We start from the raw sequence: 144179 nt of genomic DNA on the forward strand, positions 1-144179 counted from the left end.
TAAGTAACCGAGAAGCCAGCTACCTCGAAGGACTCAATTGAGATCAGTGTTTGCATGTGTCATACTCTCCTTTTTGTCGTTTCAAAATTTTGTTTCAAACACGTGTGAATTCCCGCAAAATTTTTTGTTTCTTTTTATTTGATGTTACCCAGGGCTGTTTTAGTTATGTCATCTAAAAGTGTCCAAGCTTAACTGCCGTGTACTATCGCTTGAGTCTGCGCAAAAGCTTCTGTTGGCAATGATTCAGTGTTCGTAGTTCTTTTCTGTGTCGCTAGGGTTATGGGTTATATATGAAGTGCTGCTTCTGAAATAAAAATTAGTTGCGAGTGTAGCAAGTGTCGTGTTTTCTTGTCCTCTTCGTCCCCGTGAATTTGCGCTACTACACCATATGGTTAAATGATGCTTCTTGTGTTTGTTCTGGCCGTAATATAGAGGTGATGCCGCTTGCAGTGATTACACTGAACCCATCTATGGACCTACTTGGAATTTATATTATTTAAGATTGCTCTAAGAATCAAGGAAAGGGGACGCAGTACACGAGGTATTAGGTGCTTTGTGTGATATGAATGTGTGGGCTGTGCTGGAGGAAGACGAAGTGCTTCTCTTGTGGAACACATCTTGCGGTCTATGCTGTATTTCCTGCACTCCACAGTGCAACAGCGGGGTCTCCAGCCCCCTACATCGCGGTGATGGCTGTACAATCCACGGAAATCCCGCGCGGTACCAGTTCATCTACGGGCATTGCTTCAATGATTTTGATATGTGGGGTTTAACGTCCCCAAACCACCGTATGATTATGAGAGACGCCGTAGTGGAGGGCTCCGGAAATTTTGACCACCTGGGGTTTTTTAACGTGCACCCAAATCGGGCATTGCTTCAAGAAACCGTGGTAATGCATCTAGTGAGAGCGAGGACACCGAGCTGTACTCTGCATCAGAGGACGAGTCCTCGGAAGATGGCTTCAAACCTGTGCTCTACCGCAAGGCCACACGGAGAATCATGAACGTATCATCGGCATCAAGTACAGTCACTGTGAGGACAGCGCCACAGTGATGGCCTCACTCCAATTTGTTTCTGCCGGAGACCACTACTGCCAATCTACGCATCTTCAATAGACAAGCACTGTCGTTGTACCTTGAAAACATTGTGCCTAACGAGATTAAGGATATCAGGATGAACACGAGGAAGAATATTTTGTCAATCGAGGTGATGAACCCGAGTGCACTGAACACGCTACAGCATGTGTTGGAGCTTGGAAACATCAAAGTCCGATCCCTCATACCAGCGAATGGTGACACCGTAACAGGAGAGTTCTATGATATAGACACTGAAATCGCCAATGAATTTTTTTCCTGTACTGATAAAACCACTGAGTGAAAACAACGTCATTGTGCATGCTGGTTGCCTAGGCAACTCTCGTTGTGTGCCAATAACATTCAAGGGTGACTGTCTTCCCTCTTACGTGAAGGATGGCCATTTTCGTCACCAGGTTCGCCCATTTATTGCGAAACCTATGCAGTGTTTCAAGTGCCTGAAGATTGGCCACGTGAAGGCCGTTTGCAGAAATTCCACAGTGTGCCCCCGATGTGCTGAAGACTACTCAAAAGACGACTGTAGCGCAACTACGTTGAAATGCCCCAACTTCCACGGCGCTCACAGTGCTTCCTCCAAGGACTGCCCTCAGATTAAGAAAGAGATTTATAATCTGAGGCAAATGGTGCGCGACAGCTCCACTCACAGAGAAGCTGCGAAAAACGTAAGGCGAAGGCGCCGTAATCGTCGAAGGTCATCACGAAGGACAGTGCAAAACCTAACGAAAATGTCAGAAATTCAAGTGAAATTGGCAGGCGCGGCTCCTAGCATGCATGGCAAACAACTGCGCTGGAAGCGAAGATGCTGGGAGATCTCTCTCACCAAAGAAATGGCCACCCCTTCAGCCTAGACGATCTGTTGAGCCTCAACAGAAGCCGCCTACACGACCTGTTGAGCCTCAACAGAAGCCGCCCGAAAACAAGCACAAGATGATGCAATGGCCAGCAAGTCAGATCATCGCATGATGGTGATGCTAAGATCATTAGTGCACACCATTCGCGTGATGTTAAGCGACATGAATACGCCGTCAGCAAAAAGTGCCCTTCAAAAACTGGACGCGCTTACTCCCGTCCTAGCAGCTCTAGAGTAAACCATGGCTAACCAACCACTGCCTTTCAGGGATGAGGTTCGTAGAGCAGCAATACTGCAGTGGAATGCCAGGGAACTGAGATCGCACATTGGTGACTTTCGTCGATTTGTGTACGTCGATATGTTTTCCATAATCGTCATCTGTGAGCCGAACTTATCGAGTGCAATACGACTCTCGGGGTACGACTTTTTTATGCCCTCTACTGTTACTGAACGCACCAAGGTTCTGGTGTTCATTCGCCGAGACCTCACTTACATCCTTCAGCCTGTACCACCTGATGACGGAAACCAATACGTATGCTTAAGAGTAAAAAAGAGGAGGCTCTACATAACTGTGGTTGGCGCATACCTATCACCATCAAGCCGGTTCGATCAAAAAAAGACTACGAGACCTCACAGCGTTAACTCCTGACCCATGTGTTATCATCGGGAATATTAACGCTCATCATACATAATGTGGAAGTCAAAATACCAGTTTTTTGCTTCCGACAACAAACTTTGGTTACTGAACGATGGCAGTCCTACATTTTTACGTGGCTCCACATAGAGTAGCTGTCTCGACTTAGCTTTTGTTTCGCGAAGCCTAGTGAAACATACTGAATGATTTACGGATATAGAAACGCATGGGAGAAATCACATTCCAACATAAGTCTAGATCAGAGGATTGTCGCCTCCTAAAGTGCGCGACATGGTTAAAAGAGTGGGCTGGAAAAAATTCAGTCTCGTATGGAAGACCTATGCCAAGAACACATATCCGACTTACAAGAGACCATCAAAAGCACTGTAAAAGAGACTGTGTGTACGATCCTATGCCCTGTAAGAATCATGGACATTGACATGGAACTGGAGCTGCTTCCAGCCTTGCGACGACGTGCTGAAAGAAGATACCGGCGCACGAAGGACATAGAAGATTTACGGACTGCTAGTCGTATACAGAAAAAGATCAAACGTTGGTTGGACAAGCTAGAATTCCAACGCTGGATTACTTTCTGCGAGTCGCTCGACCCTCGTAAGCCTTTATCGCAGATATGAAGGACAGTAAGAGGGTTTCGGTTATCCCCCATTCAGAAGTCACCATTCAAGGCCTTAGCCCTTTACCAAAATTGATCAGATGTGGACGTTGCTGAAGAGTTCTGCGCCGAATTATCAGAGCAAAATATAGCACTTAGCAGCTCACCACTTTCGAGCAGTTGTCTGCCACCACGTGTTTCCTGTATGGACATCCCGTTCACCATTCAGGAGCTCAAGGCAGCACTCGCTTCATGCGAACGTACCTCCGCACCAAGATCTGACGGAATCTCGTACAGAGCTCTGTGTCATCTGGGTTAGCGCGCGAGACTAGCTCTACTTCAGCTATATAATGATTGCTCGCTCGAGGGCACTGTCTCCTTAAGTTGGAAAACTAGTCGTCTAGTACCACTGCTAAAACCTGGCGAATCACCATTGGAACTCTCCTCCTATCGCCCGATCGCATTGGCTAGTTGCGTAGGTAAAGTGATGGAGAGAATGATTCTCGGCCGACTCGAGTGGTACTTGGAGTATCATGAGATCTACCCAAATGCCATGGCTGGCTTTCGACGTGGTCGATCATCGATCGATAGCGTCATCGACCTAATCACGTGCGTTGAACACGAGAAACGCCATAAGCGCCTTTGCGCCTCTCCGTTCCTTGACGTCAAAGCAGCCTATGATAACATTACATATGAAGCCGTTTTTACCGCACTAAAAGAGAATGGAGTGGGGGGATGAATGTTTGAGTGGATACGCAGTTATCTCCAAATGCGATCCTCTTTTGTGAGTACGGAGGCCGGGAACACGTTTGCACATTTCAGTTGTCGTGCCGTCCCTCAGGGTGGTGCACTGAGCCACGTGCTATTTAATATAACACTATACGCTCTCCATACGCACCTACCAAACAATATTTATCTATCGACATGCGCTGATGACATCTACATCTGGACATCTGCGGTAACTCGCCTGCAGTTACGAGCGAGAATACAGGGAGCTGCTACTGCAACTGCATTGCATCTCCGCAATCGAGGCCTCGAGCTTTCCTCCGGAAAGTGCGCTCTTCCGGCATTTACGGGCAAACCGATGTCGAATTACAGATTGTCAATTAACGGTCAAAATATACCGTATCGTCAATCTCACAATTTTCTGTGTGTCATAGTCGACAGAGACATATCATGGAGCCCTTATGTGTCGTATTTAAAAAAGCTATTGACAGGCATATGCCATCTTTTCAAGTTTCTCGCTGGAAAGACTTGGGGAATGCAGCCTAATGCTATGCTACGACTGTACAGGGTGCTTTTCTTTGGCTTTTTACAATACAGTCTGCCTACAATATCAAACGCCACCAAAACAAGTCGACGCATCATACAAAGCGTTCAGGCACAGGCACTTCGAATATGTCTAGGTCTGCTTCAGGGTGCCTCAACAGTGGCGACTATAGCTTTAGCCAAAAACCACCTTGTGCAGACGCATATTGAAATTGAAGCTTTGAGGACACACATAAGGCATGTGGGACGAACTCCCCATCGCCACCTAGCCTCTCTACCAGCGGATGGACCTCATACTTCCTTTTATCCAACAATAACTACACATGGTTACTCCCTACCAACTGGTTTTACGCCCGCGGCGAGACCTTCAATTCCTCCATGGTGCCTCAAACAGCAAGGGATCAACCTAACAATACCAGGCCTCCAAGAAAACGAGATTTCTGAATACGAGCCCTCAAGCAGCTCGCCTTACTTCTGCTGTACGAGAAGTACCAAGACTGCTCCCACGTCTCCACCAATGGCTCCGTCCTGCCAAACAGCTCAATTGTGGCGGTCGTTATTCCAACGCACGCAACAACCATCAAATTCATGACAGCTCATGCAAGCACAACAATGGCAGCAGAGCTTGCAGCGCTTCGCGCTGCGTTGCGTTTCATTAACGACCAAAGCACGCAACGGTGGACGATTTTCTGCGACTGCAAGGCGGCACTGCAGTCACTTCTGTCAAATCTACGCCGTGGTTCACACGAGCAGTTGGTATTTGAAACAGCAGAAATGCTACACTATTTAACAGAGAAAGGGCACCAAGGTATATTTCAGTAATAGCCAAGCCACTGTGGAATTAACGTTAACGAACGAGCTGATCGAGCTGCCCGTTCAGCCCATACAGAAGACAACAACCAGTCAATACCTCTCTCAAGGACGGACGCTGCTATGAGGCTCCGCATGCTTACTCGCCAACGCTCCATGGCTCTTTGGTATGAGGCCTCTCTTTAAGCATGCAAGATTACGATCCCTTGATCCAACGTTAAGCTTACAGCTTCCAACGAAAAATCAACGAGGTGACGCTACTGCTCTGCGCAGACTATGGTTGGGAGTCACGTTTCCCGTGCGTACGCGTTCCGCATAGGGATGGCCGACATCACCGACTGTGCACTCTGCGGAGATGAAGAAACAATTCGACATATCCTGTGTGACTGCCCGGAATACAACCTTGAAAGACAACACATTTATAATACACTAAACAGGTTAGATGACCCACCATTGTTTTTCAATTTTTCAAAAAACACTGTTTTTCAATATGCCTGTTCGCATTTGATGTTTTTTCGTTGGCCTTCACTAGGTTTTCGATCGAAAAATCTTTATTGTGGGTATTTCGCAAAATTTTTATGATTCCGCTTTTCATGATGATGTGACATTCTTCAATTCATGTTTGTTTTAATGGCTGCCGACACTGAACCGGATTGGCAACACAGAAAGTCACAAGTCTGATTCTTCCTTCCTTCTTGAATTTCGGATTAATAATCATACCGGAAAATACAGAAACATGATGCCGATATCTTCCGTATATTTCGCCTGGCATGACACTATGTACATTACACACAGTTTGTTTGGTTATACTCGCACTGCCTATATGAGGGATGCTTCAGCTGCTCCATCCAAAATCACGCAACAAGCTTTTGCGCTTTCTCTATTATTGTGTCTGAAGTGGAGTGTTGGTTTGGCGAGAATTATCAAAATATTGCTCAATAGAACTATTATCATTTTTGCAGTCACTGGGTGCAACGAAAAGTATTACTGGAGTGGTGAGTCTCATCAGAAGTCGTTTGACAAGCATCGATACGCCAACTGCTAGGAGCGGCCTACCAGTGCTGGACGCGTTGAGCCCGGTCCTTACAAGCCTCCAGTAAAGCCATGGCCGACAATCACAAGTCGTTCCGACAGGAGGTGAAATAATCGTCGATTTTTGAGTGGAACGCAAGAGGTCTGAGGTCTCGCATATCTGATTTTCGCCAGTTCATTCATCTGTACCGATTTTTTACCATGGTTTTATGTGAACCGAAACTATCGCACCCAATCAGACTGTCCGGCTACGAGTCAGTTTTCTCCTGAAGTGACATCGAAACTAGCAATGTTGTAATTATTCACCGGGAGCTTACTTAGGTCGTCCAGCCAGTGCAGCCTCACGACGGCAATCTATATGTTTGCTTGTCTGCCGAAAAAGCAAAGGTGACATTCGCACTTCTGGGTGTGTGTGTAACCCCATCAACTCCATTCGACGCCAACAAACTAGACGGCATATTAAGAGCACATCCTGGTCCGTGGGTTATCACCGGGGATTTCAATGCGCATCATCCCATCTGGGGAAGCTCAAGGCTCAATTCAACGGGACGACGTCTAGCATAATTGGTATCCAGTCATGGTCTCGTCCTTCTGAATGACGCCAGTCCTACGTTTTTGCGAGGCACTAGATATAGCAGCTGCCTTGATTTGTCCTTGGTTTCACGACAATTTGCTACACGGGTAAAGTGCTTTTTAGACATTGAAACACACGGATGCGACCACATCCCCACACACCTGAAGATTAAAGGTACTTCGAACACGTACTCCTATACCACAGCACGAAGGATATATTTGACTGTGTTCAAAACTCAACTTGGGGATGCTTGTGAAGAAGGCCTGTTCAATGGTCTTCAGCAAGCTATTAAGAAACTGCACATGCGGCTATGCGCACAATAATATGCTCTTCAAAGTTCATTGAATTTGAGCTCGATCTGGAGCGACTTCGTGCGATCTGCCACCGTGCTGAAAGAAGATACCGACGCACCAATTCCAAAGACAATCTACAAACAGCCCAGCACATCCCAAAGAAGATACAACGGCGCCTCGACAAATCAGACACCCGACGATGGAGAAAATTTTGTACGTCGCTAGATCCTCATAAACCACTGTCTCAGATATTAAGAATTGTGCGTGGCCTACGTTCTGTTCCAGAGCAGTGCTTTCCCATCAAAGCCCTTGCACTTTTTCATCACTGTCACGAAATTGGGGGATCAGAAGATTTCTGCGCCACGACCGTGGGCCAGACAACGTACACAAGCCTACATACAGTGAATCATGTTCCTCACTGACGGGACCCACGCATGGATCTACCGTTTACATCACAGGAGCTCGATTCGGTGCTCGTCTTATGTATTAAGTCGTCGTCGACTGGCCCGGATGACATTTCATACAGGATGCTGTGCAACCTTAGTAAACGGGCACGAGAAGCACTCCTTAACATCTTCAACAATTCTTGGCAAGCTGGCGTCGTTCCGCGAGATTGAAATATTAGCCGCTTGGTACTGATTCTTCAGCCTGGCGAATCTCCCCTGGACATTGCCTCCTATCGACCGATCACACTTTCAAGTTGCGTAAGAAAGGTAATGAAGAGAATGATCTTGGCCAGGCTTGATTGGTACCTGGAATACTATGAGATATATCCGAACGCCATGGCTGGTTTTAGCCGTCACCGATGTTCGAACGACAATGTTATAGATCTCGTCACATATGTCCAGCATCAAAAGGCAAGTAAACGACTATCTGCTGCCATGTTCTTTGACGTAAAAGGAGCATATGACAACGTTCTTCATGACGCCATCCTCGAAGCCATTGAGTCAGTAGGCCTAGGTGGACAGCTGTATGGTTGGACACGCAGTTATTTACAAGGGCGGACCTTATTTGTTAACACTGCAGATGGCCCAACCTCCCAACACCCAACGCATCGTTGAGTTCCGCAAGGTGGCATCTTGAGTCCAACCCTCTCGTACTTCGTTCTATTGGTCTTGTAGAACGGCTACCAAGTGTTGTCAAGTTATCCATGTATGCTGACGACATCTGCGCCTGGGCATCTGGCGTGACAAGAGCTCAGGTACGCGCAAGACTTCAGAAAGCTCAGACGTTGGTATCAGTGTACCTCAAGGAACAGGGTCTGGAAATCTCGCCAGCGAAATGTGCTTTGATTGCTTTTAGTCGAAAGCCATTGAGGCCATACGCTATATCTTTCGACGGCGAAGTCATACAATATGTTAGTACGCACAGATTTCTAGGCATATTCATTGATACAGACCTCTGCTGAGGCGCACATATGGCCTACTTGAAAAAGAGGCTGACAGAAATTGCTAACCTATTCATGTATCTTGAAGGAAAAATCTTGAAGGCGAAAAAGTTTGCGCTCTGTCCTCTTGTGTCGGTCTGCTCGGCCGTTTCTTCTTCCCCGTAATGTGCTATACCAGTACAAGTACGACGAACCAACTCGCCCAATCTTCAACACTTGAAGGAAAAACCAGGGGGACTTCAGTACATGCAATGATGGAACTGTACAAGACGCTTTTTTGGCTATTTGCGCTACAGTTTGCCTGTGTTGACCAATACCTGTAAAACCAGCATTCAGACTCTCGAAAGCATCAAGGCTATGGCTATGCGAGTTTGTGTGGGGCTACCGCGATGTTCATCAGAAGCTGAGACAATCCAGATCGCTAATGACTACCCGCTCAAGACGCATAATATGATGGAAGTGCTCAGAGAACACTTGAGGCATCTTACTCGCGCCCCTGCCCATCATCTAGCTTCACTGCCAGAAGACCGACCTCGTGCCTCATTTCGCTAGACAGTCCTGTCATATCGCACACGCATTCCTACGGGATATACAACTTCATCCAGAATTTCAACTCCGCCATGAGTATGACTTATGCACATGTTGAACTCACGTTTCCAGGCATAGGGTCAAAAGCCCAGCTCTAGGGCTAAAGCAGATTTCTATTCTCTTGTTATATGAGAAGTACAGTGAGCATACTGATCTATATACTGGGGCTTCAACTAAATTGGATGGGTCTGCAGGGTCGGTGATCTTTTCTGCAATAGCGACAACGGTGAAGTTTCGGTTATCCCACCAGACATCATCGAGAGCTGCGGATCTTGCTGCTCTACGTAGCGCAGTTAAAGTTATTAAACACCAAGAAGCAAGAAATGGAGCACGTTCACAGACTCTAAGGCAGCACTACAGTGTTTGATATTCGCCTTACGCCGGGGACCTCATGAACAACGAGTGCTGAAAATTAGAGAGCTGCTTCACCACCTCTTCGACGAAGGACACAGAATCACGTTTCAGTGGCTTCCAAGTCACTGCGGCATATTGGGCAACGAACATGCCGATGCAGCTGCTCGATCAGGACACGAAGACGGCGAAGAAGAATCTATACCATTTTCGTGGACTGATACTGCAATGACAATCTGAAAAATCACTAATGCAGAATTAAAATCCCGGTGGAACGCCGAGTGCTTACGGCACACACGACTGCATAGACTGGACACGTCTCGTCGACTCCGGCCTCCGTCTGGACTCTCTCGACTCGAGACAACGGTGCTTTGCCGACTATGGCTTGGTGTCGCCTTCACCAATACTTCGCCTTCCAAATCGGCATGGAAGACAGAACTGCTTGTGGTCATTGCGGCAGCGATGAAACTATAGAGCATGTTCTCTGTCACTGTCCTCGTTACATCGTGCAAAGACGGCCACTGACAGCTGCTGCGCAGACAGCTGCTGCGTTAGCTCGCCTTGACGACAGACCTTTGTCTGAACAATCAGTGCTTGAAAGGCGACGTGATTGTGTGCTCACAGAAAATCAGTGAAGGCCTTACTGAACTTTTTGCGTGGCAGTGGCCTATTGTATCGACTATAGCACGCCAGCCCCGCCCCTTTTTTTTGCGCGCGTCTATTTCCCTCTTCACTTTCTTTCTCATTTTTCTTCCCCATTCCTCCTTCCCCTAGTGCAGGGTAGCAAACCGGATGCTCCTTTTTGTGGTTAACCTCCCTGCCTTTCCCTCATTTTATTCTCTTTTATTACTGGAGTTGTTGAAGATGAATACTTCATCATTTTTATTAGTAGTCACCCAAAAGTAGAGCATCGGTCTATTGAATAGTTTGAAATAGCGGTAGAGTAACTTCATGCTTCTGTGGGTACCATTTTACCCACGTAGGACGGTCACCAGCAAGAGTCGTCCGACTGCCTAAGAAGTCGTAGCGTGACCTTAAGCAAAAGCGTCCTTTCACTCTTCCTGGGAGGGTAAGGGAACACTCCTAATCATATGCCTCCCAAGTCAAAACTCCCAAGAAGAGTTACGCATGATCGTTGGTTTTTTAAATACAAATGTAATTCTTAGTCGGAGAATGTCAGACGTCGAGCGTTCGCGGTGGTGTCCAGGGGCCGGCAGCTGCTTCTCTCTGCTTTCACTCTCTGTTTCATAGCAACAGCTGTGGGCATGCGCGCCATTCCTCGCCAATAAAAATGTAATTCTTAGTCGGAGAATGTCAGACGTCCAGCGTTCGCGGTGGTGTCCAGGTGCCGGCAGCTGCATCTCTCACTTTGCGGCAGCTGCATCTCACGTTGCCGTGAGTGGTGGTTGCGCCATCTGCTACAAATCGCAGTTAATTGTGGAGGACGTCGCGATCTCCTATCCAGGATTCATTGACGCTTGTGCAGGGGCTGCATTTTTTTTGTTCACAATACATGCCTACTTGTTTTGCTTGTCGTTATGCGCCGACTGGTATAGGTGCTGAGAATGCGCGCGGAAAGACGTTATAATTACGAAACATCGGCGATCTCGCTTGGCTGTTTTGAATAAACTAAGCTGGAGTGCAGCAACTTCAACTAAGATTGGTTCTCTCCGTTGGGTTTTGTTGCATGTTCGTATATTTCGGAGCAAAATCCTATCTGTGGTTCATTTACGTTGACCAGTCAGCTAGGGGAGGGGGGGGGGACCCGCAATGCTAGGGCATTCAGCTATACAAAGCGTGCATGGCTACGAGTCACTGGGTGCGTGCATCGTTTAGGAGCCTCACTCATACGTGTGATGTCACGTGATTGTTTATTTGCTATTTCGTGTGAAGGTTTATACCCACGTGTGGAGCTCTCGCGGAGTAATAGCGTATGATTGCACACTAGTTCATTCCCACGCTAGGTCAATCTTTAGGCTATTTAGTTCGTATGTGAGATACATCCACAATACTCACTTTTAAATAATGGCTGGTGCGTCTAGCCACTTCATGAAACAACCACAACTGTTCACCTTTTTACACGATATCAAGGCCTTAAATGCCTCACCAAACGCTGAAATTTGCCATCGGCGTCATCGCCATTCCTCGTCGACTGCGTAAAAGCGAGTTGTTGCTTTCATTAGATGACAGTTACTGTGAATGATTTCTGCACATATTGTGTACCCTATACACGGCGAAGCTTGCACCACCAATGCGCTGAGTAAGAAGAGATAGTCGCACTATCTCTTCAGGCGCAATCCGACCGGCAACAGAAGGGTTTGCCATAACAAATGCACATGAACGTTTCAGCACTGTCATTCATAGTGTAAAGCTTATTCAGAGACGCGCTATATGATGAGCGAAGAAAAAGCGGGTGTTCTCACTAACAAGCCCATTTTTACGTTTAAGAACATATACTAAAGGGTTATGCGCACAAAGTTACCATTAGTCACTTCAAAGTGGAGTGAGCCGACCAAGGCCTGATCACAAGCACGCCATGCGCGTGGCACTAAACAGAGCTGATATGGGTAAACGCTACACTCGTTAAGATAATTTCAGGATGAGTTAGACGACTGGTGGGAATGCTCTCAGTGAGCTGCCTGCTGAGCGAGCGCTCTTTTCGCAAAACGGCGTCTGCTACGCAGGAGCAGTGCAGGTGGCGCCACGTTCAAAATGCGAATGCGAAGGAGTGGAAACCAAGGAGAAATGCAAGCGGAGGAGGAGAGTGTCGCTACTTTACGAAGTTCCAGGTGCTTTAAATGCAGTGCCTCGCCGTTTCTTCTTGCTCCATTGGCTCTCTCTCCTCTTTGTACCCCACTGTCTCCTCCGCTCGCGCCTCACTCTTGACCTGGCTGGTTGGGCGCCTCTCAAGAACGTTCGGAAATGCGCGCTCGAGACACCGCTTTGAAACGCCAACGCCAAACCGAGAACGATGGCGCCCAACTCTGCCGTCCACTCACTCCTCACTCTCGACTGTTCACTGGCTGGGTGCCTCTCAAGGCGTTGGCAGAAGTCAGTCAATGCGAATGTCTGACGGCAATGGCACCTTCTCTCGGCGCAAAAAAATGCATTCGCATTTCCTCACGGTTTCCTTCGGGGAGGTGGAGGCATCTAAGAAAACAGTTGTGCGTCATCGACCAAATTTTGGTATAGATGCTTGTTATGTGCTAGACCAATGCTTGGACTTAAGTGGCCTCCTTGCGACGTGTTAAGGCGTTGTCAAAATTGCACTTCTCTTTTGCAAACGTGTTTAGACGAACGCATAGCAGTAGCGCATTGCAGGGGCTAATCGCGCAGCCACGATCACGATTCATTACCTCAACGCTGACCAAGGTTACTGCGAGAGGGAAGTATGAGGTATAAAATTTGTGTTTGTATAGCCTCCGCAGTATTTGAAAGTGGAGCACTATATAGCATGCCCCGCTGCGGCGGTCACAAATCAAAATGTCATGGGTTCGACTGCCGATGCTGGAACGTTTTTTGTTATCACGCTGTCTGCGCCTTTTCAACGTCATTTTCGTGACGGACATGCCTAACTGAATGAAGTATTGGTGTAACCCAGCATGAAAAACTGGACTTTTGTGAAAAAGCGCGTCAAAGTTTTTATCGCCTCCACGCAGAAATGTCCATGCAGTAGGATAGCACGCGCGATTTATATGCCTGTGATATTCGCAAGAAATTTGTTGCAGCGCTATAGCACCCTGAGCAGACGAATCAATAGCAAAATATTGTTGCGCTTCGCGAGCGAAACGAGAAAAATGATGAAGCACAATAGGAACAGCCGGCCTGCTACAACTTTCACAGATGGTGGCGTCGCCGTGCGGCACCCGCCGGAACTATAGTTTGGGGGCTGCCTATGGAGCAAGCCGATGTCGTCGTTCAGCCGGCCTCACTTTGGTGGCTCGCTGGTTCTTTTTATTTTGTCGCTGGTGATTTCTACTACGGTTATTCTGAATTTGTGGGGAACTATCGCAGTCGAGCAGGTTTTGCGTGTCATAGTAGCAATGATTTACTTTTTTGTTTTTTGCTGAGCTAGAAGAACCACTAAATATGTTGGATGCCACTCTGCTGACTCTGTGCAGTCAAATACTGAGCAGCAGAAATTTTGGGTGACCATCGATCACCTTGGCAATGGTGCTAAAGCCTGGCACGCCTACAAAGGGATCAGACTACGATCTTGGCCGTAATGATGTGCCATGTTAACGTATGTATTTCGCCAGCTTTTCCGTGCCTCTGATTTTATATATGTTGACCTAGGCTCTGCCGCTGATAACGGCTTTGAGGCACGTCACCTCGACGCTGCAGATCGGGCGTCCACCAACCTGCCCTCTCCCGGAGATCAAGCACATGAGGCGCTGCGCCCCCCTGGTACAGCTGGGCCCTGTGCTCACTCTACGGACCGCATCCCACAGTGCCCTGCGGCAATCATCTCGGTGTACTGCATGCAGGTGTTTAGCTTTGCATTGATACTTGCCACACCACTCTCCTTGACAGAGCTTAAGACCATCTGCAAGCCACCGCAGCCAGCAGGCCGGCCTCCAAGCTGGTCAGCGCCAGAGAGCTTGAATTCATCGTACTGCTGCTTGACGACGTTTGCTTCCCCACAACCAGCTAGGAACAAACCACAAAAAACGACTGCTTTGGCTCACAGTAACGAGCCACATCATCCCCGTCATCTGCGCAATTATTGGCTAAGATCATGGACGCTCGTCACTTGCCGCGCACCTTCCTCTTAAACTAGTCCCATGGGCCTACTCCACCTGAGGAGGTGTCGATGCAGCTCACGGTTTACATGCCGATGCAGCTCACGGTTGGAGTTGATGACGAAGCAAACGGTCAGGTTAGCTTAATTTCACCTGACAGATTGACAGGAAGAAAGATAAAAAAGTTTGATTGACCTTAACCTTCACTACATCAGTGAGGCCGAAAGAGCACAGCTTGCCTCGCAAGCCCGTGCGGCAAATCTGCACAGCGATGTCACCTATTTTTAGTGAGATATCTCGTCGCATTTTCACTCGCCCTTAACAGCGCCGACATCCGCGTTCAGTGCGGGCAGTTGCAGTACTTCATTCTCACTTCCCTGCCATGTCGTCCAAGCTGTGAAGGGGTAGTCGTCACGATGGTCTGAAACGTTTGCGATTACTCCGCATCAGCCAGTATAACCTGCTGGGTTGATACTGCTACTAGTACAAGTTCTGGAAGTATTATTTCCACTGATGCTGGCAGGCTTGTATTTGCCGCTGTTCAGAAGATGACGAAGATGTGCGTGCAGAGAAAAACAATAGTCATGTTACCGTCCTTTGTGAAAGTTGGCCAATTTCTCTTACATTATTTTGGTTAAACTAACTGAAAGAGTTTTTAGTGCACGTGTAATAAAATACATTGAGGACAAATCAATACTGAACCCCAGTCGAATTGGCTTTAAATCGGGATGCTCCATATGGTGTGCGCACGCAGATTTGGAGAGTCGTATACAGTTGGCAAGGCGTAGAAGAGAGTATTGTGCATTAGTTACTCTGGATTTGGCCAAGGCGCATGACAAAGTGGAGCATAAAATACTGATAGAGCAGATGGAAATGTCACACCAAACTACATGACGGCATGGGTAGCAGAGTTTATAAGGGAGAGAGAGTTTTATTGCTTTCGAAGGGGTTGTTTTTCAAACAGATATCGACAATACCGTGGCGTACCACAGGGGGTGTGCTCTTTTCGGTGTTGTTTAACATCTTCCTCAGTTCAATTCCAACCCATAGCAATATTCATTTATATGTGAATGCAGACGACATTGCTTTGTTTGCGACAAACAGTGATCTGCAATTACTTTATCAGACATTACAGAATTACCTAAACATGCTAGAGGAATGGTTTGAAAAAATTGGAATGTCTCTAAACGTAAACAAAAGCGCGCTTCTAGCGTTCTCGTTCAGGGATCCTGTCAACATCTCCTTGATGTATGGCACAGAGCGGAATCCCCAAGTGGATTCACTCAAATACTTAGGCATTATATCTAACAGCTCGTTAAATTGGAAAAGCCACATCGATCACATTGCGTCCAAAGCAACATGAGCCATGGGGTGGTTACGCAAGCTCAGCAACATAAAAAGGGGGTTGCGAAGAAATACATTGGTAATGGCCTATAAAATATACATTCGTCCTATCATGGAATGCGGCTGTGTCTTATTTTCGGGCAGTGCGACATATCAAATGAGACTGCTAATACTGTTAAAAAGGGAGGCTTTACGACTGTGCCTTGGACTGCCCAAGTTTGTTGCTAACAATGTGCTATACATGGAAGCGTGTCTACCGTCATTGTTGAATAGATTCAAAATGCTTACTATCAAACTATTTTTAAAATTATACACTGTGCCCCAGAGAGCATCGTTTTATGCTTTTATTAAAGAACCAAGCTTATTTTTTGAAACTTGGTGGTCGCAATTCCACTGCCCACAGATCTTGTTCGTTCAAGCGCTGCTAGAACCACTGAACGTCAAAATCAAACATATTTTCTCAACAAGAAACGTTAATTTAGATCTTAAGATAGAATTTGAGAATATTTATCCCTCTAACGCAAAGCAAATGCCAATTCAATATTTAAATGATTGGCTGCACGATTAATTGGCACACGTGTACCTGAACAACATAATTGCGACTGATGCATCCGTATCAAATGAAAAGGCTGGGGCAGGTATCTTCTCACGTTCCCTTGACTGGTCCTTTTCGGTTAGACGTCCAGATTATACACCAATATTCATATCAGAATTATTTTCTATTGTACTGGCACTACGGAAACTTCCTTTGGGCGAATCGGAAGCAGTCGTAATTACAGATTCTTTTTCAGTACGTGCTGCTCTGTCTTCAGGAGCCAACTTAACACTTATGCACATGTTTCGACAACTCATACCGACAAACTTGAAAAAACTGCAGCTCTTATGGGTACCAGGCCATCATGGCATATATCTCAATGAGATGGCGGATGCACTAGCCACATTATCTCTTAGCGGTCCCCTTATTCCGATTTGGCCTGATACGGCTTACACGACAGCAATAAGGTTAAGAAACCTCTGTTTGCATGAATACGACTGCTACTCATTGGATACATATCGAGATTTCGCACATCTAAGATGCCGCTAGAGTAGACAGTGGTGTGGAACACGGCACTTGAAAGTTACTTTTACAAGTTTGCGTTGCAGAATTCCGCAACTGAATTATTATTTGCATAAAGTTGGTCTAAAGGCGTCAGCTATATGTCAGACTTGCAAAGAAATGGAAACGATAGATCACTTCTTTTTGTTCTGTCGCCGATATTATCATCAGCCGAAAAGATACCTGGTAGCTCCATTTGAAAAATTGGGATATGAATTAAATGTGGCAGTAATTTTGTCGTTTGGCAGCATTAAATTCGGTTATAGCCACAGGGACGTCTGCTCTACGGGATTTGAATACATAATTGAAACAAAGCGAATGCCATGTTAATCTGCATATATCATTTTAGACCCACCATTACCTCTGTCTCAAATCGCATCTGATAGCCTGCATCGCTCCTTGCTCAGTTATACTCCTTTTCCTATGTTCGGCTTTTCTTTCTATATATTTTTTCAGCCCAAAATTACGTTGTCTTTGAAAAACCATGACCCTTTTAGTTAAGATCCTGCCGCCCGGTTCTTGGCCGGTTCCTCTTTGTGGGTTTGCGCCAGAGTATCGAGGATCATCATCATCATCATCATCATCATCATCATATTGCCGTTGATCGAATCAGTTTGACGTCCTGTGTGCCATTATCTGCAGGTTATAGTTACGGTGTAACGTGACACTGGTGGAGGTGCTGGGTAATAGTCTATGCACTGCTACCACGAGAAAGAGCTCGGCCCCAACATCGACGCCTTGGTAGAAATAGCCAACCTTCAACGCAGTCCACGGCAACTAGGCCTACCACCCCGATTCAGCCCTCTTTAAGAACGCTCCGGAACCATGGCAAGTGCGACAACTGCAAGCCAGACTTAACAGACTGCGACACCGCCAGCTCCATGGCCACTAGCCCCTCAAACCCCAAAGCAATTCCATGGAGAGCCCTACGAAGACGTTGAAGACTGGCTGGACCAATACGACCGAGTCGCCGTCGCCAACGAGTGGGACGAGCACCGGAAACTGCGGTATGTCTATTTCTACCTGGAGCATTCGGCGCGTATTTAGTTCGGGAAACACGAGGCCGCCCTGACAACCTGGCCGGTGTTTTGCACTCAGTTGCGGAACACGTATGGTAGCGCCGACCGGAAAGAACAAGCCGAATGTCTCCTCAATTCTCGCAATCGAAGACCAAATGAAAGCGTGGCCATGTTCGTTAAGGAGATGTCTCGTCTGTTCCGTCGAGCGGATTCTGCAATGACGGAAGACGAAAAGGTACGCATTCTTATGCGGGGTGTCAAGGAGCAGCTGTTTGCAGGACTTGTACGAAACCCACCACCTACCGTGGCGGAATTCCTCCGTGAAGCCACGACAATGAAGCGATGCTAAGACAGCGGTCTTCGCAGTATGAGCGGTCTGACAACCTTGCATGCATGTCAGCCCCCTTGGTAACACCCGATGTCACGAGTGTGAGAGACCTTGCTGAGCTAGTGTGTAGCATTGTACATGACGAGCTGCGAAAGCTTCACGCAGTGCCTTCCGAGCCTCAAGTGCCTGCTTTGACAGACGTCATTCGTGAAGAGGTGCGTCAGCTGGTACGATCATTAGTGCCACCTCCAACCGAAGCTCCTCCGCTAACGTGCGCGGAAGCTGTACGCACTCCTGCACCAGCAGCCAGCTATTTCCCCCGACCGACTAGCCTGCAGACGCCACAGCACTACTCGGGCCTGCCACGCTATGAAAACCAACGACCGACCAGCCTGCCGACGCCGCAGCACTTCTCGGGCCCGCCACGCTATGAGAATACGCGACATATTTTGCGGAAATCAAGCGTGTGGTGCGCTTCCGACAATCTGCCACTATGCTACCACTGTGGTAAGCCAGGTCGCTTGTACCGGGAGTGCTCGCAAAGACAGATGGGCCTACCTAAATTTCGGCCCGACGCTCGTCGGCCCAGGGACGGCGAATGACCCCACGTCATCGCAGAATACTTGGCAAGTCTACCGTCTCCAAATCTTCAGTGACGCCAATCACGCTCTTTGTCTCCTCGACGCTCTACGTCCGCGAATCAATACTCTACTTTCGCCGATGTTGTTGCGGGACGATCCGCTAGGTTCCCAAGTCCACGCCGGGGAAACTAGAATCAGCGGCCTCCGGGGGTGGGACCACTGTTAAACTATTGTGAAAACAGCCTCCTCCGACCCATGCACCGACCTTCGACGATTCCTTTCAGCCGACACCTCACATCGCTGACGAACCCGTTTCTGCTGTCATTGCCGTTCTTGTCGACAACCATCCAGTGACTGCTCTGGTCGACACCGGGGCCGACTACCCAGTTATCAGCGCTGAACTTGTGGCTGAACTCAGGAAAGTCACAACTCCTTGTGGGCATGAACCAAACCTTCGGACAGCCGGTGGTCATCCCTTCACACCAATCGGAAGATGCACCGCAAGGCTGCAAAATCTTTGAGTGGACGTTCATTGCTTTTTTCGTTGTGCTTCCCGAATGCTCCCGGAAAGTAATCCGTGTCATCGATTTCCTTCGTGAGCACGACGCTGTTATAAATGTTCCAGACTGCCTCGTAACGTTTACTGACGACTATGGCTCGAAGCCTAGAGATACTGATCCGCAGAAGACTGTGCTTCGCATTGTCGACGACACCGTCACACTTTCGTCACGCATCAGTATGTTTGTTACCGTACAGGGTGACATAGACCATGACAGTAGTGGTATCGCTGAAGCCAACCTTTCGGTGCTCTTGTCTTAGCAAATCTGCGTTGCCCGCGGCATAATTCAATTTAAACGTGGGATGACTGAGTTGTTGGTCACTAATTTTAGTGGAGCATACCAACATTTGGCCAAGCGAACAACTATCACTCATTCAGAAACCATTGACGATGAGGCGTGTACGATAGTAGCCCCGATTTCTGCAGCCGTTGAAAGTGACACCACGGTAGCCGATGCAGTCGATGTCAATCCGAAGCTGTCATGTGCGCAGAAAGAGCAAATCCACTGTATGCTCCGCATGTTTAGTGACTGTTTCGCGTTTACTTCCGAGATAAAACAATCGCCAACCATAAAGCATCGCATTGTCACTGACCATGATGAACGACCCACACGTCAGCACGCCTACCGAGTATCACAAAAGGAACAAGAGGCTATATGTTTTCAAGTGAAGCAGATGCTCGAAGATGGCGTAATCCAACCCTCGAACAGTCCATGGTCGTCCCCCGTCATACTAGTAAAAAAGAAGGACGGCACTCTCCGATTTTGCGTCGATTATCGCAAACTCAACAAAGTCACAAAGAAAGGCGTTTATCCGCTTCCGCTTATCGACGACTCACTAGACCACCTCTGACGCGCCCGATACTTCTTCTCTATGGATTTACGCAGTGCCTACTGGCAGATCAAAGTTGATGAACACGACCGAGAGAAAACAGTATTCATAACGCCTGATGGTCTGTACGAATTCAAGGTGCTGCCCTTAGGCCTGTGTTCTGCCCCTGCGATATTCCAGGGGATGATGAATACAGTGCTCTCTGGTCTCAAGTGGGAAGCATGCCTTGTTTACTCAGAAGACGTCGTTGTCTTCTCCCGAATGTTTGAGCAGCACTTGCAGCGACTTAGATCTGTGTTTGCTGCAATTCGCACGGCAGGCTTATCTCTGAAACCAGAAAAATGTCATTTTGGTTACAACAAGTTAAAGTTTCTCGGCCACCTTATTAGCCCTGATGGTATTCAGCCGGACCCAGACAAAACATTGGCTGTCGCGGATTTTCCACCACCTGCCAACAAACGTGATGTGCGTCAATTTTTAGGCCTCTGCGCATACTGCAGACGCTTTGTGCAAAATTTCGCAAACAATGGCGAACCCCACACTCGTCTGAAAAAAGACAACGTTCCCTTTGTGTGGGGCCCTGAGCAAACACGCGCTTTCTCCGAGCTCCAGCAGAGTCTCCAGTCTGAGTCCTTACTCACACACTACGACGAATATGCCGACACTGAACCACACACAGACGCCAGTAACATCGGCCTTGGTGCAGTCCTCGTCCAGTGGCAAGGCGGCGTCGAACGCCCTATTGCTTATGCGAGCCGGATTTTATCATCTGCGAAGGCAAATTACACAACAACTGAAAAGGAGTGCCAAGCTGTTGTCTGGACAATAGCTAAGTACAGGACAATAGCCATACCTGTATGGTCGCCCGTTCACAGTTGTTACCGATCATCATGCGCTCTGCTGGTTGGCGAACCTTAAAGACCCTTCCGGACGTCTGGCCAGGTGGAGCTTACGCCTTCAGGATTTCGATTTGACAGTCGTGTACAAGTCTGGCTGGAAGCATACTGACGCGGACAGCCTTTCCCGAGTTCCTCTCAAGACAGCGTCAAGTGATCACGATCTCGACGTTCGTTTTCTCTGCGCCGTTAGTGTATCAGACTTGGCTGAACAGCAGAAGAACGATTCCGAGCTTCGACAATTCATCGAATATCTCGAAGGCTGTACTCCACATCCACCACCAGCATTCGCCCGCTCGTCATCATCGTTCTGCGTTCGCAGAACTATCCTCTATAAAAGAAAGTTCAACCCTCACGCGACTGAGTACCTGCTCGACGTCCCGCCAGCGTTACGAGTTGATGTCTTGTCCACCTGTCACGATGAGCCTTCCTCAGGCCACTTAGGATTTACACGTACCTTGGCCCGGATTCGCCCACACTACTACTGGCTTAAGCTCTCTCGAGACGTGCAGCATTACGTGAAGACGTGTCACGAGTGCCAGCGCCGTAAAGCATCACATCAGCGCCCAGCCGGCTTTTTGAAGTCCGTCGCTCCTCCAACATAACAATTCCAACAAATTTGCATGGATCTACTCGGACCTTTTCCCAAGTCTCGTGACGGCAACCGCTGGATTGTAGTCGCTACTGATTACGTGACCCGCTACCGCGAAACGAAGGCGTTACAACGTGGCACCGCCATTGAGACTGCCCACTTTTTTATGAAAAACATTGTCCTCTGACATGGAGCACCAGCAGTTGTCATAGCTGATCGTGGCACAGCTTTTACCGCCCAGATGATTCAAGACGTCATGCAGCTTAGCGGCTCAGTACATCGAAAAACTACTGCATACCACCCACAAAGCAAAGGCCTTACAGAGCGACCAAACAAGACGATCGCCGACGTGCTATCCAGGTATGTTGACCAAGACCACAAAAACTGGGATGACATCTTTCCTTACGTCACGTTCACTTACAACACCACTTTGCAAGAAACAACTGCATTCACACCATTCCGGTTGGTTCACGGCAGGGAGGTCGCTACAATGCTGGATGCCATGCTTCTACCAGACAGGCACCAGATTGGTGTCAAGACAAACGAACTTATCACACTGGCAGACGCAGCTCATAAGCTTGCAGTCGAGCGTAGTCATAAGCAACAATGCATCGGCTCGCTGCGGTACAATGCTCGTCGTCGCGATGTCTTTTGCCAACCCGGAGAACCAGTATGGTTGTGGACGCCCATTCGACAACGGGGCCAGTCGGAAAAGCTGTTACGCCGCCATTTGGGTCTCTAAAGAGTTCTCCGTCGTCTCAGCGAAGTGAACTACGAGGTTCTTGACGAGGACATGGCTCGTCAATCCCGCCGTTCACAACAGCCAAACGTAGTCTATGTTTCGAGGATGAAACCATTTTACCAACGCTGACTATTCGTCAAACTCCCTTGAGTCGATTTACAGTGATTGTGAGCACCCTCTTGTGTACTGCTTATCGTATGTGTTTTCTTTTCATCTGGTAATTATGTTGTGACATCGGGACGATTTTCTTTGGGAAGAGGGGTAATGCCACTAGTACAAGTTCTGAAAGTATTAGTTCCACAGATGCTGGCAGGCTTGTATGTGCCGCTGTTCAGAAGAGGACGAAGATACGTGTGCAGAGAAAAACAATAGTCATATTGCCGTTGTTCGAATCAGTTTGACATCCTTGTGTGCCTTTATCTACAGGTTACAGTTACGGTGTAACGTGACAATATTATGCAGGTGACTAGATTAATTCGCAGCGTGAGTAAGAGCTTCAACGATCGCCTCGACGCAGCTAGTGTCGTCCACTAGAGTATATTGCAGTTCAACAGAACAGCTCGAGATGTACAGCTGACCGATCACAACAGGTCTCCTAGTGGCGCCTTCCAGAGACATTTTCGGCAGCGTCGCACACTCGCAGTGGTCGCCGAGTGTAATGACCCTGCGCTTGGCTAACTTCACAGGAACTCCCAACAATATATGAGAAAACAATAAAACAAAACAACATCGCACTAGCACAAACACTTTCTAAACCTATATATTGCCGGGTGGTGACAAACGAAACCAACGTCGCAAAACTAAGACGGCTGATTCGCATAAGCTTAGCAAGACAGCACTTTTTTTCTGGGGATCTTGATGGCAGCCAGAGTAATAAAATGGGCTTGCCGCATTTACTTTATAAATGGTTTTAATGATTTTTACAGTTCTGCAACATCTGTCTGTAGTGTTTTTGTACCAACGAAGGCTGTGATGCAATCTAGTGTTGAGGCCCTATCTGTATTCGTCCGACATGAGATCTACCGCAGCCGAAGAGATTCTGATAAACCACTAGTATAAATGATACCACAATGGTACAAAATGATTGCGCGATCCTATGAGTTATCTTGCACAACTTTGAAAAATATTGTTTTGTGCTTTTAAAACAACATTAGATTGAGTCTCGTTGCTGCCTTGTTCTGATCAGGGGAAAGTCTATATTCGTACTGAAGAATAGCCAGGCCAAGTCTACATTATCAGATATAAGCCTAAGATGTTCAGTTGAGATTAGGTGCCTGCTTTTAGAGGCTCGTTTATTCTCTTCTCATAGTGCGGGAAAGACATCATTGAGTGAGTAAACTAACGGTATTGCTTTCTTACTGTGAGCTCTGTTTCTTCTAATGACGTTTTCATAGTAGACAGCTGCAATTGATTGGGGCCTACTGCTGCTTATGAATGAGTGCATTTCTCCCGCTCTCTTTTAGTAACTGCCTTTGCTAATGCTTCTATGACGCAGTTAGTTTCGTAAAGCTTAGGTGAAACTCAGCATACGTCTTTGTTGTCTGTTTTTCTACCATGCCTTTTCGCGCTGCTTATTTTCAGGGGCAGGTAAGTAAATGACTTTATCGTCGGTAGTTTCCTGTATTGCTATTTTTCTAGCTCCGCTCCGCGCTTATTTTTCTAAAAAGGGCCGGTAATGTTAGGCACTTTGGTGTGCATTTGATCTTGGATTGCACCGATTTTGAGCAACCTTTTCTTGCCCGAGCTTGACAGAGCTGTTAATAAGGGCCTGTGTCTGTTGCCTCATGAGGTACTGAGGTATGTTGATGAGAACCTCATGTTCGTTGATTTGCTCCATTTCAGCTGAAGCTAATAGTAGTAGCAATAGTAGTAGTACCAGTACCTTTCTAGTAGTATAGTAGTAGTAGTAGTAGTAGTAGTAGTAGAAGCAATATTAGTAACATTTTAATTTCTTAATTGCAAGAAAAAGAAAACAGACGCAATAGCCAATTCAACCACCTGACGAAGGCTTCTGCAGCTGTAGTTCATGACAGGTACGCAGTTCTACCACACAGCAAACAAGAAAACTGTTCATTATACCATGCACGACATGTGCACTAAAGAAAATTACTGCAATGAAAAACGTGCAAAACCTAATACACATAACCTACTGCATATACACAAGTCTTCAGGCCTTCAGAAAGGAGGGGATAGGACTGAAGTTTTCGTTTGAATTGGCCAAGGACCATTGTCCAATATCTCGACAACAACCTCGTGTTCGGTGGTTGGCACGTTTGCTGGAAATATTTGCCCCGCTCATGAAAAACCCTGCTAGACCACCACTCGGCACTTTACAAACTGCTAAAAATGGGATTACCTTTTCCTGCATTTGTTCAGTCGTGACCTGGCAATGGCACCATTTCGTGCTCAAAAGCGCCACAAGCCAAGTGTAGAAGCAGCACGAGGTTTCCTACCCTGAAAGCAGTATCGTAACAGTGAGGGAAATGTGCCTGTAACTCACTAAGGCAAGAGCTGATGAAGAACAACAAGTTGCGCCGGGGGAGGCGAGAAGGAAGTGCAGGGCAATTCAATATGTGAACGGCTTTTCTCATCGACTGGAGAAGGTCGCCTCCCCATACAATTAGACCTCGTTTTAGTTGGAAAGTGAAATAACCTTTTCATCACTAGCGGAAAACGTTCATACTTCACTTTTCTAAGTTGAATATTAAATTGGGATACCCTTTTACCATTCCTGACCTTCGCCTACAACACAGCCACTTCAGCACACAACAGGCTTCTCGTCATTCATACTCGTGTATGGACGTCCCGCACTACATTTCTCGCCGTCTTTTTTTTTTACCAACAATGTTATTTCATGTCACTTTTCAAAGAAAGAATACACTTGCCGTTTCTCCCAGTCTGGCTACCAGATTTGCATCAATGCTAAAAGAAGACAGCATGAGTGAAAGGTCATATATGACGCATTCTATTGTGTTCTATGTTTCCGTTCTGGTGACGAGGTTCAGCTTTTAACACCTAGTCGCACCCTGATCTCTGTGAGAAATTTTAAGCAGCCTTCATCAGGCCACACAGTTTCGGAACAGACTTCTCCTGTCAATTATTGTGGGACACCAGTTGTCACCTCAACAGACCACCGTTCCCGCAGCACCGAAACTGTCCACGTTTCTCGCAAGAACCTCTTTATGCGGTGCTTCTTGTCACTTTGAGTTACGGCGGCCAGGATGTCCGCTTCGATGAGGAGGCAATTAACGTGAACCTTGTTTATTGCCTTTTTTATCCCTGCATGACCATAACCAGCATCATCCGTTTGTCTTTGTCATCATTGTCGAGTATCACTATCGCTGTCATTTCGTGGGTGCATGCTCTGCCCGTTCCTTTTAAGAGGTCTTGCCTCAATAAACGCTATTGCAACCAAGACGTCGTAGGTGAAAATGTTCTCTATATTTCCCTTTGAGCTAGAGACACGCGGTAGGGCCAGCGGTGTATGATAGTTGCTTCAAATGCTTGAATTCGATCCACTGAAATAGTTGTGTGGCCCAACGTACACGAGCAAAGTTCAAAAGGTTTGCGTGTTTCTCTAATAATGCAAGCAGCTGCTGCGTCTGTGAAGTTGCCAAGTCATTGCTTATGGCGGTGGTAGAGGCGGAGCAAGATGTATTCTCACTGAGGGGCGAGTCTCTGCATACAATGGCTTGAAGTGGTACGACAAACACAAGCTAGTGGTCGGTAACACGGGCTATCGCAGCGTTCTGTCGCAGTAGAATCTGCGATTTAGAATTTGCGGTGGAGGCAAGGGCCTATCTTTTCTGAAAACGAACGACTCCGGACGTAAAATGCTCCTACGAAAGCGAAGGGGTGACGTGGAGACCAATACATCGCCGTAGCAGATATCATGGGGTTTTCTCCTGACAATTTCGTCTTGGAGTGACGGTAGTTCGATGTTTCCAGCAGCGACCAGAAAAACTGGCTTCTAGGTTTCGTCGTCGAGCATGTAGTCGGCGTCACTGACGTGGACGAAGCATTGCCCACAAAAAATAGCCGCGGGGGGGGGGGGGGGTAGATAACAAAAAGTCCCACTCTAAAATTATTTGGTGAGAGCAGCGTGACAGGACAGCAAACTGGATGCGATGGTGCATGCCATAAATGGAAACACCCACAGTGCCCAACGCACGAAAGCGAATAATGTTTCCTTGGGCAGCAACTAACGTGGGTCTATCATAGGGCATAATTTCTTTCTTTAGGCATTGTCAAACAGCACGCAAAACAGAAAACATCCCCCCTGTGATGTTTTTCATCACCCCTGTAAACCAAGGCTTCGACATGCACTCCTTCTACCTGCGCAGAATTCCTGTTTCACAGGCCTGATGGAAGAATTTCAGTCCTAGTTTTGAATGCAGTTTTTCCTCCACATACTGCATCATTCAGTTTTCTCTATGACGATCAGTAGCAAATGAGGCGGGCCGAAATAGAGAGGAGGAGTGAAACGGCGAAGAGAGCGGCATCTCGTGGATCAGCTATTCCGAGGTGCACTCAATGGGGGCTGAGACGGAGACTGATGTGCAGGCAACGAATATTGCTGACCTTGATGAAGAAACCCAATGGACAAATGCCGTTCTCGCATGTCTTAACCCACACTCTCATCCTTCTGGCGCTTTCGGTAGTAACAAGATATTTGGCCGCGATACACGCCGACAGTGCGGGACGAGCGCCACGGTGGTGAACAGAAGGCTCGGAGCACCTGAAGATAGCGTAGTCAGGTGGTCCGATGAAGAGTCAGGTGACATCGAACATACGTTTACTGGGGGAGTTGCAGTGACTGAAGCGTAGGATGGTAGCAGCAATGTAGCAAATACATCACTGGGAAACGTGACAGCCACTTGAGCGTAGCTTGACAAGGGCCGTGCATCAAGGTGCTGGCATGTCGCAATGACGTCAGTGATGGGAGCCTGGTTCTTGGAACAAAGGCACTAAAGCAACAGCTCCCATGCCTTTGCAAATGCGGCGAACTTACTCGAATTCTGGCGTAGATGAATTTGCATGCCAGCATAGCACAAGGACATCCTCGATGTACGATGTGTACTTTTCGCCGGGATGTTGTCCGTGAGTATGTAGGGTCGTCTGCACGACAGCAGAGCGAGTGACCGGTGTTCCAAAACATGTTGATGTTGCTACTGGAAGGCCGCCCAGTCGGGCAATTGAATGACTTAGCGCCGTGATAGATTTGGCCAGCTAACCACGCCGAAATACAAGCGAGCTGTGTAGCTCATGTGGCGTGAGCCACGAGGAATTTCATAACGGCTGAGCTCCTGGCCAGACTGGACGCTGCAGCGGAGACTCCGCCTACGCCTGCGTCCCAAATAATAGCTGTCACATAGGCACGGCCTAGTCGCCACCACCTCGCCTCTCCTTTCTCAACAACGTCAAGGAAATACCACATCTTTACGATGCCGGTCTGATAAATAGGAACGTATCGTAGTTCATCATGTGGTCGTAATCATCAAGCGAATACTCGAAGTTTTCTTCATGAGGACCAGCGAATAGCATGAGGGCCACTCTGGTGTACCCTTATGAAAACTGCAGACGTGGCTTGAGGGGTTGGGGTGGTTATGTCATCAGAGCCGGCAGACTCGTTCTGTGACACGCTTCTGGACAGTGGGCGCGAGCGGCGGCCCGAATTAAGCTCGAGGAGGTGAAACGGGCTGTAAGAAGATCGATGGCCGAAAATGCATCCCCATCACGTATGACGTCTTGGTTGGGCTGGCGTTCATTTGAGGCCAGACTTCCGAAAACGAACGGACCGGGCCCATGCCCACACTTTGTCAACAATTATAAAGGCAAACAAACGATGGTGATTATGATGATACACGGACGAGGAAGACGTAAATAAAATATCCACGCAGTAAATAAACGCAGGAACATGCATACGCCTTTCACTCGTACAGGAGTGGCTATACAAACAAAAATACTTAGGCACTATGTTTTTCGTGAGCATTCCAAGTCATTTGTAGGCATTTTATTGCTGCCGTGAAGGCATATTTTTAGCGATGCGCAGGAGTACTGTTGGGTGCGACTTTCCGTTGGCTTTATTTTTCGGCGTAGCACAAGGAGCGGCGTGAAGGTACCGGCGTAACACCTGCGTCTTCCTTTTTGCGCTTGAGCGGTGAGAACGGCCCTGCAGGACGCACCTACCACAACGTTAATTTTTCGTGTGTGTAGGGTGCCCCATGTCAGCTTCACACTTTCTCCCAGAAAGCCATTCTTTCCCGCTACCACAAAATTTAATGATGTCTTCGAAGAAAGCATTATTCTTTCCATTTGTTTTGCACCGCTGGTACAGGATGTCTGAATTGCTCAAAGAGATGCGCATTCAGCGAGCTTATGTAGCACACTGATTAAGGCACTGACCTTTGGAGCACGGGTACATGGCTTTGGCACGTTACAAACGCAAAATATTTGTATGCATATTTTTTGCGATGATCGTGTTTGTGGCGTGACAGATACTTGTCTAGTTGGGCCAACATACACGTCCTTGCACTATAAACAAAAAGGCATGCTATATATTAGTCGGCGTTTTAACAGTGTCAAATCGCCACATGTAGGCCATTTGTGCTTCAAGTTTTGCTTGTAAGAAAATTCCTGAATTTCTTGTAATAGTCATATGGAAAGAAAATGATCGCAATCACACACTTCGAATTTCAACTTTCTTAACAGAGCGCAGGGTTTCAGATGCAGCTTTAAAAATTCACCTTTGCCGTAGTGTATAGGTATTCGAACAGCTTTCTATTGCTTTTGTGTAATGCGGCTACGTTCCCAAGCATCATCTTTGCGTTATTGAAACAGCGAAATTTATTATATTTGTACGCTGTTTTTTGTTGTTTTTGCAGTTTAGAATGGGCCAAAATGTGCAGGTTCAATTATGACGTTGAACACCTGTGTAACTGACATAAATAAAGAATCAAGCTCTTGTTATTTTCCATATAAAAATGGTGCGAATAGCGACTTTCTTTACATAGTTCGTCTTGTAAGTATTGCTTGGGATGGCGAAAAACATATTCATGTCAGCAACGCAGCTGCTAGCGATAATGATCATATTGTCGATATCTGGATTAGCTTTGAACTCGTGGAGCAAAGATCCGGATATATCTTTTGTAAGTGCAAGAAATTTCTAGCAGTTCCCGTACGACATGTAAAAAAACGAGGTATTTGCTGTCCTTTCGCTTAACACATCTGCTGCTTTAGTTGCACGTTTTGTATGCCTACAATAATTCTGTAGATCTAAAGGTGTGTTAGTTGACTGCTCTTATCCGAGAAAACGGCTGCTTGAATTTAATTTGCAGTAATTTGTAGAATTTTCAATTTGAATAAGTAAGAGCGGAGGCTTGTATTTTTCCTAAAAATGAGGTAGAGATAGGAGACCCAGCTGCAGCATCGATTTCTATTTTTCTTAAGTAACTGTAAGAGCTGTCAGCGATGTCCGAACGAAGGTAGTCAAGGCAAGGTTCAAATTTTAAGAAAAACTGTATTGTGCTAAGTTACAGGTGAATCGGCAGTGGTTACATGTATAAGGAAACTGGACTCGGTGCAGGAGCTCGATCGGATACGTCTGACGCCACTCGCGTCTCGGCTCGCTCTGCAGTGTGTTGCTCTGCGGTCCCGGCTCGAATCTCGGCTCGTTCTCCCCTCTCTGGTGATGCGTTGCTATGCGGTCCCGGCTCGAAGACTCACTTTTTGTTTTTTGAATGTTCGTTGAACCAATTCGTAACCGCGTCGAGTGGACGCGCTCAGGGCTCGGAGTCCACGTTAACGCAGTGCAGCCTTTCCCGAGCAAGCACGGAGACGCTACCGGAGAAGGAGGCGCTGCGGGAGAATGAGACGCTGCCGGAGAATTCAGCTGTGCGAACTAGAGTGCCGCTGACAGAGCCATTATTTAGGTTGGCACAGCAAGGTCATTGAGGCAGGAACATCGTGTCCCACTAGAGACATTTTGTTAGTGAACTAAATCCCGAGTACCAGCTGATGCACAGTGAAGGCGGCTTTTTTTCAGTTTCACTGATTCAATCACGTTCAGAGGAAAAAAGTGTTTAGCAAATATGGTAGAATTTCGGTGATACGGTAACGGCATGCACGAATTTCAGGGCAAAGCGAATTTTACATGGATGTCAGCGAACGCTCACTAGCGTGCAGTGTGGTGGTGTGCATTGTGGCAAACTGATTTCACCCTGCGCAGTTTCCTAGGAACGTACGCTACTGTAGCAGTACGCACAGGCACTACCTTAATATACCTTCAGGTGCTTTCACCTTTAGTTTACATATGACGATAGCCTACCTTACTGCATAGTACTCAAGGTAGCACCATTTTACTTTGGCCACATGTACATGTCGCGTCGATGTATGCTATATACTTGCAATTACGCATCTTAATAAATGTTGACGAGGACCGAGAGATGTGAACGGTCTTGGTAAAGAAGCTAGTCTTCACACCGTCACATGTACTATTCTTGGGGACGTGCTCACCTGCTACACTCCGATATGCACGGGAGTCTCCCATATTCTGAGAAAACTTCCCTATTGGGTGGTCAAAGCCGCAAATCTCTCTAAAAACATCCCCGACATTATTGCTTTAAGAAAGTAATTAGAACAGAACACAGTGGTTTGGAAATTTTCTGGCTCCATGCAAACACACCTCAAGTGATATATATATATATATATATATATATATATATATATATATATATATATATATATATATATATATATATATATATATATATATATATATATATATATATATATATATATATGAAACACGCGGGAGAAGTTTTCATATATGTATATATATGAAAACTTCTCCCGCGTGCCCGTTTTATTAGAAACAATACGAGCAAATGAGTCACTCTAGTGGACCAACGAAACAGATTACACAAGACAGGAATTGTCAATAGCGAATGTGCAATAAGAACAGCACGAAACTCTGATGAGATGGTCAGCAGTCAACACATGGTTTTATACGAAGCGAGTGGGTCTAACATGGTAACACTGGGCTACTGGGTGCTCGTTTCCGCCATCTGTGCCAAAAACATTGCCGGACTTCTGCCGCATATCCATCGCGGTGGTGTTGGTGGTCGTGGTGGTTAGAAGAGGATGACTCCTAATTTTTGCAGCCCGGTAGGGATCATGGCACAGCCATCTCGCCACGATTTTGTCTTTTCCCCACACATGTCTACCCACCGGCACAAAACCTGCTCCCGCAATAACAATCATCCATCCGTCGAGCTGGCTGCTGAGTGAAGACTAGGAGTGTGGAGTAGGTTCATTTGAAGAAGACAGGAAAATAGTCATTCTCTCATGTTGGAGCCCGGCTCAGCCTTCAACAGTGGTGTGCATCCCCCCTCCCCCTGATCCAGCGTGCAATCTGTCGTCACGCAGTTTTACAAAAGAGTTCGTCAAATCTTCAGCGCGCGGACGAGGCCGCCTGAGGACAATGCCGCCTCCACAGTCCTCCTACCTCGCAGTGGACTATTGTTCATGTACAAATAAATAACAAAACTTTTCTATTTGTCAAGATGTTATTCCCCCTACCACGCACTAGCTTGTGCCAGCCACGGGCAGTGGACTACCACAGCCCGAGCGTATCCTGACCAAATGGTTCTGCATGCCATAAATGTCATGAGACACCCATCACATCATATATACTTGCCTACGTAGAGTATGTGGTTGGTAGCCCGCTTTTAATCGTACCCAGCCTCGAACTGTGAGATAACTGATTAAAGCATATAAAATAAAAACGTCGTAACGCTCGCGGACCTTCCATACCTTTATCACAAAAAGAGGTTGAACATTTTTAGATAAATTCAATTGGGATGTATCATAAGCGCTGAATTTTAACGAAATATTGTTACATAGCTCATTTTGGTGGAATTCCGCTGCTGGTGTGGCGTCGTTCGTTGTGAGGAAAAACTGATCTTGTGCAGGACCCAAAAAATAAATATGTAAATGAAGTACTATAATAAATATTTCCGTATCCTTCTGAGGACCGAACTCGAGCCACCTGCACGGAAAAAAGCTGTTATACACAGCCACGTAGCTGCTTGAGAGTCCAGTGAAATGTAACTTCCTGTGCTTAGAAATGCAGTAAAAATAACTTTCGTGTTTTTTTTTCGAAACACACGTGCTCTGTGTACATGTTTTGCAATGTAACCTGTAACTCTGCAATAATATACCTTAGCGTAAGAGTGCGTTAGCTTCAGGCCTCAGAACACGTGACCATTATAACGACTTCACGGTGTAAAGCTGGCCTCCCATTCTTCTCAAAGGCAGGCATGTTATTGCGTGTATTTCCTTAATACCGCGTGGTGGGTGCATAGCAAGTTCGAAAAAATTACACGCAGACAGTGATTTTCACGCGCTCGTGGTTTAAACATGCTACCTATTTCACCGGACGCAGCCAAATTCGAAAGCTTCACAGACACTAGCCACTTTCAACTTTATCGATTACATTGCAGCCATTCAAAATTTTAACTTCTTGAGTAGCATCATAATTCATATAATGACAAGCATGCACCAAATGGTTTACGTGCCACAAGAGACAGTAAACCGTTATCGCGTTCAATTCTTAAATGTGAGCTTTAGGGTCCCGCGATTTTAAATGCGAAGCATTTCTTGGTGAACTTCAGCGACTTTGAGCGTATCTATCTATCTATCTATCTATCTATCTATCTATCTATCTATCTATCTATCTATCTATCTATCTATCTATCTATCTATCTATCTGTCTATTTATCTATCTATCTATCTATCAATCTATCTATCTATCTATCTATCTAGCCGCTTATCTATCTATCTAGCTCTCCTGGCCGTTTGAATAATGGTATCATATAAAACTTGGAATGACATAACATGACTCAATGATGAGAATATCGGACAAGTCATATCTTGAAAATATTATTTATGTATGTCATGAATGTCATGATTTACATTTCATTGCCCTGCTGGTCTTGCAGTGACTTCGTTCACATTACATGTTGCGAAATTGGTATGGTATGACTTGACTGCATGGCAAACACAAGTGACAGACCGTGACATGAAAATTATGAGAAGCGTGTCATATCACAACATGACTACATGTCACGCTCATTTTGGGCTCGCGGCCGTTTCGCTAGCCTCTCATACACAAATTTGGTATTACGGTACGTGAATGGATGACGATGGTATGTGACTGGTGCAAACATGATAATCATGAGATGCCGTGTCTTGTAACAACATGACTACATGCCACGCTCATGATGCGCGGGCGGCTGTTTCGCTAGCTTCCCTTATACCAAATTTGGTATTACGAGACGTGAATAGTTGACGAAGGTATGATACTGGTACAAGCATGATAAACATGAGATGCGTGTCATGTAACAGTATGAATACATGCTGCGCTCATGATGTTTTCGCGGTCGTTTCGCTACCTTCACATATGCCGAATTTGGTATTGCCTGACATCAATGGATGACGAAGCTATGTGACTGGTGCAAACATCATAATCATGAGATGCGTGTGAAGTGAGAACATGACTACATGCCACAGTCATGGCGCCACTATATTTCGACGTGACGCGGTGCGTGTACTCGCCGGCGTTCATTTCGTTGCGTCACTACGGCGTTGCCACTCCAGGCACCAGTCCTGCCATATACTCGCAGGCGCGTGCCGCGCTTCGTTGCTTCGACGCATGTGCGTTATAGCGCGTCTGGCGTGCCTCCGTCACGAAAAGAAGGAGGCGCAGTGTTTTCGGGGTAACTCATCGGCGCGAAATTCAGCATGTCGCATTTTGCGCTGGTTGCCCACAGGCCGCGCCGACGGACGCTGCCCGTGCCTGGCGTCAGACTATACGGTGTTCGCGGTTTGCTAACGTAGCGTCGCTGTCCCCAGTGTGCGCACGCGTCAATGCTACATTGGAGTATATTGGGCCCTACATGATGCGCTTGCGGCCGTTTTGCTAGCTCCACATATACCAAACTTGGTGTTACATGACATCAAAGGATGACGAAACATATAACTGGTGCAAACATGATAATGCTCACACGCATGTCATGTAAGAACATGGCAACGTACTACGCTCATAGCGTGCTCACGGGTGTTTCGCTAGCTCCACATATAATAAATTTGGTACCACGTGACGTGAATAGATGATGAAGCTAAACGACACATCCAAACATGATAATCATGACACAGAAGTCATGTACGGCATTTTTCGCCTCCACCTGCTGTTTTTAAAGTGACATATGAACATTTCTCATTCATGCTTTGTATATCGTCGATTCCCACTGTACATGGGATGTGCCAATTTTTAGGGGCGAAGCTCCTTATGGCGTGGCTTGTGCGTCCCTCGTAGTACGTAACCACCAGTGGCACATACCCGAAATAGTGGTCCTTACAATGTCTGCTGGATGGGGGCACTTGTATATTATGAATACATGATGAAAAGATGTGAGATGGCTGTGCTTGGAGTTTTCTCTAGACATATGGACGGACGAACGGACTGACACACGCATGGACGGAAAGACAGAGGGGCGCACGGACGGATGGACAGACAGAGGGATGGCCGCAAAAAAAGAGGGTCGGACACATAGATGAATGAACAAACGGACGGATGCACCAAAGATCACACAGATAGGCGGACGCAAGAACGAATGGACAGACAGACTGACGAACGCTGCGCCCCACCAATCATCATTCACTCCGTGGATATGCTGTGATTTTTATCTCTACGATTTTTAAGGCGTGTGGACATTTAAATAATTGTTATTGGATTGTCTCATGCCCGCCCCCTCACCTGCTTGTATTTTGTGTTTTCAATATGTACTATCCCCGCCAAACGTAACTCGAACAGCAGCAAGCCTTCGCTATGGTATAGTGCGTATCGTCCAGTTATCACCACTTACTAGTGCGCTCGTCCTATTCGGCAGCTCGGCGCGTATATAAGGGCCTGTCCATGGTGATAAGTGTACAGAGGCTTGCCGATGTTCAGGTTTTATTTGACGAGGATGGTATGCTGATAAACAACACAACAAATTTACGGAACAATTGCCACGTCACTGACTTCTAGTTTATCTGTTGCGAAACTTCAGTTCATGAAGTAAAGAAAATGCAGTAAGATAGCAGTTTGAGCTCGCAATTGCTGTTTTCTTTATACGCCACCGCCAAGAAAAAAGGCCGTGTGCCGACACCCATTATGTATGCGGCGTACCCCGAAGGCGACGCCGACTCCGAATGACCCTCATGACGCCATCAATCGAGCTCTACGGTTAACACCTAGTCAGTCCTGGCTGAGCTAGGCCTTCTCACGTTTTGCCAAGTGTGATTAGGTGAATTATTACATTCATTCACACATACCCATGGAGCGTTCACGTGATCTTGCTCGTAAACTAGGTTTTAGCCACTATCATATCAAGCAGCATCAATTTGGTATCGATTAGTTGATCGACTCGAGTGCAGTACCTTTATTATGTAGCTTAGAATTGTTAGCCCAATTATTCTAATTGGGTTGATTAGTGTAGCAGGGTTCGTCCAAACGTAAGTATTAATTCCGAAACATGATACGAGCATAATTAGTTATTTACCCCTAATTATTGGTTAATCGTCGGTAACTATTAGTTGATCATCAACAATGAATTAACTACAGATACCACGAAACCTATCAGAGTCTAGTGCGCAGTAAATGCAAGAGTACATGTACACATTTTAAATGTTCGTAAACCTGTACATGGCCTGACAGATAGCTGGCGCAATATAGGCTAAATATGTGACGCAACGAATTCTAAATATTGTTTATTGGCGTCATAATAATACCTTGAATAGAAGTCCTCCATTAATACACGTACAGGTTTTCAAATTTTTGTCGCACCGAACAGTACACCGTCTCATCAAGAGAGGGAGGTACGGGTGCCTGATGGTACACCCTGAAGCAAACAGGCAACCGAATGCTTTTTTACTACACAATTTATATATTTTTTACACTAACTTGAACCAAAGACATTACAGTACCTAAATCTCATAACTCTTTTAGATATCTTCAGGCGCATCGCCACAGTAGCGATTCAAAGGCAAAAACGTGGCCAAGTATTTAGAGAGCTTCCTTGGGCGCTGTGCTTTTATATATAATAATACGTCTAACTAGCAGTATTGTAAGCACTCAAACGTAACTCAACCAAATGAAAGGTTTCTACACTTGCTACCTATAAACTAGATTGCTTTTAAAAAACATTTAAGGGAGAGGAGTTATTATTGTTTGTTTTCCTCAACATTGCCATAATGCGACAGAAAGCGCCGCCGCAAGCCGGTGAGAGGTGGCGTGACTTTTTGTTTATTACCGGCATTTGCACATGGTAAAAACATCAATATAGGTAACTAGAAACAATACTGTATTCACTCGCACACTTTTCGCACATTTTTTTGCGATTTTGGGGCCCCGAGAAAGGGGTGTGGAAATTACGCGGAATTTTCGCCAGGGCGTGCGAAAGATTTCGTCACAGTCCTAACGCGTGCAATATATAAGTCTATGAAAATTGGAGAAGAAACAAGATGTACTTGTTAATTTAGAATATTAAGCACGTATATTAACCAGTCAGATCCGGTGATGCGCGATGTAGTGGCAATCAATGAACGCGAAGTCCGATTAGGAGTCAAGGTTGCGGCCGCTGCCACTGCGCTCCCACAGTGCTTAGTCCTAGGTTTTTTCGAGTGGTTTTGAATGCCCCATTTTCTTGAACCTCTTCAAAACAATGGTGTAACTATATTATTGTACCGCGTAAAAACTGAGCCACGGGAGAAGGGAAGGGGCAAAAGAAGAGCGCTAACTTCCAACAAAAATATTATTTCGAAGAGCGCACATATATATACTCACGAAATGCGAAAAACAGACAAAACAGCTTTAGAACTCACAAATGCCATGAGGGAAAATTTACAGTCTTAGGAAGGACAATTCTTTTTGACAAAGCCCGATGAAGAGATTGCTAACACAGTTCAGCTCCAATTTACTAATCTTTTCTGCCTCGGTAATCTCCCTTGTCATTTTATTTCTATTTCCACCAACCACCTGGGTCCCAATACACGGCATTACCGGGTGACCTAAACGTTCGCACATAAATGAAGAGGCCTTCTTCAGTGGCAGCAAACTTACATTAGAAAGCGTTCACCTCACTGCTTTCTCACGTGCCGATCACGCCGATCGCCACACGTTGAAGTACGTTACCTTGAAGTGCATTGCGGTGGCACGGTTTTCGTTTTTTTCGGCAAAATACACAACAGCGAGCCTCCATTCCACCGTATATATGATTACTGTAACAGATAGCAAGGACACCGTCAAAACGCGTCTGCCTGATGGCGAAAGCTAAACTTCCGAAGTCGACCGAGCTCGCATTGCAACACGTATGCAGAGAACGAGGGGAAAGGTAGAGCTCGCACGCCCTCGATGCAGAAAGTTGTCCGTGCAGTGACGCAAGGACGCATTTTCAAGGTGGTAGAGATGGAAAAATTCGGGAACAATTTTAGCCGATAAGCCACCTAGCGGCGAGGAGGTGAAACAGCCTTTTGAGGTTCATGCACCAGACGAAACACACTATCGCACGCGCGGACGCATTGGCACCTGATGGCCTCGTCTTCAGCCAAGAGAAAAAAAATTTTCAAGCAGTTTTGCATTGTACCGCAATGCACATCGGTGATGTGGAAAAATTAAATAGTGTTTTTTCCCAAGGTCCCCTCTAGTCTCAGTGAACGGCGAAAAAGAACGGCGTGGATATGCAACCTGCGCATCGGCAAAGAAGTTACTCCACCGATGGCTCTTTGTTCACGACATTTCACGAAAAGCGATTTCTTTCTTCCAAGTGAGTAGGCGCGTGACGCTGCGCTGCATGTCCGTTGCTCTATTCAAACGACACCTACATGTCTTATAGATGACAGAGCTTGAAAAAATGGGAACTGTGGTAGGGTTAATATGAGCGTGCTTACAGCGTAGCATATGTTTTGTAATGCACAGTACGTGTTTCAGCGTAGGAGGAGTAAGGCATTCAGATCAAGAAGTGTCGTTTATTTTATTTGCTGGGCATTCGAGAAACTAACTTGGTTACAGCGAGCGGAACGAAGGGAAACAATCGTCCGTCGTCGCCCTCCGAGACACTGCGGACATAAGGGCCCCATTCTAGACAATGGGGGACGTTAAGTTCACGGTGTCTAGAAAGTACTGCATCCTGCGATCGCATCTGTGCGACAGTGGTATTGAAAGCTAGCAAGTAGCAGACATATATGCCTGCAAGTGATCGTGGCATATAAATTTAATGGTGCTGTTGAAATGAGCAATAATTCTTAACACTTGAGAAATAACAAGCCGCTGCTAACGTATTTACAAAGAAATGTTTGAGTGGAGAAATACTGCTCGATGCAGGTCCATAGCCAAAAGGAGGTGGAGGCACCCAGGCTGAAATTACAATGTTTGTGTGTACTTTACCGAAAATTACTAATGAAAATTAGTGCAGTGGCTTTCACGCGCACTGAGGATGTCGTACACTTTAAAGATGCTTGTTCGATTACGCCCACCGAGCAATGTACTGCTTGCGCCTCGCTCTTCAGGTACTGTGCGCTCAGCATTCTTGACTTCTGAGCTTACGTTGGATAAAAGTGGCTTACATGGGATACACAGATAAAAGTGGGTAAGCAACAAAATTTGAGCGTACCACGATTCGATGCAAGAGCGCAGGTGGTCAGCTGAGACACATGAGAAGCCCCTGCGCTGCTCTAGGCATTAAGCATGCCCACTGTCGAGGGAGCGCATCTGAAAGCGCAGCTGCTTTTACCTATAGCTGTGGATGAGCACGGGTTATACGTGCTTGCACTTTGTAGAGACGCCTGCAGTGCAGGAGCCATCGGCGATTTCAGGCTCCATAAAAACACCTCGCAGCCGCACTACGATCTCGCCTGGGTCAAAGTTTACGCCGAACGTCTGGACGCACAGAGCAGCAACATTCATTTTGTCGACAAATTTGTCTTTCGCGCCAACCAAAATAAGGTGATGAGCACCAAGAGCTCGCTCGTCTTCAAGAAACATTGCTGAATTAACATCGCAATCCAATAGACGCAGTATTTCTCCCAGCGACCTATGAGCACCTGGGTTTGAGTGTTCGTGCATGGTAATCTGAAGACCCCAGTTCGAGTTCGAGAGAAGTCCTCACAAAAATGAACTGTGCACTCTCAGCCCGTTTGACTGTACTTGTCTGTTCCGAAGCATCGGGAAGTCTCCGCGTGGGCGCGCTGGCGAGCCGGCTCGGAGTTCAGTTCGGGCTGTCACGGTGGATAACGTGTTTTTTGAGCGCCCCGGATCGACTGCGCAGATAAATGTTTTTGCATGTTTTGAGCATTTCTTTATAATTATAAGGTAGCGGTGGAAATCTTCGTAGCACTTATTTAAGGTACGGCATTTCCGGGGGCCAGTCACCAGCTATTTATTAGTGCAGGTGTGTGTGTTTGAAATTTTTTGTTGTTTTTTTTTCTTTTGCCACCCAGTGAAAGAGGTGCGCGTACATTGAACACGGAAATTTTTGTAGTAGAACTTGGACTCTTTTTCGTAATGCAGGGCTCGAGTTTAGTATATATCGAGTATAGAGACAATTGGTGTCAGAAAGACATGGTTAAAAAGACTTTAAAGTGTTCAGGATGTGGAGTGGGTTTGAAAGTGGACCCAAGCGTAGAAGCAGATGGAGAAGAGGGTGACGCGAAGTGTAGGCAATATGAGGTCGAGGAAAAAATAGAGAAAATAATGGTTGCCCTGAGTGAACTGCTGATGACAATCGCCGAGCTCGAGGCTGCATTGGCGACAGAGCAAGAGAAAAACGAGGGCATAGGGAGAAAGGCTGAAGTCCGCCAAGGAAGCACTAGTGAAGCTCAATAAAGGAGCGGCCTACGGAGAGAACAGTAAAAAACCGGCAACCAGAACGGTGGAGAAGGAAGAGCAAGCAAGTTTGGAAAAAACAGGTTCAGCCGGTTCAATTGTCGCAAGGCCCAGCTTTAGCGAAGTAGTGGTGGGGCAAGGAGGAGACAAAGCAGCCGTCGTCACAGGTGCAAGTAACCTACAGGCGCGGGACGCTCCAGCTGAAAAGTCACATCATGTGATAATCGCAGGGCTCTCGAATTTAAATCGATGCACAGAAGCCATCAAAGAGAGGGTGAGAGGTGACAAGAGGGTTGTAGTAGGGGCGTTCCCAGGACGCAAGCTGGAAGCAGTCATAGGACAAGCGATTGAAAAACTCAAAACTACAGCTGATAGACAAAACATCGTGATAATTTCAGGCGGTTTAAACGATGTATTAAATGAAGATACAGCAGGACTAGCAACCACACTGGCGAAATGCGTCGATGACATGCGCGCCACTTCTCCTAAAGTACAGGTAGTGATATTCACGATACCGGAGGTACCGGTGCGTGATAGCAACCCGCAAAGAGCGGTTGTCAACGCAAACCAAGAGGTATGGCGGGTGAGTCGAGAGACAGGCTTTGAGGTGGTGGAAATTAACAGAGAGGTGCATACGTGGGGTGGTTTTCAACGAGACAGAATTCACTTTGATGGGCAGCTAGGTCATGAGGTGGGTTGGCGACTTGCAGGACGCGCAGTAGCTTTTTTGTGGGGCAAGCGAGCCTTTCAGGGTGCAGGATAGCTAGTAACGAGGAAAACAACCAAGGAGACTCTTCAACAGGTGGTATGGAGAGATACAATTCCAAAGTGGCACCAATATCTAAGATAGGTAGAGTCCGGGGCAGAAATAGACGTAGCCACGAGCGCCGAGCCAATTCAGACATAGGGTATATTAACATGCAGGGTGGTAGGAACAGGTTGAAGTGGGAAGAGATAGAAGAACAACTAAGGGAAGAGAGGCCGATGGTATACTGTTTTGTAGAAACACATCTCAGGGACATGGCACAACCTCCGAACAATCCGGACTACGCGTGGGAATATTGTGATAGAACAGAAGACAGCAGAAAGGGGGTTGATATTGGGGCATTCATTCATAAAACTACAGACTGGCAAAGGGTTAAGCAAGAGTGCAAGGAACATTTATATCTAAAAGGGAAAGTGGCAGGTCAAATGACACTCCTTGGTTGCGTGTACTTGTGGACGGGAGCAAAGGCCAGAGAGGAAAACCAGGCAATGGTAGAGTGTATATCAAAGGACATTCAGGAGTTAGGAAGAGAGTGCGAGATAATTATACTAGGAGACATGAACGCGCACATAAAAGATATAGATGGGTATACCGACCGACAGGCAAAATGATCACGGATATGTGTGAAAGGCTTGATTTGATCATTTGCAACAGTACCGACAAGTGCGAAGGGCAAATAACGTGGGAGGTAGGAAGGCTGCAGTCGACGATAGATTATGCACTAATGTCACATAGGATGTATGATAAACTCAGGCGAACGCACATAGACGAAGGTGGCTCCAGTAGTCTGGGTAGTAATCACAAACGTATTAGGCTAAGTTTTCAAAGAGCAGTGAAAGTGGAAAGGAGATAAGATGAGCAACTACAGGAAAACTTTTATCCAGAAAGGCAAATATAAATAGCCACTAAACAAATTGAGAAAGTAATCAAGGAGGATAATAAGACAGTGTGGACATACACAAATCTAATTAGACTCTTTGAGCTAGAGCTTGCTAAGACGCGTGATGGTCAACCCAGAAAAGAAGACACAAACCCAAAAGTTGGTGTTATGAGGAAGTTAAGAGAGCCATAGCAAAGCGTCAGGAAGCCTCAAGAGAACACAGACATGCTAAGCAGCGGGGTGAACCGACCAATGATGTTGAAAGAAAATGGGAAATCTTTCGAAGCTGTAGAAGACATTTATCCCTTCCGATAAATGAAAAGATTATAAGAAAGGAAGCTCAGTGGCTGGAAGAAGTACATAAAAAAGATAGAAAGGCAGCTGCGAAATTTTGGAACCATCTAAACTCCCTAAGAAATGAGACGAGCCTAGAGCAGAGTTCTATAACTACAGCGCAAGGTGCTAGGCTAGAAGGGGATGAAGCTATTGAATAAATAAGAAGAAGGGTGACAGAAAAATTTCAACAAAGAAGTACTTTATGCACCACAATAGACAAGGACAAATCAAGTGGTGCAATGGCTCCATTTTCACAACGAGAGTGGGAAAGGGCTGAGAAAAGGGTTCCTAGTAGTAGATCAACAGGCCCAGATGGCATTCCAATTATGGTGATAAAGACATTAGGTCCGAAGTTTAAGCGGGCTTTGAGAGAGGCAGTGAGCAAAATAATAATCGATGGTGAAGTTGCCGATGGATGGAAACTTCGCAGGATGAGCATGATCTATAAAGGAAAGGGGGACAAAGCTGATATAAACCACTACCTTCCTATAACAGTGACATCAGTGGTCTACAGGCTGGCGATGCAGATTATAAAGGAAAGACTGCAGGCATGGATAGAGGATGAGGGGGTGCTGGGGAAAATGCAGAATGGGTTTCGGAAACACAAGAGGGTGGAAGACAATCTGTTCTCACTGACGCAGTCAATCGAAATAGCAGAAAAGGAACACAGGCCCCTGTGGCTAGCATTTTTGTATATCAAGGGAGCGGAAGAAAGCGTGGTTCAAGAGGAATTGAGGGGAGAACTGGACACAATAGGCGTGAAACATGTAGTCACTAATGTTTTAAAGGATATCTATAAAGGTAACAAGGTAATTATAAAGTGGGAAAAACAGGTATCCGAACCTGCAGAGGTAAAACGGGGGCTTAGGCAGGAGTGTCCCCTGTCACCCTTATTATTCATGATGTACCTACAAGAATTAGAGGCCAAATTAGAGGGAAGTGGACTGGGCTTCAACCTCTCTTTAGTCAAACAAGGAAGACTCATTGATCAGGCACTACCAGCATTAATGTACGCAGATGATATAGTGCTAATGGCCAACAACAAGGAATATTTGCAGAGATTGATGGACATCTGCGGTAATAAGGGAGATAGGTTAGATTTTATATTCAGTAAGGAAAAATCAGCAGTCATGATTTTCAATGACAAAGAAGGTAGTGAGCTTAGCATACAGGAGGTCACGCTAGAGATAACAGATAAATACAAATATCTGGGCGTATGCATAAGCAATGGGACCGAGTACCTGAGGGAACACGAAATATACGTGACGACTAAAGGTAACATAAATGCAGCAGTGATGAAAAATAGGGCACTGTGGAATTACAATAGGTATGATGTTGTGAGAGGAATATGGAAAGGGGTCATGGTTCCTGGGCGGACGTTCGGCAATGCGGTCTTGTGAATGAGATCAGAAGTTCAAGCAAGATTAGAAATTAAGCAACGTGGAATAGGTAGGCTTGCTTTAGGAGCTCACAGGAATACACAAAACCGGGGAGTACAATGTGATATAGGATGGACATCATTTGAGGGCAGGGAAGCTAGCAGCAAGATAAAATTTGAGAAGCGATTGAGAGAAATTGGGGAGGAGCGTTGGGCTAGGAACGTTTTCAGCTACTTGTACATGAGGAATGTCGATACTCAATCGAGGAAGTGAACCAGGAAATTGACTGGTAAATACTTAGAAAACAGCAGGTGGCCAAAGCAAAAATAACTACCGGTTAAGAAGAAAGTGAAGGAAACGGAGACTGACATGTGAAGAATGGGCATGATTAAGAAGTCCGCACTAGAGATCTATCGAACTTTTAAGCAGGAAATTGCCAAAGAAATGATCTATGATAATACTCGGGGTAGTTCTCTACTGTTTGAGGTCAGGACGGGAGTACTGCAAACGAAGACATGTCGGGCCAAATACGAAGTGGTAGACACGGTATGGAGAGCGTATGAAGAGGAAGAAGAAACTGCCAAACACTTGATAATGTTCTGTGAAGGGCTCCACCCTATAGTTCAGGATGATGGCGCAGAGTTTTTCAAAGCACTGGGGTTTAGGGACCGGGAGGGCAAAATAGACTTTAGGCGGGTAGACTTAACTAGAAGGAGTTTATGTGATTGGTGGCTAAAGTCAAGGCACTAGTGGAAATAAACCCTTCACTGCAAAGTACGAATCCTCAAACTCACTTTTTAAAGAAAAAAAATAATTCTAGTTTTTGGTTTATTAAGTATTACGGCTTGATGGCGCTAGTCACCGCCCGATCTAAAGGGTACAGCCATATCCATCCATCCATCTATCAGGATGTGTCGGGGAGCGCAAAATATGCCAGTAAATATTTTTTAACAAATCTAGCAAAATATTAGGAATGCGCAAACTACACGAAGGCGCAAATTAAGCGAGTAAATACGGTATTATGCACAACAGAAGTGATGTCAATGCAGTCCCGAAACTATTAGTAGTTACAGTGCTAAAACTATTCCAAGTTCACCCGCTAGGGCTTCAATCCTGGAGAGCCAATCCGGAACAAAGTCTTGTTGTTTCAGTATATGAACAAATTGGGCAATTTTTTCGCGGAAAAGCACTCACGCAAGACGGCTGCGGAGGTCGCAGTAGAAACCTGCCATCCTAGGCCACCATAGACGATGAATGCTAAGCAGCACTATAAAATCCAAAAGGTAGCGTTTTATGTCTGAATATTATGCTATAGTTAGTCACGCAAGTGAAACTTCCGTCAGTTGCGTTTTTTTTTTCATTAAAGGGTTCCGGGATTGTTGAAAGCAACTTCGTTTGTGACTCTGGCAGAATAGTCATTTGTGATTTTATTACGAGAGAAATTGATTTTGCGAATCATTTGTGTCTATGCAACGAACATAGAAGCAAACTGAGAATTTTTTTTTGTAATAAAACAACATTTACGGCCATCATAATTGCTTGTTTTCTTGGGAGATTTCAATTGTATATCAAACGCGAAGAATAGAAATAATAACCACTAGGTGTGAGATAGAAGTGTTAAGTGCTGTATGACTTATTTAATGAATACAGCCTAGATTATGTAGCTGAGTACCTTGAGGCAGGGCGTGCAGCTTGTTTTGCGCATTTTTAGCGAAACAGTCACGCACGTCGCAATGGGATATACATGGCAGCGGATGCAATAGCTAAATGCAATAGTTACACAAACTTACCTGTTTCTTTTTTTTACCATCGTCTTGTACAATGTAGCATGAGACTTAAACAAAAAGAAAACAAATTGAGTTGGGCTTTATGGAAGTTTCACGCTAAACTATTTTAGTATGACAATTATAATACTTTGTGATTGAGGGAAATAAGACCGTTAAAGTGATCGGCACCTGTAATATTGGCGAGGATTGAGAACTTTGAACGCAAAGCGTTAAATCGAAAGTCATATCGATATATAGTGCTTTAAAACTTGGAGAAAGAATGAAAAAAACTGAACTCAGAACAACGCTCGAGAAATCGATATCACTAAAGTGTAAGGGGCCCGGTGCATATAAAGTATATATTCGAAAAAATAGAAGTCAAATTGAGCTATTCGAGCAGGAACGCTAGAGAGGAGTGCTTCTTCGAGTGAGAGCAGAGACGTGGGCTATTAGGGAGAATATTCCCAAATGCGCACTTAGAATCAAGAAATCACAGGTGTGACGTAATCACATCGACATAATACAACAAAAATACATTCTGTTAAATGCTAACACTATACTATATTGTTTTCAAATCACGTATGCTGGGAATACCAACCGCGAAGTGTTACACCCTTGTTAAACTATGCTTCCTGCCACACAAAACTGGTCAAGAGAGCTATCGCTTCATCGGCTGTAAGTGCTGGCTTATCTAAGTCATGCCTACACAAGATCACTGATAGTGTAACAATGCAGATTAGCAAACTTCTGTCAGCGGGATTTCCAAAATCTGTAATTTCTTCAGTGTGCGAAACTTTGCTGCAGAAAATCAAACAAACACAAAAAAGGCAGGTGGAAAAAAAACAACAAAAAAGAGTTGTTGTCATTTCATACTTCCACAATAGATGTCATCGTTTGAAAAAGGTAGGCTAGAGATATGGTGTGGATGTTGTTTTATCAACCCCGTGCAAAGTAGGACAGATTTGAAGAATGACGGATGAGCGCCTCAGTGGAATCACCACAAAAAGTTGGACATGCGTCGTAAAACACATAAATAAATTTATTGATTGCGCAGTTGGTGTTGTCTACATGCTTCCATTAATGTGCGGTCGTTGTTACTTAGGTCAAACCGGGTGGTGCATTAATAAAAGGTTGGGAGAACATATGAACGATTTATGCAAAGGAGTAAGTTCAAACCTTATTTTGCACTGTAAAAGCTGTGAGTGCCAGCCTCGACTTCCGGGCGTGAGTGTGCTGGTAAGCCATGTGGACAAATTGACCCGCGAAATATCTGAGGCGTATTATATTAGAAAAGGTGGTGACAGATGCGTGAGCCAGCCTTCGGTGGCCTTGCATGACAAAGAGTACGCGCTTTTAGATAGGGGTTAGCCATTTTATTATTGTGCCTTCTTTTTTTATCGGACACTTCCCCATAAATTTGTCCCGTTGCTCACGTTTGCTGTTAAATTGTTGCCTGTTGTATATATTACCATGTGTGCCGCGAAAAATAATATCAGTTAGTAGCCAGCGCTCCTGTTGTCCTCTTTGCTTCCTTGCCTCGCGTTTCGTTTCTCGTTTCTTCTAGCACCTTCGTGCTTGTGCTGCAACCCATATTACTATAGAATTTAACCAACTAGTCCAAATGGCCAATCTTCTATACTATGATATGTGGAGTTTAACGTCCCGAAACCTCCATATGATTATGAGAGACGCCGTAGTGGAGGGAATCTTTTTTACTGGAACCCTTCTTTCCGTACTACAAGGGTCTCCTCGCCACTGCATTAGTGGGCGTTACAAAGTTCAAGGACATTTTCCTGAGCCAGGTGCTGAATTTATTTCTCGAAGTGAAAGAGGTGTTAGAGAGGCCTATAGCTGTTTCTTAAATTGAACTAATTGTAACTAATCCTGTCGCATCTGTTCATGCGACAACTAGTTAATCATTTGATTTTCTTCCATGGTGTTTGACACCCCTTCTTTAGAACCGTACATCAGTTACGCCTTTCTCATGCTTCGAATAGTTTTGTAGTTAGCACCGCAAACATTCCCGCAGCCACACAAGCTTTTTTCAAGGACGTTGTGGACAGTGTCCGCTTTTTGTGAGTTCTGTTTTCCATAGAATACTTTTTTTGGTCAGGCAAAATAAATTGCATGAAATTATGCGACATGATTTTTCCTGTTCTTATGTATTGGTTAAATAATTGCGGCAGAGAGGGCAATGATGTTCTGAAGCTTGTTATGAAAATTCAAGTTCAGCCAAGCGTGAAAACGTTTTCGTTAAATTACATTCTGGCACGTTACTAGACAATATCTTTTAGAACATAGAGGATGATATTCTATGGGGTTCAAACTGTTTGATCGACCGAAAGCCGGAGACAATAGATCACGTATTTTTGTACTGTAGGGAGGGAGTCTACTTCTGGTTTGTTTTACAGATAACTTTAAAAAAAGAAACTTCCCTTACATTATCTGGGTAGCAGGTTTTTAACAATACAAAAGAGGGTGTTCTACCACTGAGACACACTGGTGCTTTGGAATTGTTCTCAAACTTGCGTTGGACAGGCTTGATGTGGGGAAAAGAATCACGCCAAAATTAGTGTTAAAGCATATTAGAACAGCAAAATAACAACCAGGCGTCACACAATCCGAATCACGTAATGAGTGGGTCGTCCATTGCTCCCACACATTAAAAGCTTGTTCTTCATCACCTAATAGCTGCGGCACTTGTACACCTCAGGTCTGATCTTTCATCGTCGTTAGCCATTGAATGCAGCAAAAATTTCGCAAAACACTTGTTGCAAGTATGTGAAACAACTTTATTAGGTCCACAATAGACACGAGTAACTCAGCGCCGCCTGGCTAGGCCCACTCACAGACGGTCATGTTAACCCAGACCGCCCTCGCGCGGGCGCACCGGACAACCAAAATTAGAGAGGTGCGGTCCTGGGCCTTAATCAGCTTGTTGTTTTCCTCCTCTTCGAGAGGGGAACCAGCAAAGGCACAACCCCATAGGACATGCTATAAGTCCGCATAACTGCCACACAAGGGGCAATCTGGGCTTGAGAACCGTTGGGAAATATTGTGTGCAGTGCAAGTGTTTAGTGACTACAACGCCTCTCCGAAGAACGACGAAAGATAGCATAGTAAATGGCGGCGTACTACGCAGAAATTTGGATTTTTTCATGGCGTAGTGGGTACCCAGCAAGCGTGCTTTTAGCATTCACCCTAAAAGTGTTCATAAAAGGCTCCGAAAGACCGATCTTCATGCTTCAGCGGAGAATGGGCTGCGCGCTGCACCTTGCAGGCCTGGCGATTTTTCTTCTTCGCTCTAGCTGCAAGCGCGCCCTAACCCTGGTGTCGCTCTGTGTCATCACAATTGTGTGTTAAATGTACGCGACCAGGAGAGTGCCTAAAGACAGACAGACAGACAGACAGACAGACAGACAGACAGACAGACAGACAGACAGACAGACAGACAGACAGACAGACAGACAGACAGACAGATGCACGGACGGATGGACGCACGGAGAGACAGACAGACAGGAAGTTTCAGTTTATTGCTTTCAAAACAAAATGTTACAACATCCACGGCTATACAGACAGACAGACAGACAGACAGACAGACAGACAGACAGACAGACAGACAGACGGACGGACGGACGGACGGATAGACAGATAGATAGATAAATAGATAGATAGATAGATAGATAGATAGATAGATAGATAGATAGATAGATAGATAGATAGATAGATAGATAGATAGATAGAAGCCATGAAAGTACCACCGATTCTCTAAGAAATGGTTTGTTTTCAAACCCTTGTACTTGTGTATTCGTTTATGCGTTTGTCCAATTGAAGCACCGCTTTCCTGTGTTCACAATTATTTCCTTTTCTGACCCCCAGGGCATAAAGTCTCGCATGATCAGTCATCACGCTGGAGGTCTGCATTGTTCGAATAATCTATCGGCTGCACTCATACTCTGCCGTTCTTGAATGCACTCTTTGTCGCTCTCGCTGCAGTGCTTTAGAATTATTACGATCACTACGGTGTTCCGGCACTTTTTCTGTTCTTGCCAGCAAGTGGTGCACTGGTGTTTTGAACTGAATCTAATTATTTAAGGGAACATGTTGCTTTCTTTGTCAGTTTTGAACAACTTGTGGAGACGAAAGATGAGGCGAAAAACAGCAAGTGGATTGCGCATCCGTTGTCTTTCGTCAACTTCGAAGAAATACGTCAGCCTTTTTAATTCAGTCCTTCTTAATGAATTGATGGCTTATTAATTAAAGGTACACAATGGGCTGTTTCAGTTATAGTCCCAACCTGAAAGATATTGAAAATGGGAGTTCTGAAACATGATTGAAGCTGCCTTTCTTTCTTTTGCAGTTTTATAGCAATCATTCCGTGATATATACATTAAGAACAACAATGAACGCTGATAGGGCTTGTAAAGTTGACTACGTAAACCAAACAACTACTGACCATACCGAATTTCGGAGGGTCTACGTCCAGGAATCGAACTCGTAAGTGTACACAACGGGTTTTTAGGAATGTAGCGCTAAGCTGAATAATTTTCACGCAGGCCATACGAAGATATCTGGGGAATATTTATCAACATGGACCGAACAAAGGATAGTCCACCATATAATGGAATGGTCCTAAGCATCCAGCCAGGTAATTGAGTTTTAGAACTCACAGAAAAAATTTTTCACCCTAACCAGTTCTTGTTCCGGCATTCATGCTGCTTGACAGTGCTTTTTTTAGAGTTTTCTTTCTCTTACGAGTCCACCGCAATGTTTATATAGGTGATAAGCAGTTTGTAAACTGTGAAAATTGTTGGAATAGATTTACTACGACTCACGCGATTAACGGCCGTGACCACAAAATCTTGCAACATCGGTTTGTAAGACAATATAGAAAACTCTTCACCAATGGTACTCTTCTGCACGTATGAGAATCATTCTGTTGTTTAAAATATATTTATTAGTTTTGAAAAGTATATCTATGAGCATCGCCATTATTCCTTTTGCGACCATTGGTGAGTGCAGTTGTCATAAGGTTGCTAACAAAATGATGGGTGGTGGCTACAATCTTCCCAAACAAAAGACCGTCGCACATGCACACAATGACGAATGTATCGACTGCAGTAATGATTTTCGATGCGCAATCACCGCACTTGTTCAGGTTTCTCTCGATAAAGTGTATTGCTTTAACGCCTCTTCTTGTGTATGTGCTATCTTTGCATTGCTGCCTCTCATACCCTGCAAGTGAATCTTTAGGCAATGAAGATAAAAAAAAGTTTTTGTCGAGTTAACTTCTTTTTAAATAAGAGAGCAAAGAGGTTTAAAATGCCATTGAAAGAAATTTAAAATATATAGGTTTTCTTTTTTTGTTTTGGTCGCGAAAGTGTTAGTGCGCATTTCTTGGGACAGATTTCATCGTTATATTGGCACCGCCGAAAGCGATATAGCGCGCAGTATTTTTCATAGGGTATTGAAATTTTGTTTTCTAGTTTTTCCTAAATTCAGCACGGAGAGACAGATCAAGCAGTTTCGGAGGTAACATACGTGCAAAAAAAGAAACGAAGTGTGATGATGACTGCTTCTGTCAGACACCCTGTGAATCAATACTTAATAATAAAGTTCTACTGACTGCAGGACGCAGTCCGTCCGTACGAAACGTACATGGCAGCCGTGTCACCTTGTACCACTTGCAGAATTTTGATAGCGTGTCCATAATCCGCAAGATCAGGCTCCAGTTATTGCGACTGGAATCATTCCGCATGCAGGACAGGGACGACTGTCAGATAGCTCTTCCAATGTGGGATTTGCACACTGCGTTTGAACTCACAATTGATCTAACACAGAGGAAAATATGACAGCTGTAATCTTATTTTATAAGGCCAACTGGCTCTCGCAAAGATTACTCTGTGCTACCTAAGCTATGAAGGCTACCATATTTGTGCGAGTCGCAAGTATACTTTTACCTCCAAAATCTTTATTCTAACGCCACCTACAAATTCCAGTTTTTTATGTCAGATATTTATATACACATTGAATGAAAACATGAATCCCGAGCGTCTCGACTCGAAATGTATTCTAAAGTACTCTGAAAATCTCATTGTGTTGTGCACGCATTTCTATTTAAATGTTTACGATTTGCATCGCCACCCTTTATATTGTCGATGCTATGGTTATCGAATGCTATCCTTTTCACCTTTACCTTTATACATTTCGTTCATTCTTTATCGCCATCTTCTCAGTGTTTCTCTGTCTTGAAACCATTTTTCTGTGGCTCTCAAGAGTGTGTCTTCAGTGCTATGTTCTACTCCGTCAATCAGGCTGATGGGCACTCCTCGTGAACCCGCGCGGGCGTGTTCTGAAGTTTTTTCTTCGATTCTTTTCCAGTTGAAATTCTAAACTACTATCTCCTCCTTCGTCGCGCTCTCTGCAGTACTCTTCTCCACAGCGGAAATTCTATAGATTATATTTTTAAACAAATTTGCTGTTACGTTTACGATGCAACCTACAGGCTCTTATAACTTCTAATCGATTTTCTTCGCTTACAAAGATTTGTTAATTTGTGATACACTTTCTAATTAGTGCGTTTATATGGCACCTAAATATCATATGGGCCTCACGCGTCCTCCTAGTTTTGCTGAGAACTCGTCCCGATTCTCGAATAGCACAGCTACACTCGCCTCACTAGATGACGTTCTAGTGTTCAACGTAACCAAGTTGACATTCTAATAGAGGCCTGCCCCCAGAGAGTGTTAGCAAGCTTGGGCTTGGCTGCGTCGCCATACTTGCGACGCAGCCAAGCCCAAGTATGGCCACCGCCTTTGTCAGTTGCTTCGCAACCGCTTTGCAGACGCAGATTTAGCAATTTATTTATTTTATTTATTTATTTATTGGTACCTCAAGAGTCTCGAGGGACATTACATGAGAATGGACATCATAAGTAAAGAGAAAACAATAAACAGTATAAAATTATACATCAATAGGACTAAAATACAGAATGTAGATACAAATGGCGGCAATAAAAATAAGACAATTCATTTCACACAGGCAAGTCCAAATGCATCAATTCATGTATGTTGAATAGTGTATCGCAAGCGTGGTGCATCACGGACAAGTGCAACATCTTTTGGAAGGCCATTCCAGTTTCGGGCAGTTGTGACGAAGAACGACTGATAGAATGTAGTGGTGCGGGTACGGGGTGGAAGTAATGTGTTCATGTGGCTTGTTCGGGATGTACGACGAGTCAGTTGAATCAACTGACTGTCGCGAGGCATGGTGTGAAAGAACCTGTGGTAGAGGCAAAGGCGTGAGACGCGGCGACGAGAGGCAAGGCGCACCAGCTCCAGCTTAGACGTTAGAGACGAAACGCTTGCGCGATACCAGTACTCAGAAAGGATAAATCTGGCGGAGCGGTTCTGGACTGATTGGAGAGCTTTAGTGAGATTAGATTGGTGGGGGTCAAAGATAGCAGAGGCATATTCAAGTTTAGGTCGCACGAGTGTTATGTATGCAAGTAATCTTACATGTGACTGAGCCATAAAAAGGTTTGGGCGAAGATAACCAAGCATTTTGTTTGCTGAATTGATAATGTGGGTCATATGATCCGTCCAAGATAAGTCTAGAGACAGGTGAAGTCCTAGGTACTTGAAGGAATGCACACTAGCTATAATGCTGTTATTATTCTTTTACACAGAGGGTGCATAGTTGGGTCGACGATGGAATGAAATGTTCACAGCCTTACTGGTGTTCAGTGACATGAGCCATGTGATACACCAGTCTTGAATACAAAGGAGGTCTTCCTCAAGAGTACAAACGTCGGAGGAGTTAATGATAGGGCGGTACACGACGCAATAATCTGCAAAAAGACGTATTTCAGAGGTTACAGTAGATGGCAGGTCGTTGATGTAGATTAGGAAAAGGAGCGGCCCTAGAACAGTGCCTTGGGGCATGCCAGACAGAACGGGTGAAGTGGATCATGTGTAGTTGTTAGCGTATACGAAGTGTTTCCGGTTAATAAATAAACACTCAATTCATTTGTGAACAAGCGGATGAATGTTTAGGCGCGACAATTTCATCAAAAGACAAGATTGAGGAACCTTATCGAAGGCCTTTTCAAAATTCTAGATACGAGCATCGGTTGGAATGTTACTGTCTAAGTTTAAATGAATGTCATGAGTGAATAGAGCAAACTGAGATTCGCATGAGTGACCCTTCCTGAAACCATGTTGATTTGTATGAAAAAAGTTCACCGAGCTCAGGAAATGAGAAACTTGAGAGTAGATGACGTGTTCCATGATGTTGGAGCATATGCTGGTGAGGGAAATGGGATGGTAGTTTCCAGGGGAAGACCGGTCACCTTTTTCGAAGACTGTAATAACCTTCCCTGTCCTCTAGTGATCTGGCACTGCACTTGTGTCAAGTAAGTGCTGAAAAATAATACAAAGAATAGCACTGCACACATATTTCGTACTTTTTAGTACTTTCGCGTTAATTTAGTCAATACCGCAGGATGAAGAGCACTTTAGGGAGTCAATGACCTTGACAATGCCCTCTGCCTTGAATTCAAAACCCTTTATTGGAAGAAAATCGAAATATGGAAAGTGTGGTAATGCATCTGTACTTTCTTTTGTGAACACTGAACAAAACGCTAGATTCAGTGCACCGGGAACTTCGGAATCAGCATGGGTGTTCCCGTGTTATCGAATAGTGAAATGGCACTTTTATTGTAAGGCTTAATCACTTTCCAAAAATGCCGCGGGTTAGACTGCAGCATATTTGGTATAATATATAGTGAAATAGTAGTCACGCTTGGCGCGTGCTTTAATGAGTTGTACTGTTTAATGACCTCATTATGCTTTTGCCAGGCCGAGGATGAACCAGTTCGTTTAGAAACTCGAAATAATCGCTTTTCTATTATTAACGCATTTTACAGACTTAATAAACCAAGGGGAACGTGCTTTTTCATTTATAGTGATAGTTGGGATGTAAAAATTCATTGAACGCAGCATTTCGCCTTTGAATAGTATCCAAATGCTCTCAGTTGATTGCTGCCGATATGTAAGGGCAAGTTTATCGTGAAAAAGAGAAAGTTCACGGTTGATGCTGGAATAATCTGCTTTGTCGTATAGCGTGAGTACTTTTTTATATTTCTTACTTTTTAAGATGTTGCAAGGAAACGATGCATGAATGATGTTGTGGCCGCTAAAACCATGGATAAACGTAAAGGGGGGGGGCACATAATCGGGGTGTGACGTGAAAAGGAGGTCAAAGACTGTTGACGAATGTTGGAATACTCGGGTAGGTTTGTTGACCAGCTGTGAGAGGCCAAAGAGCAAACATAAGTTTACAAATTCTGTAGCCATGTTATTTTGTGAAAGGCATGACGCCACATTACTCCAATCTATTGAAGGTAAATTGAAATCTCCGAATAATAAGACGAGAGTGTTGGGATACTTCGTTGTTAGTTCCAACAATGCTTCATGAATGGACAAAAGAAAGGAGCTATCGGCGCTTGGTGGACGGTAGCAACAGCCGATAAACATGCACGGTGAAGTGGCGTGGCAGCACGTACAAACTATTTCCAGAGAAGTTTTTACATTTACAGCAGAGCACTTAAGCAAACGATGTGTGGCAATCGCCACACTTCCCCACGGTTATCATCAAAGTGGTCCTTGCGAAAGATGTCAAAATCTGGTAGATCAGGAAGAATCTCGGAATCAATTATGTTAGAGATTAGCTGCGTTTCCGTCAACAGAATGACGTTGCTAGAAGTAGAAGAGCTCAAGGTACATGACGCATCACGTTTTGGCATCAGGCTGCAAATGTTAGTGTAAAGCAGCGAGAGATCCTGCTTAACACTCTCATTTGGCCTTCGTGGCTTTTGCGCTCGTTGCTGACGTTCGACAACCTGACGTCCAACAACCAACTGCTTAGCCTGATCAAAAACTTATGTTTTACTGCCACAGATGAGCTTGTCATAACGGAGCTTATACGGGGAGTGCTGCGCTTTTCCGAATTCGATAAGGCGTCTTCTGGCTACACGAAGTTCGGGAAAAGGTCTTCACTGATGCCGTAATCTGTGCCTTTCAGTTTACTGCTAGACGAAAGGAGTGCTTCTTTATCCTTGAAGTGGGCAAATTTTACTATTATCGGTCGCTGTTTCCCCTCGCGTTAAGCTCCGAGTCTATGGGTACGTTTTATGTCACGATTTGGAATAGTCACGCCCAGGCTTTTGTGACAGAGATCAATAACCCGTTCTTCACTTGCACGCCACGCCTTGTTTCGAACATCTCTAAACCCGTAAAAGATCAGGCTGCACCTTCGAAATCTGCTTTCAATGTGGCTAATTTGGTCAGAGAACCTAGTTACCGGAGCAGCGCTGTTAGTGGCAACACTTTTAATGATGTCAATGTGAGACTGAACATTTGAAAGTGATAGTAAGTCAGATTCGGTTTTGGTCAACTGCGAGCTCAGGTCATTGAACGTTTTTTCATGTTCAGCAAGGGTTGATCTGATTGAACCTAACGGCTCAAGCATGGCCGACTGCCCAGATTGCACCGTCTTCAGTACATCAAGCATGTCAGTAGGCACCACACAGTGTTCATTCTTAGGTCCAGGATTAATCTCAATATCACCTGCTAATAACAACAATTTCAATAGCATTTTGACACAATCGAGAACTACAGAGATGGAGCACCGTGAACTCGGCAGAACAAGTAATGATCGGCATCCAGTTCGCTTAGCGTAAAGGCAGTGGTAATTCGTTACCTGCGTAGCGAAGAAGTCAAACGGGTTTGGATGACCCATCGCCGGCGGGCTGCCGAGCCCACTAGGCACGGTGAGCGTCTGCCTAGGGTTTATAATGGTGTTCTAGGAAACGGTGGCGCTGTCTGAAGATCATCATCATCATCATCAGCCTAACTGCGTCCACTGCAGGACAAAGTCCTAGCTCTCCCATGTTACGCCAGTTAACCCGGTCCTGTGCTTGCTGCTGCCAATTGATAACCGCAAACTTCTGAAACTCATCTGCCCACCTAACCTTCTGTCTCTCCCTAACCCGCTTCTCTTCTCTGGGAATCCAGTTAGTCTCTGCGAATCCAGTCAGAAGATAGCGTGCCCGAAATCCAAAATGCCAGCTGATGACCACGAGGCCATCGTAGTGTTAGCGTTGGTGGTGATGCCCCTTCCAGTGCACAGTAGAGGCCGGGCTGGCGCACCCCGTAATGGCGAGGTGACGCGTTGACACTGTTTTTTGCGTTTATTTTGTGTTTTTACCTCACAATTAATAAGGTAAAAACACAAAGTACTATAATGGTGAACGAATTTAATTCGGAAGTAGGCAAGATTCAGGCCAGACAACACGAAAACGGAAAATATGACATCGGCTCCGAAAATTCTAGAGGGGAGGTATTTGTGGAGTTCACCGGATCTAATATTTATGGATCAGAAATAACTTCTACAGAGAACGGGCTAACCGGAAATGGACGTGGCGGAGTCCTAATGACAAAACCAAAAATGAAGTAGCCTTCATTCTGTCTGCAAACGCCAGTATTCTGCCGGATATGGAAGTAGTTTCCAGGATTCAAGGCAGTGACCATACAACGATGAGAGCTCCAATTAGCCTAGATTTGAAAAAACTCGAGGGCAGAAACAGATACGAAAGAGAACAAATAATGAGCTGGCGGTGAGAGGGAAAGTACAAGAATTCAGTTTCAGTTCAGAATAGATTTGTGGCTCTAAACAAGGTAACCGGTGTTGGCGTTAACACACTCACTAGTATCATTAAAGGTTGCGCCATGGAAGTCGGAAGTGCAGTCACTATACTTGGCGACAACTTTCTGTGGTAATGAAGGGAAGGCTGCGTGGGCGGAGCTACTGCTCCTGTACTCCTCCGCGATGTAGTCCAGTTCGGTTCTCGTTTCGAATGACGGCCGCGTTCATGTAGTCCCACTGCACAAAACTTCATACGCCTGCTTACACTGCCATTCGTGTGAGAACTTGGACACAAGCTCCTTCAGTGACTCATCAGAATAGCTGGAGGGCGACGCGCGCTCACCTAAAGACGGAGACGCAATTGTTACTGTGAGTTGCACGTAAAACGTGGGACGTTTCGAAACGTGTAAAAAGACCAAATGACTCCTCAGAAAGCAACAACAAGAAATTGTATCTCCTCAGCGCATGCAGCGTCTCTTTTTACACGGCATCTCGTTGAAAATAATGTGTTTATTACTTTCACGCGGAAAGATACGACGTATTCGGGGCACTATATCCTAAAGCTTTGGGACAAAGCAAATTTAGCTCCGTAGCCTTCCCTTCATTGTCACAGAAGGTTGCCGCCAAGTATAGAGTGGCAAAGTATCCTAGCAGACGTAAAATTTCTTTAAGAGACGACAAACTATAAGAACTTCTAATGCAACACACAAAATAAAGCAAGCGCACCTTTCTAAGTTAAACAACAGGCGTAAGTTAGCCGACATCAGAAGCTGGATCATGGGGAGAATCGAGCATGCTGTAAACAGTGGAGGCCTAAAAACCCTGAAGGCAGAACTATGCATAGGCAGAAATCTTATGTATGCTCTAACGTACAAGGAATACACTGTAAAAACCAATATGCATAAGGTTGTTGAAGTGGTGGAGAAGTTTTATGCTTTCCAGCAGCCAAAACAACTGGGGTAATAATATAAAAAGCCGCCCGCATCTTCCCACTGCGGGAACTGAAGTGAATGCGTCACCGGGTTGTGGGGGCGTCAAGTAAACGTTCCGTATATGGTTTGGGAATGCCTAATGACTCTTTTATCTTTCTTATTCTTATTTATTGAATGAAGGAGAAGCGTTGCCTTCAACGATTGTTGGGACGCTGAGTTGGGGTCCAGTGCCTGCACACACGGGGTAGCTAGTCATTGGTTGTGCAGCGCGAGCAGTCGGGTTTTACTATCAGACACTGCCTGCGTCGGCCTTGCGAGGCAAGACATGGGGGGAGCGACAGTTGGCACGTGACGCAAGCATATGGCACGAGACGAGAAGCGGGAGCATGCGCAGTCGGCTTGCCGCCACCGAGGCCGGATTTGTGAGAGGGTTGGGTTATAAAATTCCCCACATTTCAAAAGCAGCAATAGCTCGGAGGAATCTGACATCTTACCAGTAACCACGGTGAAGCAAAGGAAGTCCCAGAAGGATTTCGATGAGGTAAAGCCGCCGGCGACAATAAGGTAACCTGTTCAAATATGGCGGAGATATTGTGATGGAAAAACCGGCCACCTAGCATACAAAATTCATCAGGGTACCAGATTCTTGGAAGAATGCCAACATCATCATAATTTATCGAAAAGACGAAGTGAAGGCCATGAATAAATAAAGGATGGTTTGCTCTTTGTCCGTTCTATACAAGCTGTAGATACAAAATAGCAGCTAATTGATTCAGGACGGCATTAGAGTTCATTTACACAAAGCGCGAAGCATATTGTCGTACAGTCTACTCCACAATACACCATATTATTACAACTGATCAGGTTATAAAGATATGCGCCGAATACAACCACCCCTATACGTACCCTTCGTAATTATGAGAAGACTTTTGACTCATTCGAGATATCAGCAATTATCCAGGCACTACGAAATCATGAAATCGACCAACCCAACATAAACATGCTGGAAGAAATCTGCAGTGGTTCCACGGCCACCGTAGTTCTCATAAAGAAGGCGACAGAATACCAATAAAGAAAGAAGTGAGCCAGCGAGACGCGATCTCACCGAACCTATTCACCAAGCGTTCACAGGAGTTTTAAATGGCCCTAGATTAGGAAGAGTTACGAATAAGAGCCAATAGAGGGTATCTTATTAATCTGTATCTTTCTGCATCTTTCAACTGCATCACAACAACTGCATCTTTCTGGTCTATACTTGTGAAGCAGAAAGCTGGAGGCCTACAAACAGGCTTCAGCCTAAATTGAGGACGATGACACAGCGCGCGATGGAAAGGAAAATGATTGGTGCAACATCAAGAGACAAGAAGGCAGAGTACCCAAGAAAAGAACCAGGGTTAAAGGTATCATAGTTGAAATCAAGAAGAAATGGACATGGGCCAGGCACGTAGTGCGTAGGAAGGATAATCGCTTGTCATTAAGGATAACTGACAGGATATCAGTGAGGGCAAACGCATGAGGAGGAGACAGAACATTAGGTTGGCCGATGCGAGTAAAATGTTCCCAGGTATAACGTGGCAGCAGAAAGCCCAAGACTGGGTTGATCGGTGGAACAGGGTAAAGGCCCTTGACCTGCTGTGGGCTTAATGGGGCTCATAATGATGATGAAATATTGTAGGTGTTGCTTTAATTTTTCCGTGAATCTCTGATCACTTTCGCCTTTATTTTCGCCCTCGACCACTTGCCGTGCAGTCAAACTTTTCATATAGTATATTATCATATTTTGTTGGCTTCGTCTGGCAGCTGTTTCTATTTTTTTGTTGTTTCTTTAACCTCAATGAGCAACACTGACTATAGCAAAAAACTTCTATTTAACAATAACTAATATCTAGTTTTTTGTTACATTCGTAATGTTCTGCTTTTATTATCACCACCAAAGCTTTAATTTCATTCCTTGCGCAATCCCATTTCTCTACGTTTTCCATGTATTCATCCACTCATTCGACAATATTTCAAACTCGAATTCTTGTTTTTGACTTCCCGCGTGGTCTGCCTGTTCCATAGGTTTCATTTACCTATCTCAAGATTATGTTTTTTGTGAAGTCAGTGTTATACAGGTTTCACCTACGAAACTAGGATATAACAAACTTGAAACACGGCCTCTGGTGGTGCCCGCGTTACGCTTTGGTGAAGGCATCATGCCTTCCAAATGCGAGGTTACTATTGCCAGCTCCGGACGCGAAGAGCAGTTATGAGCAGGCGACAGCGCCCGCGACGCAGGAGAGAGATTTTCCGCTCCAATGTGGGAGCAGCCCGCAACTTGCTTAAGTGTGCTTTGAATGACCTAATAAAGATAATTCATTCATGTATCCATCGAGCATCAATTTCCCTTTGGTGTCTGAATGTCCTCTAGAAGAATGATTTCGACCCCTTTAATGAAATCGCAACGACGAAAGAACAGCACTCAAGGCTTCGTTTCGACGAGAATATAAAGGCTGTGTTCGCACACAAGAACACAACGCAAGCACAGACGCCCGACGCCGACTTCCTCGAAAAAAAAAGCCCGAAACTGCCAGTCGATCATGATACTCGCTTCGTTCTGCTCTGTTGCGCTGACGGCTAATAATCATGACAGCCTCCCTTCCGAAAAGGCACAGTTGTAGTCACTGGCAGCCAACGGGTTCACTCAGACGAAAAGGGTTTCATCCGAACAATGTGCACGACTTCTGGTGCATGTCTTGGACACTTTGAACAATGTGAACTGTCGGAAATAACCTCATAGTTAACATCACTGAGACGTCAGAAGACTATATTCGGCCCGAAGTACCATCTTAAAAGCTTCTCTGAAAGGCCACGACGGCGAGCTGGGGTCCACATATAAAATGTTTCTCCTGGCTCATAAGAGACTGGTCGGAGACAATAAATATAGCGCCTTGTGTCATAGTCCTCGTGGCGACGATTACGTGCTCGGGCGAATTGTCGGGCTCCTTCAGCAAGCTGAGTTATGCCATCTGCACTTGTTTCAACGCCCTTGTTCTCATGCGGCAATATAGCGCCGTGCATGGTTGTGTGTCTTCACGGCCATGGAAAATACGGAATGGTGTCATGCATGTTGTCTCCTGCTGTTCCTGTAAGCGAAAGTGACATCAAGCAGTATATCATCGCACTTTTTATGTTTCACATTGACGCACATGTAAAACATATCCGCAGGTGCGTTTTGTTCAGCCGTTCCATCAGACCATTCGTTTTTGGGTGGTATGCCGTTGTACACCAGTGAGTTGTGACACTTAGGCTTGAAACTGTGCGTAACAGCTCCGCTGTGAATGCTGTTCCTCTATCAGCTATTGCTACAGAGGAGCGCCATGCTTCAAGGTCATTTTTAATAAAAAAACCAGGCTACTCCACTGGCCATACCCCGCTTCGCAGACTTCGTTTCGGCGTGGTGATTGAGGTAGTCTGTGGCAACAAATATCCATCTGCGACCAGCAGCCGCAGTTCGGAACGGTCCTAGAGGATCCATTCCGGCTTGAGCGAATGGAGTTTCCGGTGCATCAATTAGATGGAGGAAACTGCTTTGCATAGAGGAGCCCTGCTGGTTTCACGACAGGCACTTTCCAACGTTTGCATTTAAGACAAGTCCGAACATGCGATTGAACAGCTGCCGACAGTCTTGACAAATAATACTTCTGTCTGACTCGGCATAGCGTTCGTGTGTAACCTACATGACCATGTCGGTTGGTCATGGCACGCCTGTAGTATTTCTCTCCTGAGTGGTGTTGGGACAACAAGGATGTTGGTGTTTCCACTCGCAAAAAATTTCACCTTATATAGAACCTCGTTGCGCATGCGAAACGATGCTAGCCCTCTTGCGAAGAGCTTTGGCGTAACAAATATGCGACCCTCCAAGAAATAAATAATGCGTTGCAACTTGGAGTCGTCGCGGCGCTGCTGTGCAATTGTAGACGCGTTCAAAACACCCACGAACGCTACGTCGTCATAATTTTCGGCATTTGCGTCTCCAGTGAGGCGCGAGAAATGCAATCGGTATCCGTATGTCGCTTCACCGATTTATAAAATATAGCAATATCGAACTCTCTCTTAAAATTCGTGTATAAAAAAAAGCTCTAACTTATGGCGTTATTGGTAAATTATACCTAATTCGTGCGTTTTTTCTGTTTTCAAATTTAGGAGGAATGAACAAAACCATCGAGGAGCTGCTACACGTGTTCGGCAACTCTTTGTGCGGCGTATTTGCCATATACCCAATCACGGTAGTAGGTATGCAAGAAAGCGATTTCACTTCCCCACTTTTGCTTTGTTTTCCCATCTCACAAACCGAACCATCATGCAATGAACGTACGTCTGCTTCCTGAACAGACTTGAGGACTGACCTGAAGGCCACAACACTGCATCCCGGCCGCAGCGGGCTCATTTTGATTCATGTAGTACTATAAAGGCATCTGCCCTTATACATCGGTGTGCAGGTGCGATCAAAAGTGTGGAGACCATGGGATCTCGTGTCAGAATGCATCGACGCGCCAGCTGGCGACGAGACACGACGAGACACCTGCGGCAGGGCGCATGGGTGTTCCGTCTTACCACTTCGCTTGTGATGTCACTCTGTTGGACGCGGTTACGGTGATCGTAGCAGCCAAAACAACAACTGCATGTCACTTTCTTTGCTCCATCGAAGCTATACTGTTCTCTTACGTAGGGTCTGCGATGAAGCTGGTTCAAGAACCGGCACGCGTTGTTAATAACATCAGTTGAATAGGATAAGTAAGGATAGCCAGCATCGCACAACCTGATGAAGCCAAACGCACAAAACTAGGTTTTCTAAGGCCAGCTTGCCTTTTTCGGGCTTATTCACGCTGCACTTAAATTAGTTTAGTTAAGTGAAAAAAAATGTAGCCAAAATAAATCAAACGTGAATAATTACACCGCGTAACACGTTTACTCTGTAAAGTGTCCTATGCAGCAACATATGTCTATATTAGACAGATCCAGGCGTCATTTGCATAATTCTGGAACATAAAACTCAAGTACTTCGAATGGGCTTTGATTTCACGCGCTATATACAGTAATATTCATAAATATTGTTAGGGCTAACTTGATTTATATTTAGATAAATGAAACTCGACTCTGTCAGAGGTAATCAGCATTTTGCCGAGTTTGATTCTCTGAGCTCTCGAGAATTCGACTTCAATTACGTTAATTACTTGCGCTTTACAAAAATGTTGCCTAATAAAGCCTAATTAATACAATTGATTTCATGATGCTAAGTCCAACCAAGCTAAATGAGACCTTTTATAGTTGCCACCTAATTAGCTTAGTTATGCATATTTAGCCGATTTCTGACACTTGAAATTTCAGTATAAAGGGTGCTCTAGTTTAATTTCACACTAATATTTGGTTATCATTAGTATTCATACTAGGTAGCGCTAATAAGACATCATTATCTTAATCAGTATGAAGCTGGTAAAGATAATTAGTATCTACCTGGCTGTGACTTCCATGGGCTCATGGAGTAGTCGACATATATTAATTGGCCGCAACAAGGTTTGCCTTGTACAGGCTAATTTTGCATGGCTAGGTCAAGGATGAGCATGATCCACTTTGCCTAATTAGATTTAACTATACTTATTTCGACTTATATGGGCTCCTTTAAGCTTATCTTCGCACAACATGAAAACACCAAGTTGGACTGGGCTTAAGTAAACCTACCTATGCGTGACCTATTTAGGTGATAAAGTACTCGACTACATTTGAGTTTTTCGGCTACATTATCTTTGACTTAACTAAGCTCAATTAAGTGCAACTCGGATTAGCGCGACGCAGGCGAGCTGGCCTGAGAAAATTTAATTTTGTGCGTTTGGCTTCGTCAGGTTGTGCGATGCTCACTGTGCTTACTTATCCTAATCAACTGGCGTGAATGACAACGTGAGCTGGCGCTTGAACCGGCCCCGCCACAGCCGCTATTCGTAAAAGAACGGCACAGATTCTATGCTGCAAAGGAAGCGACACCCAGTTGTCGTTTTGGCTACGAGCGCCGTAACCGCGTCCAACAGCGCGACATGACAAGCCAAGTGATAAGACAGGACGCGCATGCGCCCTGCGGCAGGTGTTTCGTCGTGTCTCTTCCCTAGCTGGCGCGTCGATGCACTCTACCACGCGATCCCGTGGTCTGCATACTTTTGATCGCACCTGTACAGGTCGGTCCACTGTTAGAGGGAACACGCGAGCATGTGATTTGCGTTCTGCAGCGGCTGCCTGCAGAACCATAAGCTGACAACTAAGGTACAGTGGCTATAGAACAAAAAAGTGTGGTGAGCGGCAAGCGGCGCCTACAGAGCGCACTTAAGCCCCTGAGGAGGAGCCTCGTGGGGGCGCGCGCAATCATTTATACGTTGTTTGCACGTTCCCGACAGTTTTGTCGTGTCGGGTGCGTCCGTCCTCGTTTTTTTATTTGCGGTGGCACTCTGACAGCAATGCTTCTGTATGCACTCTCATGGCACGAAAACAAAGTCATTCCTTTGTGCCAAGGTTGACTACAGGCTACAAGTAAGCTAAAAATGGCAGCATGTCTACGAAGTCAATGATGGAGAGTGGGGCGAAGCATCCGTTCGTTTATTCGTTCTTGCTTCCGTCCGTCTATGCGTCCGTCTGTGTGACTGTCTTTGCGTCCATTAGCCCGTCCGTGTGTGCGTCTGTTCGTGCGTCCACACGTCCACTGCACGTCCGCCCCTGCGTTCGTCCATGCATCCGCCCCTGCGTCCGTCCATGCGGCCAACCGTCGGTGCAGCCATCCGTGAGTCCATCCATGCATCTGTCTGTGTGTCCGTTCGTCCAACTGTTCTACACAAGAACCCCCATCTCGCATCTTTTCATCATATATTCCCGATATAGAAGCACCGCCATCCAGTGGACATTCTAAGGACTAAACGAGAGGAGAAACATGCACACTTTCTTACGGCTTGCGCTTCGTGTCTACTTTTCACCTTTACCCCCTCGACTTCATGGTATGGCTGCTAATGGGGAATGAGAGACTGAAGAATTCGGCTTTTAGTTAACGCGCACACTACGAATTTATTATTGTTCAACAACGTAAAGGAGAAATCTTCCACCAGCACCTCATTGCAGGTAAAACCGTAAGACTATTGTTACACACTGCGACTACGACTATGACTACGAGGGACGAACGGGTGCCGCGACAAGGAGCTTCGCTTCTAAAAGACGCGGCGTTCCAAAAGACGCACTGTTAGCGCAGTGGCGGAGACCGATCCCGCACGCTGGCAAGCCGCTTCAAGAAAACTCGGCTGTGCGCGAGCTGCATTTCGGCGAGAGGTACTATGGGCATCAATTGAAGCGCGAACAGCGGAGCGCGTGGTACAAGCCTTATCAATGGTATAGTGCGCGCCGTCCACCAGTCATTCACACAGCCAGGCCCGCACATCCGGTGTGGCAGCACTGCATAATCTATCTATAGTGCAATATCTCTGTTTGTGTTCCAGGTATTGTATTTGAAAGGAACAAATTTTAAAAAATCGAAGGATAAACTACTGCTGCTGCTGCTGCTGCTACTACTACTACTACTACTACTACTACAACTACTACTACTACTACTACTACTACTACTACTGCTACTACTACTACTACTACAGTTTGTCATCACAGAGGCAAGCATCACGGAATGCCTGGCAAATTCTTTTTATAGTAGACAAACGTCTGTTCATAATGCTGGCGATTTCACGCTGTTTAACTTCGTGCCGGTAAAGCGAAAGAATTTTCGCGCTCTCTTTCGAAGAAACACTCGGCATTTCCAGTTAAAAGGAAGCCTTTTCGGGTCGTTCTCTGAAAGAAGGGTGTAGGTGAAGCAGTGCTGGCGAACGAGATGCGACAATCGTTTGAAAAATCAAGCGCAAACCGATTATATATTTCTTTTTGTTTCATTGTGCCAAGACACTGATTGCACTGCGACGCTGCAGTAAAAGCAAAGAATTGCGAGTGACACAATCAAAAGTTCTCGGCACACCCACGATTTCCGCCATTGTCACCATACGAAAACTAGGGCAGAAACGGAGATAACACACTCTACGTGGATCGAGCAGTGCTGCCAAACCGGATGTGCACGCCTGTCAATGGTTATGACTGGATGGCCAACACTATACTGTTTCTAAAGCTCGAAACACGCGCTCCACTGTTCGGGTTTCATTTGGCGCTGATAGTACATCTCCCGGCACTGCGAGCACACTGTGAATGGCGAAACTGCCAGCATTGAAAGGCGTAGGCCCATAGGCGTGCTCGCTGTTACGGGGGAAGGGGGGGGGGCGAAGGTCCTTTGCAGGGCGCGTCCTCCCTAATAAATCAGTGTATGAGGCAGAGTTTACGCTCCCCTTTTAGTTGACTAAAAGAGTGCTTCGCTGCCTAGTCAATGTATAGAACAAATTAGCGCCCCCCTCCCAGGTGGCCAGCTCCCTTTGCCCCCCTCGTGCAGACGCCTAAATGGGTAGACCTTTCGGAAAAACTCTTCGCATTTGTAGGCACCCTTGAAATCACTTCTTCAAAGTGATTTAGCTACAACCAACTTCACAGTGACAGCTTGGAAGAGCTTGCTTCCTGCTTGAAAAGAAAAAACTGCCACACTGGGCTGCGCACAACATGGTCCTAGCCTCAGCAATAATGTAACCAAGTTTTTTCTGCTCTCCCATTTGCCATTGTACACAAAGGTACCCCACCAGGAGCGATCATCTTCCCTTGAAAAGAGGAAGTACCTGAACCTCAGGCGCATCACCTAGACTTGCATTCCCATGTTCGGTGCGTCGCTTGTGAGCTATAAAACTTTTTTCTTGGGGATAAAAAAGGACGCGTGACAAATTATTAAGAATGCATTGTTGTAAAAAAATAGTGAGTCACTACACGGAAATTCGTTGTAGGACCTGTGCGCAGAAAAAAAAAGTCCTCATCCAGATACCGCTCGGGATTCTCGTAACTGAGTATGACATTATGAATGATAGGGATTTATTTACACTTAAGTGCTTGAGAAACTAATGGTTTGCCGTGGAAGGTGTTGCAAGCAATGGGTCACAACTGAGTTCATCGTTCCTCTCTTCTACCACTTCACGTCGATAAAAAGTTTCAGTGCCGTCACGCGCTCACATTCAGCACACTGTCGATAATTCATTTTAGACGCACACCTGCGTAGGCAGTCTGTTTTCCAGAAGTTAATTACCGTATTTTCTTGCTCACCATTTTAGGCTACGCACGATAAAAAAAATATATTTGAAATGTTGATTCAAATACGTGGTTGCATAAATGCGAGGTTGCACGTGGTTGATTCCCGTCTCTGCGCAGCGCATCACTGCCTTGGGTGACGTATGGATGTATGGGTGAATATGGCTATAGCCTTTAGACCGGGTGATGGCTAGCGCCACCAAGCTGTAATACTTAATGAACCAAAAACTAGGATTATCTTTTTTCCTTTAAATAGTGAGGTTGAGGGTTCGTACCTTGCAGTGAAAAGTTTAATTTCCCTCATGTCTTGACTTTAGCCACCAATCAGATAACGTCCTTCTAGTTTACTCTACCCGCTTAAATTCTATTTTGCCCACCCTGTCCCTAAATCCCAGTGCTTTGGAAAACTCTGCGCCATCATCCTGAACTGTAGGGTGAAGCCCTTTACAGAACATTATCAAGTGTTCCGCATTTTCCTCTTCCTCTTTCTCGCGCTTCGTACCATGTCTACCCCTTCATATTTGGCCCGATACGTCTTGGTACGCAATACTCCCGTCCTGGCCTCAAACAGTTGAGAACAACACCGAGTAATATCCTAGACCCTTTCCTTGGCAATTTCCTGTTTAAAAGTTCAATAGATCTCTAGTGTGAACATCTTAATCATACCAATTTTCCACATATTGTTCTCAGCTTCCTTCACCTTCTTCTTAACCAAGAATTTTTTTTGGTTTGGCCCCCTGCTGTTTTTTAAGTATTTACCAGTCAATTTTCTCGTTCGCTTCCTCCACTTGGTACCGAAATTCTTCATGTACAAGTAGCTGAATACCTTCCAAGCCCGACGCTCCTCTCCCATTTCTCTCAATCGCTTCCCAAACTTTATCTTGCTGTTAGCTTCCCTGCCCTCAAATGATGTCCATCCCATATCACCTTGTACTCCCTGATTTGGTGTATTCCCGTGAGCTCTTAAGGCAAGCCTCCCTATTCCACGTTGCTTAAATTTTAATCCTGCTTGAAATACTGATATCATGCACAAGACCGCATTGCCAAACATCAGACCAGGAACCATAACCCCTTTCTATATCCTCTTACAACATCATACCTATTGTAATTCCACAGTGCCCTGTTTTTCATTACCGCTGTATTCCTGTTACCTTTCGTCGTCACGTATATTTCGTGTTCCCTTAGGTACTCGGCCCCATTGCTTATCCATACGCCCAGATATTTCTATTTATTGGTTATCTCTAGCGTGACCTCTGGTATTCTAAGCTCACTACCTTCATTGTCAATATAAATTCTGACTGCTGATTTTTTCTTACTGAATCTGAAATCTAACCTATCTCTCTCATTACCACGGATGTCCATCAATCTGTGCAAATCTTCCTTGTTGTTGGCCATTAGCACTATACCATCGGTGTATATCAATGCTGTTAGTGCCTGTTCAATGAGTTTTCCTTGTTTTACGAAAGAGAGGTTTAAGCCCAGTCCACTTCCCGCTAATTTAGCCTCTACTTCATGTAGGTACATCATGAATAATAAGAGTGACAGAGGACAATCCTGCTTAACCCCCGCTTTACATCTGCCGCCTTGGATACTTGTTTTTCCCTCTCCTTGTTACATTTACAGATATCCTTTAAAAGATCAGTGACTCCATCTTCCACGCCTCGTGTGTACAGTATTCTCCACAATTCCTCTTGAACCATGCTATCGTACGCTTCCTTGATATCCAAAAATGCTAACTGGAGGGGTCTGTTTTTTTTCCGCTTTTTTGATGCATTGCGTCAGTGAGAACAGATTGTCTTCCAACCTCCTGTGTTTCCGAAACCCATTCTGCAGTTCTTTCAGCACCCTCTCATCCTCCATGCATGCCTGCATTCTTTCCTTTATAATCTGCTTGGCCAGCCTGTAGACCACTGATGACACTGTTATAGGACGGTGGTTGTTTATGTCAGCTTTGTCTCCCTTTGCTTTATAGATTTTGCTCATCTTGCTAGGTATCCATCCATTGGGGACTTCACCATTGATTTTTATTTTGCTCACTACCTCTCTCAAAGCCTGCCTAGACTTTGGATCTAATGTCTTTATCAGCATAATTGGAATGCCATCTGGGCCTGTTGATGTACTACTACTAACCCTCTTCGCAGCCCTTTCCCACTCTCGTTTGAAAATGGAGCCATTGCGCCACCTGATTCATGCTTCTCTATTGCGGTGCGTAAGGCACTTCTTTGTTGAAATTTTTCTGTTATGTTGTTCTTATATATTCAATAGCTTCGTCCCCTTCTAGCCTAGCACCTCGAGCTGTAGTTATAAACCTCTGCTCGAGGGTCGTCTCAATTGTTAGGGAGTTTAGATGATTTCGAAATTTCGCAGCTGCCTTTTTATCTTTTCTATGTGCTTCTGCCAGCCACTGAGCATCTTTCTCCTAACCTTCTTATTGATAAGAAGGGATGCATCCCTTCTACAGCTTAGAAAGATTTCCGATTTTCTTTCAACATCATCTGTCGGTTCACCCCGCTGCTTAGCAAGTTTGTATTCCCTAGAGGCTCCCTCACGTTTTGCTATAGCTCTCTTTACTTCCTCATCCAAACAACTTTTGGGTTTGTGTCTTCTTTTCCGGGGTGACTTGTCACGTGCCATAGCAAGCTCTCGCTCCAACAGTCTAATTGATTGATTGATATGTGGAGTTTAACGTCCCAAAACCACTATATGATTATGAGAGACGCCGTAGTGGAGGGCTCCGGAAATTTAGACCACCTGGGGTTCTTTAACGTGCACCCAAATATGAGCACACGGGCCTACAACATTTCCGCCTCCATCGGAAATGCAGCCGCCGCAGCCCCAACAGTCTAATTATATTCGTGTATGTCCACACAGTTTTATTATCCTCAGTGATTATTTTATCAATTTCTTTAGTAGCTATTTTTATTTGTCTTTCTGAATAAAAATTTTCCTGTATTTGCTCATCTTGTCTCCTTCCCACTTTCACTGCTCTTCCAAAACTTAGGTTGATACGTTTGCGATCACTACCCAGAATTCCGGAGCCACCTTCATGTATGTGCATTTTCTTGAGCTTATCATACATCCTATGCGACATCAGTGCGTATTCTGTCGTCGCCTGCAGCCTCCCTACCTCTCATGTTATTCGCACCTCACACTTCTCGGTACTGTTGCAAATGATCAAGTCATGCCTTTCACACATATCAATGATTATTTTGCCTGTCAGGTCGGTATACCCATTTATATCTTCTATGTGCGCATACATATCCCCTAACATAATTATCTCATGAGACAAAATTATCAACGAGACAGAATTCACTTCGATGGGTGGCTAGGCCATGAAGTGGGTTGGCGACTTGCAGGACGCGCAGTAGCTTTTTTTTGGGGGCAAGTCGCCAACCCACTTCATGGCCTAGCCACCCATCGAAGTGAATTCTGTCTCGTTGAAAACCACCCCACCTATGCACCTCTCCGTTTATTTCCACCACCTCAAAGCCTTTTTCTTGACTCATCCGCCATATATCTTGGTTTGCGTTTATTGGTTGCTTGAATACCTCGGTATCGTGCATATCACTACCTGTACCTGAGAGAAGTGGTGCGCATAGCATCGACCCCTTTCGCCAGTGTGGTTGCTAGTCCTGCTGTATCTTCATTTAAGACATCGTTTAAACCACCTGAAATTATCACGATGTTTTGTCTATCAGCTGTAGTTTTGAGTTTTTCAATCGCTTGTCCTATGACTGCTTCCAGCTTGCGTCCTGGGAACGCCCCTACTACAACCCTCTTGTCACCTCTTATTCTCTCTTTGATTGCTTCTGTGCATCTATTTAAATTCGAGTCCCCGGCGGTTATCACATGCTGTGACTATTCAGCTGGAGCGTCCTGCACCTGGGGGTTCCTTGCACCTGTCCCGTCCCTGCACCACCACTACTTTGATGAATCTGGGCCTTGCGACAATTGAACTGGCTGAACCTGTTTTTTTCAAGCTTGCTTGCTCTTTCTTCTCCGCCGTGCTGGTTCCCTACTGTTCTCTCCATAAGCCACTATTTTGTTCACCTTGGCTAGTGCTTCCTTGGCGGACTTCAGCCTTTCTCCCATTGCCCTCGTTTTCATTAGCTCTGTCGCCAACGCAGTTTCCAGCTCGGTGATTGTCATCTGCAGTTCACTCTGGGCAACCATCATTTTCTCCATTTTTCCTTGACCTCACATTGGCTACACTTCTCGTCAGCCTCTTCTCAATCAGATTCTACTCTTGGATTTATTTTCAAACCCACCCCGCCTTCTGAGCACTTTAAAGTCTTTTTAACCGTCTTTCTGACACCAATTGTTCCTATGATTTGTCTCACTGGATAATTACAAAACTCGAGCGCTGCCCTATGAAAAAAAGGTCTACGCTTTACTACAAATGCTTGCGTGTTCACTCCACGTGCACCTCCCTCACGGTGTGACAAGTGAAAAAACAACAAAAAACAAAAAATCTAACACACACGCACAAACTAATAAACCCCTGGCGACTGATTTCCGAAAAAGCCGTTCAATGTGATAAGTGCTACAAAGATTATAACTCCTGCCTTCATAATAAAAGACAAGCTCATAACATCCAAAACCACTTATCTGCGCAGTCGATCAGGAGCGCTCAAAAACACGTCCATCCATCTTGACAGTACGAACGTCGTCTCGTTGCAAACGTCGTCTCACGTGGATGGATGGATGGATGAATAAGGCTGTATTCTTTAGATCTGGCGGTGGCTAGCGCCACCGAGCCGTCATACTTCATGAACCAAAAACTAGATCGATTTTTTTCTTTTAAACAGTGAGGTTGAGGGTTCGTACTTTGCAGTGAAGGGTTTATTTTCACTTTTGCCTTGAACTTAGCCACAAATCTGATAACCTCCGTCTAGTCAATTCTACCCGCACAAAGTTTATTTTGCCCCCCCCCCCCCCCTCTGTTCCTAAACACCTGTGCTTTGAAAAACTCTGCGCCATCATCCTGAACTATAGGGTGAAGCCTTTTACAGAACATTATCAAGTATTTGGCAGTTTTCTCTTCTTCTCCACGCGTACTGCATACCGTGTCTACCCTTTGGTATTTAGCCCGATATTTCTTGGTTCGCAAGAGTCCCGTCCTGGCCTCAAACAGTATAGAAGTATTATCATAGATCCTTTCCTTGACAATTTCTTGCTTAAAAGTTCGATAGATCTCTAATGCGGATTCATATGGGTCTCAGCTTCCTTCACCTTCTTCTTAACCAATAATTCTTTTTTGGTTTGGTGCATTCCCCGATTTGGTGTATAACCGTGAGCTCCTAAGGCAAGCCTACCTATTTAACATTGCTTAATATCTAATCTTGCTTGAACTTCTGATCTAATGCACAAGACTGCATTGCCGAACATCAGACCAGCCAAACGTGCAAAGGTGTGCCAGCGCCATCTGGCGGTTTTCTTCCAAGGAGTTACGTGCTATCCGGCACGTTCATCACACTTTCCTATTGTAGCCACTGTAACTAAGGCAAATACGTTAGCTTTTGGCGTCATCTGTTACCAGCCAAGATAATGATTCATGACTGGTTGACAAGCGCTGCTAGATTACACTCCCTCACCGCTCGTACAACTGGTGATGTTGGGCGATGCATGCAGCTTTCGCCGCGCTCACCCACCACGTTCGATCCGTAGGCAGCAGACGACGCAGAGTTATCGCCTTTTGCCCGAGTGGAGAGGGAGCGTAATCAGGCAGCGCATTTCTACCGGTCATGACTTGTTATAGTGTTTGGCAATAGATGACGACAAAAGCGAACGTTTTTTTCATTATTTATCAGTTGATGGTGCTATGTGCAGCCGCCGCCGAGTGAAGGCCATGTGCTCGCGTGTTCCCTTTAACAGTGGACCCCCTTGTACATTAGCATCTTAAGTGCTTTGAACCTGCACAAATTGCCCTGCTGACACTGTCCCCAAACTGCTTTAGACAAACAGAGCTTGTTCTAGCAGAGTATGTACTGCCCTGTGTTTTGACTGGCGCCCGAGCTGCCGAGGCAGCGGCGCTCTTTGTATCTTCAAACAAGTAGGCGACCGGCTGGCTGCCTAAGACCGCCAGGCATTGTCCCTCCTAACCGGTGGGTGAGACGTCGTGTCACCACGAGGCCGTAAGCCGTTCGGTTCTAGAGAGGACAACAACTACAGCATCTTCCTTGGAGGTGACTGCCGCGGCTGCTGCAAATCACCCCGCTGATTAGGCGAGTGGTGGGTGGTGGTGGTGGTGGTGGTGTAGGTGTTGCAGCAGGCGGGGTTCGCCTTGCCTGCATGGTCGGCAATTGTTCCGCCTGAGCATCTCCTGAATTTGGAAATTGTCACCACGCGTCAGACAGCCCAGTGTCTCGCAGAAAGACCAACAAAATTTGTTGCACGTTCGGCCTAGTTGCCGCGGGTTCTTCAGGAAAGATGACGTCATCAAGTGTCCAGTGCCTATGACAGCCTTTTCGCAAGGTGCGGATCATCGCTGCTGTTTGCACATCAAACTGTGGGCAAAGCCAAATGAAATGTTCGATATTCCCGATGTCACCACAGAAGGCACAAAACGGGGAAGCGTATCTCTCAGTCTTGAATGACCAAGCCTTTCCTTGAATGACCAAGCCTTTCCTTGGCATGCTAAGCTGGTTTTTATGCGGTACAACAAAGTCGCTTGTTCACGAGAAAGTCCATGAATTACACATGCTTGGTGTGGAAACTTGTAGATCACCTTGAAATGATTGCGCCTCACATCTTTGTTGTTCTGGTAAGTCTTGGGAGTTCTTACTTTAGGAACAGATGTACGTGTTTTGCATGCAAGGGCATCAGCCTTTTCATTGCCATCAATGCCAACGTGGGATGGTATCCACTGGAACTTTATATTGAAACTATTGCCATTTAGGTGTTTGATTAGTGCCAGAGATTGCCTGGTGAACGTTTCTTGAGGTAAGTCACGATGCAGTCTTTGTAGCGCCGATTTGGAGTCCGTCAGCACTACAACATCTCGTGCAGAAAAGGATCGCAATTTTTGCAAAGCCACCGTCATTACAGCGCTTTCTACCATTGTGGACGAAACCACGTGATCCAGGCGGCCCGACCATGACAAGCCAAGGCAGGGTATGCAGAAAGCCGCTGCGCAGCTATACGTTTGTGTGCACACTAATCCGCCGGTGTGCACTTCTAGGTGGCTACGGTACATGATGCTCAAGTGGTCCAGCGCAAGAAAGTTTGCTTCCGCGGCTGGAATGGTGCGCTTCGCTGGTAACTTGAGTATGCTGAAGGTACACGCAACACCCAAAAAAGACCATGGCCGATCCATAGGGTGCCGTTTAGGCAGTTTCAAAGCTAAATCTCGAAATATGTTTAGTGTCGCGTATAAATGTGAGCCAGTTCTTGCTCTTATCCGCCGGAGAAGCGCGGTGCCTGCGAAAGACTCACCCAGTCTTGAAAGCTGCGCCAATAAGGCCTGAGACGCCAAAAGGCGGAGCGGAAGAGACTCAGCCTCATTGGTGATCTTCCTGTTTGAAGCCGCCTGAGGGACTCCCATCGCCAAGCGAAGGCCTTTTCTGTGCAATGCCTCTAAGCGAGCGGTTTGTCGGACCCTTTGATGTATGCTGTCATGCGTTTGGGACCCCTCGACCAGCGGCACACTCACGACAAGGAGGAGCCCCGCTGGCGGTATGGCACCTTGAACTGCAGAGTCACGCCCCAGCATTTGACGTTCACGTGGGCCGTGAATGCTCGTCCCCCTCACCAATTATGTGTGATCTGTGATTGGACAGTAGCACCTGCACGTGTTCCCTGATCTAGGGATCTGGGGAGAACATACCCTTTATAATGAGCCACCCGGCACATTCGAAGGTACAGGAACGTAAGAATCGAAAGAGCACCATGTAGAGGAACACTAGATTCGAAAGCTCGCCATGTAAGAAACAGCTCGTCATGTACTAGAGCTCACCTTGTATATAATGTAAATAAACCTTCTTCAAGTCTCTCTTCCTACTGCCTCGACAACTTCCTTCCGGACCTCCGGTGCCTGCAAAGGCCGGTCACAACAACTGGTTGGCAGCGTTGGAATACGACTCAGCGACGTAAAATGACATGGACCGGAGGACAGCCGAAAGCCTTGGAATTCGGAGGGATCGGCACAGCGTATCACAAGCTCGTGTAATGGGGTGAGTACCTGGCTTTGCGCTTGAGATGTATCGAGTCTTTTAGCCTAGATTCACTAAAAGATAGATATTACCAACAACTGTCTGGCCACTGTGGTTGTTATCTCAGGACGGAGCAGCACTTGGTGTTTATCTGAGCAAGTAGGTTAAGAAAAAAAGCTTAGGTAATTCAGCAGGAACTTGTGTTTTGCGAAATTTGTAAAGGTACGCTGGGAAATTTTGGGATGTTTTAAAAATCAGTAGAGTGAAACAGGAAACAGGTTAAAGAGAGAGGTTAACCACGTAGTGCTACTTGTGTGCTTGAGCTATGTGGTCTCCGCTGTTGAATTTGCCAGGCTTCCATTTCTCCAGACCCAGAATTTAAACGCTGGTGGGCTTGTGTTTTGTGACAGCTGAGTCAAAGCAAAGCAGTAGTCATGGACCTCATAAGATTGACAAGAGAGAATCTGTTAAAACTGTGTTGGGATCTCGATCTAGATTTTGACGAAGATATCCCAGCATCTAAACTAAGTAAAGTAATTCTAAAAAGCAAAAGTGAAAAGGGGAAAATTGAGCACTTCCTGAATATGTATTTATTAGGTCAGAAAGTAGAAGTGAAGATCCAGCGCAGAAAGGAAGACAGGAAGAGGATGCAGGAATTAGATGAGGAGTTAGAAAAGCTACATCGCAAGGGGGTGGTATTGCATAAAAGAGGCCAGACTTCTGTAGATGTAGCGCACGAAGGCTGCGATGTAGCGACGTTACCATTTTAGGCCAAAGAGAAGGCTGCAGGCCGAACATTTGCAGATGTAGCGCATGAACGGTGTGATGTAGTGGCGGTGCCATTTAGGGCCGAAGAGAAGGCTGCAGGCCGAACATTTGCAGATGTAGCGCACGAACGGTGCGATGTAGTGGCGGTGCCATTTAGGGCCGAAGAAAAGGCTGCAGGCCGAACATTTGCAGATGTAGCGCACGAACAAGAACGGTGCGATGTAGTGGCGGTGCCACTTGAGGCCGAATGGAAGACTAGTACCTGTAAGGACAAGGTTGAGATTCGAACCTGTTCCGAAGAAAAAGAGCTCGCGGTCGAAGCAGGGTGTGAGGGTTCCGTGGTTGTAGAAACGGAGTTTAGATTAACAGAGTGTTCCACGAGAATTGAACCTTGCAGCCCTATACACGACATCGATGAGCGTCAGAGGCGGGCGAAAGGCTCCCAAGTTGGCACGAAGGACTGTTCGAAACGGAAAAAGCGTCCGAAAAACGTAAGCGCGGCAAGGCTCACGATCTCCACGGCGCGTTTTACGAGGACCTTCAAACGGCGTGGCGGATTCGCGAGAAAAGGCCCGTTGCCTTCTCTGACTGAGTTAAATCGCATGCGTCTGAGCATCCGGAGAGTACACAAAAGAAAAGCGCAACCTACGCGGCCACAATCTAACGATGCACTGATAGGCAATCATCAAGATTGTGCGGGCGAGACAGCGGAGGAGCACATCGGTGATGAAGAACGTCAGAATTGGACGAAAGGCTCCCAAATCCGCGCAAAGAAGCGTGCACATGGGAGAAAGTGTCCGAAGCGCAACAGTAAGGCAAAGCTCACGATGGGCACAACGCGTTTGAGTAAGGGCTTCAAACGGCACAGCGAGATCTTGAGAAAAGTGCTGTTGTCATCTCCGACGGGTCTGTATCATATGCGCCTTAGCCGCCGGAAAAGAAAAGCGCATCGTACACGGCAGTGTTCAAATGATAAATTGCTAGGCAATCACCAGTACAGTGCGCGCCAAATTGCTAACAAACATGTGAGTGCTGATGAGCATCAAAGGTGGGCAAAAGGCTCCGTAGACGGCACCAAGAAGCGTGCGAAACGGGGAAAGATTCCTAAAAACAGGCAGGCGAAAATCGCGACGCGTTTGAGGAATGTATTCAAATGGCGGAGAGAAATTGCGAGAAAGTTGCCGTATCGCAAGCGTCCGAACAGCCGGAGAGCAAAGAAAACAGAACGCAATGTGCACGTAAGCGGTCAGAGGGCAGAGAACCCTTCTCTTGTTCTCGCGGGGCATGAAACGGGGTGCAGAACACAAAGGCCGGTGGGTTTCGTGAAGTAGCAGAGAGGGAAGACAGCAAGTCTGCTTCGAGGAACGTCGCGGGTTTAGGTAGCAAGGCGAATCACTCATACGTGTGTTGTACACCCCGCTTGCCGAGAAGATCGTTCCGGTGCGACCGCCACGAGTTCGACCTAAAGTTGTTGAAAATAACTGTTAGCTTCTCAGAAATATTGACTCAGGACTGTTGAAGGGAATGTTTTGTTTGTTACTCTGGATGTTTTGTACATTACTAGTTTGAAATTTGCTTTCGTTAGCACTCTATCATTTCGGTAGCCTATATGCGTTGTATATATATCTATCGGAAGAATAGTAATACACATTAGAGCGAAACGCAGGGCTTAAGAAATGCCCCTTAAGAAGAGGCCTAGTCGGAAGTGGCGTTGTAAAAGAAAGAGTACGACAAAGAGCACAGCCGGCTTGAAGAAACTTGGTAAATGTTCAGAGGGCAGTTTACAGAATTAGGCATTTTTCATCGGCACTGGAGTTGATTGGTATGCGTCCGAGCCACCGGACAAAACGAAAAAGAAAAACCACGTTGGGTGAAAAGGCAAACGAAAAGAAAGGGATGGTCAGCCTTTCGTCGTTCTGTTGAGAGCATGTTTGATGGGCCGCGTCAGTGTGAGCTCCGTGGCTCGCTAATAGTAACTGAGCGAGAGCAAAAACTCTGCTTTCCAGCGAGGAGCTTTGCGGGGGTCGGATGCGAAGCGAATGGGTTTTGCCATTTTTCCTTTTCTCGTTCGCCAAGAAAGACCCACAGGACGAGACACCGCGTACTTGTCTGAAAAGGGAATAGACATCTATAAGCTTTTGACGATGTTCACTAGTAAATTTGTTTGTTTTTTGAAGTTTGCTTTTGACGATTTAAGTTTGTTTTCGGTTTTACAATGTATTTTTTAAGTATGTCGGCTACTAGATGGTGTCTAGTTAACCCACTTTTGGTTTTCTTCATTTTTTTGGGCATTGTATGTTTTTTCTGAGGTAACCGCTGTGCGAGTGCATAAACGACACGCATAGGAGCCTGCGTCATGGTAGATACGTGTAAATGAGCAGGTGTGACGTTATGAAGAAAGTAGGACTGAGCGCAGCGACGCAAAGATAATCTTGCAAGTTTTTTCAGGGCTCATGCGAAGGATTCGTTTGTTAATATAATGTTTTGTTCGCATGTGTTCGATGCGGAAGAAAAACTAGTTCATGACTTCATGTGTATGCTTTGTGAGAGTAGCAACTGCAAAGGAAAGTCAAGTAGTAGTTCATCCAGGAAGGAGCACTCTGACATGCATTTGCAGATGTAGATGTTTCTTATGCAGGTGCAGCATGACAGTTGTCTCTTCGTCAACTCTGAGGAAACTGACGACTAGCTTTGGCGGCACAAAATTTTGGGAACTAGAAGATAGCGTGAGGCAAAAGGCTTTATTTATGTATGAGGCCTGGTGGGCTACAGCGGATTACTCACGCTAGCACACAGGTATGCCACTGGGAACGCATCACTTGACAGTTAGTTTATTTGAAAGCAGTTAATGGGAAATTTGTTCTCGAATTGGGATTGGGAGTTTTTGAGAAATCTCAGAGAAACTTTCCAATTGCTGCTTTGTGCTTCGTAATAGTACTTGACGAAGGTCGTTTTGGAGAATTTTTAGGACTCGATGTGTCTCAGTGAGGGCAGGACACTCTCCCGTGCCTGTGGTGGTGTGTATGAATGTTTTTGCCGGAAGAGAGCCACAAGGAATGAGCGGGAAAGAGTCCTTGGCTGGGCGTCATTTGCAGTGGCCTGGGAGACGGCACCACACTACGTCACTTCGAGCAACCTGTGCAGCTGGTCACCCTAATGTAGAATCTCCCGCTGGCGGATGAGCTGTTGTGACTGGCGCCCGAGCTGACGAGGGAGTGGCGTCCTTTGAACTTTCAAACAAGTAGCCGACCAGCCGGCTGCCTGTGACTGCCAGGCATTGCCCCTTCTAGCTGGTATGTGAGACGTCGTGTCGCCACGAGGCCGTAAGCCGTTTGAGAGAGGACAACAACTTCATCATCTTCCTTGGAAGCGACCGCCACGGCCACCGCAAATCGCCCCTCTAATTAAGCGAGTGGTTCAGCGGACCCTTTGATGTATGCTGTCAGGCCTTTGGGACCCCTCGACCAGCAGCACACACACGACGAGGAAGAGCCCCGCTGGCGCCAAGGCACCTTGGACTGCAAAGTCACGCCTCAATATTGGACGTTCGCGCGGGCCGTGCATGCTCGTCCCCCTCATTAGTTGTGTGTGATCTGTGATTGGAGAGTAGCCTCTGCACGTGTTCCCGGATCTAGGGATCTGGGGAGAACATACCATTTATAATGAGCCACTCGGCTCATTCGAAGGAGCGCCATGTAGAGGAACGTAAGATTCGAAAGAGTGCCATGTAGAGAAACACCAGATTCAAACACTCACCATGTAAGAAAGAGCTCGTCATGTACGAGAGCTCACCTGGTATATAATGTAAATAAACCCTCTTCAAGTCTCTCTTCCTCCTGCATCGACAACTTCCTTCCGGAACTCCGTGGCCTGCAAACCCTGGTCGCAACACCTGGAGATTTCAGGACTGGGAGTGCTCGTCTATGGCTTAGACTGCGCGTAATTCACTAGATGGCAGCCTTTACTCAACGCTTTAGTTTTTTTCTTGAAGTAAGGGCGTGGCTGTTGTATGTGAAGATGACATGCTGGGTGGGAACCCACGCGTAGATGCCCGTGAACACAATAAAGAAGCTTTTCATTTTTATCAACTTCTTCGTGTATGGATGATCTGCATACAGCTGTTTGTCTTGTATCCGGAAGTGAAGACAGAAATTCCAGTTAATGGGTGACCAGTAAAAGAGTGAGGGATTGTGGGATGCACCGTCTGCTACCGGCTTCTGGTTTGAGAAGTGTAGACGACGGCGAGCCGCTTTGCTACAAGCCTCAGATTATTCGGTATTCGCGCGCATAATCAATCGTTTATCTTTGTCCTGATAAACCATGATCGGTTATTCAACCGTTGCCTGCTACAACTCGAGCGTGAAAGGGAAACGCAGCTATAATTTCCATGCATCGAAGAAAGAAAAATGAGGTGAGCCGCGGCTACGAAGGGAACCATGGTGACACGTACCCTTTGTGTACGCAGCGTTGAAGCCGGAGTGTGCGAAATACATTTTATCACATGTACGTGTCCATTCCACACTAAACAAAAACCTTACGCATATACATGTTGCGAATATTACATTGATAAATAAATTGCCGCCCAGGAGCGCCTAGCAAAGATATTATGAGAACGCACGGGTGAATCTACCTGCCATACGAGATGAGCGCCGGCAATCGCACCCATATACTTCACAAAATACAGGAAAGCTTCTCTCAAGAGTAAGCTTCACGAAGCGCTGGGCGAGCCCATTCGCGTTTATCTTGGTCAAACTGTGCGCCGGAACGGCACCCAAAGCCCCGCCGCGGTGGTTTAGTGGCTAAGGTACTCGGCTGCTGACCCGCAGGGCGCGGGCTCGAATCTCGGCTGCGGCGGCTGCATTTTCGATGGAGGCGGAAATGTTGTAGGCCCGTGTGCTCAGATTTTGGTGCACGTTAAAGAACCCCAGGTGGTCTAAATTTCCGGAGCCCTCCACTACGGCGTCTCTCATAATCATATAGTGGTTTTGGGACGTTAAACCCCACATATCAATCAATCAACGGCACCCAAAGCAAGAAGTTTCTTAAAAATGCGCAAGGTTTCAATTATTCGGTGCCCCCTATGTCTGACTGTATTGGTTATATGCCGCCGTGCCGCGCAGCGTGATAAAGATCAGCGTTCAAATAAGCATTTGGCTTCGACTAAGAAATGTATATTATAGCGCACTGAAGACTTGAAAAAAAAGATATCTCTTTTGTTTTCTAGTCTTCGGCGCTATAACCGGGCCGCCTTCCACCTCGATACCTTCCTTCCCAGGTGTCCCGTAGGCTGCGCGCCAAAACATTAAGCATCTTACCAACCAAGCGGCTAAAAGGTAGCGTGTAATTCGGATTGTTGCTTGATGTGAGGATACCCTCTTTTCAAGTAGTATAAACCGTGTTTTTATCCAAAACAAATTCAAATACCACACGCTTGCGTGTGTTCTTAAAAATGCTAGGTCGATCAATAAACAAGAGCGAAAAAACAATGTGCCTTCTTTCTCGTTATTTTATATGGTAGCTAGACATTTATTAGTAGAAAAGAGGCCTTCCAAATTGGTTACTTATTCGTGCATTTCGCAATTCTCAATCAGAGTGCTGCGCTGAACCTAAATTCTGCACAAGCTGTTCATGAGTTCACAATTACTGGATATGCGGGCCTAAACGTCTCAGAATCACCATATGATTATGAAAGATGGGGTAGTGGAGGGCTCCGCAAATTTGGACCACCTTGGGTTCTTTATTATGCCCCCAAATCTGTGCACCCGGGCCTACAACATTTTTCCTTCGATTGAAAATGCAGCCGCTGCAGCCAGAATTCGCACACGCGAACCATCAGCTACCACTAATTCGCTAGTATTTATCATATAATTACAATTCTATTAAAGTTGAGACAAAGAAAACTTTCAGCCTGTAGTTTAAGTGCTGCGGATAAAAATGGCACCAAGATTGTTTCAATATCTCGACAAAAACCTGCTCAAATCTACTGTTCACAGATTCACTTCAGAAAAATGACAATGCCAACAAATTTACAATTCCCGTTTTAAAAACACTCGTAATTTATATATTAGGCTTTTAACAAAAATAGCCGATATTTTTCCATTATATAAAATTTTTCAATGCATGCATTTGATTATAAATACCTCACATTTACATTTTAAAAAGTCAGCATTTTTTACAACTTTGCGCTATTTTGAGGCCCTCGTCCCGCCTTAACTTACTAGACAACCGCGGCGGGGCGTTTTTGAGCTTGTGGATTCTCTCGTAGCGCCCCTTGTTTCTAGTGATGGGACTAAAACAATTGCGGGAGGAGATTTTCGTAAAAGAATCACACGCGGTTGTTGAAACCTAAGCATAGTGCTCATGCAGCACCTCTTGAAGCCCGTAGATGTAACTGACATAGTCGCCACATGCGCTTCATTACAAACAGCGAGAAAAATCTTGCCACAAGCTAGCTCTTGAACGGCGTTGCATTGAACACATATTTTTGCACTTGTTAGAATCATTTTTTTTTATTTCGCCTCACATTCTCTGTATAGCGATGCAAATAAGGTGCCGAGGTAAGAGAAGAAACACGATGGCACTTCCTGGAGCAGTACACTGAACTTCTGCCAAACAAACAAAAGGAGTCTCTCGTGATTTCCGAAACAACTTTGCATTGAAAATATAGCATTGTCCTTAGCGGAGTCTTATCGTAAATTACACAGGGAAACATGTGTGACAAAAGCTTCGTGAGTACCACCGCAAAAACTGCAAAACCTGCTATCTACGCTGTATATTGTAGTTGCACCAGCTGTGCATGTTGGTAGGGTATTCTAAAACGTTGATTGGTCTGCTGCAAATATGGCTCCTTTTAGGCAGTGCTAATTTGACTTGCGTAACATCTTGAGAAGCTAAAACTGTCATACTCAATAAATATACAAGAGTGATGCCCAAACAAACATGGCTGGTAATGGGCTTCTGTTGAATAATAGCTAAAACTAATAGTTTGAACTGAGTTTTTGTTTTTTTAATTGGTATATACAAACAAGTTCGTGTGAGAAAATAATGACGCATCGCAGTATTCGTAACTGAGCTGGGAGCTCCCGCAGAAAATATGTACTGATGAAAACTGTTTGCACGTTGCAGAATACAGAAATACGTGGCATTTACCTATTCATAAGAAGTGTGTAAAAGTTTGTAAATTTCTCGATATTACAAAACTGAACGCCCGGCTGCAAATCTTAAAGGGCAGTTAGAGCACAGCACGGTAAATTGAAAAGTTTCTTGAATATTCACCAAAGTTATTGTTGAATCTGTTTTTTATGATAGCGTAGAGCGAAAGTTCTGGTTTGTAGGAAACAACTAGAAGTATGATGTACATGTACAATGCAAATGAATCTCACGGGGGATTTATCTTTTTTCCAGGCGTTTTCTATGAACTCCGTGTGAAAACTCCAGTGATTGCAAGCGTAAGCGAAGAATGCGTGAAGGAATTTTTGAAGGTAGCAGGAACGCCGAATAATACTAGGACCTGCGCATTGAAAATCCAGCAATAAATGATAAAATCCACCATCCAACTCGATGAGGTCGAAATGAAATATATCCCTAGTTCGGACGCTTTAGCGTACACATACGAAGACAGAGGTGAAATGTACACAAGGACGAGCGCAGGCTAACAAATAATGTTTCTTCAACAACGACACAAAATATATCTTCTTTTCAGCACCCCAAGATCACTGCACATGAGCGAAAACGACTTTGTACAACAAAATAAACTGATAAATCCTTGACCGCACGCAGTTTACTAAAACATATTCATCAGCACTTCATTTTTTAATTGATTGATATGTGGGGTGTAACGTCCCAAAACCACCATATGATTATGAGAGACGCCGTACTGGAGGGCTCCGAAAATTTAGACCACCTGGGATTCTTTAACGTGCACCCAAATCTGAACACACGGGCCTACAACATTGCCGCCTCTATCGGAAATGTAGCCGCCGAAGCCGGGTTTCGAACCCGCGACCTGCGGGTCAGCAGCCGAGTACCTTAGCCACTAGACCACCGTGGTGGGGCGTTCATTTTTTTATTTATTGAGGCATTCCGAAGGATGACTAACCCGCGTGTATTTAGGTGTAGAGATCTGGCACGCTTCTACAATTTCTGTTCTCTGAATAAAGATCCCTTTCATCTGTGTTCTTGTATGTTGGCACGGTTCTACAATTTCTGTTCTCTGAATAGGGATCCCTTACATCTGTGTTCTCGCGTGTACACTAAAGCTCCAGAATACAGCTAAACCAACCAGCCCATCTTTCCGTATTACTGATGATATGCTTCATTCATCAATTTGCTCACTCATTATCAGCATGGAGATAACGTTAACGCAGTATATGTGCTTAATGGCTACAAAGCCGAAAGACTACTTTATTCTCAGTGCCCATGAACTATAGCATGGTGGAACGCCGTTTATGCTTCGTGTGAATGAAAACGATAACGACGACACCTGGATAACGGCCTGGCCGATGGTTATCATATTACCGCACGTTGTTAGACACCCGCTGAAGTCTTGCGCGGCTTCCTACTCCTATTAATTCTGTTGTAGGCCCATGTGCTCAAATTTGTGTGCGCGTTAAAGAACCCCAGGTGGTCGAAATTTCCGGAGCCCTCCACTACGGCGTCTTTCATAATCATATGGTGGTTTTTGGACGTTAAACCCAACAAATCAATCAATCAACTCTTGTTAATTCCTTTAAACCAACTTACAAGCATAACGCGCCATGCAACACTGGAATGTGCGTGTCATCACACCACGCACTTGAAAAAGAAGGCGGGCGGCTTTTTGAAAGAGCGGCATGCAGCGAGACGCTAGAAGAAGCTGTTGACGAGGTTTTTCACTAGCGAGTTCAGGACAACTTGTGTGTTTTAGTTGATGGGCACAAGTTTGCCCAATATAAATAGTTGTTTTAGCTTCCGGCTTCGTACTTGTCTGACACAATATAAAAAAATGGACCGTACAGGTTGTTCTATTTTCACCAAACTAAGCCATAACATGCACTGAAAGAAACACGAGAACGAAATACTTCCCCGAACCATGAAAATTACTAAGCGCTCGCCACATACTTTTTGCCGGTAGTGTCAAAAGGTATATTTCTGCTCCGTTACCATGCATAAGCAATATTCAAGAAATTCTGTGTGATATACAGAAAAATGTATGACCTTTCATTGATGTATGAAGTGATTGGCACTCCGAGCTAGTATAGTACCGAGCATGCCAGACTCACTTCGCTTCGTATTAGGCACCTAGCGATTAGCGCGAACACTGCTTAGCACCATCGCTGCTTAACATTCTCCGCGCTTGTGACGCAGTCACTCAGCTGTGCTCAAGCTAGCAGTACGCAATGCGCAAGACATTCTGCTGCTGGTTAGATCAGCACGAAAGCAACATGAATACCGAAAAGAATGAACTTTACTCGCATGGTTTTGACTACTTGTCGTAGAATTTGACGCAATGCGCAAGACAATAATGCTGCTGGTTATATCAGCCCGAAAGCAGCATGAATACTGAAAAAAATGAACTTCAATCGCATGGTTTTGACTACGCGTCGTACAATTACAGGCATTGATAGAAGCCGTGATAGTACGGTTCGTCGTTCTAGCCTTTTCACTTCCTCTGGTGGAGCTCGAGAGGGTTGGCGACATGCGACTTACCATGCTGTTCACAACTATTGCGACACACGCAAAAAAAAACAAGAAAATTGTGCGTTTCTTTTGATGTCGCTCAAGGATGTTATACACTAGATATAATCAATGTAACCTACGAGCATCAACAAACACCAACGCAAGAAGGGCCGTGAAGTGCAGCTAAGTCCTCGTGAATTAGCAACTGATCATTCATCGTCGCAGTGATTGTACGTACTTTCACAGCATTTTATGTGCAGGTAAATATGCTTGTCGTCAACATGTTCTCTGTAACAACACTCCTAAAAGCAATCTCATGAATCTGAAGAAAAGAAGATGAAAACGCTGACGTGTGGGTGCGGAAAAACGTTTCTTAAAGAAACGGTCAATATGTATATTGTGCATACACATGTGCAAATCGCTGGCAGTGTGCTGCCACCTATCGACAAACGCACAAAGACAAGCTGCATAACGCTCAAATCAGCATGGTCGAAGGACGGAATTCAGAGCGTCCACGCTTGGCGGCTATTGTGGAGCGAGTGCATCTTCGAATGACAGAAAGTTGGTACCACGATTCATTGAAGCATTTTTCTAACAATGGAAAAAGTGACCTTGTTTTAGATAGCGCTGTCACAAAATTCATAGCAAGCCTGCATGACTTCCCGCGTACAATTTTACAACTTTCATGGACTAAAAGAACACTGATAAGTGGTATATCACTAAAAAAGAAGGTGAGTTTCAAATGAAAAGGTGAGATGATAAAATTTCACTAACCAATGTGGCTACAGATAACCTGTTGAACTGATATGTCTACGTTGGGGGCGATCATTGTTTTCGCTAGTTGTCCTATATATTATTCTACGAAGACATTGTGTCTTGCATGAACGAATCAGGTTTATTGTGTCAAATATGGCCGGTATCTTCACTGCAGCGGGAAACATGAAAAGCAGTAGTGTTCTTGCAAACAATTTAACACCAAGAAAAGCCGAACATGGGAGTGACTCCGTAATGCTGCCATTGCGTCGTTTCATAGCCCCCCTCAAAAGAACGCTCTGGTATTTCGTTTGGCCGCGCGATATTTGTGTGCAACACACGTTCCTCTGCTTTACCGCGATTGCTGGTTTAGTGTAATTACTGAAAACTAAATATTGGCAATGCTTGAACAACAGTATCGATGTTGATTTGTTTATTTACGCAACACTAGGGCTGCTTGGAGGAAAGGAAAAGCTGCGGATTACTTGGTCACGTCAAAACATACTGGAAATTGTTAAAGGATGCTTCGTAAATTCCGAAGTGTGTTCGGCGAAAGCCTGTAGCCATGCTACCGACAATGACATGTCTTATTTTGTTCATTTTTGTGTATATATAGCATTTTTATTCTGTTTCTCATTGAGAAATTCATAATTTCGGGGTGATTTTCCAAACCGCTTATCACAGAATCATCAACGGCCCAATTGAGAGCCATCCGATTTACTGGACTGCTTCGCCGAGGCGTCTGATGAAGGAGCAAATGGAAGCATTTTCCGAAGAACCACAGCACGCCTGCACTTCTCTTGTGAGAAACAGGCACGTTATATGGTTCCTCTTTAAACCGCAAGTGCAATTTGTTAGCGCATATAAGCATTACGCATAAAAAAATGTCAGATCTCACGTACAGTGGGAATTGATGATATGCGAAGCACAAATGAGGAAGGTTGATATAACAATTTAAAATCACCACAACGTTACGAGGTGGAGCTGAATGATGCCGTACATGACTTCCGTGTCATGATTATCATGCTTGCATGTGTCCTTTACCTTCGTCATCTATTCACATCGCGTAATACCAAATTTAGTATACGTAAGCTAACTAAATGGCCACGAGCACGCTATAAACGTGGTATGTTGTCATGTTCTTGCATGACACACGTGTCGTTAATATCATGTTTGCACCAGTCATATACCTTTGTCCTCTATTGACGTCACGTAACACCAAACTTGGTATACATAGAGCAAGTGAAGTGGCCCTGAGTACATTATGAAAAGCTCAGTATACTCCAACGTGACATTGACGCACACGCTGTGCTCAGTGACGCTATATACGTAAAACGCGAGCATAGTCTGACGCCAGGCGTGACCAGCGCTCATCTGCGGCCCAGATGGTAAGCGGCACGAAATGCGACAAACTGCATTTCGCGCGGATGAGTTATCAAGACAGCACTGCGCCTGCCTCTTTTCGCGACGAAGCGACGCCGAATGCGCTGAAACGCGCATGTGCCAAAGCAACGCAGCGCGGTGCGCGCCTTCGAATTTATGGGAGGACCGGTGCCCAGCGTGCCCACGCCAGCGGGATGCGACGAAACGAACGCAAACACGCACATGCGTCCTATCACGTCGAAGTGTATGGGCGCCTTGACAGTGGCATGTGTTCATGTGTTCACAAGACAGGCATCTTATGATTATCATGTTTGCACCAGTCACATACCTTCGTCATCCATTGATGTCACGTATTACCATATTTGGCATATGAGAAGCTAGCAAAACGGTCGCGTGCGCTTCATAAGTGTAGCATGTCGTCATGTTGTTACATGACACGCATCTCATAATTATCATGTTTGCACTAATATCATACCTTCGTCATCCATTCACATCCCGTCATACGAAATATGGTATAGGTGAAGCTATTGAAACAGCCACCAGTGCATCATGAGCGTGGCATGTACTCGTGTTGTTACATGACACGCATCTTATGATTATCATGTTTGCACCAGTCACATGCCTTCATCATCCATTCACGTACCGAAATACCAATTTTGTACATGTGACGCTTGTGAAATGGCCGCGAGCGCATCATGAGCGTGGCATGTATTCATGTTGTTACATGACACGCATATCATATTTTTCATGTTCATGATTTTCATGAGTCTGTCGCGTGTGTTCGCCATGCAATCATGTCATACCATACAAGTTTGGCAAGATGTTATGTGAACGAAATCACCGCATGAGCAATAAGACAATAAAATGTAAATCATGACATTCATGACATACATATCACTATTTTAAAGTTATGACTAGACCGATATTCTCTTCATTGAGTCATGTTATGTCATACCAAGTTTTGTATGATACCCTTATCCAAACGGCCAGGAGAGCTAAAAGTCGTAGGCGGCTAGATAGATAGATAGATAGATAGATAGATAGATAGATAGATAGATAGATAGATAGATAGATAGATAGATAGATAGATAGATAGATAGATAGATAGATAGATAGATAGATAGATAGATAGATAGATAGATACGCTCAAACTCGCTGAAGTTTGCTAAGAAACGCTTCGCATTTGAAAGTAATCATAGGTTCGTCGTAGATGTTCTTGATATTAATATTATGCTTGGTAGATAGACAGTGTCAGAATACCAAGTGAAAGTCACCAAGATATTCCAGTGTGGCATACTTTTCTTCTTCTTCTGGCACGACACACTCGGGACATAAGCTAGTAGTGGATAGTCTGCTGAGAGAAAAAAAGAAGTAGTTGGAACAATGGCGGAGATGCATTATTATAACGCGCTGTGTTTTCAGAACCACGTTTCAGAGTGCTATACCAGTTTCCGAAATGAAACCAGTGACACAATTGTGGGTCTGTATCGTATTTGCGCAGATGCGGATGGACAATAGTACGAAACACAACGGGCTCTGTCTTAGTATAGGGAGAGCTGTGTTGACAGTTGGGTTCACATTGGCTCCGCCGAGGCACGGGTAGTAAAATGCGAAAGAAACGCAACAAGATGATTGAAGCGTTCTGTACAAAACAACTTAAAGACCGTAGTCTGGCTCCTTTTTTCTCATCTTTCGTCGATAAGCCACATCAGAGCCCCTTCATCATGCAGGATGGCATTCTTTACAAGCCAAATTTCGCTACAAAGGTTGTCTCTACTTTCGGTTGTCCCCAAATCATTGCGACCCAACGTGCAGCAAGCTATGCACGATGATCTAACATCAGGGCATATGGGGTTCGCCAAGACCTATCACCGCATACTGAAACGTTTCTATTGGCCCAGCATGTGTCAGGCTACAGCTAAATACGTGACCAGCTGTGAGCGTTGTCAACGGTACAAGAGTCCTACAAGGGCGCTCCCAGGATTTCTTTATCCCATACCGCCTCCTTGTTTTCTCTTTGAGGTCATCGCTATTGACTTGATGGGCCCTTTTCCACGATCTATCACTGGAAACCACTGGATTATAGTCAGTGTAGAGCACCTCACTCGGTATGCTGACACAGCAGCCATCTCTGCCGCAACAGCCGATCACGTTTGTGACTTCCTGCTACGCTACATCATCCTCCGGCATGGGACCCATCGTGTCATCATCAGCGACCGCGGTCGGCAGTTTGTAGCCGACGTCGTACAAGAGTTGATTCGCCGGTCTGCAACCCAGTTTCGTCACGCCCCTTCATACCATCCCCAGACCAAAGGTTTGACTGAGTGTGTCAACAGAACGCTCATCAACATGCTCGTTATGTACGTTGATTCCAAGCAAAAAAACTGGGACGAAGTATTGGCGTTTACGACCTACGCCTACAACACTGTGCTACAAGAGACCACCAGCTTTAGCCCATTTTACCTTCTCTACAACCGTGAGCCACGACTACCCTCGACACAATTCTCCTGTTTTCAGAGCGAGAAAACCCATTCCTTACGGAGACGCTCTGTCATGCAGAGGAGGAATGGCGTATCGCGCGACTCTGGACTTTCGCAGCCCAAGACCGTTCAAAGACTCGCTACGATAAGATACATCGACATGTGTCGTTCAGCGAAACTGATATGGTGTGGCTGTGGACTCCATATCGCCAGAGGGTTTGTATCAAAAGTTTCTGGACCGCTATACAGGTCCTTTCATTGTTTTGTCGCGTCTTAGTGACGCTACGTACGCGATATCACGCCTCACATCTTCTGGACATCGCTCCAGGAAAACTGACGTTGTACATGTCGCCCCGTTGAAGGCACACCAGGCGCCACACTGACTAACTCGCCATGTGGGCAACGTCGGCAACGGAGGAAATGATACGGGGCTTTCGTTGAAGTAGGGTAGTGGAAAAGGAAGTGAATGTCTTCTGTGTCAGGCCTGACTTCTGCCGCCATTTATCATCTTGCCTGTACAATAAACATCGCTCACCCGCAATAATATATATATATATATATATATATATATATATATATATATATATATATATATATATATATATATATATATATATATATATATATATGTATATATATCAAAGAGTGGAATCTATTCCCAGTGTGGCGAGGCACACGACACGCAAGAGGCCCTTGCACGAAGACATGCGTCCTTTGCCGTCGTCTTATTTTCGCCGGCTCGTACAAGTTCAGGGGACGCTTCAGCCATGGTGTAAATATTGCCGTGAACTAGGCCACTAGAAGCCATTAGTTATATCTAACCCACCAAACCTCCGGCCACTGCAACGTCACTGACATAACCCTTCTTGCATTCAGTCCCTGTAACACCAACGCCTCAACCTTCCATAGGCCCTCTCCAAAAGGAATGCCATCCAGATGACACTCCAGACATAGACGTAAATTTTAAATCTGAAGCCTTTTCCGTACGGCTGGCATGCAGTAGTATGGCTGAAACAGAAATACATGAAAACTGCCATCGCAAACCCCCACAAAAGATCTTAAGTGAGAGAACCCCGTGTCTCGGACAACTTCATCAAAATTGCTGGATTGTCTTTCCTTCACCAAGCAGGGACTACCACGCTCACCCTGATTAGCTATCCTCCTAACCTGAATTTTGGTTCTGACGGACAATAATCTATAGATAATCATTAGGCAATGAAACACCCCGGGGTTTCATCCTCTCCAGCAGCTACTTGTTTAGCTGCATACCCGCTGATATAGTATCACACGAAAATGCCGGTACAAGCAGAGTACTGTCCAGCTACAGTTTTATGCCTTCTGACTCCACTCCAAACCTCAAAATTATTACACATCTCCAAAATTCTATACCATAGGCTTATCATTTACTAAACACTTAGGTTGATTACAGAGCGCTTGAATTATTCACATGAACTCACAAATCTTATCCCATACTTTTTAGCGGATTGATGAAAACACGCCTCACAGGCAGGGCCTGTCCATACAATGATTTCATTACACCTACTCGAATCGGTAAGAGTGTCAGTGCCGACCGCATCTCTTACATCTTTTGGGTCGAAATCTTCCCACGCGGTTTAGAGCAACCAAAACAACACCCTGGACAGTGTCAACAATAAAGTACTATAGAGCTTCACTTCGCCGAAAACATTGACGCCGCTGTGTTCAGCAGCATGAAAGAGATGTTTTCCTAGGCAAAGAAAGACCAGGCCATTCAAGTCCTTCGTTGACGCTCCGGCATGGATCACATAGTTCGAACACGGTGTCCAGGCTTTCATGCAAACGTTCGACCGCACCTCTGAGGCTCTCATAATACACAGTAGATTTGGGCACTTTCTCCAACGGGCACTAGTATACTGACGCACTGGAGAATGCTTAAAACTCAGTCGACAATTGAAACTCAAACTTGCGCCAATTAAAAAAGAATGGATTGATGGATTGATGGATATGCCTGTACCCTTTAGATCGAGCGGTGGCTAGCGCCACCATTCCGTAATACTAATGACCCAAAAACTAGATTTATTTTTTTAATAGCGAGGTGGAGGATTCGTACTTTGCACTGAAGGGTTTAATTTGCACTCATGCCTTGACTTTAGCCACCATTAAGATAACCTCCTTCTTAATTCTACCCGCTTAAGGTCTATTTTGCCCTCCCTGTCCCTAAACCCCAGTGCTTTAAAGAACTCTGCGCCATCATCCTGAACATTAGGGTGAATCCCTTTACAGAACATTATCAAGTGTTCGGCAGTTTCTTCTTCCTTACAACACGCACTGCATACCGTGTCCCTCCCTTCGTATTTGGCCCGATATGTCTTGGTTCGCAATACTCCCGTTCTAGCCTCAAATAGTAGAGAACTACCCCGAGTATTATTATGGATCCTCTCCTTGGATACTTCCTGCTTAAAAGTTCAATAGATCTCTAGTGCAGACTTCCATATCATGCCAATTCTCCACATGTCGGTCTCAGCTTCCTTCACCTTCTTCTTAACCGATAATTCTTTTTGGTTTGGCCCCCTGCTGTTTTCTAAGTATTTACCAGTCAATTTTCTTCTTTGCTTCCTCCATTTTGTATCGGCAATCTTCATGTACAAGTAACTCAAAACCTTCCTTGCCCAACGCTCCTCTCCCATTTCTCTCAATCGCTTCTAAAATTTTATCTTGCTGCTAGCTTCCCTGCCCTGAAATGCTGTCCATCCCATATCACCATGTACTCCGTGATTTGGTGTATTCCCGTGAGCTCCTAAGGCAAGCCTACCAATTCCACCTTGCTTAATTTCTAATCTTGCTTGAACTTCTGATCTCATGCACAAGACTGCATGCACAAGACCAGGAACCATGACCCCTTTCTATAATCCTCTCACAACATCATACCGATTGTAATTCTACAGAGTCCTGTTTTTCATTACCGCTACATTCCTGTTGTCTCGTATGTTTCGTGTTCCCTTTGGTACTCGGCCCCATTATTATCCATACGCCCAGATATTTGTATTTATCTGTTATCTCTAGCGTGACCTCCTGTATACTAAGCTCACTACCTTCATTGTCAATAAATATCATGACTGCCAATTTTTCCTTGTTGAATATGAAATCTAACCTATCTCCTTCATTACCGCAGATGTCCACCAATCTCTGCAAATCTTCCTTGTTGTCCACCATTAGCGCTATACCATCTGCGTACATCAATGCTGGTAGTGCCTGTTCAATGAGTTTTCCTTGTTTGACGAAAGAGAGGTTGAAGCCCAGTCCACTTCTCTCTAATTTGGCCTCTAAACCTTGTAGGTATATCAAGAATATTAAGGGCTGGATACGTGTTGGTTGAATACCCCTGCCTAAGCACCCGTTTTACCTTTGCAGGCTTGGATACCTGTTTTTCCCACTTTATATATACCTTGTTACCTTTATAGATATCCTTTAAAAGATTAGTGACTACATCTTCCACACCTAGTGTGTCCAGTATTCCCCACAAGTCCTCTTGAGCCACGCTATCGTACGCTCCCTTGATATCCAAAAATGCTAGCCACAGGGGCCTTTGTTTTTTTTCTGCTGTTTTGATGCACTGCGTCAGTGAGAACAGATTGTCTTCCAACCTCCTGTGTTTCCGAAACCTATTCTGCAGTTTGCCCAGCACCCCCTCATCCTCTATCCATGCTTGCAGTCTTTCCGTGCCTGTAGATCCCTGATGTCACTGTTATAGAACAGTATTTGTTTATGTCAGCTTTCTCCCCTTTTCCTTTATACATCATGCTCATCCTGCTAAGTTTCCATCCATAGCGGACTTCTCCATCGATTAATATTTTGGTCACTGCTTCTCTCAAAGCCTGCTTAGACTTCTGACCTAATGTCTTTATCAGCATAATTTGAATGCCATCTGGGCCTCTTGATGTACTACTAGGAAATCTTTTCTCAGCCATTTCCCGCTCTCCTTGTGAAAACGGAGCCAATGTGCCACTTGATTCATCCTTGTCTAGTATGGTGCATAAAGCACCTCTTTGTTGAAACTTTTCTGTCACCCTTGTTCTTATATAATCAATAGCTTCGTGCCCTTCTAGCCTAGCACCTTGAGCTGTAGTTATAAACCTCTGCTTTTGGCTCGTCTCATTTTTAGGGAGTTTAGATGGTTCCGAAATTTCGCAGCTGCCTTTCTATCTTTCTTTATGTACTTCTGCCAGCCCCTGAGCTCCCTTTCTTCTAATCTTTTCATTGATCACAAGAGATGCATCCCTTGTACAGCCTAAAAGGATTTCCCAATTTTTCCCCACCTTCTTTCAACATCATCTGTCGGTTTGCCCCACTGCTTAGCATGTCTGTGTTTTCTAGAGGCTTCCTGACGTGTCGCTATGGCTCTCTTAACTTCCTCATCCCAACAACTTTTGGCTTTGTGTCTTCTTTTCCAGGGTGACTTGTCACGTCCCTTAGCAAGCTCTAGCTCAAACAGTCTAATTAGATTTGTGCATGTCCACACTGTTTTATTATCATCAGTGATTACTTTCTCAATTTGTTTAGTGGTTATTTCAATTTGTCTTTCTGAATAAAACTTTTCCAGTAGTTGCTCATCTTGTCTTCTTCCCACTTTCACTGCTCTTCCAAAACTTAGCTTGATACGTTTGTGATCACTACCCAGACTTCTTGAGCCACCTTCATCTATGTGCATTTGCCTGAGCTTATCATACATCCTATGTGACATCAGTGCGTAATCTATCTTCGACTGCAGCCTTCCTACCTCCCATGTTATTTGCCCTTCACACTTCTCGGTACTGTTGCAAATGACAAATCAAGCCTTTCACACATATCCATGATCATTTTGCCTGTCGGGTCGGTATACCCATCTATATCATCTATGTGCGCATTCATATTAGTATATTTTCTCGCACTCTCCTCCTAATTCCTGAATGTCATTTGATATACACTCTACCATTGCCTGGTTTTCCTCTCTGGCCTTTGCTCCCGTCCACAAGTACACGAAACCAAGGAGTGTCGTTGGCCCTGCCACTTTCCCTTTCAGCCATTAATGTTCCTTGCACTTTTGCTTGACCCTTTGCCAGTCTGTACTTTTATGAATGAGTGCCCCAATACCACCGCCCTTTCTGCTGTCTTCTGTTCTATTACAATATTCCCACGCGTAATCTGCATTGTTATGAGGTTGTTCCATGTCCCTGAGATGTGTTTCTACAAAACCATATACCATCGGCCTCTCCTCCTTTAGCTGTTCTTCTATCTCTTCCCACTTCAGCTTGTTCCTACCACCCTGCAAGTTAATATTCTCAATGTCTGAATTGGCTCGGTGCTCGTGGCTACGTCTATTTCTGCCCCGGACTCTACCTATCTTAGATACTGGTGCCACTTTGGAATCGTATTTGTCCATACCACCTGTCAAAGAGTCTCCCTGGTTGTTCTCCTCGTTACTAGCTATCCTGCACCCCGAAGGACCCGCTTGCCCCCCAAAAAAGCTACTGCGCGTCCTGCGAGTCGCCAACCCACCTGACGACCTAGCCGCCCATCGAAGTGAATTCTGTCTCGTTGAAAACCATCCAATCTATGCACCTGTCTGTTTATTTTCACCACCTCAAAGCTTTTTTCTCGACTCATCCGCCATATCTCTTGGTTTGCGTTGGCAACCGTTCTTTGCAGGTTGCCATCACGCACCAGTACCTCCGGTATCATGCATATCACTACCTGTACCTGAGAAGAAGTGGCGCGCATGTCATCGACGCCTTTTGCCAGTGTGGTTGCTAGTCCTGCTGTATCTTCATTTAAGACATCGTTTAAACCATCTGAAATTATCACGAGGTTTCGTCTATCAGCTGTAGTTTTAAGTTTTGCGCTCGCTTGCCTGATGACTGCTTCCAGTTTGCGTGCTGGGAACGCCCCTACTGCAACCCTCTTGTCCCCTCTCACCCTCTCTTTGATGGCTTCTGTGCATCGATTTAAATTCGAGAGCCCTGCGATTATCACATGATGTGACTTTTCAGCTGGAGCGTCCCGCGCCTGTAGGTTACTTGCACCTGTGACGACGGCTGCTTTGTCTCCTCCCTGCCCCACCACTACTTCGCTAAAGCTGGGCCTTGCGACAATTGAACCGGCTGAACCTGCTTTTTCCGAACTTGATTGCTCTTTTTTCTCCGCCGTTCTGGTTGCCGGTTCCCTACTGTTCTCTCCGTAGGCCACTCCTCTGTTCACCTTGGCTAGTGCTTTCTCGGCGGATTTCAGCCTTTCTCTCTTAGCCCTCGTTTCTTCTTGCTCTGTTGACAACGCAATCTCGAGTTCGTTGATTCTCATCAGCAGGTCACTCTGGGCAACCACCAATTTCTCCATTTTTTTCCTCGACCTCACATTGCCTACACATCGCGTCAGCCTCTTCTTCTTTCGCTTCTACACTTGAATCCACTTTCAAAGCCACCCAACATCCTGAACACTTTACAGTTTTTTATAACCATGTCTTTCCGACACCAATTGTCCGATGACTTGTCTCACTCAATAATTACAAAACTCGAGCATGCCCTACGAAAAAAAAAGTCTGAGCTCTCCTACAAAAATTTGAGTGTTCACTTTACGTGCACCTTCCTCATGGTGTGGCAAGAGAGAAAAACAACAAAAAACAAAAAACCTAACACACACGCACAAACTAATAAATACCTGGTGACTGACCCCCGAAAAAGCCGTACAATAACATAAGGGCTACAGGAATTTTAACTGCTGCCTTATAATTATCAAGACAAGCTCAAAACATGCAAAACAACTTATCTGCGCAGTGGATCGGGAGCGCTCAAAGAACACGTCTATCCACCGTGACAGTCTGAACCGAACCCGGAACAGAACAGAACAGCACAGCGCCACTCTCATCAACTCAAATTGGCGCCAAATATGTGAGAGGCAATGGGAGTGGGGGGTAATCTCTCTTAACTGTGTGCCTATTATATTTTATGACATATGATAGACCCTGTTTAAACTAAGAATCAAACGTGGCTGACACAATTAATAATTGCATTAAGAAGCCCCATAATTAGCAGACACTGCTAGACCAACTGCTAGACCAACCATAGTGGTCAAGTTACACCATATTACGACCACTGTAGTCCCTATTAACCTCCTCTTGAGTCCCAGATTCAAGAGGCCGCAGTCAGTTGAGCTCTCCCAAAGCTCAAGAGCTGGTTTGGGCATCACTCCAAGCTGGAGTGATGCCCAAACAAACATGGCTGGTAATGGGCTTCTGTTGAATAATAGCTAAAACTAATAGTTTGAACTGAGTTTTTGTTTTTTTAATTGGTATATACAAACAAGTTCGTGTGAGAAAATAATGACGCATCGCAGTATTCGTAACTGAGCTGGGAGCTCCCGCAGAAAATATGTACTGATGAAAACTGTTTGCACGTTGCAGAATACAGAAATACGTGGCATTTACCTATTCATAAGAAGTGTGTAAAAGTTTGTAAATTACTCGATATTACAAAACTGAACGCCCGGCTGCAAATCTAAAAGGGCAGTTAGAGCACAGCACGGTAAATTGAAAAGTTTCTTGAATATTCACCAAAGTTATTGTTGAATCTGTTTTTTATGATAGCGTAGACCGAAAGTTCTGGTTTGTAGGAAACAACTAGAAGTATGATGTACATGTACAATGCAAATGAATCTCACGGGGGATTTATCTTTTTTCCAGGCGTTTTCTATGAACTCCGTGTGAAAACTCCAGTGATTGCAAGCGTAAGCGAAGAATGCGTGAAGGAATTTTTGAAGGTAGCAGGAACGCCGAAGAATACTAGGACCTGCGCATTGAAAATCCAGCAATAAATAATAAAATCCACCATCCAACTCGATGAGGTCGAAATGAAATATATCCCTAGTTCGGACGCTTTAGCGTACACATACGAAGACAGAGGTGAAATGTACACAAGGACGAGCGCAGGCTAACAAATAATGTTTCTTCAACAACGACACAAAATATATCTTCTTTTCAGCACCCCAAGATCACTGCACATGAGCGAAAACGACTTTGTACAAGAAAATAAACTGATAAATCCTTGACCGCATGCAGTTTACTAAAACATATTCATCAGCACTTCATTTTTTAATTGATTGATATGTGGGGTGTAACGTCCCAAAACCACCATATGATTATGAGAGACGCCGTAGTGGAGGGCTCCGAAAATTTAGACCACCTGGGATTCTTTAACGTGCACCCAAATCTGAACACACGGGCCTACAACATTGCCGCCTCTATCGGAAATGTAGCCGCCGAAGCGGGGTTTCGAACCCGCGACCTGCGGGTCAGCAGCCGAGTACCTTAGCCACTAGACCACCGTGGTGGGGCGTTCATTTTTTTATTTATTGAGGCATTCCGAAGGATGACTAACCCGCGTGTATTTAGGTGTAGAGATCTGGCACGCTTCTACAATTTCTGTTCTCTGAATAAAGATCCCTTTCATCTGTGTTCTTGTATGTTGGCACGGTTCGACAATTTCTGTTCTCTGAATAGGGATCCCTTACATCTGTGTTCTCGCGTGTACACTAAAGCTCCAGAATACAGCTAAACCAACCAGCCCATCTTTCCGTATTACTGATGATATGCTTCATTCATCAATTTGCTCACTCATTATCAGCATGGAGATAACGTTAACGCAGTATATGTGCTTAATGGCTACAAAGCCGAAAGACTACTTTATTCTCAGTGCCCATGAACTATAGCATGGTGGAACGCCGTTTATGCTTCGTGTGAATGAAAACGATAAAGACGACACCTGGATAACGGCCTGGCCGATGGTTATCATATTACCGCACGTTGTTAGACACCCGCTGAAGTCTTGCGCGGCTTCCTACTCCTATTAATTCTGTTGTAGGCCCGTGTGCTCAAATTTGTGTGCACGTTAAAGAACCCCAGGTGGTCGAAATTTCCGGAGCCCTCCACTACGGCGTCTTTCATAATCATATGGTGGTTTTTGGACGTTAAACCCAACAAATCAATCAATCAACTCTTGTTAATTCCTTTAAACCAACTTACAAGCATAACGCGCCATGCAACACTGGAATGTGCGTGTCATCACACCACGCACTTGAAAAAGAAGGCTGGCGGCTTTTTGAAAGAGCGGCATGCAGCGAGACGCTAGAAGAAGCTGTTGACGAGGTTTTTCACTAGCGAGTTCAGGACAACTTGTGTGTTTTAGTTGATGGGCACAAGTTTGCCCAATATAAATAGTTGTTTTAGCTTCCGGCTTCGTACTTGTCTGACACAATATAAAAAAATGGACCGTACAAGTTGTTCTATTTTCACCAAACTAAGCCATAACATGCACTGAAAGAAACACGAGAACGAAATACTTCCCCGAACCATGAAAATTACTAAGCGCTCGCCACATACTTTTTGCCGGTAGTGTCCAAAGGTATATTTCTGCTCCGTTACCATGCATAAGCAATATTCAAGAAATTCTGTGTGATATACAGAAAAATGTATGACCTTTCATTGACGTATGAAGTGATTGGCACTCCGAGCTAGTATAGTACCGAGCATGCCAGACTCACTTCGCTTCGTATTAGGCAGCTAGCGATTAGCGCGAACACTGCTTAGCACCATCGCTGCTTAACATTCTCCGCGCTTGTGACGCAGTCACTCAGCTGTGCTCAAGCTAGCAGTACGCAATGCGCAAGACATTCTGCTGCTGGTTAGATCAGCACGAAAGCAACATGAATACCGAAAAGAATGAACTTTACTCGCATGGTTTTGACTACTTGTCGTAGAATTGGACGCAATGCGCAAGACAATAATGCTGCTGGTTAGATCAGCCCGAAAGCAGCATGAATACTGAAAAAAATGAACTTCAATCGCATGGTTTTGACTACGCGTCGTACAATTACAGGCATTGATAGAAGCCGTGATAGTACGGTTCGTCGTTCTAACCTTTTCACTTCCTCTGGTGGAGCTCGAGAGGGTTGGCGACATGCGACTTACCATGCTGTTCACAACTATTGCGACACACGCAAAAAAAAAAACAAGAAAATTGTGCGTTTCTTTTGATGTCGCTCAAGGATGTTATACACTAGATATAATCAATGTAACCTACGAGCATCAACAAACACCAACGCAAGAAGGGCCGTGAAGTGCAGCTAAGTCCTCGTGAATTAGCAACTGATCATTCATCGTCGCAGTGATTGTACGTACTTTCACAGCATTTTATGTGCAGGTAAATATGCTTGTCGTCAACATGTTCTCTGGAACAACACTCCTAAAAGCAATCTCATGAATCTGAAGAAAAGAAGATGAAAACGATGACGTGTGGGTGCGGAAAAACGTTTCTTAAAGAAACGGTCAATATGTATATTGTGCATACACATGTGCAAATCGCTGGCAGTGTGCTGCCACCTATCGACAAACGCACAAAGACAAGCTGCATAACGCTCAAATCAGCATGGTCGAAGGACGGAATTCAGAGCGTCCACGCTTGGCGGCTATTGTGGAGCGAGTGCATCTTCGAATGACAGAAAGTTGGTACCACGATTCATTGAAGCATTTTTCTAACAATGGAAAAAGTGACCTTGTTTTAGATAGCGCTGTCACAAAATTCATAGCAAGCCTGCATGACTTCCCGCGTACAATTTTACAACTTTCATGGACTAAAAGAACACTGATAAGTGGTATATCACTAAAAAAGAAGGTGAGTTTCAAATGAAAAGGTGAGATGATAAAATTTCACTAACCAATGTGGCTACAGATAACCTGTTGAACTGATATGTCTACGTTGGGGGCGATCATTGTTTTCGCTAGTTGTCCTATATATTATTCTACGAAGACATTGTGTCTTGCATGAACGAATCAGGTTTATTGTGTCAAATATGGCCGGTATCTTCACTGCAGCGGGAAACATGAAAAGCAGTAGTGTTCTTGCAAACAATTTAACACCAAGAAAAGCCGAACATGGGAGTGACTCCGTAATGCTGCCATTGCGTCGTTTCATAGCCCCCCTCAAAAGAACGCTCTGGTATTTCGTTTGGCCGCGCGATATTTGTGTGCAACACACGTTCCTCTGCTTTACCGCGATTGCTGGTTTAGTGTAATTACTGAAAACTAAATATTGGCAATGCTTGAACAACAGTATCGATGTTGATTTGTTTATTTACGCAACACTAGGGCTGTTTGGAGGAAAGGAAAAGCTGCGGATTATTTGGTCACGTCAAAACATACTGGAAATTGTTAAAGGATGCTTCGTAAATTCCGTAGTGTGTTCGGCGAAAGCCTGTAGCCATGCTACCGACAATGACATGTCTTATTTTGTTCATTTTTGTGTATATATAGCATTTTTATTCTGTTTCTCATTGAGAAATTCATAATTTCGGGGTGATTTTCCAAACCGCTTATCACAGAATCATCAACGGCCCAATTGAGAGCCATCCGATTTACTGGACTGCTTCGCCGAGGCGTCTGATGAAGGAGCAAATGGAAGCATTTTCCGAAGAACCACAGCACGCCTGCACTTCTCTTGTGAGAAACAGGCACGTTATATGGTTCCTCTTTAAACCGCAAGTGCAATTTGTTAGCGCATATAAGCATTACGCATAAAAAAATGTCAGATCTCACGTACAGTGGGAATTGATGATATGCGAAGCACAAATGAGGAAGGTTGATATAACAATTTAAAATCACCACAACGTTACGAGGTGGAGCTGAATGATGCCGTACATGACTTCCGTGTCATGATTATCATGCTTGCATGTGTCCTTTACCTTCGTCATCTATTCACATCGCGTAATACCAAATTTAGTATACGTAAGCTAACTAAATGGCCACGAGCACGCTATAAACGCGGTATGTTGTCATGTTCTTGCATGACACACGTGTCGTTAATATCATGTTTGCACCAGTCATATACCTTTGTCCTCTATTGACGTCACGTAACACCAAACTTGGTATACATAGAGCAAGTGAAGTGGCCCTGAGTACATTATGAAAAGCTCAGTATACTCCAACGTGACGTTGACGCACACGCTGTGCTCAGTGACGCTATATACGTAAAACGCGAGCATAGTCTGACGCCAGGCGTGACCAGCGCTCATCTGCGGCCCAGATGGTAAGCGGCACGAAATGCGACAAACTGCATTTCGCGCGGATGAGTTATCAAGACAGCACTGCGCCTGCCTCTTTTCGCGACGAAGCGACGCCGAATGCGCTGAAACGCGCATGTGCCAAAGCAACGCAGCGCGGTGCGCGCCTTCGAATTTATGGGAGGACCGGTGCCCAGCGTGCCCACGCCAGCGGGATGCGACGAAACGAACGCAAACACGCACATGCGTCCTATCACGTCGAAGTGTATGGGCGCCTTGACAGTGGCATGTGTTCATGTGTTCACAAGACAGGCATCTTATGATTATCATGTTTGCACCAGTCACATACCTTCGTCATCCATTGATGTCACGTATTACCATATTTGGCATATGAGAAGCTAGCAAAACGGTCGCGTGCGCTTCATAAGTGTAGCATGTCGTCATGTTGTTACATGACACGCATCTCATAATTATCATGTTCGCACTAATATCATACCTTCGTCATCCATTCACATCCCGTCATACGAAATATGGTATAGGTGAAGCTATTGAAACAGCCACCAGTGCATCATGAGCGTGGCATGTACTCGTGTTGTTACATGACACGCATCTTATGATTATCATGTTTGCACCAGTCACATGCCTTCATCATCCATTCACGTACCGAAATACCAATTTTGTACATGTGACGCTTGCGAAATGGCCGCGAGCGCATCATGAGCGTGGCATGTATTCATGTTGTTACATGACACGCATATCATATTTTTCATGTTCATGATTTTCATGAGTCTGTCGCGTGTGTTCGCCATGCAATCATGTCATACCATACAAGTTTAGCAAGATGTTATGTGAACGAAATCACCGCATGAGCAATAAGACAATAAAATGTAAATCATGACATTCATGACATACATATCACTATTTTAAAGTTATGACTAGACCGATATTCTCTTCATTGAGTCATGTTATGTCATACCAAGTTTTGTATGATACCCTTATCCAAACGGCCAGGAGAGCTAAAAGTCGTAGGCGGCTAGATAGATAGATAGATAGATAGATAGATAGATAGATAGATAGATAGATAGATAGATAGATAGATAGATAGATAGATAGATAGATAGATAGATAGATAGATACGCTCAAACTCGCTGAAGTTTGCTAAGAAACGCTTCGCATTTGAAAGTAATCATAGGTTCGTCGTAGATGTTCTTGATATTAATATTATGCTTGGTAGATAGACAGTGTCAGAATACCAAGTGAAAGTCACCAAGATATTCCAGTGTGGCATACTTTTCTTCTTCTTCTGGCACGACACACTCGGGACATAAGCTAGTAGTGGATAGTCTGCTGAGAGAAAAAAAGAAGTAGTTGGAACAATGGCGGAGATGCATTATTATAACGCGCTGTGTTTTCGGAACCACGTTTCAGAGTGCTATACCAGTTTCCGAAATGAAACCAGTGACACAATTGTGGGTCTGTATCGTATTTGCGCAGATGCGGATGGACAATAGTACGAAACACAACGGGCTCTGTCTTAGTATAGGGAGAGCTGTGTTGACAGTTGGGTTCACTTTGGCTCCGCCGAGGCACGGGTAGTAAAATGCGAAAGAAACGCAACAAGATGATTGAAGCGTTCTGTACAAAACAACTTAAAGACCGTAGTCTGGCTCCTTTTTTCTCATCTTTCGTCGATAAGCCACATCAGAGCCCCTTCATCATGCAGGATGGCATTCTTTACAAGCCAAATTTCGCTACAAAGGTTGTCTCTACTTTCGGTTGTCCCCAAATCATTGCGACCCAACGTGCAGCAAGCTATGCACGATGATCTAACATCAGGGCATATGGGGTTCGCCAAGACCTATCACCGCATACTGAAACGTTTCTATTGGCCCAGCATGTGTCAGGCTACAGCTAAATACGTGACCAGCTGTGAGCGTTGTCAACGGTACAAGAGTCCTACTAGGGCGCTCCCAGGATTTCTTTATCCCATACCGCCTCCTTGTTTTCTCTTTGAGGTCATCGCTATTGACTTGATGGGCCCTTTTCCACGATCTATCACTGGAAACCACTGGATTATAGTCAGTGTAGAGCACCTCACTCGGTATGCTGACACAGCAGCCATCTCTGCCACAACAGCCGATCACGTTTGTGACTTCCTGCTACGCTACATCATCCTCCGGCATGGGACCCATCGTGCCATCATCAGCGACCGCGGTCGGCAGTTTGTAGCCGACGTCGTACAAGAGTTGATTCGCCGGTCGGCAACCCAGTTTCGTCACGCCCCTTCATACCATCCCCAGACCAACGGTTTGACTGAGTGTGTCAACAGAACGCTCATCAACATGCTCGTTATGTACGTTGATTCCAAGCAAAAAAACTGGGACGAAGTATTGGCGTTTACGACCTACGCCTACAACACTGTGCTACAAGAGACCACCAGCTTTAGCCCATTTTACCTTCTCTACAACCGTGAGCCACGACTACCCTCGACACAATTCTCCTGTTTTCAGAGCGAGAAAACCCATTCCTTACGGAGACGCTCTGTCATGCAGAGGAGGAATGGCGTATCGCGCGACTCTGGACTTTCGCAGCCCAAGACCGTTCAAAGACTCGCTACGATAAGATACATCGACATGTGTCGTTCAGCGAAACTGATATGGTGTAGCTGTGGACTCCATATCGCCAGAGTGGTTTGTATCAAAAGTTTCTGGACCGCTATACAGGTCCTTTCGTTGTTTTGTCGCGTCTTAGTGACGCTACGTACGCGATATCACGCCTCACATCTTCTGGACATCGCTCCAGGAAAACTGACGTTGTACATGTCGCCCCGTTGAAGGCACACCAGGCGCCACACTGACTAACTCGCCATGTGGGCAACGTCGGCAACGGAGGAAATGATACGGGGCTTTCGTTGAAGTAGGGTAGTGGAAAAGGAAGTGAATGTCTTCTGTGTCAGGCCTGACTTCTGCCGCCATTTATCATCTTGCCTGTACAATAAACATCGCTCACCCGCAATAATATATATATATATATATATATATATATATATATATATATATATATCAAAGAGTGGAATCTATTCCCAGTGTGGCGAGGCACACGACACGCAAGAGGCCCTTGCACGAAGACATGCGTCCTTTGCCGTCGTCTTATTTTCGCCGGCTCGTACAAGTTCAGGGGACGCTTCAGGCATGGTGTAAATATTGCCGTGAACTAGGCCACTAGAAGCCATTAGTTATATCTAACCCAGCAAACCTCCGGCCACTGCAACGTCACTGACATAACCCTTCTTGCATTCAGTCCCTGTAACACCAACGCCTCAACCTTCCATAGGCCCTCTCCAAAAGGAATGCCATCCAGATGACACTCCAGACATAGACGTAAATTTTAAATCTGAAGCCTTTTCCGTACGGCTGGCATGCAGTAGTATGGCTGAAACAGAAATACATGAAAACTGCCATCGCAAACCCCCACAAAAGATCTTAAGTGAGAGAACCCCGTGTCTCGGACAACTTCATCAAAATTGCTGGATTGTCTTTCCTTCACCAAGCAGGGACTACCACGCTCACCCTGATTAGCTATCCTCCTAACCTGAATTTTGGTTCTGACGGACAATAATCTATAGATAATCATTAGGCAATGAAACACCCCGGGGTTTCATCCTCTCCTGCAGCTACTTGTTTAGCTGCATACCCGCTGATATAGTATCACACGAAAATGCCGGTACAAGCAGAGTACTGTCCAGCTACAGTTTTATGCCTTCTGACTCCACTCCAAACCTCAAAATTATTACACATCTCCAAAAGTCTATACCATAGGCTTATCATTTACTAAACACTTAGGTTGATTACAGAGCGCTTGAATTATTCACATGAACTCACAAATCTTATCCCATACTTTTTAGCGGATTGATGAAAACACGCCTCACAGGCAGGGCCTGTCCATACAATGATTTCATTACACCTACTCGAATCGGTAAGAGTGTCAGTGCCGACCGCATCTCTTACATATTTTGGGTCGAAATCTTCCCACGCGGTTTAGAGCAACCAAAACAACACCCTGGACAGTGTCAACAATAAAGTACTATAGAGCTTCACTTCGCCGAAAACATTGACGCCGCTGTGTTCAGCAGCATGAAAGAGATGTTTTCCTAGGCAAAGAAAGACCAGGCCATTCAAGTCCTTCTTTGACGCTCCGGCATGGATCACATAGTTCAAACACGGTGTCCAGGCTTTCATGCAAACGTTCGACTGCACCTCTGAGGCTCTCATAATACACAGTAGATTTGCGCACTTTCTCCAACGGGCACTAGTATACTGACGCACTGGAAAATGCTTAAAACTCAGTCGACAATTGAAACTCAAACTTGCGCCAATTAAAAAAGAATGGATTGATGGATTGATGGATATGCCTGTACCCTTTAGATCGGGCGGTGGCTAGCGCCACCATTCCGTAATACTAATGACCCAAAAACTAGATTTATTTTTTTAATAGCGAGGTGGAGGATTCGTATTTTGCACTGAAGAGTTAATTTGCACTCATGCCTTGACTTTAGCCACCATTAAGATAACCTCCTTCTTAATTCTACCCGCTTAAGGTCTATTTTGCCCTCCCTGTCCCTAAACCCCAGTGCTTTAAAGAACTCTGCGCCATCATCCTGAACATTAGGGTCAATCCCTTTACAGAACATTATCAAGTGTTCGGCAGTTTTTTCTTCCTTACAACACGCACTGCATACCGTGTCCCTCCCTTCGTATTTGGCCCGATATGTCTTGGTTCGCAATACTCCCGTTCTAGCCTCAAATAGTAGAGAACTACCCCGAGTATTATTATGGATCCTCTCCTTGGATACTTCCTGCTTAAAAGTTCAATAGATCTCTAGTGCAGACTTCCATATCATGCCAATTCTCCACATGTCGGTCTCAGCTTCCTTCACCTTCTTCTTAACCGATAATTCTTTTTGGTTTGGCCCCCTGCTGTTTTCTAAGTATTTACCAGTCAATTTTCTTCTTTGATTCCTCCATTTTGTATCGGCAATCTTCATGTACAAGTAACTCAAAACCTTCCTTGCCCAACGCTCCTCCCCCATTTCTCTCAATCGCTTCTAAAATTTTATCTTGCTGTAAGCTTCCCTGCCCTGAAATGCTGTCCATCCCATATCACCATGTACTCCGTGATTTGGTGTATTCCCGTGAGCTCCTAAGGCAAGCCTACCAATTCCACCTTGCTTAATTTCTAATCTTGCTTGAACTTCTGATCTCATGCACAAGACTGCATGCACAAGACCAGGAACCATGACCCCTTTCTATAATCCTCTCACAACATCATACCGATTGTAATTCTACAGAGCCCTGTTTTTCATTACCGCTACATTCCTGTTGTCTCGTATGTTTCGTGTTCCCTTTGGTACTCGGCCCCATTATTATCCATACGCCCAGATATTTGTATTTATCTGTTATCTCTAGCGTGACCTCCTGTATTCTAAGCTCACTACCTTCATTGTCAATAAATATCATGACTGCCAATTTTTCCTTGTTGAATATGAAATCTAACCTACCTCCTTCATTACCGCAGATGTCCACCAATCTCTGCAAATCTTCCTTGTTGTCCACCATTAGCGCTATACCATCTGCGTACATCAATGCTGGTAGTGCCTGTTCAATGAGTTTTCCTTGTTTGACGAAAGAGAGGTTGAAGCCCAGTCCACTTCTCTCTAATTTGGCCTCTAAACCTTGTAGGTATATCAAGAATATTAAGGGCTGGATACGTGTTGGTTGAATACCCCTGCCTAAGCGCCCGTTTTACCTTTGCAGGCTTGGATACCTGTTTTTCCCACTTTATATTTACCTTGTTACCTTTATAGATATCCTTTAAAAGATTAGTGACTACATCTTCCACACCTAGTGTGTCCAGTATTCCCCACAAGTCCTCTTGAGCCACGCTATCGTACGCTCCCTTGATATCCAAAAATGCTAGCCACAGGGGCCTTTGTTTTTTTTCTGCTGTTTTGATGCACTGCGTCAGTGAGAACAGATTGTCTTCCAACCTCCTGTGTTTCCGAAACCTATTCTGCAGTTTGCCCAGCACCCCCTCATCCTCTATCCATGCCTGCAGTCTTTCCGTGCCTGTAGATCCCTGATGTCACTGTTATAGAACAGTATTTGTTTATGTCAGCTTTCTCCCCTTTTCCTTTATACATCATGCTCATCCTGCTAAGTTTCCATCCATAGCGGACTTCTCCATCGATTAATATTTTGGTCACTGCTTCTCTCAAAGCCTGCTTAGACTTCTGACCTAATGTCTTTATCAGCATAATTTGAATGCCATCTGGGCCTCTTGATGTACTACTAGGAAATCTTTTCTCAGCCATTTCCCGCTCTCCTTGTGAAAACGGAGCCAATGTGCCACTTGATTCATCCTTGTCTAGTATGGTGCATAAAGCACCTCTTTGTTGAAACTTTTCTGTCACCCTTGTTCTTATATAATCAATAGCTTCGTGCCCTTCTAGCCTAGCACCTTGAGCTGTAGTTATAAACCTCTGCTTTTGGCTCGTCTCATTTTTAGGGAGTTTAGATGGTTCCGAAATTTCGCAGCTGCCTTTCTATCTTTCTTTATGTACTTCTGCCAGCCCCTGAGCTCCCTTTCTTCCAATCTTTTCATTGATCACAAGAGATGCATCCCTTGTACAGCTTAAAAGGATTTCCCAAATTTTCCCCACCTTCTTTCAACATCATCTGTCGGTTCGCCCCACTGCTTAGCATGTCTGTGTTCTCTAGAGGCTTCCTGACGTGTCGCTATGGCTCTCTTAACTTCCTCATCCCAACAACTTTTGGCTTTGTGTCTTCTTTTCCAGGGTGACTTGTCACGTCCCTTAGCAAGCTCTAGCTCAAACAGTCTAATTAGATTTGTGCATGTCCACACTGTTTTATTATCATCAGTGATTACTTTCTCAATTTGTTTAGTGGTTATTTCAATTTGTCTTTCTGAATAAAACTTTTCCAGTAGTTGCTCATCTTGTCTTCTTCCCACTTTCACTGCTCTTCCAAAACTTAGCTTGATACGTTTGTGATCACTACCCAGACTTCTTGAGCCACCTTCATCTATGTGCATTCGCCTGAGCTTATCATACATCCTATGTGACTTCAGTGCGTAATCTATCTTCGACTGCAGCCTCCCTACCTCCCATGTTATTTGCCCTTCACACTTCTCGGTACTGTTGCAAATGACAAATCAAGCCTTTCACACATATCCATGATCATTTTGCCTGTCGGGTCGGTATACCTATCTATATCATCTATGTGCGCATTCATATTAGTATATTTTCTCGCACTCTCCTCTTAATTCCTGAATGTCATTTGATATACACTCTACCATTGCCTGGTTTTCCTCTCTGGCCTTTGCTCCCCTCCACAAGTACACGAAACCAAGGAGTGTCGTTGGCCCTGCCACTTTCCCTTTCAGCCATTAATGTTCCTTGCACTTTTGCTTGACCCTTTGCCAGTCTGTACTTTTATGAATAAGTGCCCCCAATACCACCGCCCTTTCTGCTGTCTTCTGTTCTATTACAATATTCCCACGCGTAATCTGCATTGTTATGAGGTTGTTCCGTGTCCCTGAGATGTGTTTCTACAAAACCATATACCATCGGCCTCTCCTCCTTTAGCTGTTCTTCTATCTCTTCCCACTTCAGCTTGTTCCTACCACCCTGCAAGTTAATATTCTCAATGTCTGAATTGGCTCGGTGCTCGTGGCTACGTCTATTTCTGTCCCGGACTCTACCTATCTTAGATACTGGTGCCACTTTGGAATCGTATTTGTCCATACCACCTGTCAAAGAGTCTCCCTGGTTGTTCTCCTCGTTACTAGCTATCCTGCACCCCGAAGGACCCGCTTGCCCCCCAAAAAAGCTACTGCGCGTCCTGCGAGTCGCCAACCCACCTGACGACCTAGCCGCCCATCGAAGTGAATTCTGTCTCGTTGAAAACCATCCAATCTATGCACCTGTCTGTTTATTTTCACCACCTCAAAGCTTTTTTCTCGACTCATCCGCCATATCTCTTGGTTTGCGTTGGAAACCGTTCTTTGCAGGTTGCCATCACGCACCAGTACCTCCGGTATCATGCATATCACTACCTGTACCTGAGAAGAAGTGGCGCGCATGTCATCGACGCCTTTTGCCAGTGTGGTTGCTAGTCCTGCTGTATCTTCATTTAAGACATCGTTTAAACCATCTGAAATTATCACGAGGTTTCGTCTATCAGCTGTAGTTTTAAGTTTTGCGCTCGCTTGCCTGATGACTGCTTCCAGTTTGCGTGCTGGGAACGCCCCTACTGCAACCCTCTTGTCACCTCTCACCCTCTCTTTGACGGCTTCTGTGCATCGATTTAAATTCGAGTGCCCGGCGATTATCACATGATGTGACTTTTCAGCTGGAGCGTCCCGCGCCTGTAGGTTACTTGCACCTGTGACGACGGCTGCTTTGTCTCCTCCCTGCCCCACCACAACTTCGCTAAAGCTGGGCCTTGCGACAATTGAACCGGCTGAACCTGCTTTTTCCGAACTTGATTGCTCTTTTTTCTCCGCCGTTCTGGTTGCCGGTTCCCTACTGTTCTCTCCGTAGGCCACTCCTCTGTTCACCTTGGCTAGTGCTTTCTCGGCGGATTTCAGCCTTTCTCTCTTAGCCCTCGTTTCTTCTTGCTTTGTTGACAACGCAATCTCGAGTTCGTTGATTCTTATCAGCAGGTCACTCTGGGCAACCACCAATTTCTCCATTTTTTTCCTCGACCTCACATTGCCTACACATCGCGTCAGCCTCTTCTTCTTTCGCTTCTACACTTGAATCCACTTTCAAAGCCACCCAACATCCTGAACACTTTACAGTTTTTTATAACCATGTCTTTCCGACACCAATTGTCCGATGACTTGTCTCACTCAATAATTACAAAACTCGAGCATGCCCTACGAAAAAAAAAGTCTGAGCTCTCCTACAAAAATTTGAGTGTTCACTTTACGTGCACCTTCCTCATGGTGTGGCAAGAGAGAAAAACAACAAAAAACAAAAAATCTAACACACACGCACAAACTAATAAATACCTGGTGACTGACCCCCGAAAAAGCCGTACAATAACATAAGGGCTACAGGAATTTTAACTGCTGCCTTATAATTATCAAGACAAGCTCAAAACATGCAAAACAACTTATCTGCGCAGTGGATCGGGAGCGCTCAAAGAACACGTCTATCCACCGTGACAGTCTGAACCGAACCCGGAACAGAACAGAACAGCACAGCGCCACTCTCATCAACTCAAATTGGCGCCAAATATGTGACAGGCAATGGGGGTGGGGGGTAATCTCTCTTAACTGTGTGCCTATTATATTTTATGACATATGATAGACCCTGTTTAAACTAAGAATCAAACGTGGCTGACACAATTAATAATTGCAATTAAAAGCCCCATAATTAGCAGACACTGCTAGACCAACTGCTAGACCAACCATAGTGGTCAAGTTACACCATATTACGACCACTGTAGTCCCTATCAACCTCCTCTTGAGTCCCAGATTCAAGAGGCCGCAGTCAGTTGAGCTCTCCCAAAGCTCAAGAGCTGGATACCTGGAGAAAAACGAATCGGCAATGTCATGCTCACATATTTATATGACAGTTCAATTTCTGTTATTACCAAATACTTCAATGACTACGGGGAAAGAGGGAAGATGTGAAGAGAAGCGAAGCACGCAAAAGGAACTTTTATTCCTAAAAACATTTATTCGAGTAATTTCCCAAATTTTAGTCAAGCAATTTCCAAATATCTCGCTTACGTCGTGCCTGGGCGATTTAAAAACATAATTTTCACCCGTTTTACACTCCACTTGAAATCACAGAAACTATATATTCCCATAGCGACATGGTACTTCGCTGGCACCTCTTTGCACAAGACACTCTGTTGCAGGTTTTACATGCACTAGACAAGAGCGATTCTTTCTATAGACCTCGCCAAAGCGTTTAACAAGGTTATGCAAAGAGCCATTCTGCAGAATATACAAGGTCTGAGCTGTCCCTGCCCGTAAGGAATTAGACACTTCAAGCCATGTGCCCTGAGTAGATGCCGCACGTGGTAGAAATTGTTGGTTAGCTTTACCTTCATCGCCTTATTTCTTCTTGCCCCGCCGCGGTGGTCTAGTGACTAAGGTACTCGGCCGCTGACACACAGGTCGCGGGATAGAATCTCGGCTGTGGCGGCTGAATTTCTGATGGAGGCGGAAGTGTTGTAGGCCCGTGTGTTCCGATTTGTGTGCACGTTAAAGAACCCCAGGTGGTCGAAATTTCCGGAGCCCTCCACTACGGCGTCTCTCATAATCATATGGTGGTTTTGGGACGTTAAATCCCACATATTCATCCATCTATCCATCCATCCATGCCTCTTTCTTTTTTTTTCAAAATAGCTCTTAGTCGTGACAGCTTCTCGGTAGCGTTGGTGTCAGCTTGAGTAATGCACAGTAAAAATAATAAAAGATGTTCAAAAGTAACGTAATTCGGAAGTGCATGTGAGTATGTGTGCATCTGTGGTTTGCAGACACGTGACCCAAATGTACAAATATTTCAGCAAAGACATCACCTCGCAGCATTATAGGGTGGCAATATCGGAAACGCTTGTCGGAAACTTTGTCGGAAAGGCTGGTTCGACACCATTATGACACCATGAATACGTCGCTTGACGACATCATGTCCCGACATCATGTTTCGGTGAGAAGCAGCGCTTCGCGCAGATTTTCCAAACTTTTGCAAGGTGAAGGAGGAATCGAACAATTTAGATCCCAGATAGAGTGTTCAAAAACACGTTAGGCACAAAAAGCTCCCACAGGCGTCAGAGGGGGTGGGTCAGCAGAATAGACAAAAAAGTAGGGCAAATATAGGATGGCTCACACCTTCAAGACATTTAAGGTTTCAGGCAAATGCATAACTAATTGTGCATGAGCCACGACGCAATGGATGTCCCGTACGCACGACAAGAGCATGGTCAACGAACATGCATTCGATCGTGGCTGTTGCTGATCAATCGTACTGATGGTTGTATTTATAAAAGTAATTGTGTGTCATTCGCCAATGCGCAGTGTAGATGTAAATAGAATGTTTCATCAGGTAGCGCAATATAGTAACGCAAAAGAGGGAAGCGGTGATGATGGTGCAACGTTTTTTTTTCATAAATATGAAAAAAGGTGGGGGAAAATTTTAAGGGTAGTTTCACCATTTCAGGACACCAGTGGCCACTGCAGCTCGACCGGCTTGATCCAGGAGACCCCTTTGGATCTTCAGGTCAGGTCGGGCGAAGACGGCCTCCTAAGGCTACCCCAGTAGCGTGAGTATCAGAGGCGACTGAACCTCCATTGGCTTGCTCCAGCATTCCCATGCGACGTTGTGCAACGTCGCTCTCAACTCGCACCATGGACATTGGTTTAGATATGCAGCGGGCTTATGTGATGCCACCTTTCCAAATGCGCAGAGGTTTTAACATCAATTTGTCTAAGCTGGCGAGCTTCGTCAAATATGAGTGATTTTGCGATGGGGCATACCGCTGTCTTCGATTGATGCTCGAGTATATAGCGCACTGTGCAAGGTTCGTACTTATTATCGGTGTCGTTGTTCACTTGGTTGCTCAAATCACGAGCGAACCTGTGCGCCAGCGCATTACCCAAGATACCCTCGTGGCCTCCTCACCAAAATGATGACATGGTCTTGTATCAGCCTGTCATCTAGTAGTTTCAAGGCGGCATTCCGTAGTGCACCTCGGAAAAATATTCAGCAGGCTTTCTGGGAATCAGACAATATTACTGCGGAGGCATTCTCTGCCTCCTTAGTTCGAATAGCTTGCGCGATCGCCGCCGCCTCCACCATCGCTGTACAGGTTGTTTTAATTGACGCTGCGACAGTTCTAGTGGTATGCGCCATTGGTTGAACTGCTACTATAATGCAGCTACCGTATGATTCTGCGGCATCGGTGTATACTACTTCGCGGCGTTCGGCCAATTCTTTCTGAAGCAGGCAAACTCTAGTTTGTCTTGTCACTTCGTGGTACAACTTGCTCATGTTTCTCGCAATAAGGCAGACGGTTGTGTGATGGTGTGTTTCCCTAACCAAGGTAGTAACGTTATTGCGGCAGTATTATGGTTTAATAGGGTATCTCAAGGGAGTGAGGGATACTCTGCCTACCTTTGCAAGGCATAGTCGTTCCTTCTGCGAGAAAACTGCTGCTGCCGCAAGCTCGAAGAAAGTGTTGTACCACCAAGCGCCTTCACTCTGTCTTTTGGTGCATTAGGCGGTATATTTAAAACAGCTTTGTAGGCTCCCCGTAGTATCAAGTGGTAGTTTTACTGATGTCAGAGTAGTGAGCGCCAAAGTGCGGGTAAACATGTTTTGCATTAAAATATTTCTTGCAACGTCTGATGGAAACATCATAGTCTTTCGTAACACTGTTTTTTTTTCCTCAATATGTCTGGCTGCATCCACCATTCGAAATTGCTTTGCATTCAGCATAGTTTCAGCGCGCAAGCAGCTGCATGAGCCCTTTTTGCCGCCGTTCACTTGGGCAGCTGTACTGAATTAGCATTCGATGGGCACTTTATTCACAACTCCAGAAAGCGCTCCATCTGTTCGCAACACTGAAGGAAAAAACAAATATGACTTCATGGAAAAGATTTGTGGGTTCCTTTATTACCTTCAGGGTAATCAGATAACACGTATATATAAAAACATAAAGCCTCATTGTGTTTCATATGACAAGAAATCAGTCAGTCAGTCAAGAACTTTAATATATGGTCCTGAGGAGTTTAAGCCACCAGGGTGCCCACGTGGGACATCCTAGCAGCCGCTACCGTAGGCGACGCCCGAGTCGGGGCGGGAACGTGGTGGCGTTCCGCCAGTTCTTGGGCCCTCTGGACTGCCTTAAGTTGGTTTCGGAGATTGGGGCTCCTGAGTGCCTCCTCCCAGTCGGACTCACTGGTGAGAGGTCCCTGAGGTAACGCGGGACATTGCCAGAGCATGTGCGCGAGTGAACAGTACACTTCTGTGCAATCTGGGCACTGTGAATTTATGTCTGAGTTATAATGGCTGAGTCGGCCCCGTGATGGGTACGATCTCGTTTGTAACATTCTAAAGGCTACTTCTTGCGCGCGTTCTAGTTTTGAATGGGGTAAAGGGTATCGGCTTCTGTTGTGTCGGTAGTGGGAGGTAATTTCATGGAAGGTGAGTAGTGGGTCATTAAACTGCACGTCTGGGCCCAGCTCTTCGGTGGCTGATTGATCGTCACGGCGGGTCAGTTCTCGTGCTCGATCATGAGCCATTTCGTTGAGGTTGGGTTGTTGTGGGTGAGCGTCTTTGCCCATGTGGACAGGGAACCAAGAGAGGTAGTGCGAGCCCGTATATTTCCGTGTTTGTAAAATGCGGGCTGCTTCTGGAGCGATGTTGCCGGTTTCGTAAGCCCGAATGGCGGCGCGAGAGTCTGTGAAGACATTAGTGAGTGAGGGGTCGGTCATCGCTAAAGCTATAGCAACTTGTTCGGCTATGGCGCTTGTTGATAGCCTAACCGAGGCGGCTGAGCGTAGGGCTCCGTCGCCATCTACTACCGCGAGTGCGAAAGAGGAGGAGTTACCGTATTGCGCTGCGTCGACGAATGCGGTAGAGTTGCGATTCGCGGCGGTACGGTTTAGGATCGCGCGAGCGCGGGCCAGCCGTCTGCCTTCGTTGTGTTGTGGGTGGACATTTCGCGGAAATGGGGTTACCATGTAAGTAGCTCGGACAACTCTGGGGAGGGTTACTGCGCGTTCAAGGCAGGGGTGTGGGGACATGCCGGCCTCGCTTAGAAGTCGGCGGCCTGCCTTGGAGGAGGAGAGGCGGATCACTTGGGCCGTGGTCTGGGCCTCGATCACTTCATCGATGCCGTTGTGCATGCCTAGTTGGTCGAGACGGGAAGTGCTCGTGTTTTGAGGCAAACCAAGGACTTGTTTAATGCTTTTGCGCATGAGTGTGTTTAGTTTCGTCTTTTCTACCTTCGTCCAGTTGTGGGCAGAGGCGACATAATTGATGTGACTCATTAGGAACGCGTGGTATATGCGCAGAAGGTTGGCCTCTCCAAGGCCTCGTCTACGACCCGAGACTCGCTGAATGAGTCGGAGCATGTTCTCTGTTTTTGCTGTGATATGTTTAATTGTTCTTGCATGACAGCCAGTGGCCTCGACGAGGAGGCCGAGAATGCGTATGGAGTCCACTCGGGGTATTCGCTGCCCATCTTTGGCGTGTAGCGCTATGGGTAGATCACCTAAGGGTGTTAAGTTACGAACGCCTTGGCGAGATTGCCGGTACAGTAGCAACTCTGATTTTGTGGGCGACAAACGAAGTCCAGTGTTTTTTAAGTAGGCTTCTGTGGTATCGAGAGCCGTTTGAAGGGCTTGCTCCAACACCGCCAATGAGCCTCCTGGGCACCAGATGGTGATGTCATCTGCGTATATAGCATGGTTTATGTTTGGGATGTCGCGGAGTTTGTCAGATAGTCCCTTCATTACTATGTTAAAAAGGAGTGGAGAAATGACTGCCCCTTGTGGTGTCCCGTTGGAACCTAATGTGTAAGTATCGGATGTAAGTTGCGATAAATGCAGCTGAGCTGTTCGATTTTGCAGAAAAGAACGAATGTACGCCTGGAATCTTTTACCGAGACCAAGGCTAGCAATGGATTCCAGTATAAAGCGGTGTGAGACGCTGTCGAATGCTTTAGTGAGGTCTAGGGCGAGAATGCCACGAACATCTCTCGTTTTTGAGTCGAAGATCTGTTTCTTTAGTAATAGCATGACGTCTTGTGTTGAAAGGTGCGGACGGAACCCGACCATGTTGAACGGAAAGAGTTCGTGATCCTCTATGTAGCGCGATACACGATTTAGGATGACATGTTCAGCTGCTTTTCCTATGCATGAGGTTAGGGAAATCGGGCGTAGATTGTCGAAGTTGAGTGGTTTACCTGGCTTTGAGAGAAGGATTACCGTGGCCGTGCGCCATTGTTCAGGTACCTGGCCAGTTTCCCACATGTAATTAATGTCTTTTGTGAGTAGTGTGATGGCTTGGTCGTCTAAATTTCGCAACAGGCGGTTGGTTACCTTGTCAGGACCGGGGGCTGATCTGCTGTTGAGGTTGTGTAATGCCTCCCGAATTTCTGACTCCGTGAAGGGTTCGTCGAGTTCGGGTATCGTTTCGCATTCTATTTCTGGGTAGTCGGTGGGTTGTGCTGTGTTTAAGGGGAGGTGACGTTTGGAGATTTCTTCAAGAAAGGATGAGTTTGTTCCTCCCATCTTTTTGTGCGAGTGTAGGAGCCGGTCTATGGCATGACTCTGGTTGTTTTTTGTTTCGCAGTCGTCCAGCATGTATTTTAGGAGGTTCCATTTACCCCCAGTATGACAAGAAATAATAAAGGTTTTTACAGTTCTTCTAAATAACTTGCATAAGGCTCTCCAACCATTTGCTTGAAAATATGCAACTTTGTTCTCAGACACTCCCTTTGTCCACAGCACACACACGAGCAATTTAAGGCAGTCAAACAAAGCTTTTACTAGGAATTTTGCGCCAAACCTACAAAAGAATATGCAGCAAAAGGAAGAAGCAATTTGATTATGTGTGTATTATTCAACTTCGCACTCCTAAGACATAGCTTCTAACTCACTAATATATTGGTGAAGTTCACAAATCTATGGAAAACAAACAATTCACTTTTACCGCTGCGAAATTCTTGTTGCAGAGTTATGGTTCTTCATTACGCACGGTAATTAAAAAAAACGACGTTCTACCTCAAAAGCTGCCACGTTCACAGTCTTTCTTTTTTGAAATTGGCACCGTTACATTGCTGTATTCTCACTCAGCAGCTGATATTCCTTGGAGATCGATTCAGCTTCTTCGGTCATCTCAGAGCAGTAGACTCGTTCTTGGGCTACGATTGCAACCAAGCGCTACTGATGTGGTCGGTAATGTGCTCATAGGACCTGAATAAGAAAGGCCCCAAAGCGAAGTACAGTAGAGGAGCCAGAGCTGATAACATCGTTTACTTACATGACTATTAGCAGCGTCTTTGACATTACTGTTGGTAGCGTGTTTTCAGGGCGTCGCGAAGCTGACGCTATAAGATCTTGGTCTTCATTTATAAGTAATCCATTATATTTCTTGCGTGGCAAAACTGTTGAGCCCAGGATGGTCTCATGGAGATGTCGTCCTCATTTGTTCTCCTCATACGAAAGGCAAAGCACCGCCTCTTCTCGAAACCAAGAGAAGGCTAAGCTGTGCGCCCTGCGCGTCCAGCTGTGATGGGAGGAAAGCGCAAGAAACAACAAAATGTTCGACGCGTGGGATATTCCTGAAAACGTTATTCCAATGCACTTTGTACTTTCCTCGATAGCAGCGCCGGCACAGCTTACTGCTGATTCTGGGAAGGGGTCAAAATCCATGAAAGATCACCGTGGAGTGCGAGAAAAAAGTGCCTGGTGAATGATCCTATTTGCACGGCTGATTTTCCGGTGCATCTCGCAAAACGTTGGAAAAAAGCGGTGCACAGATGCCCACTTATACGAGAAGTCTTCACAGGCAACAGCTCACTGCCAGACTACGGAATCGTCACTCTAGGGCAGGTTCTTTGAGCGGCGTTGACAGCTTTGTATGGCTCAGTGCACGACTGCTGCGTAGTCGAGTTTGGCTCGGTGTTCAACGTGTTGGTTAATATCAAAAGTAACATCAACAAAAAACATTTATACTTGATACTTTAAGACCCGATGTTATTGTAACAATATAAGGCTTCTATTTAAAAAAAACATGGCTACGTATCTACATGTTACACCACAAATGTTGTCGAAAGGCGATAGTCTTGCGTCTGGAAAGAGTGAACAAAACGTTTATTTGATAATTCGCGCAAGAAAATTGATCTCCCGCCGTGGGGATCTAGTGAGTAAGGTACTCGGCTGCTGATCCGCAGGTCGCAGGGTTGAATCACGGCTGCGGTGGCTGCATTTACGTTGGAGGCGGAATGTTGTAGGCCCGTGTGCTCCGATTTGGGTGCACGTTAAAGAACTCCAGGTGGTCGAAATTTCAAGAGCCCTACACAACGGCGTCTCTAATATTCATACGGTAATTTTGGGACGTCAAACCCTACATATCAATCAATCAAACAATCCCTCCCACTCTTCGTTCTGAGGTATTGCAAGCGTGCCACAACCAGGTCACATCGGGACATTTAGGCTACACGCGCGTTCTGGGTAGAGTTCGAGGGAGTTATTACAAGCCGAGACTCACCGCTGCCGTGAAGCATCATGTTTGGACCTGCCTCTATTTCGAGCGGTGCAAGTTACCTCTGACTAAACAAGACGGTTTGCTACACCCTGTTCAGATTCCGACAACGCCATTTGACCAGATCGGAATGGACCTTTGGGGCCCACTTCCCACCTCTATTGCCTGTAGCCGCTTGGTTATAGTGGTGGCTGCCTTAGCATTCTTAGTTGCTAAGTTGCGACTTAGATCTTGGATGGTTTATTTGTTTGTTTTCTGCAGCAGAGGAGGAGGACGCTTGTCTGGCATGTGTTCCCGCAGCACATATTAGCGCAATGTAGATATGTTGCGACGGTCACATTGGCTTGTAAAGCTGTTAGTCATACTTATCGGGAAAATGACATTCACCTTGACTACAGTCAAGCGGCTTGACGGATTGTCCGGTGAATCGATCCTAGGACTGCCTATGCCATGCGGCTTTCTAAGGTACGAGCGCCTAAGAAAACTGGCAGCTGCATTTGGTTGATGGTGATTATCAGACTGCTACTTATGTCATGGTGTATTGCGAACTATAAGGTATTTTGATGCAGTTAGAAGAAGTATGGCCCTTCAAATAACGCACGCGTTGTGGCCTGCCGCGTGGTGCGTAAATGAGGCAGGATGCCTAGTGCTCCACGTGGCCACCATGTCACCATTGGTACCGGACATCGAACACGAGAGCTCCCTAATTATTGTGGTGGATCGCGGCTTCATAGCGTAACTTCTATGCGCTTGTTAGTTTTTAGAGGGCTACAATGAAGTGTATATGGTGAACCATTGCTTGAGTTTTTGCGGACATGGAGCGCAACCCTGTCAGACATGGTCGGAAACACTTAGGCGTACAAGCAAATGCATAAGATGGTACTAACAAGAACAATGCCACCATACGCCATGATCATACGAGAAAACATGAGCTCCTAAAAACGATGGTATTATAGTCACAGATGACAAAATAAAAAAAAGGTTTTAGTAATTGAATAAGCAATGACTCAACTTACCCGCTTCTCTTTGAAAATGCGCTCCTTCCCACGCCAGCGAGCGGCATAGAGCGTTCTCTTTCTTCTAGCGCTCTCCAGGCAAAATCTGCTCCTATGGCAGCACCCAAGGAGGACAAGAAAAAAAAACGGAGGAAGGGTTCTGATGTCACTCTTTGTGAAGCCTAAAGTTAGCCCTGTTGGCTGGGTAGATTCTCTTCTCATGTTCATATGTGATTAGTGGAGTAGAGGAAATGCCACCTATACTCGGCGACAACGTTGCTTGGCACTGAAGGGAAAGCTACTGAGGCGGAGCTTCTGCACATGTAGCACTGCGTGAAGTGGTCAGCTTCGGCACGCGTCTCGTAACGCTATGGAAAGTGACGGGGGAGCATCATCAGCTTTTCACGTAGACGACGTCGCATAGCGCTTGATGTGCACGTAAAAAAGGCGGGATTTTCTCGCGCGTTCAAAAACACGAAGTCACAACGAATTAATTAAAATAAATACGACTATATTAATGGTGAGACCGGCGTTCTGTCTCAAATACCTTCACGTAAAAAATAAAGGGGCATATTCTATATTCCACAGTGAAAATACAAGCACTGTTGTAAATCTATAATCACTGGCAGCAGCATGCCTGCGATTCGGTTCTATAGCGTTCGCTTCAATACCAACAAACGTTGTCGCCGAGTATAGAAGAGTATTATCAGGTCTGCTTGCGGTCGCTTTGACTTCATTCGTTTTACAGCAAAGCTGTTATGAGATCACTTTTTGTGTCACGCGGAGTTGTTGTTGTCCGTCGCTGCTGCCGGTGTCCGTAACCACATCGTCCAAAATTGAAAGAAAAAACCATGCACCAATGACACAGTGGGGCTTGAGCCCGCGTCCACTGTGCGTCAGCCCAATATTTCACCACTAAGTTACGTCAGTGCTTGTAAATTGTTGTCAAACTTGCCTTACGCAGGCATGGCCTAGCACCGATGGCACAGTGGGGCTTGAACCGGGTCCCCTGGGTGCCAGCCCAGTATTCTACCGCTGAGCTACACCAGTGATCTTGATTGTTGTCAAGCTTGCCTTGGGCAGGCGTTATGTCGTGAAAGCAATCGCGTTAATACCACTGATAAAGTGTTTTACAACAACGAAAGAACAATCAGTCGTCGCGCAATGCGAATAGCGTAACGAGTGGGCGGTCCAACGCTCCAAATCACCGCAAAAGCTTGTTCATGTTCCCCTGTTAGCTGTTGCACATACCCCCTTCAGCCATTATTCCTTGTCGTCATAAGCCACTGCATGGACAATTGGCACGAAATTCCTTGTAACTGTTTATCGAATACCAAGCTTCACTAAAGAATGACGAAAAATAGCATAACAAATGGCGGCCTGCTACCCAAAAATTTATTATTAGTGTCCTAGTGTGTACCAAGCAAGTGTGGTTGCAATAGTAACCCAATGAGTGTTTTAAAAAGGCCCTGAAAGGCCGCTCTTCTAGCTTTCGCTGCGAGTGCATGTGCTGCACCTACCGCGAAGGCCTGGTGTTTTTACCCGAGCGAGCGCGCATGCGGCAGGCGGTCGTTGCATTGCCACCATCGTCTGCCGTTAAAAGATGAAGCGTTCGTTGGGCCTTTTACGTGCGTGAAAGCTTTATTCTGCCTTTTGGGTAAAAAATCTACCGCATATGCACGGAGTTCATGATGATGAGCGGGGCGAAGCATCCATCCGTCTGTTCATTCTTGCTTCCGCCCATTTGTGCGCCCATTCGTGAGTCTGTCCGTTCTTCCATGCATCCTTCCGTCCGTCCATCCGTCCGTCCACCCTGGATAGTCCGTCTGTCTGTCTGTCTGTCTGTCTGTCTGTCTGTCTGTCTGTCTGTCTGTCTGACCATCCGTCCATGCGTGCATCTGTACATTCGTCCGTCCATCTAGTGAACACTCCAAGTACGGCCATCTTGCATTTTTTCATCATATATTCATCGTATAGAAGTACCACCATCCAGCGAACATTCCAAGGACTAAACGAAAGGTGGCATGGCCGCACTAGAGGAGCGGCATGCGCGCACCCTCTTACGGCTTGCGCTTCGTGTCTAGTTCGTGCCACTGCGGCCCAACCTCTGATAAACTCCGCTAAAATCAAGGAGGTTACGCCTAACGAGTTCAACGTGGCAACTTTGTTTTGGTCTTATATTGTGCTCAAAGGTCATCCTTCTGTTACTAGTATTATTTAGATAGCATCAAATTCAAGGCAAATTCTATAGAAAAATGAGTCACCGATATTCGTCTCCGTAGGTTATTTTATCAGAAACAACAATGTTATTACTTTTGATTAGGGCGCGCGGGATTCCTCTTATAGTTAAACGAGTGCGCGTGCCGCTCTTCTAGTCCGGACATCGAGGTGGCTACGTAATACTACGACGCGCTACTAGTAATACTAATACTACGACGATGACTACTGCTACAGACATACATCGCGTTCGCATGACACACGGCTTAAACAGCTTCGTCCCTAAAGATGCGCTGGTTTATGTAATGTATTGCGCATGACAGCGTTTGTATAATCTGCTCTGAGCCATTTCTTTCACAAAAAAGCGAAACATTGTATGCTATTGGACGTGTGGTCGATCTATAAGAGCAAACTAATTGCTCAATTATTTGCACATGACAGCACGCACACATACGCTTTCTAGAGTATGCAGAGAAACTGTTTCTACTTATTTGCAATGTGTCTGCATTTTTTATGCACTTTTTGAACATTTGTCTTCATAGACTCATAGTTATTAAACAGAGTGTGTTCTGCTATGTTAGTCAGCACAATACTACAGTGATGACTATTGCACGAAAGAACAAAACTTTTCGCTTCATATAGGTTTTTTGTGACGGACACAAGAAGCGGCACTTTCTCTTTTGCTCTGGCCCCTCTCGCAGTGGTGCGTACTCGGTCATACAACTTAGGGCATGGGGAAAATGTTAGTACTTGGTTTATATTAAACCGTGTAGCCCATGTGGGCACCTTAATGCACTGCTGATTCTTGGATTTGTATCATTATGGTAGTGGTTCCCAAATATTCTAGCTTGAAGTAGAAGTCACTCACCTGAAAACTAATTCAGAGAGCACTTTACCGTATATGTGCCTACACGCATCTAAATTTCAAGGAAACGTATTAGCCTAAAGTGCTGATCGCGATACTTTTGCAATAAAGTGGGAGAAACACTGGCAAGAAAATACTATGCTAAGCAATGCAACAGCATCCTTCCCATTCTTCTCCATCAAGTGAAGAGAGCTAATAAAAGTCCGTGACTCTAGTTGCCAATAGCGAAAATGTTTACCGACCCCTTAGGAAACTTGAATGCTTGTTCTCAAAACGCACTGCCATACGCGTTTATTATTCCCATGCCAAAGCTGACGCCAACAAGGAAGAAAAACATGCCTATGAAACCTTTGCTAAAGAGGAAAAACCGAACATAACGGAGATGGGCCATTGGAACGACTTCAAACTATTTAATACGCCCACATGTACCTTCGGGTCACAAAGAAAACGGATGTCGACGTGAGCTCGAGCAACCACACGCTTCCATTTTGTTCTTCGGTTGTTCTTAGGAAAGGAGAACACTTGAAACTTTGGTTCCGTTCCCACGACAATTCGCCACGCAGACCGTTAGGATTTGCAGCCGTACAAAATGTGAATATCCAGTGCACAAAACGCATCACATATCTCACCTGCAGTTCACGGATACAGAAAAGGGCGGTCTTCTCGAGTCGCCAACAAGCCCACCAGCACGCCACAAAAACGTTCATTAGGCTTGGCACTGCATGTCTGTCGAGTGGCGAAAGCAAAGGTACGCACGTCTGTTCAGCGAAACACATCGGTATAAACGAAGTGACGTCAGAGCCCCCGCGGCCACAGTGAGCAGGCCTGAAATTATCTGTGGGGCATATATAGAGAGCACGTCTCCCTCTCCGGCTATAAACTACGTGTGCTGAACAGCAGGTGTGTCGTGGCGAAACTCAGACCAACGGAACGGTGTTCCACACGCTGGGCCAGCCTGATACAGTTGACGGAATCATAGTCCGACCATTAACAGCTAGTAACAGCTCGCCGACAAGGAACCACGTGCAAGAGACAACGTGTTAAATGCACGGAGTGCGGTGAAAGGGGGTAAATGTTTTCACGACATTTATTCACGCACTGTGCGCCGTCTTCTATAGTTGCATTTCCTGTTTCTCGCGAACGACGCGGCGCATGGTCACCGTGCACGTGTTCCACGTAAAATATGACCTGTGTCATCAATAGGCAACCACAGTGACTTCATGTATGATGCAAATGGCACCTTAAAGCAGTTGTCCATGGTGCCAAAGCGCAATTTCGCTGGGCATTTCAAATACTTCATCCGCGCCATCCGCCGCATGCGAATGGGATATACGCGCTCGTTCTACGTACTAGTGAGGCACCGTGGCTAACCACAGGTTTTGTAAACGTTTCTGATTGATTGATATGTTGGGTTTAACGTCCCAAAACCACCATATGAATATGAGAGACGCCATAGTGGAGGGCTCCGGAAATTTTGACCACCTGGGGTTCTTTAACGTGCACTCAAATCTGAGCACACGGGCCTACAACATTTCCGCCTCCATCGGAAGTGCAGCCGCCGCAGCTGGGATTCAATCCCACGACCTGCGGGTCAGCAGCTGAGTACCTAAGCCACTAGACCACCGCGGCCGGGCGTAAATGTTTCTAGGAGTACAATAAAAAGTGGAAACACACTGCGTAGTTAACGTTGCACAAAGCACATACACTTTCCCCCATGGCTCGGTACGAGACCTACAGAGACGCATATGGTGCCACCGCTCACTGCTAGGCCAGCTACACTGCAGAACACGTAACCATAGCAACGTCGCCACTGTGCCCAGTGGTATTGGCCACCTTGGCGTCATTTCCTCGACACTTGTCACGTAGCGCACCGGCTGAGCATGCCCTCTCTTCTCTTCCCTTCCTCCGTGCTCTCACCCATTGCCGTCGCTTCGAGTTGACAGGCCATTTGCTTTTTCATCGAGCGGTCATGGAAGTACATTACCGACACGCGATCACATGCCTCAGGGTTAGAGCGCACACGTGTTATGAAGAGGTGATTGCTTGAACGTTTCTGTACGATAATTGCCTAAGTAAAACTGCTGATGGATGGATGGACACAAAATAGAACCATACCTTGAAAATGTTAGGTGAATTTCACGCCCAACATATCGCGTTCCAATATCCAATCTTAAGCGAAGTACAGTCTACGCACCCAGGTTTTTCTCCATGTACCGCCAAAGTGTTCCCAGTGCGTGGGCAGACAGTACACAGCGTGGCCAGTGCCTCTCAATGAGCTGTGAGATAGTCAGTAACAAAGTACGGTTTTCTCAGTGTCTTTGAGCGTACTACACGCTTCACTGGCCACACTGCACAGTCTGCCCTAGCATCTCTTAGCGCCCTGTAGCACATTGGAAGGCATTGTACAGCATTTCCAGTGACACCCACAGCAAAGAGAGACCCTGCAGGCGTTGTTTTTTTCGGTAGGAGAATGCATGTTGGGGGCCCTTCAAATATATCCCACCAATTTTTATATCATGCATACCAACCTAATTGAAAGAGAGAGTGTTTGGGGCAAAAAAGATAAAATGGACGATTTGTGCCTCCCGTCGTGGGGGCATGACTGCCCTTCCCCGTCCCTTAGGGACGGGGAAGTGCAGTATGATAGCAAGAAGGGAAGATTTACGGAAGCAGGGAGCAGCATGACAAGAACATAGCTTGTCATCGCATGCGGGAGTACAAAAGCAATGCGTTTGTTGCGCGTCGATGTCTACAGGAACCACAAGCTCGTGGAAGTCTGACAAAGATGGTATCTTCGACCATGTGGCAAAATGAGAATTTCTCCGCAGTTGTCCCATGGAGACCAGTGTGGCGATTGGGGTTCGCCATCAGCATCAATCAGTGGTTTCATCAGGACCGGAGTTAACTGTAACTGTGATGTTTTTTCGTCGCCACGTGTGTGGCGTGCAGGCGATGACCAGTTACCCGTGGCGTTTGTCCGTGGCGCAGGCGACGCGCTGCTAAGTGCGAGGAGGATCTGCTGTCAGACCGTTGGCAGCGTGGTCACTTAACGGTGACAGAAAGATCTGACACATTCTTCAGCGCCCTACGCTATAACTTCTAATTTGAGATGTTTATGTGCGTTTATGTTTTCATTGCAGCGAAATACCTTGAGCTCCGCGTGAAAGAATCTATCCTTTCTGAGCCAAAGCGAAGATGCATCGAAAAGTTTGTGGAGCTTTCGAAAGGAGCCAAAATTACGACCCTATATAACAGTTCTTGCCAAACAAAGCTCAGGCTGTGAGAAAACGCATTAGACCTACAGCTTCAAGTATACATTAAGCCAACATGAACGTAGTCGACGGCAACAATCTTATTTTGACACTAGTTTTTGTCTGTATGCAGATTTCACGCGTACTGAAGTACAGTGGAATCATAAATGTGAAAAAGAAGTGCTTGGCTATTCTGACAGCAGCTTTTCATTCCAATATCCCTTAAAAGTGTGGCACTTTGGGCTATTGGTTTGACATGACGATAGTTACAGCGCGAGGACAGAACGACGACGAGCCAGTCCTAAGATTAATTAATGCACTTGATCTGTGTGGTGTTTCTTTTTTGTGGTGTCATTGCCATTTTAGCACATATTTTTTGCATATAATAAACCAACTAGATCACCTCTAAGCGTGAGACACTCGCAGCCCCTCTTGGCTGTGAGGGCAGCCCCTGATAAATAATTAACCACGTGGCCATCGCCTTAACAAACGTGTTTTTGAGAAGACATTGATACGCGAAAATGTCACATGCTTTTCGATAGAGTGGTCTATACCAGCTTACGGAATTAAAATACATCGTAAGTGGGCTTCAACTTTATTCCGATAGCAGTTGTACGAACATTCTTGCCGGTGAACCACCGTGCCGCGTATGTAGAGGTCAGCAGTTACACTCGAAACTCTAATAAAACGTAATATTCGACATTACTTTGTATAGAATGGATATAACCATTGAACACAGTTAACAGTTACCATACGCTTCGGTACGTTGACGAACTTGTATTAACGAAGCTTTCATTTCAATGAAGGTTACCTGTTTTTGAAAATGAATACATAAAACACGCAATATTACGTAGATTTTGATACAGGCGTGTTTTTCTTCGAGCATGCACTGTAACTATAGCCATATTATTATCGCGATAGCAATTATATGGACACTCTCGGCTGAATTTCGCCACCTGCATTGACTTGGGCGTCGGCATCTATGTCAAGCACCATATATGTATACTATAGATGTACATGAAAGCGCAAGAAAGAACAACACCCAGAAAAAATACTTCGGTGCATGAAATCGAGCATGGAACCTCCGCGTGGTCAATGCGAGGCGTTAATCGCTGAACCATCGAGAGGTACCTCCTTCAACGTTCAAACGGCAAGCTATTCATACCTACCACTTACCGCTGTTTGCAAGCATCACGGGAGCAAACTATTGTGTTTTCAGCCTTATCAGCAAGATAGTGCAATGAGCACGCGGTGGCCATCATCTCTCGCGCGTACTTTGGCCCACGGGGAGGAGGTGAGCGGACAATCTTTCGCCTAGCCTTATTTCGCTGCGGAGAGAATAAGCGTTAGGCTTGCAACAATTATGTTGTAGTTATGGGGCGCGCAAATGTCACTGAAATCGTTTCACAGCCTCCGTTTGCAAAAAGAGCGCGCTTTTCAGGCACAGCGAAGTAACAACTCACGCGCTTATTCACGGTAATCTGTACATGTGAGTACGTTTTGGCGTCATTTGTGAGTGAGACACGCGGGGCACGTTTCGATCTGCTTGCCACTCTGCGCGTGACCTTCTAATTTGTTGCTATCACGTTCATTGCTTCGCCTTCACGGCAAAGCTGTGACTTTTTTTTTCGCGAGATTGTTTTTATGCTAATGCGGCAGCAGACCACACCAGTGTAGCGCCTTTACATACCATTACGCTTGACTCTAGCGTTGTTTTATTTAAGTCTTATTTTGTAAGCTCCAAAATCACTCTGTTTTTTTCTGTGTTTCTCCTTAACCATATCTTGGCACAACTTGGCATGACAGACTGCGTCACTAAAATCGCGCCGACACTGTTGGCTTTACTCTCAGTCTACGTGAGAGGCTGAGATGTTCAGGCTGCTCTTGCAAATTTTTCGCTCCATCTGGCATAGCTTGGCGTCAAATTAAATGCAATGTAACTTTTCACGTATCGCTGCGTTTGTAGTTTCAACAGCGAAGCTGTTTCAGCAACAGGGTAGTAATAATGAGATGAGCAAGCAAGCGCGTTAGTGTCCATCCTGCCCCTTTCTCGCGGCGCAAAGATTGCTGAGAAGATGAGAGCACGCGCGCCCTGTCGTGACGATGTGACGCCGCGCGCATAATCCGCCGTCTCGCTTCAATGCTAAAAACACGATAGTTTCCCCTGAAATGTCTATCACCAGTGGTAAGTGATAGATAAAAGCCGCTTGTTGCTTGATCGTTGAAGGAGCTGCTCCTTTGTGGCTCAGTGGCTAAATCCTCGTACTTACAAGTCGGAAGTCCAACGTTCAATTCCGCACGCCAAACTTTTTCTCGCTTATTTTTTCTTGGGTTTCACATATACACATACGTATATATTGCAACGAAGCACTGTCGGAGATCAAGAGGAATACAGCAAAGAGAAGCACAACGCTAGCTGATATACGCGAGGACTTGGCTCTGCCTTGTATGTCTGGCGTTACGTGTTTAGACACAGCTCGTAACTATACTTGAGGACGCCTTTTCTCACAGTAACACTTTGGTGAAAAGTGCAGGTTCTCCCTTTTACCGTCACGCCGATTCTTCGTAGCGAACGCTCCTTGGCTGCCTCTGCTATGTCCACTCAAGAGTAACCTGAGGATGCATCGGAAACGTCTCCAACCGTGTCTCGGCCAGCCGCGCCTTCCACGCCAAAACAAACCGCCGCTAACCACGCCGTCGTCCTGACCCAACCACGCGACCCGGGTACCTTTTCCGGCTCTGACAACAAAGATGTCGATGACACTGTTGTTGATTTGTTTTAGCTATACGAACGGGTGAGCGTGCTATACAACTGGAACCCGACGGTTATGTTTCCAATGTTCCCTTTTACCTTGAGGGCACAGCCAAAGTTTGGTTTTCCAACCACGAGAAAGAGATCATCTATTGAAACATATGCAAACCCAAACTCATCGACCTCTTCGGCAAGACCATTGGGCAGCATCGAGGAGCGCAGAAAAAATTCTCGTAACGACTGTAGTCCTGCACTGAGTCATACGTGACTTACATTCAGGATGTGCCCGCCCTCTACCACATGGTTGGCGAAAAAATGCCGGAATCCGAAAAGGTAGCGCACATCCTTAAGAGAATCGCGGATGATGCCTTCACTCTCCTCGTGTTCCGCAACTCGTCGACAGTCGACGACGTTATTAGCGAAGGTCGTCGCTATGAAGAAGGAAAGAGTCCTTGCATTGCTCCTAATTTTTCACGCCTTCCCAACTCAGCAGTGACGTCTACTTGCAAGGATATCCATCCACCACCTGCTTCTGCTGCAGGCGAGAACATTGTATACGCATCGTCCGCCGCGAAATCGAAGCTGCGTCTTCAGTCCCCATGCAAAGTTGAAGGCCACGATGATCCCCACTTGATTTCTTTAATACAGACCTTCGTACGCCAGGAGCTCGCTAACGTCGGACTCCAGACGCTCTGCCCCGTGAACAGACCAGAATGCCACCCACTCTGTCCTCCTGGTCTGCCCCGAAACTCCTACGCCCGTCCTCGGTACCCGAACCCGACAGAATGGTGAAATCCTGACGGCAGGCCCATTTGCTTCTGTTCTGTACGTGTCGACCACATTTCCCGCCACTGCCACAGTCCATGGAACTCGCAATCTTGGTACAACTATTCCAACAATCAGCGTTCTCCTGTTAGTTCCCGACTGCCCATCCAAGAAGACGATGCTGCTAAACCATCGACGCCTCCCCGACTGCACCGCTCTCCTTCAGCGTCAAGTCGCCTGTCTCGCTCTCGGCGTCTTCGTTCTCCTTCCCCATCTTCCTCTCACCACTGCTCGGAAAACTAACGGGCGCAGCTCCTATAGAGGTCAACCTGCTGTGATGATCCGACTCTAAATTCCTCTGCTTACACTACTTGGACACAACAATCTAATCGAAGTAGATGTCGACAGCGCACTTGTCATAGCACTAGTCGACACTGGCTCTCGCGTGTCAGTTATGAACCCGAAACTCCGTGTAAGAGTACGGAAGGTTCCCTCTCCAGTTCCGTGATGACTGTAGTCCGTGGAGCCGATGGTACGACTCCAGTTTTCAGTGGGATGTGTACTGCTCGGATCACTGTTGCCGGAAGCCATACCTCTGTTTTGTTTTATGTATTAAAGCAATGCCCACATGAACTGATCTTAGGACTTGTTTTTCTATCCTCCTAGTTAGCTCTAACTGACTGTGCTACGGGTGTCATCAAACTTGCCCTACCATATGCCATTAGGCCAAGCGATACTCAACCGAGCACGCTACGTTCCACCTATTACGTTGGCGTCCCCTCTCTATCCGTTATGTATATTGCAGTCTCTCCTGACACACCCATGCTTGATGGTGATTACGTCGTGTCAACCAACCCTGCCATCCTCCGCTCGCAAAACGTCACGTTCCCGCATACGGTCATCACTATAAAGAACAATGCTACATGTCTCCCTCTCGTCAATATTGGACTATACTCACAAGTTCTGCTCCAGGGTATCTCCCTTGCGTCCCTTGCCCCGGCTTGGGACTACCACATTTCCGCCTTAACAGTTGATTCTTCATCAGCCACGAGTCCTGATTTGGGTCAAAATGCTTTCGAAACGATCACAAAAATGAGAGCACCAGACCTTTCGGCAGAACATGTGCACGCTCTTCGTGTCCTTCTCGCTTCATACGAAGCAGTATTTGACCCTAATGACCGACCACTTGGCCAGACAACCATTGTTAAGCGTTGTATCAGCACCGGCGATGACAACCCGATACACCGGCAACCCTATCGTGTTTTTGTTTTGACTGAGCGTCATATCATACAAAAAGAAGTCGACAAAATGCTTGTCCGAGACATCATAGAACCTTCTTGAAGCCCTTGGGCTTTCCCTGTCGTGCTCGTCAGAAAGAAGAAAAACAGCTGGCGCCTTTGGGTCGATTACCAAAACCTCAACAAAGTTGCAAAAGAAAAAGATATGTACCCCCACCACGCATAGGTGGCGCCCTTGTGTGTGGTATGGACAGATAAGATTACAAAATGGCACCACTATCTAAGATAGGTAGAGTCCGGGGCAGAAATAGATGTAGCCATGAGCACCGAGCCAATTCAGACATAGGGCATATCAACATGCAGGGTGGTAGGAACAGGCTAAAGCGGGATGAGATAGAAGAACAGCTAAAAGAGGAGAGGCCGATGGTATACGGTTTTGTAGAAACACATCTCAGGGACATGGAACAACCTCCTAACAATGCAGACTACGCGTGTGAATATTGTAATAGAACAGAAGTCAGCAGAAAAGGGGGTGGTATTGGGGAATTCATTCATAAAAGTACAGACTGGCAAAGGGTCAAGCAGGAGTGCAAGGAACATTTATGGCTAAAAGGGAAAGTGGCAGGGAAATGACACTTCTTGGTTTCGTGTACTTGTGGACTGGAGCAAAGGCCAGAGAGGAAACCCAGGCAATGACAGAGTGTATAACAAATGACATTCAGGATTTAGGAGGAGAGTGCGAAATAATTATACTAGGAGATATGAATGCGCACACAGAAGATATAGATGGGTATACCGACCCGACAGGCAAAATGATCATGGATATGTGTGAAAGGCTTGATTTGATCATTTGCAACAGTAGGGAAAAGCGCGAAGGGCAAATAACATGGGAGGTAGGAAGACTGCAGTCGACAATAGATTACGCACTGATGTCACATAGGATGTATGATAAGCTCAGGGGAATGCACATAGATGAAGGTGGCTCTAGAAGTCTGGGTAGTGATCACAAACGTACCAGGCTAAGTTTTGGAAGAGCAGAGAAAGTGGGAAGGAGACAAGATGAGCAACTACAGGAAAATTTTTATTCAGAAAGGCAAATAGCCACTATTGGCAGCAGCAGTTGCGGTGGCATATCCCCGTTCTAAGACGCACGTTTTTTCGCAAACAGGGCCTACTCACGCTTGGTTTCCTGCGTCGTCAGTAACCACCGTGGATTGTCGTCCACGTTTGCAGGCACTCATCACAGGGCATCGAGGTGCTTGACTGCTGCGCGGCCAGCTGCGCCTGCGCGTACTGTACTCCACCATTAACGAGGACTATATAAGCACGCACCTGTTGGACAGGACTTAATTTGGCAGCAGCAGTTGCGGTGGCATGTCCCCGTTCTAAGACGCGCTTTTTCTGCAAACAGGGCCTACTCGTGCTTGGTTTCCCGCGTCGTCAGTGGCTACCGGGGGTTATCGTCCACGTTTGCACGCGGTCATCGCAGGGCATCAAGGTGCTCTCCTGCACGGCCTGCTGCGCCTGTGCATACTGCACACCACCTTCAACGAGGACCATATAAGCACGCACCCATTGGCCAGGACTTCATTTGGCAGTAGCAGTTGTGGTGGCATAACCCCGTTCTAAGACGCACTTTTTCTGCAAACAGGTTGGTTGGTTACTTTGTGCACCTATTTAAAATCAATTCTGTTCGCAAATGCTGCCCAAACTCTTGTTTTTTGTATCACTATGCCTTCTCGAGCGCAAATTGCCAAAAAAATTGATTCTCTTGAAGAAATTCTGAATGAGAAGTTGGACTCACTGATTGATGATTTGGTGTCGAGAGTTAACATCAAGTTGAAAGTTTTTGGTCTGGGCGAGCATGCTTCGCTTTGTGAAAGTGTTTGTTTTATGAGCAAATAATTTGACGTAATGAAGCTGCGACAGGAAGAGCTGCTGGCCTCGAACAAAGTGCTCTTGTGACGAAATGAAGCACTCAAAAAAAGAGTTCCTGATCTCGAGCAGTATTCGAGGATGAATAATGCTGAGATCAAGGGTGTGCCTTCATCACAGGGTGAGGATTGCGGAGCCATTGTGAGGCGAATCGGCGATTCAGTCGAGTGCCCCGTCTTACCCGCTGATATCGAAACTGCTCACTGTGCTCGCTCTAAGACCACCAAAAAGAGCATTATTGTTCGCTTCTGCTCACGTGATAAAAAAAGAAGTTCATAAGGAAGGCTCGCAGAGCCAGATTACGCACTGACAAAATCGGCTTCTCTGGTGGCACTAACTTGCCAATCTATGTTAATGAGCATTTAACTCTTGATAACATGAAAATGTTCTCAAAGGCGTTGGCACTGAAAAAGGAACACAAGTGGAAGCACTTGTGGACGGATAACTGCCAGATAAAAGCCCGGAAAGCAGACGACGGCAGAGTGTATCGCATTTTTACCGAGTCCGATCTTCGTATCTTCACGTGATGCATTGTAAACTTCCTTTCGCTCATACCCTAAGGAAGGTATAGTTGACCTTCTCTTTTCATGGCCTTGCACTCTCCGGAATCTGTGTGGCGTCAACTTTCCAAAATGAGTCGTTCCCTCATTCACTTCAATGCACGTAGCCTTCGTAAGAATATAGATGTAATCACTAACTTCATTTCCTCAGTTCAGCACGCCTTCACGTTTATCTGCATATCAGAGACTTGGCTTTGTGACGCAGATAACTGCATGACCAGCTTCCCGTCTTATCAAGCTGAATATTTCCACCGCCAAAATGATAATCATGGGGGTGCCACGATTTTTCTTTCCCAAGACGTCGCTTACACGCGCAGATGTGACCTTAAATTAAATGTGAATCATTGCGAATCACAGTGGGTAGAGGTTGACCACTCAATCTTTAATAATGAAAAAAAATTAAATTCTGGGTTGCATTTATCGCTCACCGTCGTCGTCCTTTTGCGAATTTTGCGCAGTGTCAGTGAAGTTTTATCTAAGCTGACTTTAGAAAATAAAAGCGTAGTAATTGTAGGTGATGTGAATATTGACTTGCTTGACACAGACAGTACTTCTTATGCAAATTGCACTGATCGTTTCACTGGATTTGGCTTTGAATCACTTGTTGAGTGTCCAACTATAGGTGCATCCTATGGTACCGGTACACTCATAGATCACGTGTTATCCAACTTGGCGTCACCACCCTGCGTGAGGGTTGTCGACACCAATATCACCGATCATTTTCCTATCTTCCTCACAATCCAAAACATAACCCACACACGCAATATTAGCTATACCATATCTATATTTAGTTCCGATTACTTTGTTGAGGCTATCATTACAACTGACTGGGTGCCTGTTATGTCTATGTCAGACCCAGATGCAGCCTTGAGAGCATTTTGCTCGTCATTTTTACTCTCCGTTTCGACCAACATGCGTACTGTCTGATATAAAAAAAATACAAGTATCGACACAACCCATGGATGACCGATGGTCTTCTAAAAAGTTTAAGGAAGAAAGAAAATATGCATAAAAAAGAAGCGACAGCCCTTTAATATGCGTCTTGCTAAACGATACAAATTTTATTGCAGTCTATTAAGTACCTTCCTCAAGCAAGCGAAAAAAAGGTACTATAAAATGAATTCGTTAAGAATAAAACTAACCCCAAAAGGCCATGGCAGCTGCTCAACTCATTCCTTAACAAGTCATGTGCTAGTGTCCCTCTAACCAAAATCGACTACAATAGATCCACCTTCTCTGAGCCCAAAAAAATTGCCAATGCCTTTTCGGAATACTTTTCTTCTGTCTATACTCACCATGCGCAGTCGTATACTTCTCTGGGACGTACCACGCAGTCATTTTTTTTTCCAACAACACCACAGGAAGTCTTTTCCACTATTGCTAATTTTAAAAATACAGGGCCTGGGTTAGATGACATTTGGGTAAAGCATTTAAAACTGGTTGCACATTCACTTTCCGATAAGCCGTGTCTTATTATCAACCTTATGTTTAAACAGGGTTTATCTCCTGCATTCTCAAAAAAATTTAAAGTAATTCCAGTTTTTCAAAAAGGCGATAAACAAACAGGTTCCAACTACCGTCCAAGTTCCATTCTTTCTTGCCTCAGCAAACTAGTTAAAAAATTGTTTCTTGAACGTCTGAATGGATATCTAGTTAAATTTGAATTGCTTGAAGACAGCCAACTTGGTTTCCGTCCAGGTAGCTCAACATTGATTGATTTGTGGGGTTTAACGTCCCAAAACCACCATATGATTATGAGAGACGCCGTAGTGGAGGGCTCCGGAAATTTCGACCACCTGGGGTTCTTTAACGTGCACCCAAATCTGAGCACACGGGCCTCGACATTTCCGCCTCCATCGGAAATGCAGCCGCCGCAGCCGGGATTTGAACCCGGGACCTGCGGGTCAGCAGCCGAGTACCTTAGCCACTAGACCACCGCGGCGCGGCCAGGTAGCTCAACAAGTCTAGCTCTGCTGTCTCTAACTGATTAAATAAAGAAAAGTATCAATTCGGGAAATTTAGTGGGTTCCATTTTTTTGAATGTCACTAAAGCCTTTGACACTGTAAATCATCAAGTCTTATTGCATAAACTTCAGTCCTATGGAATAACAGGCCCTGCGCTTACATTCTTAAGAAATTACCCACTTGACCGACAGTACACAGTACACGCCGCAAATAACCTCTCTACAACAAAATGTGTTAACAAAGGAGTACCACAGGGCTCAGTATTGGGTTCTTTGCTATTTATTTTATTTATGAATGACCTTCCTGATGTTCTTAGCTCTTTTGACTGTGGTCGCTGTGTTCTATACGCTGCTGACACAATATCTTCATCTCGTAAAAACATTGACGCTCTTGTTTCAAAGGTAAATCTTGCATTAAGTGCCCTTATGAATTGGTGCAGCAGTGATCACTTAGTTATCAACCCCACAAAAACTAAATTTATGGTGTTTATAAGTGCTCCGAGGTCAATATCTGCTATTCTCTAAATACAACTTGGTATTTATTCCATTTCTGCTTGTTCTGATGTCATCTTTTTTGGCATACATTTCGACCCATGCCTTACCTTTCGCAATCACTTTAACCATCTTAAGCAGAAGATGGCGTTTGGTATCTGCGCATTGATCAAAGCTCGCCCTTTCTTTTCCCGTGAAGCTCTACTGGCTCTGTATTTTGCGTTCATTCATAGTCATATTACTTACGGTGTAGTCTCATAGGGCAACACTTATGCTTGTCATTTATCATCAATACAGCACATTCAAAATCAGTCAATCTGCATTGTGACTTCTAGTTCTTCGCAGTCCAACGCCTACACATTACTACGCTCTTACAATATCTTGCCAGTAAATCTTTCGTTCCGTTTAAATCTTGTGACCTTATCTCACAACCTGCTGTATAATCAACTCGCATTCCCATTTATTACATCTTATATTTTGCAGAATAATATTGTGACCAAGTTTGCGGCTGGTAAAATTTTCCTGTTACCCCCCGTTCATACTAATCATGGGCAAAAAACTTCCGCTTTCAGTGCGATATCTTTTTGGAATGCGTTACCTTCTGGCATTAAGCGTAGCACTTCAATTCCTTTGTTCAAAAAGTCTGTCAATAATCATTTTTTGAATAACCTTACTTGTGATCGTTTACCAGTTTGACTCGTTTGTGCTTCGTTTTTTTTAACCCGTATTGCGTGTTTTCGCTTGATTTGTGATACAAAAGTGCATTTTGATGTCTGTGTATTGTAAGAATTTTCTGTTGTTCTGCATAAATTTTACCGTCGATTTGTATCGACAAAACGAGGGTCCCACTAAAGTCTCTGGCTCTGGGACCCTCGTTTGTATATCTTGGATTTTGTACCTCGTTTTTGGAAATAATAAAATTTAAAACTTGAATCTTGAACTTGAAACAAATTGAGAAAGTAATCACTGAGGATAATAAGACAGTGTGGACATACACAAATCTAATTAGACTGTTTGAGCTAGAGCTTGCTAAGGCACGTGACAAGTCACCCCGGAAAAGAAGACAGAAACCCAAAAGTATGTGGGAGGAGGAAGTTAAGAAGCCATAGCAAAACGTCAGGAAGCCTCTAGAGAAGACAGACATGCTAAGCAGCGGGGTGAACCGACCGATGATGCTGAAAGAAAATTGGAAATCTCTCTAAGCTGTAGAAGGGGTACATCCCTTCTGATCAATGAAAAGATTAGAAGAAAGGGAGCTCAGTGGCTAGAAGAAGTACATAAAAAAGATAGAAAGGCAGCTGCGAAATTTTGGAACCACCTAAACTCTCTAAGAAATGAGACGAGCCTAGATCAGAGGTTTATAACTAGAGCTCAAGGTGCTAGGCTAGAAGGGGACGAAGCCATTGAATACATAAGATCAAAGGTGGCAGAAAAACTTGAACAATGAAGTACCTTTTGTACCTCATAGACAAGGATGAATCAAGTGGCTCATCGGCTTCATTTTCACAACAGGAGTGGAAAAGGGCTGAGAAAAGGATTCCCAGTAGTACATCAACAGGCCCAGATGGCATTCCAATCATGCTGATAAAGACATTAGGTCCGAAGTCTAAGCAGGCTTTGAGAGAGGCAGTGAGCAAAATAATAATCGATGGAGAAATTTCCGATGGATTTGGCGTCTCTCATAATCATATGGTGGTTTTGGGACGTTAAACCCCACATGTCAATCAAGTTCCCGATGGATGGGAACTTAGCAGGATGAGCATGAACTATAAAGGAAAGGGGGACAAAGCTGACATAAACAACTACCGTCCTATAACAGTGATATCAGTGGTCTGCAGGCTGGCGAGGCAGATTATAAAGGAAAGACTGCGGGCATAAATAGAGGATGAGGGGGTGCTGGGGGAACTGCAGAATGGGTTTCGGAAACACAGGGGGTTGGGAGACGATCTGTTCTCACTGACGCAGTGCATCGAATTAGCTGAAAAAGAACACAGGCCCCTGTGGCTAGCATTTTTATATATGAAGGGAGTGTACGATAGCATGGTTCAAGAGGAATTGTGGAAAATACTGGACACACTAGGCGTGGAAGATGTAGTCACTAATCTTTAAAAGGCAATCTATAAAGTAACAAGGTAGTTATAAAATGGGGAAAACAGGTATTCAAGCCTCCAGTGGTAAAAAAAATTGCCCGCAGCTTCCCTCGGGGGAACACTGAGGAGGATGCCGACCATATAATTGGTTAACGGGGTGTTAAAGTGCGACTTACTTGGGTCGATGGCTAAATTGGTTAACGTGGTTGTGAAATGGGGTGTTAAATTGCGACTTACTTGGGTCGATGGCTAAATTGGTTAACGTGGTTGTAGGAGGGGGTGTTAAATTAGTGAACACGTACACACGTATGCGAAAGGGCGGCGCTGGTCGAAGGGACGTCGATCATTGTGTTTGTGGATTCGTTGGAATTCATTTCACCGTGACCTTGGACGTCGACGCGCCGTACAAACCAACCGACGAACGGCAACTGAGCGAGCGAGCGCCGACCTTGAGTATATATACAGCACGACGGCGCATGCACTGTCAGCTGTTGAATGTTCTCGAAGCGCGACGCCACATGCGCGTCCACTGGAGAATCAGGAGAATTGTAGATGTCGAACGCGGTGTGTAGAGGAGGAAGGGTGCACAGATGGTGGAGGAGTGAAGCGCGCGCGGTGTGTAGAGGAGGAAGGGATGCACAGATGGTGGAAGAGTGGGCGACGGCGCATGCGCGCGCGTCAGCTGTCGAATGTTCGAGAAGCGGTGCGGACGGCGCACTACAAGGCGCGAGTATAAGATGCTCCGCATCTAAAAGGGGCTTAGGCAATGTGTCCCCTGTCACCCTCATTATTCAAAATGTGCCTACAAGGATTAGATGCGAAATTAGAGGGAAGTGGACTGGGCTTCAACCTTTCTTTCGTCAAACAAGGAAACCTCATTGAACAGGCACTACCAGCATTGATGTACGCAGATGATATAGGGCTAATGGTCGACAACAAGGAAGATTTGCAGAGATTGGTGGACATCTGTGGTGATGAGGGGAAAACGCTAGATTTCAGATTCAGTAAGGAAAAATCAGCAGTCAAGATATTTAATGACAATGCAGGTAGTGATCTTAGAATAGAGGATGTCACGCTAGCGATAACCGATAAATACAAATATCTGGTCGTATGGATAAGCGATGGGGCCGAGTACCTGAGGGAACACGAAATATACGTGTCGACTAAAAGTAACAGGAATGCAGCACTCATGAAAAACAGGCACTGTGGAATTACAATAGGTATGATTTTGTGAGAGGATTATAGAAAGGGGTCATGGTTCCTGGGCTGACGTTCGGCAATGCGGTCTTCTGCGTGAGATTACGTTTTTAAGCAAGATTAGAAATTGAGCAACGTGGAACAGGTAGGCTTGCTTTAAGGGCTCACGGGAACACACCAATTTAGGGAGTGCAAGGTGATATGTGATGGACATCATTTGAGGGCAGGGAAGCTAGCAAGAAGATAAAATTTGAGAAGCGATCGAGACATATGGGGGAGGAGCGTTGGGCCAGGAAGGTTTTCAGCTACATGTACATGAAGAATGTTGGTACAAAATGGCGGAAGCCAACCGGAAAATTGACTGGTAAGTACTTGGAAAACAGAAGGGAGCCAAATCAAAAAAAATTATCCGTTAAGAAGAAGGTGAAGGAAGCCGAGGCCGATATTTGGAGAATCGGCACGATTAAGAAGTCCGCACTAGAGATCTATCAAACTTTTAAGCAGGAAATTGCGAAGGAAAGGATCTATGTTAATACTCGGGGTAGTTCTCTACTGTTTCAGGCCAGGACCAGAGTATTGCAAACCAAGACATATCGGGCCAAATACGAAGCGGTAGACACGGTATGCAGAGCGTGTGGAGAGGAAGAAGAAACTGCCGAACACTTGATAATGTTCTGTAAAGGGCTTCACCCTATAGTTCAGGATGATGGCGCAGAGTTTTTAAAGCACTGTGGTTTACAGACAGTGAAGGCAATAGACTTTAAGCGGGTAGAAATAACTATAGGGAGGTTATCTGGTTGGTGGCTGAAGTCAAGGCACGAGTGAAAATTAAACCCCTAACTGCAAAGTACAAATCCTCAACCTCACTATTTAAAGGAAAAAAATAAATCTAGTTTTTGGTTCATTAAGTATTACGGCTTGGTGGGGCGAGCCACCGGCCAATCTACAGGGCAGAACCATATCCATCCATCCATCCATCCATCCATCCATCCATCCGTCCATCCATCCATCCATCCATCCGTCCGTCCGTCCGTCCGTCAATCCATCTATCCATCCGTCCATGCATCCATCCATCCATCCATCCATCCATCCATCCATCCATCCATCCATCCATCCATCTGCCCCGCCGCGGTGGTCTAGTGGCTAAGGTACTCGGCTGCTGACCCGCAGGGCGCGGGTTCGAATCCCGGCTGCGGCGGCTGCATTTACGATGGAGGCGGAAATGTTGTAGGCCCGTGTGCTCAGATTTGGGTGCACGTTAAAGAACCCCAGGTGGTCTAAATTTCCGGAGCCCTCCACTACGGCGTCTCTTATAATCATATAGTGGTTTTGGGACGTTAAACATCACATATCAATCAATCAATCATCCCTCCATCCATCCGTCCATCCATCCATCCATCCATCCGTCTTTCCAGTGGTGCAAAATATTTCTCTTCGATACCCCTGCATTCGGGGTACTGGCAGATTGCATTTGATGACGTGAACTGTGAAAAGACCACATTTATTACACTTGACGGACTTTATCAGTTTGAAGTGATGACATTCGGGTTATGCAACGCCCAAGCTACGTTCAAACTAATGGTGGACACTTTACTACACGGTTTCAGGCGGTCAGTATGCCTATGCTACCTTGATGACGGCATTGTCTTTTCGCCGACTTTTGCGACACACTTCGAGTGCCTCCCGACAACTTTATTTCTGCTTTTCAAAAGGCGGGCCTTCAGCTCAACTCGTCGAAGTGTCACTTCAGCCGTCGGCAGCTCACTGTCCTTGGACACTTTGTCGATTCTTCAGGTGTTCGTCCTGATCCCGACAAAGTGCATGCAGTCAACAATTTTCCTGTGCCGACATGTGCGAATGACGTTCGAAGCTTTGTAAGCCTCTGCTCCTATTCTCAAAAGATTTGTGCGTAATTTCGTTGACGTTGCACGCCCTCCTGAAGAATAATGTAATTTTTCTCTGGGGTCCTGAACAAGCCACTGCATTTGCTGGACTGACCATGCGCCTCACGTCGCCACTGATTCTTGGCCACTTTGATATATCCGCTCCAACCGAAGTGCGAACTGACGCCAGAAGCCATGACATTTGCACTGTTTTGGCACAGCAACAGCACGGCAGTGACCGCGTCATTGCATACGCTAGCCGTCTTTTTATTACCAGCGGAGTGAAACTATTCCATCACTGAACGCGAATGTCTGGCGCTTGTTTGAGCCGTAGACGAATTTCGCCCATATTCGTATGGACGGTCATTCACCGTTGTCACAGACCACCGTGCCTTTACTGGCTGTTATTGTGAAAGAAAACCCTACCGGATGGCTGGGATGGTGGGCGTTACGGCTACAAAAGTACTCGTTTACCGTCTTCTATAAAACGGGCTGACAACACGAGGATGGTGATTGTCTCGTCACCCAGTAGATCCACCAGATCTTCCTGAGTGAGGCTACTCCACGCGCGTCCTGGCGCCTTCCGCATCGGCGAAAATCGGAGAGGAGCAACGACATGATACTCACTCAAGAGAGATCATCAACAGACTGTGTGACCCAACCACGCCTCAATCGCTTCGCATGTTCGTGATATATGACGGTGTTCTACGCTGTGACAACATGCTTCCTGACGGTCCTGACTTGCTGCTGGTCATATCTACACATATGCGTCAGACTGTTTTCGTGCAGTTGCATGATACTCCTACTGCTTGTTATCTGGGCGTCTGAAGGACTTACGACCACGTTCGACGCCACTTCATTTGTTCTGGTATTTACCGCTGTGTTCGTCGTTACGTATCATCGTGCAAATCGTGTCAGCAACGCAAAACACCGGCCACCCTGTCAGCAAGACCCCTTCAACCCATATAGATACTATCTCAACTATTTTACAGAGGTGGTCTTGACCTCCTCGGCATTTTCTCTCTATTTGTCATAGGACACAAGTGAACAGCTGTGGCCACCAACAACACCACTCGGTATGCGATCACATGGGCTATCCTTACCAGTTATGCAACCGACGTCGCCGACTTTTTCCTCGAGGACGTCATACTCTGCCATGGCGCTCCTCGACAGCTCATTACGGACCGGGGTCGATACTTTCTATCAAAGGTAGTCCAAGACATTCTGCACGCTTGCGCTACAAAACATAAGTTCACCACTGCGTATCACCCGCAGACCAGCGGTCTAACGAAGCGGTTCAACAGAACGCTTACGGACATGCTCATCATGCATCTTTTGCCGGATCATAGTGACTGGGACGAAGCTTTGGTGTTCGTAACATTTGCGTACAATACGTCTCGGCATGACTCTACGGGTTTCTTTTCATTTTCGTTCTCTTGTACGGATGAAAACCTACGCTTCCTTTTGACACGCTCCTTCCGCCCATTCTTGATACGTCATCAGAATGCTCTCGTGATGCAACCGCTATAGCTGAGGAGGCACGCGAAGTTGCCTGCTTTTGGCGCAAGAAAAGCAACGACTAATCTACGATGTTCGCCACCGGGATATACACATCAACCTTGGTGACATGATCCTTCTTTGGACACCATCACGGCGAGGTGGTCTTTTCGAGAAGTTGACTTCTCCATACTCTGGTCCATACCGAGTCTTGCGCCAAGTCACCGACATCACGTACGAAATCGAACCTTTGGAGACCAACACAGCGTGATCATCTGACATTATTCACGTCACGCGACTAAAGCCATTCCACTCCGACCATTTGAGCACTGTGTCGGTGCCTTTACCGCCGGGGGTGATGCTACGAAGGGCTGTCGGAGTTGAAGAAGAAAACAGGAAAGAGAAATACGACGCTCGCTGATATCCGCGAGGACTTAGCTCTGCCTTGTATGTCTGACGTTACGTTTTTAGACACACCTTGTAAATATATTCGACCACGCGTTTTCTCCTCGTAACAATAATACTTTGAAGGACGCGAACATCCCCGTCGAAGCCGGCAGCGAAATTCAGCCGAAAGTGTCTAGATACAATAATATTATCGGAAGTTTGACGTCCCGCAAGCACGGTACGAATATAAAAGACGCCACAGTGGAAGGCTCCACAATTTTTAACCACCTGCTGTTTTTAGCTGGTATTGACATAACACAGAACATGGGCTTTCTACAAAATCACCTTCATGGAAGTAAGACCGCCCCAGCCGGGATCGAGCCCGCGATCAT

At 45.6% G+C, this 144179-nt stretch overlaps 1 protein-coding gene across 1 annotated transcript; it reads left to right on the forward strand.

Annotated features, from left to right (window-relative positions):
• Nucleotides 1-29242: 29242 nt before the first annotated feature.
• LOC142764956 (uncharacterized) lies at nt 29243-83684 on the forward strand. The gene is made up of 5 exons (XM_075865500.1): nt 29243-29372; nt 49635-49771; nt 49831-49922; nt 62098-62187; nt 83463-83684. The coding sequence occupies exons 1-5, from the start codon at nt 29262-29264 to the stop codon at nt 83591-83593; spliced, it is 561 nt and encodes a 186-aa protein (XP_075721615.1). The 5' UTR covers nt 29243-29261; the 3' UTR covers nt 83594-83684.
• Nucleotides 83685-144179: the final 60495 nt, after the last annotated feature.

Source organism: Rhipicephalus microplus, chromosome 6 (genome assembly GCF_043290135.1).
Source record: "Rhipicephalus microplus isolate Deutch F79 chromosome 6, USDA_Rmic, whole genome shotgun sequence".
Lineage (NCBI taxonomy): Eukaryota > Metazoa > Arthropoda > Arachnida > Ixodida > Ixodidae > Rhipicephalus > Rhipicephalus microplus.

Excerpts from the sequence above, each read along its gene's own strand:
- LOC142764956 (XM_075865500.1), top strand. The coding sequence starts at position 29,262 with ATGGCGAAAAACATATTCATGTCAGCAACGCAGCTGCTAGCGATAATG. Across the intron at positions 49,772-49,830 it reads TACGTCCAGGAATCGAACTC|GCCATACGAAGATATCTGGG; the intron begins GTAAGTGTACAC and ends ATTTTCACGCAG. Across the intron at positions 62,188-83,462 it reads ATACCCAATCACGGTAGTAG|GCGTTTTCTATGAACTCCGT; the intron begins GTATGCAAGAAA and ends TCTTTTTTCCAG.